Raw genomic sequence first — 144,179 nt, 5'->3', positions numbered from 1 at the left:
ATATGGAATGTAGGATCCTCACTAATCAAAGTTATTTTAAAAATTATTATGGTCATTCTATATATTGTTAATTGTTAATTTTCACAGCATAATGATAAGAAATCTATCTTGGATAATTATTTGAAATTGAATTTGTTTATTTTGGTGCTGCCTGTCACTTTTAAATCTTATTCTGAAACTGTCACCAGAGGTCTACCACACTTCTCTCAGCTACTCTTACTACCATTTTTGTTTCCAATTCATCCTCTATTCCCACTGTAACTTAAAGGATATAGCCACCAAAGTTTTGTTATGAATTAGAGACAGAATGCAGATCTTAACAAGATGTGTAATTTCAAGACCAGAGATTTTTTTTTTCTGTGACAATTTATCACTACTCCTCCCAAGCCACAACAAAGAAATTGTTCTAATTCAATATATAAATGAGACCCCATTCATTTGCAAATACATCCTACTTTCCCATTTTTTCCATTTGGATAATCATAATTTGCTGGCTAGCATTCCAGCAAATTATAGATTATCCAAATGGAAATTAGGATTATGTCTCTCTTTCTCTCTTATTACATATGAATTAGTTTGGCTTGTTATTAATTCTTGTTCAGAATAACTTCTGATCTGTTTACTCCTCTTAAATATAAACTTATCCATTATAAGTAGGCGCATATAGCTGGTTTCATATGACTTCTAATGTAATAGTATCTGAGCATGTCATACAGAAATACAAACTATCTCTTCTTTTCTCTTTACATTATAGCTAACACTGATTTTTAAAAAATTATGTATGTGAGGTTATATTTGTAGATCTGTAAATTTAATCTAGCAATAGTAAAAGGGATATTACAAAATACTGGTTATAAAGCATACGGCATTGAGTCTGACATTACTGGAAATCACTGTATTGGAAGAAACAAATGTGGGATGTTAAAAGGGTTACCAAAAAAAGATGCTGACAAGATTATGTTGAATGACGGAAGGTGTCAGAAGTGTCATTGGTTGGAATGTTCATGCCCCTAATGACGAAGGCAGAGGAATAGGAATGAAAAAAAGGGAAAAGAGTTTCTCAGATATCCACAAATAATAGCAACAAGCCTAAGGAGCAGATGGCACTAAAAGGATACAGCAGAGTAATGCTGAAAAATATGATATTCTGAAAACAACAGGCACTGAAGAAGTGAGTTATCTATTAGAAAGGGTCATCAGTTGAAGTACCAAGCAAAGAACAACTGTGGATTATGGCATTGAGGGCAGGGGCACTCCAGGAGAAAGCATTATTCATAATATCCAAAAAGTAGAAGCAAACCAAATGTCCATCAACTGATGATTGAATAAGCAAAATGTGATATATCTATATATGGAATATTACTAGCCATAAAAAATGGAATATTTTTTATATGACATGGATATATCATGAAAACATAATGCTAAATGAGAGAAGCCAGACACAAAAGGCCACATATTGTATGATTCCATTTATATGGAATGTCCATATTAGGCGAATTTAGACAGACAGTAAGTAAACTAATGGTACCTTAGAGTTGAGGGGAGGAGAAAGAATAGAGATTGACAGTTGATGGGTCCATAACTTCTTTTAGAGACAAAAGTTCTACAATTAGATTGGCGTAATGATTGTAAAGCCTTGTCAACATACTAAAAACCATTAAACTGTACGTTAAAATGGGCGACCTGTATATGTAAATTATATCTCAATAAAGCTATTAACAATGCTCTTATTTGTACCCATGGGATTCTAATTTATGGCTGTGACTGAGTACCAACAATGGAGAGGCCAATGGATGGAATCATATAATGTGGAATTTTTTGCAAGTGATTTCAACATATATATATTAATTCCATTCCTATATGTATACCCCAAGGAAGTTAAAAACTATGTTCACAAAAAAGCACTGTACAAATATGTTCATAGCAGTTTTATTCATAATAGCCAAAAAACAACCCAAACATCTATTAACAGATTAAAAACTGTGGTATAGTCATACTATTGAATAGTACTCAGCAATAAAAAGAATAAACTGCTGATACAGCTCAGAAATACTATGTTGAAATCACTTGCAAAAAATTCCACATTATATGATTCCATCCATATGAAATTCTAGAACAGGAAAATTAAACTACAGGGAACAACCGGAATAATTGTTGCCTGGCTGTGGGGGAGGGGTACTGACTAGAAATAGGCACAAGTGAACTTATGAGGTGAGGAAAATAGTCTATATCTTAATTCAAGTTAACAAATTTATTTAAAATCATTACATGTCATTAAATGTAAGTTATACATTTAAAATGATAAAATTCATTTATATAGAATAGCCACATAAAAATTGCACTAAAAAAATACCTTTGTCCATCTGCAAAGCTTCACCCCAGAATGGCTCCCAATCAACTGATAACCTAAATAGAACAGAGAACACTGAATTGATTCAAAGCCTCATATCAAAAGGTGCTTATAAAACTAGCAAAATCATTTTCTTTGCTTAAATAATGGTAAGCAACAACCCAGGGGCAGAAAACATTAAAATTCATCAGGATGATTAAACAATTTAAAATGTGTATGCATGTAATTACATTCAAAATACATAAACAATAGGCTAATCCAAAATCATAAGGAGAGATTGTTAATATTTCTCAATATCTAACAAATCTCATAGACCAAAACTAAGTAGAGCTCTAAGAGCTGAGCAACACAGTAAACTTGATCAAAGACACAGGGCACTGCACTCAACAACTATAGAATGCACAGGTTTTTCAAAGACACAAGGAACATTTATAAAAATGAACCACATGCTGGGCCATAAGGCAAAAGCAAGTAATAATATATTTCAAATGAATGCTTGGGGAGCTCTCATCTTTAAAAAATAAATAAATAAATAAAGACTCAGAGGGGCAAAAGGAGATTAAAATAAAGAAATATTGCCCCAAAAAAAGTGGGAAAATCAAATTATTGTAACTACAATCTAACATGAATTCTCAGTACCACTCTACAACATATCATTTAAAATTTTTGAGCCACATGAGACATGAAAAGCATTGGAAAAGCCATGCCAAAGTTATCATACTTCCTTTTTTAACAAACTACTAGAGCAAACAAGTAGAGCATTCTGATTTCAGGAAGTATTTAATAAAGCTTCTCATGAGGTTTCAAGTAATAAGCTGTAATCAAGAGTCTCTTGCACAAAAAGACTTCACTTGCAGATAAATGAGGCAAAGGGAGAAATACAGTGTGGATGATGGCATAAGTGGATCAGCAGCTGGTTAAATACCCATATTCACAGTGTGATGATTAATGGAACAACGTCAATTTGTATTACAAGTCTGTAGTGGCAATATTACAGGGTTTTGTCTTTTATTTTCTTCCACATTAAACATCCTGAATGTAAATAAACAAAGCACTGCTTATCTAGTTGAAGATGGAACTGAGTCCAAGTGAATAGCTAACCTCAATACAGAATAAACATTTAAATGAATCCCAGAGAAAATTCTAGTTCTTCTTTTGGATTCCTATATAATGTGTTGTTCATATCACTATCATAGAAATCGCACTCTATTATATTAGTTCTTTATATCATTCTTTCCCGAGATACATAGACTTCTACAAGATTTTGCATTTAGTTAGGTAAAAAAAAAAAAAAATGCACAGTACAGAAAGAACTGTAGCTGACCACAGCACCAAGATAAGCTAACAGTATGCAGTTGCTGAAAATCATAGTGCAGAATTCTGCTTCTAATCAAGATGGAGTAACAGATGGTTTACTCTTCTACCTGAAATACCAAAAAAAATGGACAAAGTATATGAAACAACAGTTTTCAGGACATGAAACAGGCAACAAAGGATGGTGATCCCAGAGAGAGGGGAACCAAACAAAATGAACACTACCATTATCCAACCTTACTGCCTTGAAAGTTTCCAGGCCCTGTAGCAGGGAAAGGCAACACAAATAAAGCTCCCTGAGTTGAGGACATCAAAATGAGAATCTGAGGAGCCCGCATGGCTAGAGTTAGCAGGATTGAGCACCAGAGAGACAAAAACGGCAAAGAGATTCTGCAGAAGATTACTGTAAGTATTTGCCTGAGTACTACTTAGTGCATATGTGAGAGAATGGGAAAGAACCATCTGAAAGGATTAGAGCTATACCTGGTACTCACAACCAGCAGAGAACTGTGTCTGTTCCTGCCAGCCAGACAGGAAACAAGATTCACAAGGCAGTGGGCAGACTACACAGAAGTGTTTTGCCTCAATAGTGGGATATTATTAGCTGTATATTCAGCTGACTCTGGTCTCATTTAACAAGTCATAAAAAATTAAAAGGCTCAAAACTGTTTCCAGGTAACTTAGCCTCAGAACAAAGCTCAAGAATATTTATAGGAATAAAAAACTATCTAGCATCCAATAAGGTAAAATTAGATCTAGTATCTAATCAAAGATTATCAAGCATGTAAACAGATAGGAAAACAAGACCATAATGAGGAAAATAATCCAGCAACAAAAACTGAACCAGAAATGACCCACATTATCAGATTAGGACATTAAAATAGTTATAACTGTGTTCCATAGGCTCAAAAAGTTAAGTAGAGATGTGGAAGATATAAAAAGATCCAAACTGAACCTCTAAAGACAAAAACTACAAAGTCTAAGCTAAAAAATACACTGGATAGAATTAATGGAAGATTAGACATCAGAGAAGAAATGATCACTAAATTAAAACTAGAGATAGAGCAATAGAAACTATCCCAAAATAAAAAGCAGGACAGAAAAAAAGAATTTTAAAAAATAAAAACAGAATCAGTGAGCTGTGGGTCATATTCGAATGGCCTATTATAAATGTAACTGGAATCCCCAGGGAAGAGAAGAGAGAAAGGGTGACAAAAAAAATAAAGAAATAATGGCCAAAATGTGTCCAAATTTGATTAAAACTATAAATCCACAGAACAAAGAAGTTCAACAAATCTTAAATAAAAGAAAATATTAAATTGCTCAAAATCAGTAATTAAGAGAAAATCTTAAAAGTAGCCAGGGTGTAAAAAACATTACATTCAAAGGAACAAACAAAAGATGACTGCAGAGCTCTCATCAGAAGCAATGCAAACAGTGAAACAACATGACAGAAAAAAAAAGCCGTCAACCTACAATTCTATATCCATCGAAAAATATCCTTCAAAAATGAAGGCAAAATAAATCCTTTTTCAGATATACGAAAGTTGAAACATTCATCACCTACAAATCCACACTATAAGAAATGCTAAAAGAAGTCATTTAGGCAGAAAAAAAGGCTATCAGAGAGAACTCAGACCTGCACAAATGAAAAGCACCAAAAGTGGTAACTACATGAGACAACATATGATTATTTCTAATTATTTAAATTTTTAATAGGTAATTGGCTAAAACAAAATAAATAATAACAATGTAGTATGGGGTTTATGACATATATAAAAAGTAAAATGTATAATAGCAATTTCCTATAGGTTGAGAAAGAGAAAATAAAAACATACTATGAAGGTTGTTCTGTACAGGAAGTGGTATAACACCACTCAAAAACATACTGTGATATAATAGAGAGATATAGTATAAAACCTCAAGCAACTACTAAATAACAAAAGAGTACAATAGCTAATAAGCCAACAAAGGATATAAAACAGAATTATAAAACAATTAATCTAAAAGGCACAAAAACAGAAAAAAGAACATCAAAGAACATGAGACAAACAGAAAACAGCAAAATGATAAATTTAAACCTACCATAAAATCACTTTAGTCTCTATATCCTAATTAAAAGACAGATTATACACACATATATTTTACATGTAATAATATTTACATACAATATTTATGAACTTATATGTATCATACATATAAAATCTGTATATGCTTGTCTGTCTCCTCTAACAATTTGACAGTTCCTTGAATGTATTGTTTTTCTGCATTGCCATAACTATCACAAAAAAGGTTCTCAAAAAATATAGAAAGAAGGAGAGAGGAAAGGAGGGAAGTCAGTCTACTGACTCCCAATTCACCTTTTTCTTGTATAAGAAACCAATATGATTTATATATCCAACTACAGCCTCTTTAATAAGGTATGACCACAAAAATCCAGATATACTTCTACATAAAATACCTCTAATTAACTCAGCATAATATCAATATAAGTTTTTTCTACATTTAATAATTTTCCCTTAACAGTGATTTGTAAAAAACCTAATAATGGCATTTTCTATCTGCATACCTCAGCCACACTGATGTTAACATCCCAATAAACTAAGCAAAGAGGAATTTGCGGGCCCAGGTGGCCAACATACAAGTGGTCCACATAAAAGAGACGGTGACTCCTTAAACAGCTAAAACTGACACAGTAACATAGCTGCTGGGGTAACTAGAGAAGGATTTTTTTACCTATTTTCCTCTTGGCAATTTCTGTTTTATGCTTCCTCTTTTAGGTATTAAATTAGAATGCTTAAAAGTGTAGTATTATAACAACAATTCTTGAGAATTTTCACCTTGTTTAGTAAGGGCTTCTCGGAGAGCAGGAGTTATCATAGCTCTCCTTTCACTGGCTTCATTCTTCACTGTGTTCCTGAACAAACCAGTTTTCTCTTCTTTGTGCTCCCTTTCTCTCTGTATTAAAATTAAAAGAATGAAATCCAAAAATGACAATGTACAATGAAAATAACAATTATCAACATGTATCATGGATAAAAAGGTTTATCATGAACCATGGCCCACAACCCTGGTCTCTCCAAAGTGACCACATTTCCAGTCAGACAATGATCTAAAGCAGGAGTCCCCAACCCCAAGTCAGCAAAACAGTGTGTGGCCTATTAGGAATGGGGCCGCACAGCAGGAGGTGAGCGGCAAGCGGGTGAGCAAAGCTTCATCTGTATTTGTAGCTCCTCTCCAGCACTAGCATCACCAACTCAGCTCCACCTCAGATCATCGGGCATTAGATTCTCATAGGAGCACTAGTCCCTGGTGCCAAAAAAGTTGGGGATCGCTATTCTAAAGACAAGTCAAAATTTATTATTCAAAAAAAAATAAGTACATACTCAAATACATACACCCACAAAACATAAATCAATCATCACTTATTTAGATGTCAAATACTCTAGTACACTGAGTATAAACAGTTGCATAACTTCAGCAGGTTATTTCTCTGAATTTCAATTTCCTCAACTAAAAATAGGGGGAAAAGAAGTATCTATGGAACAGGAATGTTCCAGGAATGTATTGAAGATTAAGTAAAATAAAATCACTTGGCACAAACCTGATACATAATAGGAGTTCAATAAATTACAGCTACTGCTGGTTATTACATCTGCAAACCTCAAATACAAGCTCTGGGCTGCCCAGACCACTATCTGCTCAGAGACCAAATTACTCTATCATCTCCCACCTGCTGCCCCAGTATCACCTTTTAGAAGATCCCATGGGGGAAATCTGTCTCCAGTAATAGAAAGAAATCTTATACAGTGATCTCTGTATGTATCTCTGATCACTGTATAAGGTCTTGCATCATGCCTGTCTTGTATTTTCTGTAAGTGGCTTCATATTACAAGATGACTCTCATTCGCTCTTTGCACAGGATTTCTTCCTCTTTTTAAAAAATCTTATATGTTTATAAGATTTTTAAAGTCATCTCAACGTCTTTTTGGAAGATGATAGAGGGCTAACTGAAATTTTTGAAACAACACACAAATTCTGTGTTACACTGTAGAGGAAACATTCATCAGATCTTAGAAAGAGTTGCAGAAATTCAAAATAACACACCTTGGCAGCAGCTCTACCACAAAGCCCTAGTCTACCCTCAATGCCTGTCCATTTTCAATATCCAGCTCTCAGTAAATCAGTAAGCAGACTCAAGGTAATACCCTTTCTACCTAAAAATGAAAACACCTCACAGATGACATGATGTCTGAGATTTGCGCCGAGCTAATACAGAAGGGAGGACGGCCCATGTTTGAAGCTAGGCAATAGGTGACAGGGATTCACTATATCGCTGTCTACTTTTGTGAATGTTCGAAGTTGTCTATACATTAAAGTGTAAAAAGATTTTTAAAAATTTTTAAATAGAGAAAAGGAAAACTGTTGAAATTCAGAGTTAACATCTCTACCTTCTGTTACTTCAGCAACTTGCTCTGAAATAGGAAGTCAGTGAAGTCCATGACTCAAGAGTCAAATGCACGAAATGAGAAACACATGCAGCCCACAGTTCTATCTGTCCTATAAATCTGCATTCCAAATTACTAAATATAATCAAAATGCAAAGTTAATACATAATTTTGCTTCTGTTAACAGAGTTCTCAGCTACATATTTTCAGAAGGAACTGAAAAAACATATACAAATATCAATCATTTGTTCTTATCTATTATGAAAGTAATCAGCTCGATGCTGGGTGTTTTATAAAAAAATTAAAAGGCTCCAGTTATTATTTTAAGATATTTAAAAATAAAGAATCAATTAGCTTTTTTTAAAAGTCTATTTCAGACTAAAAATCAAAAAAGTGCACTTGAAAAAGAAGTCTTGTGATGGAGCAAAATGAACTAACCTTGACTTTGAGAGTATTTAAATATCCCTGAAGTAATTCCACAGCAAGTTACTGTAATTCCTTACTAATGATGTAAGAATTGATAGGTGACAGTACATACTCTCAAAAGCCACTGTCACACCAAAACATCACCAGTTTATTTGCTTACCCCAAAGGCCACATAAATCCTAAACTGGACCTAGCTCATGGCACTGGCCTCTGACCACTGTGTTAAGAGCTCCAGAGGCACTCTCATGCGGTTTAAATAAACAAACAAACAAACAAACAAACAAACTTCTGACCACTAATGAAATGAATATACTCTTAAAAAATGGCCATGGAACATCACTCATGTCCCATCACTAGAGAAATTATCTATTATAAAATGTGAGTGCAGGTACTCCAGATTCAATCATTTAAACACAAAGTTTATATGGAAAGAGACTGGAGGTTATGATTAAAAGTCTTGAGCATTCAGGACAAACAGCATTTATTATTCTTTGTCTCTATGGCCAGTTAGTCCTATCTTCCACAAGCATCGTCAACTTCATTTCTGAAAAGAAATACAATGGTTCATAACACTCCACAGGAAGTGCAAAGTACCACTCAAATTCTGATTCTAATCTCCTTGCTGCAGACATTGTTTACTGTTTGCCTATATATAACACCATAACAACTAGTAGGACCTATATGTTTTTATTTTTTTATAGCTGTTACACAGCCTAAAAAAAATAAATTACAATCCCAGAATTGGTCAACCTTTATTCCTCCCTCTTCTGTTCACCCCATTTGACAATGGGTGAACAAGTTCTAAAGTTTTAATCCCAAACCTGTTGGTTCTCTCCATCTGCAAGGCCACTGCTTTTGGCCAAAGGCTTGGTTTCTCCTAAGGGACAACTGCAAGAGCCAAACTAAATGGTCTGCCTATATCCAACCTCTACTTCCACCCCTTCCCAACTCTCAAACCCATCACGCTTGCCTTAAAAAAAAATGCTTACCCTCTCCAAGCTGCTGTTTCCCAACATGCAAAAAGAAAAGCTGATTATAAGCTAACTTCCTAGGTGCTTGGGAAAATTACTATATAAAAGTGAAAAGTTCTTTATAAACAGATAGGACTATATGAATCTTATGTAATAATGGTAGCAAGAAATGGTACTAATTTTCTTTTTAAGAAAAACACACACACAGAAAAAGACATTATACAATATTACCTAACTCATTTTCACACCATCATCCCATAAACCCCAAAATTGGCTAGGATAAAAACAAGGCAAAAAAAGTGATTTATTGAAGATCTTAAAGATCTTAAAGGTAAAATGCCACCTAGTCGATTGGCATTTGCAACAAACAAGCTTTTCATTATCAAAGCATACATTTCTTCTGGGAATAAAAGTGTTTCTGATTGTCTGTTTAAATCTATTTATTTTATTGATCCTTGTTTACCATCAGGTGATTCGCTTCCTTACCAATTCATGCAGAAAACATTGAATACAGAATCTCTAGGTTCTCTAGAGGTCATTTTCCTAGAGTCAGCCTGTCTAGGCCTGGAGCCTTGCCAGCATAGGGTAAGGCACTCAGTAAATGTTGGCCAAATAAATGAATTAATGCCTCAAAACTACCAGACAGCTATTTCTAGCTCTAGAAAAGCAGATCTTACTTCTTTCAGTAACTGATTCTAGATCTACCAACTTCCAATATTAAAAAATCTTCTTCAAGAGTAACTAAAACTCCTGCTACTGCAATTTAACACCACTTCTGCACGTTCCTATTTCTCTAATAAAAGAATTTCCTATATACCACTCATTTGTCGGAACTCAGTTTTTAAATGACCAATTTTCAACAAGACTCAAAGCTTTTTGTGTATATTAGGTTTTAACGAAGCTTTTTGAACTTTCTGAAAAGCAGTTTGACTAGGTCTGTCAAGAGCTTTAAAATGGTCTTCCTCTGACCCGGTGATTCTATTTTGGATAACCTGACTTACTTAAGATATTCTAGAATTCACTATTAAGTGATCCTGGCTGCCCAGGCCATGGGTGAGCAAGCTGATTCAAAGGCAGTGTCTCAGAGTTCAAGGGATGTCATGTTTTGTTTCTGGGTAAATTAAACACTGGAAGCCTTAAAAATAATTATGAAAGGAGAACTAGTTTCATATCATTCCACTACAGTATTATGTAAATTTATAATTGGAACTGGACACACTGAAATCCTTTTGCAAACTGAAATGTTTCTCTGGTAAGTAATTACCAAGCATTCACCACTTATTTCCAATACTAATGATACTGTGATACTGGTATAACTGTTTGCCTGCTTAACCAGACATGCTGTGGGGAGTATTTAGCAACATTTATTTACTGCAGAAAAAAAAAAGTAGCGATCTTTTTTATATTTACAAATCAAAACATGAGAGAATCAGAAAATAAACAACCTAAGAAGCGTCAGGCTCTTCTAGATTCCTTGTTCTCTAGACAAACTCTTCAACTTCCCTTCTGGGAACTTCTCCCCAGGGCAGGCAGAAAAAGGGCGTGAAACAAAGAGACAGAGTCTAGGCTTGACCCCATCACTTACTTACCAGCCAGCCATCTAACTTTGGACAAATTGCTATATTTCTTAAGCCTGTTCTTACCCTGTAAAATGGTAAAGAGGAGATGGTAATAGTATGGATATGAAGGTCACTGTGAGATTTTAACGAGATAACCAATGTGTACTTTGACTTCTCCTAATAACTCTGAACCTACACTGGAACACCCTCTCTCTCCAGACCACTCATCCTATTCAACCAAAAAGACATTGCTTCCGATTGCCTTGAGGATAAAGCTCACACCTCCACGACAGGACATGAAAAAGGCCTGCAGGATCCTGTCCTTGCCTTCCTTATTTCAACTCTCCACACATCTCCACCCCACTCAACTCTAAATATATCAAACTATTTAGAGTTCCCCAAATATGCCATGCTCCCTAGCACCCCATCCCCTCTTCATCTGCATCTATCTTCTTAACTTTCTAATGTTTCAAACTCTAGCTCTCTAGTTCTTGGACATCACTCACATCCTTCAAATCTTGTTCAGCTCTGGAATTACTGTCTTAGACTTTGCTACCAAGGGAGGAAGGTAGAACACCATAGTGGCATACTAGCTAAACCAAACCTCACCCATTTGAAGACATCTTCTTATACAGTAATAGTTCATAGTTATCAAGTACATACTATGTGACAGGCAAGAAAATAAAGGCTTTAGATAGATGAACTTATTTAATCTTGTAGATCCCGAGAAAGAAGATACCTATTAAGAAAGGCTCCTGGTGGCTAACTGGGCTCAAATTTAAAAGCAGAGCCCAGCAGCCGTTTCTAATCAGGGTCCTTTCATGCAAGCTGCACTTCAAGAAGAAGCCTGAACTAAGCCGCCTGCCTGCACTGTGTTACTACTGAGACAATCCTGGAATTATATTTCAACCAACAGGACTGAGACTTTCCCCATCCAATCAGAGCCACGCAGCTCTATTCTCATTAGCATCTTTGCCAACAAATCAGAGTGGCTACATTCTGACCAATCAGGACAGTGTTTTTCGGACCAATCAAACTGTGAGGATTTGGAGTCCTCGTCTGCATGAGGACAGATCAACTAGGCATCTAGGGGCAGGGACAGCTCCTTTCCATCTCAAGGAACGCATTTATCCCTTCCACTCAAGACTGAAGACTGTATTTCCCCAGCTGGAGCTGAAACACCAAAGACATCTTGCAGGACCAGAGTAGACTGGAGCAGACTGGAGTGGAGCAAGCAGAGCAGACCAGTGCTTTCTAGCCAGAGGGGCCACACCCAACGGCCACCTCACAGCCATCTGTTCCACAGCTGTGCTGTTTCATAATTGAGCTGTAACACTAGTGAGCTGTTCCACGGCCATGCTGCATCAGAGTTGAGCTATTTGCACTAAATAAAGTTTCCTTCTTTATTTACCTTATTATACCTTCATTATGCACCCAGATTAGGGATTCCTGTTGGCACTGAAGCAGCGCCAATGACCATCAGCTGACAATCTTCAAACAACTTTAGAAGGCAGATGCTGATATTACCTCCTACTTTAGAGATGAGAAAACTGAAACAAAGAGAGTGGAATAACTTGCCCACACACAAGCTGAGACAGTGTGACTCCATGAAAGTATTATTCAAAAAGAGGTCTTGGGATAGGAGTGCTTTGGCCCAACTTTAGAGTTGATGGTCTCAAGTACTATAGCCTCCTCTAGAGTAACAACTCAGGCAATTTAGTGTGATGCATAATGATGATCAGGCAGGAAGCAGCTCAGGAACATATGTGAACGAACCCCAAAGAAAATGCCAAAAAAAATATGAAAAAGAAGAGCCAAGCAGTAAGAACACCCATCACTGAGTTTAGTATACTATGTCCAATGTAAAATGAAAACACAAGACATATTTGGAAATTCTGTGGTAACTTAATAATAATGAAAAACAAAAACTGATGGTTTATTTTCATGTTATAATGAAGTTGGAAAAAATATATTTATCCCAGAAATATCATAAACCAACTGCTTAAAGTTCATAAAGTCCAAAATCATTTCATTTCAAAGACTACCTTACATGGATGTCCAAATTTTCCCCTAGTGCTTTTCTCCAGTGCCCACTAATGGACATAAGATGAAAAAGCGAAGACAAAAGGCACCCACAAATTATTTCAAGCTCTTATTTGATACTTGAAATTTGCTGAGATTAGATAATAAGTGTTCTCAAGACACATCCACAAGAAGGTGATGGATGTGTTAACTTGACTGCAGTAATCATTTCACAATTAATACATATATCAAATCATCACATTATAACCTTAAAAAACACATTATACAACCTAAGTATATACAATTTTTTTTCAATCATACCTCAGTAGATTTGGGGAAAAAAATTATCCCAAACTCTTCACCCACTACCAATAAAGTTTTAAATATCTTCTCTTATTCTGGTGAAAAAATCCAAAAATTTATCTAAATCAGTTATCTTGTACACCGAAATCTATCCTGTTTTAAGACAGTTCAGCACTGAAGAATTTTAATTAAGATCCATAAAAATTATACATTGGTTTTGATCCGGTATATCGAATTGGGGAAAATAAAACCTAAGAAAATATTAATATATGTTTAAAAAGTAAAAAAGGTCTCAGGCCAGTGCTAATTTTAACAGCAAAAACCTGAAATAGACTAAATGATCAACTCTAGGAAAATGTATAAGCAAATTTCAAATGTCTAAGCAAACTTACTTCTTTTGAAGTCTGTCAGGTTTTTAGAGATTATGATGCAATTTCATGTAAATGATCTCATCTGACTCACAAAATTTCTATAAGGAAGATAGAGGTTGCAGCCCCTGCTTCTCAGACAAAGAGATTAAAGCTAGGTAAGGTTAAGCTGTGCCCTTAGATCACCAAGTTACAAACTGGCTGGGTCAGGCCCAGAACTTACATTTGTCTTTCTCAATAGCTCCTCTGCAACAGCTTCTAAAATACAAAAGCTACTAAAAATGACAGAGATAACATCAACACATGGAAGTATTAGGAAATAAGCAACAAAAGATAGAATGTAATTTTGATTCAGAAAATAATTTTGGATATTATAGTTTTACACTTATCAGAATATTTATGGGTTATAAGCTTTACAAAAGAAGCCAAACAACTCAATATAAAAATAAATGCAGGATAGTGCCCAGTAAAGAACTTGGTCTTACCCAAAGAGAAGTCTGGCCTTTGTCCCCAGTTCCTGGAAAGTAACCTCTGAACTCTTGGAACTTCCCCACTGATAGTACTATCTACTCCGGTATTTACGGTGGGCCCCTGAGACCAAACCTGACCATTTATGCTAATGAGGTAATTTATGCCAAAGTGAGGGTGGAGGGCTAGAGACTGAGTGCAACTACATGGGCAATTAATCTATCAGTCATACCTACACAATAAAGCCCCAATAAAACCCATGGACACAGAAGCTGAACTAAGCTTCCAGGATTGGCAACATTCCATGTGTATTGTCACACACCAATGCTGGGATGGTAACACATCCTGATGACAACGAATAAATGCTTCCCTGACTCTACTTTATGTGTCTTTCCTTGGCTAATTTTCCCTGTAGCAAACTGCAACTATGAGGAAAACAGCTTTTAGTAAGTTCTGAGAATTTCTCTAGCAAATTATCAAATTTGAGGGTGGTTTTTAGGAAGCTCCTGAAACTGATGTTGGAAGTGAATGCAGTCTTGGGGACTATGCCCTCAGACCCTGTAATCTGTCTAACTCCAGAAAGAGGTGGCTGACATTCAATCTCACTCAAAATTAAATGCAAATTAAAACTGAGTTATTATTTTTCATCTTACAGGTTGGCAAGATTTAAAAGACTGGTAATACCTGGAGGTCAGCAAAAGTATAGAGAAATAGAGAAATAGGCATTCTCATCTCTCTCCTACACTTAAGAAATAAAAACATTTTCAACTTTTTACAGGGCAATTTGGAAATACTTACCAAACTATAAAATGCCCCTTGACCCTGAAATTTCAATTTTACAAATTTATTGAGATAAATTTATACCAGCCACAAAACATATAAGAGCAAGAGTGTTCATTATTGAAATCAGAAAACACCTAAATGCTAATTAACAAGAGTCAAATAAATTGTGGGACATACTTATAGACTGTTACATAAATATTAAAATGAATTAAGTAGACCTAAATGACAGGACTGTCATGTTAAATGAAAGAAAAATAAAAGTATGTAGATTTGGAGTGCAAAATGATCCCATCTGTGTAGCCAGAAAAAAAAGAAGTTATAATAAAACACAAGTGTATTTGTAAAGGCAGTAAAGTACCTGAAAGAATATTGCCAAATTGTAAACTGTGGTTACCTGTGAAAAGCAGACTGAGAAAGAACAGGGATAGGAGACTATATTCTTTGAATTTTTTAAATGTATATAAACAGGGTTTTAAATTAAACGAAACTGCAAAGAGAGGGCCAGATCAAGTTATAAATTTTCAAAGAAAGTATCTGAGAATTGATTTAGTAACCTTAGAAATACCTCCACACATTAAGGATATGAAAGGGTAGAGAGTATAAAGATAATGAGCAGATTCTTGAAGATTTCTTAGGGGAATGTTGGTGAGGTATTTTGAGTTACCCACTCTGCCTCAAATGGAGAGAGGTTGTGAGGGTAGGTTCCCGCCTCTTACCTCAAGCCTCAGGTGAGAGGCTCCAATGGGGCCCCTCATAGAAGCTACTATGTCTCCCCTGCGCTCAGAGGGTGTCACAGATTGGTGAATTTCCTGCCCACAAAATCCAGAAAGCAAAAAGACTGACTAGTTGAGTCAGCAAATAAGCACTGCTGCTGGGTAGGAATCAGCGTGTCCTCCTGGAATAAAGAACTCAGGAGTGTTCCCTTGGGAGCTGGACTGGGGTCGGGGAGATCTTAGATCCTGATCAATGGGCAACCAGAGAGAAGAACAGATGACAGACCTCAAAAGGGAGGAAGCCAGAGACACAGCTCAGAAGGAGTGACCACCAGAAGAACACTTCTCAGAGTACACTTGCTCATTGCAAGGGACAAAATAAGATGACAGCCATTACACTTGCTCAGTGCAAGGGACCAGATAAGATGACAGCCATGAACAATGTCTCCAAAGAAGCAATGAAAATGCTGCCTAGAAGAGTCAATTTTAAAAACCAAAAAGAGCACAAAGTCATACTATGACAGTGCCAACTATAAACTTTCCCACTTCTAACCTCTCCTGCACACCTCCCAACCACTACCCAAATCCTACGGTGATCCAAAATAGAACCTAGCAAATAACACTGAAATTAGACAATAAATTAGGAAGAAGTTACACCTTTGAATTAAATTGGAAACTTTGATATAGTTTATTTAGTATTACTTAGTATTATACAGGACTACACATTCCACTGCCAAAATAAGACTCTGTGCTTTAAAGTGTCTACAATACTACATTAACAAAAATGATTAGAAGTGTCACAGAGTCTGCAGTTTTCATCCCAAGACAGAAAAAAGGTACTCCTTCCTGTGCAGGTTAATAGGGACAGTAAAACTCAAAATAAAGCAGCTTTTAATGATAACTTCCCAAAAGTAATCTCTTGTAACACAGCCTGTATCGGTATTTATTACTTTAAAATGATTTTTCTGTAAGATTGTTAAATGAGATTATAAAGACTATCTGAGAATGACAAATATTTTTATAATAAAATGGACATTTGGGTGTATATAAACAAAATTTAAATAAATATTCCAGATACTAATAGTGATTTTTCTGGGAAGAATTACTGGTAGGGTTTTACTCTTCAACTATTTTCTGAATTTTCATTATTACAGATATGTTTATTTATAGTGAAAAAAATTTAATTAGGCAAATAAATGTTATATTTATTTCCTTAAAGTATCATTTGTTATAGGAGGGGCCACTCACAATAAAATTAGAGGGTCCTCACGTTTTATGCAAGGAATATATTCTTAAGACTTTATATAGTTCAAAACTAGTCATTCACCAACTAGTACTATCAAAAAATGGGAGATATTCTCAAATGGCATTATCATAAATAGCTTATAATTCAGTTGATACTAGGTTTTGTTTTGTTTTAGTAGCTCCCCTCATACTTTTTATTTCAAACCCTCAGAAAAGTTGAAAGGTACAATGAAGACCCATATTGCTTTCACTAAGATTCACTACTTTTACTTAATCATTATCTATCCATCCATCCATGCACACACATACATATACATACATAATACATGTGTGTGTGAATAAAAATTTGCTGAACCACTTGAAAGTGTTGTAAACATCATGGTGCTTCATCCTTAAAATACTGCAGAATTCATCTCCTAAAAAAGAACCTGATCCTACAGAACTATATTATTACAATGAAGAAAAAATTTTTAAATCTAATATCTAACAAAATATCCATTTCAAATATTCTCAAATGTCCTGCCCCTTCCTAGCACAGAACTCCAAAACAACCTTGGGATTTCCAAATGACACAAGTGTCTTTGTTATGCTAATATGGTGATTCATACAGTGGGTCCCTAGATACTTTAGGTTAGGGGTAGTTACCAGAAAACCAACTTAGGCCAGCTGAATCTCCAGGGAAGGGAGGATGGCTGGAGATTGAGTTCGATCATGTGACCAATGATCTAATCAATCATGCATTTATAATGCGACCCCAATAAAAAAATCTGGATGCTAATGCTCAGTAAACCTTCCTGGTAGTAAACACACTGATGTGGTGAGGGGACTCAGATTCCATGAAGAGAGAACACAGAAATTCTAGATCTCTTCTCCACCCTTCTACTCCCAAAATTTGCCCTGTGTGTTTTTTCAACTTGGTTGTTTCTAATTTGTATCCTTTATAATAAAACTGTAATCATAATGATAATGCTTTCAGTGAGTTCTGAGTCTGCCATAATTCTACCAAATTATCGAACCTGAGGGGATCATGAGATCCCCAAATTAATAACCAGTAGATCAGAAGTCCAGGTGGCTCCCAAGACTTACAGCTGCCATCTGAAGTGGAAGACAGTCTTATGCAGGACTATGCCCTAAACTTGTGTAGTCTGGCGCTAACTCCAGGTAGTTAGTGACCAAACTGAACTGAACTGCAGGTCAATTGAATTGAAATGGTTTTAATATCAGAACATGAAAGGTCCTTTCCATGAACACAGCTACAAAATATTGTTTATACACATATACAGTTAAATTATAAGTTTCTAAATGTAACATGACAATATACATTTTTTAAAAATCTTAAGTTCATATCAACTTCCAAATCAAATCCAACATCTGGAGTTCACATTAATGCATATGTATACACCTTATTATTTTTCACAGCTGCACAATATTGTATCATGTTGATTTATCATGTTTTTCTCAATCAATATCTGACCATTGTTTGCTATATATGCTGTGAGGCATAACCTTGTGCAGATGCTATCCTGTATTTGTGAATTTTTGTCTTCAAGGCAAATTCATTATAACTGAGCCTGCTGAAACATAGGTAAATGCGTGTGAATTTGGTAGACTACCAAAAGCCCCATCGTATGGTTTATACTATTCTGGACTCCCATCCGAAGGTGTGAGTGCCTATTTCCCAAGAGCCTCACCAATTGTGTGTGTTGCCCAATTTTTGAATTTTTGCTATTTTGATAAGTGAGAAATGTATGTCAATGTAGGTTTAATTTTTTCCACATGTTTAAAGTCTATTTGTAGAGCTTTTTTTTGAGACTTGCCTATTTGTTTTGCCATTTGTTTCTATTAGGTTTTAGGTCAATCTTATTTTTTATTCGATTTTTGAGAGCGCTTTGCATAGTAGAAAAATTAACCCCTTCTTTATCAGGGGCAAATATTTTCCCTCACTTTATCATTTACCATTTGATTTTGCTTACAGGCATGCAAATCATTGATAAATTCAATCTTTTATTGTCCTAGATTTTGAATCATATAGAAAACCATTCTCCAGGTTATAAAATAATACATCTAATTCTATTATTTACATATTTTTTTCAACATTTAGATCTCTGACCCAATTAGAGTTTATTCTGATGCATATATAAAATGCAGAGACAATTTTATCTTTTCACAAGTAGCCATCCAGTTGTCAACATCACTTATCTTAAAAGTATATTTTCTCCCTGGGGAAAAGAGATACCACTTTTATCATATATGAAATTCCCATATATTCCTGGGTCTATTCCTGGAATTTTATTCTGTTATATAAGTCTGTCTACCTCATCAGGAGCCAGTACCAGTTCTAATTACAGGTGCCTTGAAGTAAGTTTCAGTATCTGATAGAGCTAGTCTTTCTCATTACTATTTTGCCAAGGTCTTCCTAATCATTCTTGCATATTTATTTTTCCACATGAATTAACCAGTCTAGCTCCAGAAAAAAATTTCCTTGGAATTTTTAATGAACTGCATCAGACTTATATATTAACTTAAAAGAACTGACATTTTTGCAATACTGAGTCACCATATCTAAAAACAGGATGTCTTTCCATTTGTTCCAGGTACTTTTATATCTTTCAGAAATGTTTTAAAGTTTTCTTCACATAGATTTAGGATATTTCTTTCTAAATGTATTCCTATGTACCTATTTATCTTTTATGTGGCTGTTGTAAATAAGGTCTTCTCTTCCACTATAGCTTTTAACTGGTTATTATTTGGAAATACATAGGCTTTTTAACTTTTTATCTTACTATATCCCACTACTTTACTGAATCCTTCACTTGAGTTTGTGTTTTTATCATTGATTTTCTTAGATTGTTCCATAGTTTTACTTTTTTTGTTTCTAAGACTGATGTACTTGATACATTTTTAGTTTAGGATATTCTCATTTCCCAAAACTCACACAAAAATTGAGACTTCGTATTTTTATATAATTGTATATATTATTTCAACTTTAGATCATTGGAATCTGCATATCATCTTACTACACTGTACCTTCTCACATTTATCTAGTCACTGAGAAAATGAGCACCCAGACTAATTTCCTATATTCTGAGAGCCTCCACCCATACTGATCTCAACACCTACAAACCAAGCTGCCATCATCCGAAGACGAATACCAATCAATATCTATGACAGGGAAGCAACTCTACACGACAGTTCCTCTTGGAATCTCAACACTAACCAATCTTTTCATGCTGTTCATTCTGTCATTTTCAGTGACAACAATGAATGAAGTCCATCCTACTACCTAGCCTTTCCTCTGTTCTTGTCCTAAAATCTTCTGCCTATCCTACTACAATCTCGTTTTCACAGGACCAAGGGGGAAGATTTTCACAAAGTTCATGTAAAAATGGCAACAAAAAAAAAAGTATAAAATTCAAGATAGGAGGCAAAGAAATAAAACTGTCTAATTATGAGCTCAGATGCACTACACACCAATACAGAATGCTAGATGTTAACTGCAGGATTCAAGTTCACTATTTTCCAAAATTACAGTACCTTTTCTTTCTTCACACGATTCATAATTTTGCCGAGGTCCTCAACATCAACAACAGAACTTAGACTCTGGTGGTCCTCGGTATCAGGCTCTTCCTCACTGGTGCTCTCAAAGGGCTCCTCCTCCTGGAACATCAATGCTTCAGAAATACATTGTTCAAAGTAGTAAACCATCTACTACTCCCTCCCAAATTGTGAGGTCACTGAATGGATATAAAATATTTTTAGCCAGAGACCAGTAATCTGTGGCCCATAGGCCAAATCCAGCCAGTCTCAAGTCAATCTGAAGGTGCCCATCATTTACATATTATCTATGGCTATGGCTATTTTCTTGATACAATGGCAAACTGATAGTTGCAAGAGAAACCATATGGCCCAAAAAGCTGAAAATATTTACAAGTTGGCCCTCTACAGAAAAAGTTTCCTAACTGCTGTTTTAGACAAAGAGCCAACAAGACTTGGTGAGTAATTAATGCAGGAATGAGGAAAAGAAAGGAATCAACATGGCTCTTAAGTTTCTTTTTTAAGTAATTGAGATGGTGGTGTTATTTACTAAGATGAGAACTCCATGGGAAGAAACAGGCTGGTAGAATGGAAAGGAAGAGCTCCATTTTGCATTTGTGAAATATGAGATGCCTTAGACATCCACATGGAGATTTTAAAGAGGCAATTACATATATAAGAACAAAATTCAGGGTAACTCTTAGAGCTAGAAATACAAACCTAAGAATAACTGCCATACAGATAGTACAGAAAGCCATGAAACTATGTAAGATCATACAGGAAGGAAGTATCAACAAAGAACAGAACCTAGCACCATGAATGACTTCAACATGTAGAGGTTAGATAAATGAAGAAGATTCCTAGTAAAAAGGAAGATAACAATAAGAATGATGTCATGAAATCAAGATAAGAGTGATTCAAAGGAGTCAGCAATGTCCAACACTGTTCAGAGGTCAGGTAAAACAAAGACAGAGACAAATCCATGACACTTGACAACAGGAAGTTCCTTGGACCTAGAAAAGAGCAGTGCCAGTAGGGTAGAGAGTCAAACTAGAGTGGGTGAGAGTTAACTAGGACTTCTGCTCCCAGCAATAGGGTGGATTATACTGAACGACTCTCCTGTAGGAAATAACAAAAGCTGAATAATATAATATTTTTAAAGCATAATCTTAAATGTATCATTGGGTTGGCAAAAAGGCAAGGAATCCAAAGAGCACAAATATGAACTAAAAAGAGAATCTTAGGAGGTAGCAAGAAAGGGAACTGAAAGTATCTGCTGTACAGGACAAGGAAAGAGCAAGTAAAGTTGAGGAGACAATACTAAGAGGAGAGTCTAACACAGAAGACCAGAGTCAAAGCTGGGACCCCACAAGGCTGCATCACTGGTATAAAGATAAATTAGAAATAAACACTCTGTGCAAGAGAAGAAAGCAAGAAAGATAGGCAGAAAATTAAGGGGGGAAAAAAACGAAGTATAGATGATTAGAGGGATTTTATTAAGAGGTTTGAAGGTTTATGGGAGGGGTGGAGGAATATTATATAATAAAAATTCAGAACCAGAGTAAACGGGGGTTCCCAAAAGCAATACTCTTAACTAAAAGACAATGAATCAATGCATTCAATTTCTGAAAGAAAATTACTCTCATCTAGAATTCTATACTCAGCCAAAGCATTAATCAACTGTGAATAACTAGGATAAAGACATACAGACATGACAAATCTGAAAATTTACATCCAAAACACACTTTCTTAAAGAGCTACTGGAGAACATGCTCCAAAAAAACAAAAGACAACCAAGAAATAAGAAGATATAAGATACCAGAATCAGAAAATCCAACCCAGGAAGCTAGCTAAAGTAAAGCTGGATAGAAGACACAAGACTTCAACTGCATGAAGGGTTGGAGGGCAGTCATGCCAATGTGGATCAGAAGAGGACTCATGAGGGCCTCCAAAAACTCAATAAAAACTATACAATACTGAAAAACAATTTTCAGTTCTATTAGAGTTCTGGAATAAATTAGTGATGGTTATTGAAAAATCAAAGCAGATATAGCACTTATCTTAAGAGAAATAAATGTATAAGAATGAAAATGTAACAATATTGTATATATGACAGATGTGAATATGTACACAGTTACAATAATGAAACAATGAATAATGGTCAAACCAGAAAGCATGATACAACTATATAAGAAAACAAGAGGAAAGGAACTGATACTGTGTGTGTGTGATTTAGAAATTTTTTAAAAAAGCAGGAAGGACCCATTCTTTAGGAATATAGAGGTAAATGTCTGATGAAAAAGCTAAAAGAATTAGAAGTGGTGGCCTTGGGAAAATAAGAATTAGATAGAATGAGGCAAGGAAGTACCGTTTTTTAATTATAAGCCTAGAAGTACTACTTGAGGCTTTAAATGTACAAGTGTTACTTTTAATTTTAAAAATATTTAACTTAAATTTTTTAAATGTTAAGAATAGTGGTGTCAGTAAAAATGGCAAAGTAGATAACTCCAAAGGCCTATTTCCCCACAGAAAAACCTAAAAGTTTAGCAAAAAACAAAAGATTTAACTTTGTCAGAACTGCTGGGAATTAGCCAAAGGCTTAATTTAAATCGAGAAAAGACTGAATTAAGAAAAAGGAAACTTTAAAAAGGCATTCAAGGAAAATATCAAAACACTAGCAGAACACGAGAAACAGAAAACAGACTTCAGAAACACACATGACAACAGATACAGTCTACAAAAATAGTTTTAAAAAAATCACCAAATAAACAATTACAACCTACAGTAAACTATAAAACTAAACTATGAGGAGGGGAAAAAAATCTGATTTTCACAGTAACATATAATATTCAAAGTGTGCAGTTTTCAATAAAACATTATGAAGCATGCAAAGAGATAAAAAGCATGGCAATATTCACAGGAGAAATTAACAGAAACTGTCCCTGAGGAAACATACACACTGGACTTACTAGAGAAGGACTTCAAGTCAACTGTCTTAAATATGCTCAAAGAGGTAAAGAAAATCATGTACAAAGAGCTGAAGGAAACCAGGAGAACAACATCTCAGCAAATAAGAATATCAACACAGAAATAAAAATTTTAAAAAATAAACACAAAGAAGTTCTTGAGCTGAAAAGTATACCTGAACTGAAAATTTCACTGGAGGGTTTCAATGGCAGATTTGAGTAGGCAGAAGAATGAGCAAACATGAAAACAGATCAGTTGAAATTGGCCAGTAGGAAAAATGAACAGAGCCCAAAGGACCTATAGGACACCATGAAAGACACCAACACATACAGAGGGAGAGTCTTAGAAGGAGAGACGAGAAAGAGCAGAAACAATAGAAGAAATAATGTCTGAAAATTTCCTAAATTTGATAAAATACATGAATCTACACATCCAAGAATCTCAATAAACTTGAAGAAAGATAAAGTCAGAGAACCAAACTGAGACACATTATGATCAGACTGTCAAGACAATGACAAAGAGAGAATCTTGAAAGCAGCAAGAGAGAAGCAACTCAACATGCAAAGGAGTTTCAAAAAGATAAGATTAACAGCTAACTTTTCATCAAGAATCCCTTAGGCCAGAAGGCAGTGGACAAAAAAAAACCTGTCAACCAAGGATTCTATATTCAGCAAAGCCATCCTTCAAAACTGATCAAGAAATGGAGACATTCTCAGATAAACAAAAATTGAAGGAATTCATTATCAGAAGACCTGCCCTACAAAAATGCTAAAGAGAATCCTTCAGGCAGAAATGAAAAGGACATCTGACAATGACTCAAAGCTGTATGAAGAAAAAATAGAGGTACAGATAGCTACATAAGTAAATACAAAAACCAATATTATTGTATTTTTGGCTTGTAACTCCTCTTTTTTTATTTGTATTATTTAAAAGACAAATGCATAAAACAATTAACTATAAATCCATGTCAATGGACACACAATGTATAAAGTTGTAATTTGTAACAACAACAACATAGAGGGGAAGATACAGAGCCGAACAGGAGCACAGTTTTGTATATTGAGGTGGTATTAATTCAAATCGAGTGTTATAAGTGAAAGAAGTTAACTGCAACCTCCAGGGTAACTAATTATGGTCCTTCATATCTGCAGCTTCTACATCCACAGATGAAAAATATTTTTTAAAAAAAGTTACATTGTTGCTGATATATACTAGGCTTATAATGGTTTGTCTGTACTGAATATGAACCTTTTTGTCACTATTCCCTAAACAATACAGTATAACAACTATTAACATAGCATTTACATTGTATTAGGTATTATAAGTAACTTAGAGATGATTTAAAGTACACACAGGAGGATGTGCATAGGTTATAAGCAAATACTACACCATTTTATATGAGGGACTTAAACATCCACAGATGTTGGCATCTGCAGGGGGTCATGGAACCAATCCCTTGTAGATACCAAGGGACGACAGTACCAAAACATAACTTTAAAATGTACAGAAATGAAATAAATTTAAAAAATAAATTAATAAAATGTACAGAAACGAAATTGAGAAAGGAATCAAAATGGTATACCATAAAAAAATCAATAAAATATAAAAGACAGCACTAATGAACAAACTGAGAAACAAAGAGATGTAAGATATATAGAAAGCATAATAAAATGACAAAAGTAAGTCTTTATTAGTAATTACTTTAAATGAAAATGTATTAAACTCTCCAATTCAAAGGCAGAGACAGGTAAAATGAATTAAAAAAAAACAAAAAACAGGAACCAACTCTATGGTATCTACAAAAGACTCAGTTTAGATCCAAATATATAAACAGGTTAAAATTCAAAAAAAACAGAAAAAGATATTCCATGCAAATAGTAACCAAAAGAGAGTGGGGGCAGCTATACTAATATCACACAAAACAGACTTTAAGTCAAAATTGTTACAAGAGATAAAGGGCATTATATATTGATAAAAGCACTGAATCAAGAAAGATTAACAATTATAAACATAAATGCACCTAACAGACACCAAAACATATAAAGAAAAAACTGACAGACAGAATTGCAAAAGAAAAAGACAGTTTTACATTAATAGTTGGAAACTTCTTTACTTCATGTGCAATGAGAGATAGAAAAATTGAACAGATTAATAAGAAAACAGAGGATAAGGACAACACTATAATCCAGTTAGATCTAACTGACATACAGAACCCTCCACTCAAAAACAGATTACACATTCTTCTGAAGTACACATGGAATATTCATCAGGACAGGCCATATGTTAGGCTCCAAGCAAGTCTTAATAAATTTTAATAGTTTAAAGTCATCCAAAGTATATTCTCTGGGTCAGAAGCTTAGTGGAGTGAGATGTCCCTGGATCTCTCCCCTTGAAATAACAATAAGCTAAACATCTAAAACTCAACAAATAACACACTCAATCTGCACATAAGCGCGTCTGAGCAAGTGGTCTGTGCATAAGAGCTTCCAGAGGCCAGAACACTGGGAGTCTGGAGGATAGATTGGGAGGAACAAAAAAGCTGCCTCTCACAGTCAGAGCTCCCTACAGGAGGAGAGAGACGGAGAAATTGCCAGTTCCCCAAACAGCCCTGCCTGAAGGATCTGTGAGCTCCACCCAGCAGAGCCAGGGATCAGTGCACAAAGCAGAGGGAGAACTAAGTGTAGAGGGGCAACAGTTGGGTCTTAACAGCTATGATTGCAAAGCAGGAGACTGAGACATGGAGACTAGCAGCAACTCCCACCCACAAACCCAGAACACGCCCTTGCTCCAACCCCTTATCCTCCAAACCGAACAGCACCTCCAAGATTGAACACCACAAAGCCCCAGGGGAATCTGAGCAAAGACTATCAAATTGTCACTAACACAGGAACTGAAACTGAGGGTAGCAATTGTGATTGATTATTTATAAGGAAAAAAAAAAGCCATTATTAAGTCTCAAGGCAGAGATCCAAGAGGCTTGGATGCCACCTACTAGAAATCAAAAGAAAAACACCCTCTTAGCAACAGGCTAAAGAGAGACCTTTTATATCATAAATCTTTTTAATATCATAAATCTTTTGAAAAGAAAAAAAAAAGTGGAATGCACTCCCATTAACGCCCAGGCAGAGAAATAGTCCATCAAACACCAGGGTGACAAGACAGCTCAGAAAGAAAGAGAAAAATCCCTAGAAAATTAGCTTATAGGCATAGAAATATGCAACTTAAATGACAGAAAACTCAGGATTGTACTTACGAAAAAACTCAATGAGACCCAAAATAACTCATATCAACAATTCCAGGAGTTGAAAAAAAAAATTAAACCAGCAGAATGAGTTTTTAGCAAGTAAACTGAAACCTGGATAAAGAACCAAACAGAACTTCTGGAGCTGAAGAACACACTAAAATAGGTGAAGAATCAAATAACAAGCTTAGGAAATAAAGATGACCAAATGGAGAAAAGGATCACTGATATCAAAGAAAGAAATCTAGAACTAATTCAGAAGGAAGAGGAGACCATAGAATGAAAAATAATGAAACAGAAATACAAGAACTAGCTGACAGCATCAGGAAATGTGACATAATGGGTATTCCAGAAGGAAGAAAAGGAGAAGGGATCAGAGAGCATATTCAGACAAACAGTGGAAGAGAATTTCCCAAATTGAAGGAATAAGCTGGAGCTTCAAATCCAAGAAGCTAACAAAACACCCAATTATCTCAACCCAAAAAGGCCTTCTCCAAGCACGATATATTAAAATTATCAAAAATTAATGTCACACAAAGAATTCTCAATGCAGCCAGGGAAAAGAAGATGGTAACCTAAAAAGGAAAACCCATTAGACTATCTTCAGACTTCTCAGCACAAATCTTACAAACAAAAACAAATGGAACCAAATATTCAAACTACTAAATGAAAGGAATTACCAGCCAAGAATAATGTATCCAGCAAAACTCTCCTTTAGATATGAAGGAGAAATAAAGACCTTTCCAAACATAGAAAAATTGAGGGAATTCTCCACTATGAGGCCTGCATTACAGGAAATGCTAAAAGGGGCAGCACACCTGAAACAAAATGATAAAAAAAAAAAAAAAAAAAAAAACATAATTATATGAGTAAGGGGACTAACAGGCAGATAGGAGCAAAGTAGTGCAACCCTTATAAAGTACATGGTATTATAAGCTTAAATGATAAGAAGAGAATTGCTATTGCGAGATAGAAATATAGTTCAGCATACATATGAATAATTTGAGACAATGATAACAGAAAAGGAGAGAATTCAAAGATCCAAATTTGTGAAAGGGAATGGAGATAAGACTTACGCAGAAGAAAATGGACTATTATACACAACTATCCTTTACTTATTCTTAAAGGTAACTGCACACCAAAGATTGAAAAATGAAGTACATAACATACATAAAACAAGAAGGACCAGAGGGAAAATCTACAAAACCCAACCAAATTAAAATAGTTCACAGAAATGCAAGGACAAGGAAACAATGGAAACACCAAGCTACCAGAAAGCAAAAGATAAAATGACTATAAAAAGACCTTATATTTCAATAACCACCTAAATGTAAATAAACTGAACTCACCAATATAAAGGCCCAGAGTGCAGACTGGAACAAAAAATCAATCAAACCAAATGCCGCCTCCAGGAGACACATCTCAGTCTAATGACAAATATAGACTCAAAGCGAAAGGGTGGAAAATGATATTTCAAGCAAATGGCATTAGAGAAAAGTGAGAATAGCAATGCTAATATCAGACAAAATCGGCTTCAAAATAAAAAAGGTAAAGAAAGATACTGAGAGACACTTCATAAATGATAAAGGAAATGATGCACCAAGAAGACATAAAACTTATTAATATCTATGCTCCCAATCAGGGAGCCCTGAAATATGTAAAGCAATTACTAACAGAACTAAAGGGAGAAACAGACCAAAACACTATCATAATACGAGACCTAAATACCCCACTGTCAGATATGGACAGATCATTCAAACAGAAGATCAATAAGGAAATAACATCCTTCAATGACACATTAGACTAGCTAGACATAATTGACATTTACAGAGCCTTTCATCCCAAAACAGCTGCTTCTACATTCTTCTCTAGTGCACATGGAACATTCTCAAGGACTGACCACATACTGGGACACAGAGACAGCCTCAACAAATATAGGAGGGTTGAAATCATACCATTCTCTGAGCATAATGTTTTGAAGCTAGAGATCAACTGTAAAAAGAAAGCAGGAAAAACAAATACATGGAGATTAAACAACACACTACTGAAGAATAACTGGGTCAGAGAAGAAGTAAAAAGAGAGATCAAGAGACACATAGAAATGAATGATAATGATAGTACAACATATCGAAACTTTTGGGACACAGTAAAAGCAGTAATAAGAGGAAAGTTCCTATCATTACAGGCCTATCTCAAAAAACAAAAACAAGCCCAAATAAACCACCTAACCTTTCATCTTCAAAAACCAGAAAAAGAACATATGAAACCTAAATCAGCAGAAGGAAATAATCAAAATTAGAGCAGAATTAAACAAAATTGAGAACAAAAAAACAGTAGGGAAAAAAAAAACAGCTGGTTCTTTGAGAAGTTTAATAAAATTGGCAAACCACCAGCTAGACTCACTGAAGAAAAAAAAGAGGCCTCTTGAGCCCCACTTCGCTTCCTCAGGCCCGCTTCCACATCTAGAAGTTTAATTTCCCTTCTAATACAGCTCTCCTTTTCTGCTGTAAAAAAAAAAAAGAAAAAGAAAAAGAACACAAACGAAATCAGGGATGAAAGAGAAGTTATGACAGATACCACAGAAATACAAAGGATCATACAAGAATACTATGAAAAAGTATATAACACCAAATTTAATAATCTAGAAGAAATTGACAAGTACTTAGAAATATACAATCCTCCTAGACTGAATCAAGAAGGACTGGAAAACCAAATAGACCAATCAGCAGTATGGAAATTGAAACAATCATCAAAAACCTACCAAAAAGTAAAAGTCCAGGACCAGATGGTTTCACCAAACATTCAAAGAAGATTTAATACCTATTCTCCTCAAACTCTTGCAAAAAATCAAAGAGGAGGCAATACTTCCTAACTCATTTTATGAGGCCAATATTACTCTGATACCAAAACCTTGTAAAGATAACACAAAAAATGAAAACTATAGACCAATATCTCTCATGAACACAGTTGCAAAATCCTAAATAAGACACTAGCAAACTGAATACAATAACATATTCAAGATTATACACTATGATAAAGTGGGCTTCAACCCAGGGGCACAGGGATGGTTAACATATGCAAATTGATTAATATGATACACCGCATAAACAAAATAAAGAATAAGAATCATATAATTATATCAATAGACGCAGAAAAAGCCTTTGACAAGATACAGCATCCATTTATGATCAAAACACTTAATTAAATAGGTATAAAAGGAAAAGAACCTCAACATAATAAAGGCCATATATGACAAACTCTCAGCCAACATTATACTTAATGGTGAAAAACTAAAAACCTTTCCTCTAAGATCAAGAACAAGACAAGGCTGTCCACTATCACTACTGTTATTCCGTATAACATTGGAGGTCCTAGCAAGTACAATCAGGCAAGAGAAAGAAATAAAAGTTATCCAAATAGGAACGAAGAAGTCAAACTGTCACTCTTTGCAGATAACGTGATTCTCTATGTAGAAACACTACTAGAAACAAGTTTCTGGATACAAGATCAATGTCCAAAAATCCATAGCATTCCTATACTCTAATAATGAAGTGTCAGAAAAAGAAGTGGAAAAAATAATTCCTTTCACAATTGCAACAAAAAGAATAAAATACCTAGGAATAAATTTAACGAAACATGTGAAGGACCTAAATAATGAAAACTATAAGACTCTATTAAAAGAAATCAAAGAATATATAAAAAAGTGGAAAGATATTGTGTGTTCTTGGATTGGAAGACTCAACATAGTTAAAATGACCTTATTACCTAAAGCATTATACAGATTTAATGCAATCTCCATCAAAATCCCATCGGCATTTTTTAGAGAAATAGAACAAAAAATCATCAGATTTGTATGGAAGCACAAAAGACCTCAAATAGCTAGGGCCATCCTGAAAAAAAAGAGCAAGACTGGAGGCATCACTCTGCCCAACTTCAAATTATACGACAAAGCGACAATAATCAAAATGGCATGATACTGGCAGAAAAACAGACAAACAGACCAGTGGAAGAGAACTGAGAGGCCGGAGGTAGACCCCCATTGATGTGGGCAAATAATTTTCAACAAAGGAGACAAAAACATACAATGGAGAAAGGAAAGCCTCTTCAATAAACAGTGATGGGAAAACTGGAAAGCTACCTGCAAAAGAATGAAACTAGATTGCTGTCTATCACCACACACCAAAATTAACTCGAAATGGATTAAGGACTTCAATATAAGACCTGAAACAATAAATTGCATAGAAGAAAACATAGGAACTAAACTCAAGGACCTTGGACTTAAAGAGGATTTTATGAATTTGCCCTCAAAGGCAAAGGATGTAAAAGCAAAAATAAATGAATGGGACTACAAAAAACTAAAAAGCTTCTGCACAGCAAAGAAACCGTCGACAAGGAGAGACAACCATCTGAATGGGAAAATATATTTGGAAGCAATGCATCTAATAAGGGCCTAATATTCAAAAATTTGAAATCATTTATCTGTAAAGATATATGCACCCCAATGGTCATTGCAGCATCATTCATGATGGCCAAGACATGAAAGCAACTGAAGTGTCCTATGATAGATGATTGGATAAAGAAGATATGGTTCATATATACGATGGACGATTACTCAGCTATAAGAAAAAGCTATATAAGAAGCTATACTGCCATTTGCAACAACGTGGCTGGACCTCGAGATAATCATGCTAAGGGAAATAATCCAGAGAAAAAGTTGAAAACCACATGATATGAGTTCTATGTGGGATACAAATCTAAAATCCACAATTTTTTAAAAAGAAAAGGAAAAGGAATATTCTCTGACCACTGTGGAAGTCGACAGCATCTAAAGAAATAAAATACCTAAGAAAAAAATTTAACCAAAAAGGTGAAATCCTTGGACACTGAAAGCTCAAATATTGCTGAAAGAAGTTAAAGATCACCTAAATAGGTAGAAAGACATCCCATGTTCATTGGAAGCCTTTATATTGCTACGATGACAATATTATTCAAAGAGATCTATAAGACTCAATGTAATCACTATCAAAATCCCAACGTGTTTTGCAGAAATGGAGAAACCGCTCCTCAAATTCATGTAGAATTGCAAAGGATCCCAAAATGCCAAAACACTGGAAAAGAACAAAGTTGGAGAACTCCTGATTTCAAAACTTAACTACAAATCTACTGGCACAAGTACAGACTGATAGATTAATGGAATAGAATTTGGAATCCAGAAAACCCACACATCTGTGGACAAATGACTTGTGCTAAGTCCATTCAATGGGGAAAGGATAGTCTCTTCAACAAATGGTGCTGAGGCAATTGGTTATACACATGCTAAAGAATATAACTGCACCCTTACCTCATACCACACACAAAAATTAACTCACAATGGATCAAAGACCTAAATATAAGAGCTATAACTATAAAATTCTTAGAAGAAAATGTAAGATTAAATCTTTATTATATTGGATTTAACAACGGATTCATATATATGACCCCAACACATGAGCAACAGACAAACTGGACTTCATAGAAATTAAAATCTTTAGTGCATCAAAGGGCATGATTAAGAAACTGAAAAGAAAACCTACTGAGGGAAGTATTTGCAAATTATATCTTTGATAAGGGTCTACTATCTAGAATGTAATAAAGAACTCTTACCATTCAACAACAAAAAGACAATCCAATTAAAAAATGGGCAAAGAACTTGAATATAGACATTTCTTCAAAAAAGATATACAAATGGCAATCAACATGTGAAAAGATATTCAACATCATCAGACATCAGAGGTAAATGCATAGAAAACCACAAGGAGACACCACTTCACGCTCACTAGGATGGTTGTAATAAAAAAAAAAAAAGAAAAGAAAGAAAGAAAATAAGAAGTGTTGGTGTAGAGAAATTCAAAGAATTGTGCATTGCTGATGGGGATGTAAAATGGTGCAGCCACTGTGGAAAATTGGTGGTTCCTCAAAAAGTTAAAGAGAGAATTACCACATGACCCAACAATTCCAAAAGGTATATACCCAAAAGGACTGAAAAGTTACTCAAACAAATATCCATATATGAATATCATAGCAGCACTATTCACAATAGCTAAAAGGCAGAAATAACCAAAATGTCCACCAACAGATAAATGGATCACATATAGATGATATATCTATAAAATGGGATATGATTCAGCCGTAAAAAGGAATGAAGTACTGACACATGCTACAACATAGATGAACCTCCAAAACATTAAGCTAAGTAAAAAAAGCTAGACAAAAAAAAAGTCGCACATTACATGATTCCATTTGTATAAAATATCCAGAATATGTTAAGTCCACAGAGACAGAAAGCGAATTGGAGGTTGTCACGGTTGGGGGAAAGGGAGTGAAGAATGACTGCTTAATAAGTAAGGGGTTTTCTTCTGAGGTGATGAAGAGGTATTGGAACTTGATATAGGTAGTGATTGCACAAAATTGTGAATGTACTAAATACCACTGGATTATATACTTTAAAATGTTAATTTTGTTATGTGAATTTTACCTCAATATTTTAAAAAGTTTTAAAAAATGTTAAAAACCAATTAGAGAGAAAAATAAGGAAACATAAGCAAAAAGATTGGCTAGATGGAAAGAACAGAAAAATGAAACAGCAGCTGAAAGACACAGAACAAAGGGAAGATTTGTTTTGTATCTGCTTTTTGCGTCTGATTAAACACTGGGATTCCAGAGTATGTTTATGTGTCTATAGGAACCATGTAGTAGAGAGGAAAAGATTAACAATGCAGGAGAGAGAAGAACAAAGGAACAAAGTCCTTGATTCCAGAGCATGCACGGAAAGTGGTCTTTGACAGAACCAGATACTTGGTCTTCTGCGACAGAAAAGATAGTGAAGATTTGTAGATAGGGGCTATGAGAGAATTTTTCTCTGATGGCTTCATATGAGAGCTGGAGCAAGAAGTAGAGAGAAACAGAATATTAAACATTTATATTGGAAAGTGAGAAAGGGAACTTATAAGAGAATGTCAGAGACTGCTGGGAAGTTCTGAATTCATACTTAAGTCTGTGGTCATGCATTGCAGTCAATCAGCAAGCAGCAGGCCACGGGGAAGGCAGATAGCAGGTTTCAACCTGGCTTGGAGTTCAGTCAGTTGGGTTATAAAACGGAGTGGAAAACAAGGCAATTGAAGATGTTTTAGCAACTGAAGATGTTTTAAAAGAATGAGTATAAAAATTTAAACTGGGTAAGGACAGAAGTAAAATAAGCAGTTTTCACTATTTAATGAAAAAGGTATGGGATAAAAAGAATTTTAAAGAATACCAGAAAGAGGTCAGAGTTTAGGTCATAGGAACATGAAATTTCAGAGGTAACCATGGAAATGAGAGGCCATCAGGAAAGAAAATGGTTGCTGGAGGTTTGAAGGCCAGGAAACTGGCAGGCCAGGGTGCTGTATAAATCATCTACATGGATGACTTAGCCACAAAGAGTAATGACAGGAACAAGGATGGAGAAAAAAGGAAAGTGAGTCAGAATGTAAAGCTGTTCCTGAATGACGCAAGTGACAGGTGGCCAAAAGACAACAGCTGTGATACAGCCTGATGACATAAGTTACAAAGAAACTGGGTTATCTGAAGAAGAAAGAGAAATGTTTAGAATGTGAGGGATGAAAGAGATGAATCTAGGATTACTTGCGGCCTTTAAGTTTGAGTGATTAACAGATTCATTTTAGAGAGATAAGGAGCAATATGTGGTTTGTGGATAAAAAGATATGAGCTCAGCCCTGGACATATTTAACTTCTCTGGGCCTATTTCTTATCCTAGAAATCTACTTGACTCTAGCAATGCAACAGTTAAAGAGATACAAGAAAGCATCCAGCACAGCATGGTTTAACTCCTAAGACTTCACTCTCTCTAAAACACTCCTACGTGAATTCCAGATCTTCTTCCTTCTAACCAGAAGCCACTGAAATAGTGTCTCAGGGCAGAGGTAAGGTTCAGTATCTCCAAACACTGAAAGACATGAATACACAGGCCACACACCTCAGTGTCTCTCTGATGCAATCCGTCCTGAGCGTGAGACCCTGGCTCAATCTCCTCTGCAATGTGCTCATTAGATTTGCATTTGCCCTTCTTACAGTTGCCATCACAGGGTTTCTTCTCTCCTTTAAGAAGGATCTGGAGCTGGGAGATGAACTTGGTCTTCCAAGCTCTGAAGTCGGCTTCAATACTACCCTGTTTGCTTTTAACAACATCGCAGTCGCCCTCCCCTCGAGTCATTATGCGATGAGCACCCAGCATCCAGAGCCATTTATCAACATTCTTGCCAACCTGCAAGAAAAAAAGAGAGATAAGCTAAACACAATCTAAATCAGAGGTTTGAAGACTGCTCTGCGAAAGCCTAAAGTAGCTGTGGGAACCTCTGCTGCTGCTCTGGCAAGAGGGAACTGCTCAGCCAAAAAAGGCTTCAGGCCTTCCAGCCCCAGCTGCAACCCACATGGACTATAGTTGATACATTCTGATAAGATTCTGCAAAAGATTTTTTTTTAACAAAGAGAGATAAACCCTTTAACTAAACTAAGGGTTAAAGCCTAAAAAACAATTCTGAAAACCACTATTCGAAACAACGTCAAAATAAAATCATTCATTAGCGAAATTTGTTCCAAAATGTAACAAAGTCTATGGGACCAAAGCCCATTTAATAGCAAAGTACACATGGAGCCCATTTGGCAAGACTCACAATTTCATGAACTCAGAAATTCATTTTATTGCAATGTGAAGCTGTGAAGCTGAGGTACAGGTGTTATCAAGAAACACAGGTAAGAGTTAAAAAGCATAAGACTTTCTGAGTGGCAAGGCATTAAAGAAAATACTTACATATCTTAATTTTACCATTTTTTGTCTAATTACTTCTAAAATACGGGGGAAACATATACATAACTTGATGTAATAATTGAATGAAAACAAGTTTAAAGAAAGGTCTCCACTTTCACCTTTGCTCACATTCTACCAAAGACAGGTGAACCAACTGGGCCCATTTTTGAGGAAAGGTACACATTCAAAAGTTCTAGTAACATTTTAGAACCAATAAGAAACTGAAGTTCCAAATTTTTATTTTTTAAAGTATAGAGAATACAATGAAAAAGTAAAGGAACCTAGTTAATTTCATTTAGAAAAAAGATCCAGGAAAACAAAACAATTACTGTTTTATTATATAAAAAGGAGTGGATGTTTTTCTTCTATTGCCTTTTAAAAATTAATGATTAAAAGACAATGAGTTCAAATGTATTAAGAGTTAGCTTGGGAAGTAAAGGTTATTCAATAACAGAACAGGTAGTTGAGGAAGCCCAAAGAATCAGTGATCTTCCATCTACAAGGTCCTACCTGGGGAGAGGAGGCTGGACTCAAAAGTCCATGAATCCAGACCCCTAAGACACTACACAAAACAAGTCATATTCATTCACTTTCAACAAAAATTTACTGAGAGCCTACTATACACAATCTTGGATATATATATGTGTAGCAATTCACAGCTATAAAGAACATAATAAGTTTATAATTAAATACCAAAGTTTGCAGATTATTTATATGTGTATGTGTGTGTATTAAATTTTTTTAATCGAGAGAATTTATCCCTATAATTCAACATCTATCTACCTTGTACTCACCTTGTTGAAGTGACGCACATAGGCAGAATTTCCCAGGCCAAACACCGCATATCTCATACCCTTCAGGTAAGTTTTGCCAAATCGAAAATCAGTGGATGCTTCCTTTAACCACTGGCAGAACCACTCTGCACTCTCAGTTGGTCGACCATCAGTATAAGTAGCAACCAAGAAGACACAAATACTTTTACTAGTAACCTAACCAAAAAAATAATTATTTCAGAAGAATATCCCAGAAGAAAATCCCTGTTTAATTCTGATATTCCTATCATATTAATCTCTAAGGACAAAGGGTGCTTTCAGAAACATTAATCTTTTTCAAAACACAGCAAAGACACCTTGCACAGGGGAGAAAACCCAGTCCCTTGCCAATATATCTCCTGGTGCCCTTCAACATATACTCCATTCCATTTCTCAGACTATAAATTCCTATCATCTCCGTTGGTCATATTGGAAACAAAATGTAGATTAGGAAAAAAGACAGAAAGATCTCTAAAAAAATTATCTGAAAAATTAAAGCAATAAAACTTTTTAAATGTAAAGTAATGACTTGGCACCATCATCCACATGGGTAAACAAAATACATCTTCAGTCCTGCTAGTCACAGTATTTTATCTGCTTGAATATATCTTAAGAGTTCCAATTTGTGAGGTAAATTATAAGTAATCCCTTACTAACTACTAAGTATCAAAGTTTGCTAATAACTTTTTGCAAATAATTTAGAGCAGATTCGAGCTCACTCACTGTTCTCTTGGGGAAGAAAAATGGACAGTAACAACTCCAAGTTTATCCACTAAGAAGAGGCTAGAAAACTACAGCCTACAGGCCCAATCCAGCTTGCTACCTGTCTGAGAGGAACACAGACACATTCACTCATTTACATATTGTCTATGGCTGTTTTGTGCCTCAAAGGCAGAACTGTAGCTGCATGGTCCACAAAGCTGAAGATATTTACTACCGGGCTCTTTACAGAAAAAGTTTGTCCACCCGTGCCCTAGTGCCTCTCCAACTCTAGCTGCTTCAGAATCATCTGGGGCACTTATTAAAACATGGTCCCACATCCAGACTTTGGTTCAGCGGGGCTGGGCTAGCACCTTGGAATCTGTATTTCTAACAAGTCTCCCAGGAGATGCTGATACTGCTGGTTCAAGGGTCACACTACTGTAAGGCAAACTTCCCTAACTGGGTTAAGAGTAGAGGAGGGGAAGGGGCCTTTTTCAGGTGAAGAAATTAAACTCTCATAGATACTAAGTAATGCAGGAAGATCACACAACTAGTAAGAGACTTCTCTAACTCCAAAACCCATATTCCTTCTGCTACCCAAGTGGCTCCTGACCTTTCAGGGGGCTTACACATGGTTCACATGCCGGCACACTGCCAACAATAACCGCCCTCCTTGAATGTGATATTCAAAGCAAGGTAGGTAGAGGGAACCTCAAACCATCCAAGCTTTCCCACCATCACCTCCACCCCAGGAGAGTCTAACACACCAGAGAGACAGGCTCCACACCACTTCAGAACCAGTGTAACATACCACACATTCGACAGCTCAGACTGACACTGAAAATTCAACCAACTGAAATCCCTTAACATAAAAATTAAATTTATTCTGATTCTATTTATCCCAGAACACAGGAGGTCACTAAATTTGAATTTTGATTCAAGAAAAAATAAGACAATTACCAACCTCTTCTACTAGATGATCATCTGGATCATATTCTTTCAGATCAATAACTGCCACAGGCAGATCTAGGGAGGTAATGGCTTCAGCAAGATCTGCTGCAAATCCCTAACAGGAAAACAAAAATCAGTTTTCAATAAGCTAAATAAGCAAAATACTGTCTTCATTTATCCTTGTTGGCAAGAAAATGAGGCATTTCTCACGAAAATCTTTTCCAGTTTGTCATCACAAACACAAATACTATTCTCACTTTTATCATTTTCTCAAACATCTTTATAGAGATCAAACATTTAACCTTATTTTTCTCACTCCAAGTATATATGGGACTAAAACTTAAATTGGCTTTTTGACATTCCGGCTGCTTTGCCCCACTAGAAAAAACACAGAGACATACAAAAATATATAGTGAACAGTGAAGAGAATGGGAAATATGAGAAACATTTCTGGAAAACAGAAAGCAAATAGAAACAGGCTGACAGACAGGAGAAAGTCCTAGGAGAGAGTTCATATGCCTGACAGAACCCCAAAGAGGCTCTGGGCTCAGAGTTAGCCACTACAGCAGAAACACAAGGAAACCATGGGGAAATGAAGAGCCAATTTGACAATTTGAATACAGAACAAGTGTACATAGAACCCTTTACCCACAGGCAACACAACTCTAGATCTCCACACAAAATGAACCAAATGTTTGGGTTAGCTAAAATTTCTAGTCAGATGTTGGCACTCCAGGAAAACTCCCTCTTCTTTGCTTAGCTAAGCCTGCCAAGAATATATTCACTTACTGGGCATCTACTATGCCAGTCTCAGTCCTGGGCAATATTACACAACAGTGAACAAGACATGCATAGTCTTTTCCCTCAAGGAGCTTAGGTTCTAACAGAAAAAGGGAAAATAAACATAGAAATGAGAAAACATACAATACATCAGATGATGAGTAGTGCTATGGAGGAAAATAAATCAGGATAATGGGAAGAATACAGTACTGGAGGAATGGGAAACAGTTATTATTTTACAGAGAGGGTCAGGCCAGGTGTGTAAAAAATAAAAATTTGGTCTTTGTCTCTAGCTCTTAGACTTCTAATATCCTTGGAACTTACTGTCTTTGTTATGCTAATGAAGCGACTAATGGTGGCAGTGGGCCCTAGATAGCTTCAGGATGGGGGATGATTGACAGAAAACCGACCAGCTGATTACAGGTTTAGAACTTTCAGCACCCTTCTACTTTGTGGGTTTAATCATCAGTGGCTAATGATTTAATCAATCTTGTCTGTATAATGAAATCTTTATAAAAACCCCTAAATGACAAGGGTTGGTGAACACATTGATATGCTGAAGAGGTGACACCCTTCTGAGCTATATCCTTTATAATTAACCAGTAAATGTAAGTAATTTCCTGAGCTCTGTGAGTTAGTCTAGGGAATTATCAAACCTAACGAGGGAATTATGGGACTTGCAACTAGCATTTGAAGTGGGGACAGCTTTGTGGACTATGCCCTTAAACCTGTGGAGTCTGATGATAACCGGGTAGTCAGTGTCAGAACTGGTGAATGGGCTTGGGAAATGACAAATATTTGGTATCAGAAAACACTGCAATAGGATTCGAAGATAAAGATCTGAGCCAAACCTGAAAGAAATGAGAGAGCAGACTGTGCAGCTACCCCAAGCAGAGAGAACATGTAAGTGAAAAGGCCCAGAGGAGGGAGGATGCTTGGTGAGGAGGTTAATAAGACTGCAGAAGAGGGACCAAGTATGTGAGGTAAGAGAGTTAATGGAAAAGCAGACACGAGGGCCTCTTGGCCACTATGACGACTTTGACATTTACTCTAAGTGAATGACGGAGTCATTCCTGGGTTTTAAGCTGAGGAAAATATGATTTTAATTAAGTTCCCAAAGTCTCTGTGGTTGCTGAGTTGAGTGGACACTAAAGTCAAGAAAGGGGGCTGAGCAGCGCTGAATGAAGACCAATGGTGAGATGACCGCAGAAATCCCGACAAAATACAAGGATGGCTAGGACCAGGGTGGTAGCACTGAAGACTGTGAGAAGTGATTGGAATATGGGTCTTTTTTGAAAGTAGAACAAACAGTATTTGCTGACAGACCGGATATGTGTAGTAACAAAAAGAAGTCAAAAAAAATTTTTTAACTAGGTAACTGCAATAATGAAGTTGCCATTTACTGAAAAGATAAAGATTATAAGTGAAGGAGGGAAAAAGTATGGCATAGATGATAGAGGTTCTGTTCATCCCTCTGGAGACCAAATCAAAGTTGTGACGGAAACAAGGAGAAGCAGCAAGAAAAAACCCCTGGGATCTAGATGAACAAGTCACACAACTAGGGAGAAATCCAAGAAAGCACCCTGTAACGGTAGAAGGCAGGATGGGGCAAGGACGCGGGGCGACCCTGTCTCGAGTGGCTGAGTGAGATGGAGGCTGCGGCAGCGGCAGATGTCTCTTAAATTGAGCGGATTCTCGTGGCAACAGATCTGCTCGCACTGAGCACCAGGGTCCATTCATTCAGCCGCATGCAGGGGGCACCAGGGACTTACAAGGAGACACTGTCAGAGTGAAGCAAGACTCACTCTGTACAGAAGTGCTGGCAGTATCCATTATTCCCTGTTGAGCTCTACCCCCTACCAGTGCACCTGACAACAACACCACCAAAGCCCTGATGTCATCAAACTGGATAACACAGGTCACTCCACCCAGAGAATTCCCTGAAAACCTGCCTCCCCAAACTCGCGGCTCCACCCAAGTCACATCCAGGTGTATCCTCAGCGAGTCAGGTAGCCCTAGCTGAGCAGTGCCTAGACTCACACCGGAGGCAGCTCGCCTCGATTTCTGGTGTGGCCTTTTGAAGTAACTATGAGCACAGCATCTGTGGATTGCCTGCTGAATCTTAACCGGTGGCCCCAGAGGGGCACAAGCTTGGGCTAAGTTTGGCCTGCAGCTGAACCCTTCTCAGGACTGTGCCACTGGACACCTACTTCACAAATCCACACTAATAAGACCGGGAGACTTAGGAGCTTTGCTTAGTACACAGTAACAGACACGGAAAGGCTGCCAAAATGGTAAGACAAAGAAGCAGAAATCATATGAGAGAACAGAATAGACATCCAGATATAATGGAGTCAAGTAATCTAACAGATGCAAGATTTCAAAACACTGGTTTTAAAGATGCTCAATGAACTTTTGGGAAGTGTAGATAAATTCAATGAGAACTTCAAGAAAGATAAAAAACGTAAAAATGGAAATGGAAATTATAAAAGGGAACCAGTCAGAAATGAAGAACACGTTATCTGAGATGAGAAGTATATTAAATGGAATAAACAAAGGAATAAACAAAATGAATAAAGAAAAGGATCAAATGCCCTATCTAGAGGACGGGAAAGCCAAGGATACGCAATCAGAATGGCAAGAGATAAGATGCCAAGACTATAAAAATAATTTAAGGAGCATATGGGACACTATTAAGGGTCCAAATATACATCTGATTGATGTAACTGATGAAAATCAAGATGCTAAACAGCTGTTTGAAGAAATAATGATGGAAAACTTCCCTAACCTGGTGAAGGAAATGGACATAAAACCCCAGGAAGCTCAGAGAACTCCAAAAACCTGGGATCCAAAGAGGCCCACACCAAGACACATCATAATTAAAACGCCAAAGGTTAAATACAAAGAAAGAATATTAAAAACAGCAAGAGAAAAACAGATAATTACTTATCAGGGAACACCCATAAGAGTGGTAGCTGATTTCTCAAAAGAAACTATGCAGGATAGAAGGGCTTGGCACAAAATATTCGACAGGAGGAAGACCCAGGATCATCAACCAAGGATACTTTATCCAGCAAAGCTATCACTTAGAGTTGAAAGATAGATAAAGAGCTTCCCAGACAAAAATAAGCTAAAGGAATTTAGCGACACCAATCCAGTATTACAGGAAATGTTGGAGGGGCTTCTTTAAGAATAAACATGTATCAAAAACAGGAATAAAGAATGGTAACAACTACGTTCCTATCAATAAGTACCTTAGAGAGAAAAGAATTAAGTGCTCCAACCAAAAGATAGAGTGGCTGAAAGGATAAGAAAACAAGACTGCTACATATGCTGCCTACAAGAGACTCATTTCAGATTAAAGGACACACACAGACTAAAAAGAAGGGGATGGAAAAAGAAATTGCTTCAATGGACGTAGTAGGTATTTAAGTCAGACAGAGAATGATAAACACTGCATGATTTCACTTATATGCAGAATCTAAGGAATAAAAAGAACGAACTAATCAAAAACAGACTCACAAATATGGACGATTTGGTGATGGACAGAGGGGAGGCTTTGGGGGACTGAGAGAATGGGGTGAAGGGTTAAAGAAGTACAAATTAGTAGCTCATGGTCACGGGGATGGGGAGCACGGCATAGGAAATGCAATTAGCATTAATACGATGGCTAGGTGGAGGGTCAGGGAAGGGAGGGAGCAATTGGTGGGATCGTTTTATGAACTATCTAGATGTCTAACCAATGTACTGTATACTTGAAACTCATTAAAATAAATTTAGAAAACAAAGATTATAAGTGGAACAGGTTTGGGCAGAAAATCAGGAGTTCAGATCTTAGCATTAAGTTTGAGATGCCCACTAGACATCACATGAAGATCTAATAGGCAACTGGATATGAGTGTGGAGTTAAGGAATGGTTCAGATTAGAAACATAAATTTAGAGGCCATCATCTAATACAGGGGTTGGCAAACTAAGGCTCACAGGCCAAATCTGGTCCTCTATTTGTTTTTTAAGTAAAAGTTACTGGAACACAGTCATGTGCATTTGTTTACATATTGTCTCTGACTGCTTCCACACCACATCAGCAGAGTTGAGTAGTTGCAGCAAACGCCACATGGCTTGTAAAACCCCCCAAAATAAAAAACATGTGAAATAGAAAATCGAACCCTTTACAGAAAAAGTTTGCCAAATTCTATCTAACATAATTTAAAGCTCTAGATCACAAGATACCTTAGAGTAAATGTAGACAAATAAAGATAGTCTCAAGAGCTGAGCCCTGGGACACTCCTAGGTCAAGAAGATGGGGAGAAATCAGCAAATGAGAGAAAGACTAGCCTCAGCAAAGTAGGAGGAGAACCTAGAGAACAATGTCCTGAAAACTGAATGAGGAAAGTATTTCAAGAAGGAATTGTCATGCAACTATTACATCAACTAAGATGAAGACCGAGAATTAATTAGCAAAATGGAAGTCACTGGGAGCACGTTGGGGCCTGCAAGCCTAATTGAATGGTTCAAGAAAAACAGGAGTAGAGAAACATCTTCAAGCAAGCACAGATGACACTTTCAAGTTTTACTATTTTTTAAAAAAATGAGGTGGTAGTTAGAGGAAGATGTGGGGGGCCAACAGGTCATATGGCATGCCCTGAGCCGCCCTGTGCAGAGCATCCAATGAGAATTTACAATTAGAGAAAACAAAACCGTTCACACAGTAACAGAGAAAATACACACTAGCTACCTCATCATTCTGTCCGAAATATGAACAGAAAATCATGGATCACCAAGAACAAGATGAGCAGAAAAGAGAAATATGAGCTGCAGAAATAACTAAGAAAGCAGATAACTAAGGAAACTGAAAATGCAACTCATTAAGATATATTCTTAAATTCTGAGCAAGATGTCATAAAAATTGAGCAAAATGTCATTTTTGTAATTAAAAACATAATAGCTGACATAAAACATTCAAAAAAAGGTTTGCAATTAAAATCCAAGAACACAGAATTAAAGAAAAAGTTTCAAAAAAAGTATGAGAGAAAAGGTTTGAGATACAGAAGAAGACCATCCAGAAGCTCCAACATTCAACCGGAGTCCCAGAAAGAAAGAACAGAAAAAAATAGAAGGGAAAAAAATTTACCCAAGAAATATTAGCAGAATTAATGAACACAAATCTTCAAAAGAACTCCAAGTGTCCAGCACAATGGCTAATAAAAGAGATGCAACCTAGCACCATCTCACAAAAATTCTGAACATCAAAGACAAAGAACTGATTGTAAAAGTTTCCAGAAACAAAATCAAGTCATCTACAAAAGAATGAGGGGATTAGCCTTCACATCAGCAATACTCCCTCCTGAAAGACAATGAAATGATGTCTTCAAAGTTTTAAGGAAAAATTTTTTGACCTAGTCTTCTATACCCAGCCAAATATGAATCAACCAAATGTGAAAGCAGAATAAAGAATTTCAGGTGGCACAGTTTTAAGAAGGAGGGCCATCTAACCCATACCGACTACGATGTGGGCCACTGAGATTTGAGGAATGTTTGTGTCAACTAATATAAGAAATCAGTAACTTTTATCTAACATTGATAAATTTAGAAACATAGCATAAGAAGGTTAAAGAAATAACCATCAGAGGAACTAAAATAGAAAAAGTTAAAAGAGGTTCTCTGGAGAGTACTTTTCATTATGAATCTTCTGTACACCTGGATTTGTTACCATCTGCAAGGATTAATCTGATTTTTCAAAAACTTTTAAAACACTCATAAAAGAGGCTATAAATAGAATCTTTTATGAGTTACATTGAAAGAACTTTGTTTTTGACTGCTCAGATGCTTTTTTACATTTCTTCCTGTTTCCCACCTCTGTTGCTTAAAGTTGAACTTAATAATAAAAAAGTATAATTCAACAAAATACCCAAAGAGGGCAGTAAAACTCTCTTTTGTACAGTACTATACAAAAATAACAGACTGAATTTTTTTCAATTCATTTTCATGTCAGCCTTAGAATCTTTTCCTAGAAAGCACTAAATAGCTACGAACTTCATAACAAAGAAGCAGGCAGCATCTAGATACAATTAAAGAATGAAAAGCATCTCTCAGCTATACATATGTGATGTGTATGTACTTTAAACAGTATACAGTGTCTATTGATAACACTTGCTACACTATTAGAAATCAAAATATATTTCATTAGATGCTTGAAGTTGTGAAAGTCAGGGCCCATACTGGACACTACTGCTGCCATTCTCTTTCCACTATCTCCTATCTCTAGACATCAATAACAGCCTTGGAACTTTCCATTCCATTGAGACAGAAGCAAGTTTCACAACAAAAACTCCTCATGACAGTGACCACCAGATACCTCCAATCAGCTGGAATTGGGCACAAGAGTTAAAACCCACCTACCATCCCTGTAAGGAAAAATGGAAGCTGAGAAAAAGAAAAAAGTAGATGAAAGAAGACTGGAAAACCAATTCATTGCTAAAGGATGTTTTTCAGGGATTTTCTTGATCAGTAATCCCAAGGAAAAGTATTATAAAAAGTTCTTACCTTTGCTGTACCAGTCTGAGAACCATAGAAAATCTTTATTCCAGACACAAAGACCTCCTTTTTTTGAAGAGAGATATAACCGTTTGTCATCAAATCCTGAGTTGTTTTCGGAACAGATTTCTCCTGTGAGTTCTTGTCCTTGAAGATAAACGACTGCACAAATACATCAAATTTGAATCTTTTCCCTACTTCAGTAGGGATGAATATTAGCACAGATACTGACCCATTTCATTATTCTATTAGTCTTTCTGATTATACTCCTCAAATACTAACCCCTTGGTATAATTAAGTCCTTTTAAAGGCAAGACCCACATTTCTTAAGACCATAATGATTTCCATTATACATTATATGGATTGAAAGTAAGTGTTCAAGAATAAAACTATACATACTTTCATCCATAATGCATTTGAGTGGGTAAGAGTAGAAACTTATTTTCTGACTTGTAATTAGTGGAAAGAAAAGAGAAGAAGACTATTACCCCTTAAAAGTATGAAACGGATTTTTTTACAAAAGTGTGAGAATAAATTTTTTAGGCATTAAAAAAATGTCTAGACATCAAACATAAAGTGATTTAAAGTTCCTTTTAGCTTTTCTGCATTCTTCTGAAGGCCTTAGAAAATCTGCACTCTAAATTCTCTATTAAATCTGATACCTTAATACTCTCCTATAAAAAAAAAATAACTCCACTTACCTGCTTCCTGACGACAATCTGGAAACAAATCCAAAGGCTAATGCCAAAGGCAAAGCCCAAATATATGTAAAACCTGTTTATCCATAATGATATTAAAGGTGAGAAATCCCACGTATCCAAAGGAGGATCTAAATTTAAAATGATACATATGCGTAATTTTACTTAAAGCTACAAAGATGTCCATCCTTATTTTAATGAAAAAATAAAACCAACCTCCATATTCAAGGCTAAATCTATAGAATATCAATTCTAATAAAAATAATGCACTACGTAGTAATGCGATAAATTATAATGATAACTCGTATACGTGTGTATATATATATCTTTATTTGGATATAGCATTTAGAAACAAGAGAACACATACACAGTCAAAATGCTTTATGTGGAATTGACTTAATTTTGCTTTGTTATGCTTGCTCCATAAGAAAAGCTTAAAATAGTACTTTCTAATTTCATTTTTAAAGACCCATAGTTACTTGTAAAGGGTTCTTAAGTAATTACTCGCGCCCCAATTTCAAAAGGTGAAACCTAAAATGTAGGTTTCACAGATGCTGCTTCACCCTGAAAAGATCCTCAATACACGTGGGTAAGTGGTTGGGGCAGGGTGAGTTTTCTCTGCCTTTTACCTGAGGTTCTAAGCAAAAGGCAAAAGACAAGTGCAACAATCTCTGAAGGGTCCTGAGAACGCCACTCCGCCGGAAGAGGGCCTCAGAAAAACGGTTTCCTCCCTCCAGCCCCACGAACCTTACCAGCCAGGGCCCTTACCCATTCTCCTCGGAGCCTAGGCTCTGCAGCCTGACCGAAGACTAGGACCGCGGCTCTAAAAAACCTGCCGCCTAGCCTGGGTAAGGGGGAGACTGTCAAAAAGACCTCGCAACTAGTTAACTGTACAGCCTGAGACTGCGGAGCTGGGGGCAGCCATGCCACTCTTAGGCTCGTCGGGATTGGCTCAGAGGGGGAAGGGGCGGGCCCAGAAGTGAGCACCACAGAGAGCTCCCGGGTCCGCCCGCTGGAGTGCTCTCGGCCCCTCCGAGTTTGGCACAGAGGATGAAGGGGCGGGTCTGGAGAGAAGCATTGTCAAAATTGCAGAAGCATAGAAAAAAAAAGGGTGCGGGGGGTCGTTAAAATAGACTAAGGGCATCATCAACCAAATGCTCTCTGTTGAAACACGCCGATTGTGAAAGAGCATTACGTAGGGGAAATTTGATTATGGGCTATTAGACGGTATTAAGGAATTGTGGTTAATCATGTTGGGAGTTATTTTAGTAGGATAGACTGGAGTATTTAAAGCTAAAACCGTATGATGTTTTGCTTTAAAATACTCCAACAAAATTGAGGGAGAATGAAACAAGAACAACAAAATGTTGATAACTGTTGAAGGGAGTCGGTGGGTACATGGGCGTTCCTTACACTTTTTATCTGTTTTTATGTTAATATTTTTCCGTAATAAAAGGTTAAAGTGGTTGTGGCCCTGAACTCGGCGGAACTATGAGACGCTAGAGCTGTTTCCACCCGGTCTGCAAACATCAGCTCCACCAGCCAATCAAAGCTCTTTAGCTCATTGAACTTAAATTACTTTTGGAAGAACGCCTCTCTCTTTTCCGGCACGGAACGATGGCGTAAAAGCCACAATGCGCAGGCGTCGTTGCTCACTTTTCTCAGTTCGGTTCGCTAACACCTGACGCCTGCGCAATAAGTAGGTAGTCGGGTGTGTTGTGGCGGCCAGCTGGGCCCAGTTAGTTGTGGCGCCGACCATTCTACCGGTGTTACTGTGCCGCGCGCCGCCGGGTCGTTACAGCGGGGCGCAGGTGGCCCTCAGGCCGGTGGCGTAGGTCTGTGAGCAGCTACGATGTCGATCTTCACTCCCACCAACCAGATCCGTCTAACCAATGTGGCCGTAGTACGCATGAAGCGTGCCGGAAAGCGCTTCGAAATCGCCTGCTACAAAAACAAAGTCGTTGGCTGGCGGAGCGGCGTGTAAGTGACCTTCTCCCTCCCGGGCCCTAGCCAGAGCCGGTAGCCTCAAAGGCTGTCTACCTCTGATGGTCGAATAAATAAGCCAAGCTGGGGTCTTGTGAGAGAAGGAAATGAAAAACTTATTCCTACTGTGAGCTTGAGAAGTCACTGTAAATCAAGCGTTCCGGTTTGGGTTGGGTTGTTGGTTTGGGATTTGGTTTTGCTTTGATGCTGTTTCAAAGGCTAGAGCCAAGGAACTCCCATAATTATGATCTTTTTGCCGGAATAATGATAAAGGCAAAGAGCCTAGTTTTTCAAGTAAGTATAGTTATAGTACATGCGATGTCATAGATCTTAGCCCAGTAGTTTCACCGAAGTGCGTAGTGTCTTCACTACTGCCATCTAGAGATCGGTATTCTGTGGCTGCAGCCGGACCCCGACATCCCCCCGACAACGTTTCACGCATCTTCCCACGTTTTTCTCCAGTGAGTAAATGCAAATACAAATGCGGTTCAGAGGCTTCTGAAAATGTTTTCTTGGCACTGAGGGTCATTTCTGAGTATTTGTTGTTTCTTGCTGTTTATATCATTGCCGTTTCGCATTAAATGTGAATGAATGTACCAGTTTCAAGTGCATTCACTTAGGACTTTCCTCTCCTCACAAGGGAAAAAGACCTCGATGAAGTTCTACAGACCCACTCAGTGTTTGTAAATGTTTCTAAAGGTCAGGTTGCAAAAAAGGAAGATCTCATCAGTGCATTTGGAACAGATGACCAGACTGAAATCTGTAAGCAGGTGGGTTTTATCAACTGCAGCATAACTGACCCTAATATCCATTTGTCATGTAGGTACTTAGATATATGTTAAACTTTTAAGTATTATTTTTTTGGAGTTAACAGTTACCACGCAATAATTTGATCTGCACAAATTCACTCTAATAATTAAAACTTGGACTTTTTTTAAAATGAAATATAGTTGACAAAACAATATTAGTTTCAGATGTATAACAGTGACTCAACGTTTACATACCTTACAAAACGATCACAGTAAGTCTATCAACCATCTATCACCATACATGGATGTTGTTTACCAAAGCCTCCAGAAATTAAGTTTTCTACTAGATTGCCTTTTTTTGTCCATTTATATAGTTTTAATATAATATACCCAAAAATAGAATTTCAAGTATTTCATCATTTAGACTCTTTTCTAAGATTGCCTTTTCCCCTCCTAATCCTAAATAAGTGAGATTCTAGAACACAAGATAATCCAGTGCATTCTTTAGGCAAAGCTCAAATGATTACCTATGTTTCAGTAGCTGAAGAGAATGAAATTTAATTTTCTCTTGTTATTCTTGTGGTTAGTTAACAAATAGTATGTAATAAAGATATTGCTTTCTTAAATATATTGGGATTTTTTTTAGATTTTAACTAAAGGGGAGGTTCAAGTATCAGATAAAGAACGGCACACGCAGCTGGAGCAGATGTTTAGGGACATTGCAACTATTGTAGCTGACAAATGCGTGAACCCTGAAACGAAGAGACCATACACTGTTATCCTTATCGAGAGAGCAATGAAGGACATCCACTATTCAGTCAAAACCAACAAGAGTACCAAACAGCAGGTTAGTGGCTTTTAATGTTGTTAGTGTAAAGTATCTCATGAAAGCCAGTTTTCTGTGAAGAAATTATTAAAATAATTGGTCTGTAATAATAAAACGATAGTACCTGGAAGCAAGTGGGTAAGTTTTCAGGAGTGGGAGGTAAAGGAATTTTTTTAAACTAAAAACGAATATATATAGGATTCTTATCTTTCTATTCAAATCAAACCTTTAAAGATAAAACTTTTGAGTTTTAAAGAGTCATTGTAATGCCACTTTTTAGATTTTTTTAAGTTTATATATAATTCATGTACCATAAAAGTCACCCTTTTAAAGTGTACAATTCGTTGGTATAGTCTCAAAGTTTGGCAACCTTTCTTACTACCTAATTTGAGAACATTTTTATTACCCCAGAAAGAATCCCTGTACCCATTAGCAGTCATTCCTCCTTCCTCTTTCTCTCACAAGCCCTTGGCAACCACAGATTGCTGTCTCTATGGACTTGACTATCCTGGATGTTTCATATAAATGGAATCATACAACATGTGGCCTTTTCAAGGTTCATCTATGTTGTAACATGTATCAGTACTTCATTCTTACTACTTACATTGTTTTTGCAGACAAGTATTAATGTTTTTATGACTGAATAATATCCCATTGTGTGGAAATACCACATTTTATTTTCATTCGTCAGTTGATGGACATTTGGGTTTCCACTTTTTAGCTATTATGAATAATGCTGCCATGAAATTCATTACAAGTTTTTCTGTGGACATATGTTTTTATTTCTTTGGACCCAGGAATGGAATTGCTAGATCATATGGAACTCCATGTTTAGCCTTTTGAGGAACTGCCAAATCGTTTTCCAAAACAGCTGCGCCATTTTACATTTCCACAATCAATGTACAAGGGTTCCAATTTCTCCACATCCTCAACAATGTTTGTTATTGTCTGTCTTTTTGATTATAACCATCCTGGGGTTATCCTTCAGGTTTTGATTTGCATTCCCTAATGACTAATGATTTGAGCTTATTTTCATATGTTTATTGACGCTTTGTCTCTGGGTAAATCACTATTCAGATCCTTTAACCACTTTAATTATTTGTCTTTTCATTACTGAGTTGTAAGAGTTCTGTATATATTCTGGATACTAGTACCTTATCAAATGTATGATTTGCTAATATTTCCCCCCATTCTGTTGGTTGTCTTTTCACTTTCTTGATAGTTTTTTGAAACAAAAGTTTTTAATCTTGAATTCCAATTTACCTATTTTTTTCCTATGGTTGCTTATATTCATGTCTTATCTAAGAAACCATTACCTAATCCAGGTGGATGGAAACTTTTGTTTTGAATACCTTATAAGGCAGCAGAAGCAGCAAAGAAATTGCAAACGTTTTCAATTTTGTCTTGATAGGCTTTGGAAGTGATCAAGCAGTTAAAAGAAAAAATGAAAATAGAACGTGCTCACATGAGACTTCGGTTCATTCTTCCAGTAAATGAAGGAAAAAGGCTGAAAGAAAAGCTCAAGCCACTGATCAAGGTTATAGAAAGTGAAGACTACAGTCAACAATTAGAAATTGTAAGATTAAAATATTCTTATTTCTTTGCCTCTGTGTTACCAAAATAGTTGATTCTCTAGTCATAAATGTGTAATGAACATTTAGAATGTGTGAACAGTAAGACATTCCTAGAAACATCTTAACTAGAATTAGGTAAAAATGTTGAGGTCTAAGTAGAATTAAATTGTGGTTAAGCATACTTATGATTTTTTTGTTTTCTAGTTAAATTAGTCATGATAAAATCATGTTGGTCATGTGACAAGGCATTAAACAACTTGTTTAAAGACTTATCCAGCTTTTAGATGAGAGAATGTGTTTTACAGTGAGTTTATATTATGAGGAAATTGGAAATAAAATAACTAAAAGTTGTTCAGCCTCATTTACAACAGAACATTTTAAAGAAGCAGCAAAAACATGTCTTTGAATCCTTATCCCATAGCTTGAGACATAGCGTCAACTTAGCTTTCTGTGAATTCATGTCTCTAGACTTGCAGCTTCTTTAGAAATAAATGAACTCTAGAGGGTTGTTGAGCATTCCACTTCAGATGTGAAACAACACATCTGACACCCTTTGGAGTTCTATAATCTTTTCCAAAATTTATGCTTGGTTTCTATATAGGCCTTCAGGCTTCTTTCTCTCTTTAGGATGTGGATAAAAAGAGGTGATTTCATTGAGCTATAAAATGTTACGCTAAGTTTTTGTATGAAAAGGACCATAGTCTTCTAATCCAACCACTTTGACTTACAGCTGAGGAATCGGAATAAGTCTTTAAACAAGGAAGTTAATGCCTTGTCACTGGAGCCTACGTGCCTACTTAATGGCAGAGGCTAGGCTAGAATCCAGTCTGCTGCCCGGTGCATCGTCCTCTCTATTGCACTGTAGAGTTATAGCAGTAGAGACATCTGGAAAGAATTGTGTGTTTGTCTTAGCAGAAGTTAAAGCTGTATTCATGCTGTTGTATTGCTCGTCTTCAGGTGGTAAACAGCTGTGTTAAATGTTTCAGGTGTGTCTAATTGACCCAGGCTGCTTCAGAGAAATTGATGAGCTAATAAAAAAGGAGACAAAAGGCAAAGGTTCTTTGGAAGTACTCAATTTGAAAGATGTGGAAGAAGGAGATGAGAAATTTGAATGACATTCATCAATCTCTTCAGCTTTAAAACACTTAAACATTTTCGTTTCACACAGTCCTGTTTTCTTTCTGTGGTCCGCCAAATACTTGCTCAAACTATTTGATGTTTTCCTTCTTCGTGTTAAACATGTACACAAAAAAGACTTTCCTAAATAAGTATTCTAATGTGGGATTAATTTAGTTTTATTTATAAATTGGGGTTTTAGGTAAAAATGAAAAATTCAAAATACAAAGTCCAGAGTAGTATTTTACTGCTTTCTCATGCCTTTGTAGCTTTCCAAGGTGAAAGTAATTTGAGGCAGCTCTTATTGACAAAAAGTTAAATTTTGTACATTATAAGATTAATTTGGGGAGGATATGTCTATATGACAAAAAGGGAGTATTTTGCTGAAAAAGAAAACAATGTCTTATTTCTACTTAATGAAATACATGTATGGGGTGACTATATTGTGGCCTAATATAAAGCTTGAATGATGACTTTGTGATTATCTGAAAAATAGATATAACTGTGCAGGACTTAAATTTTCATCGAACATGCTGCCATAACCTAGATTTTTCTTGGTAAAAAAAAGTCACTTATTTCTAATTCTTAAAGTTTATAAATATATGCTAATATAGCTAAAATTATATGTAATCAATAAAACCACTCTTTATTTTTACTAAACTATGGCTTGTGTTTCTAGACAGCTTCCTTACTCCCTTTTTTTTTCCTTTTCCTCTGCCTCTTATCTGGTAAGGTTGGAGAGCTGTTAGCAGTATTAAATAAGTCAGTATGAGCAGTGCTTAAAACAGTTCTCCTAAACACCTGATAAATCTTAGCTGATATTATTTGAGATGTAATTGAATTTAATTATTTTAGTACTAACACTTAAATGGACAATGTACAAGTTTTTAAAAAATCTACTTATCCTCAAAAGAGATATTCTGGAATATAAATTCAGGTATATTCACAAAAATATACATATTTTGTAGACAGAAGTTTTTAACTGAAAGAATTCTTGACTTGAGCAGGCCCTTAAAGCACACAGACTTCACTGCCAAGCCAGATTCTCAGAAAAGTCTCATTTAATATAACTTCAATTGAAATTATGAAGTCAAAATTTTTTCTTATGTCAAAAGAAATATTCTCGTTTGATAACATAGGGACACACTTTCTGTTAATGTTGAAATTGAACTACTGTTTTGATACAATCCTTGAGACCTCACTGATATCATTTTATTTGTGTAATGTTAACTTGAAGTCCTTGGAAATAATTTTAACCAATAAAATTTACACTTTAATTTCTTCATGCTTAAACAGTTAAAGCAGTGTTTCGAGTCAAAAGTCATAGTTACTGAAAATGTTTAATTACTGCATCTTGAGTAGGAAAAGATAACAGTTACTTCAAGACTGCCATTAAGGTTTTTTTATTCCCATTATGTCCTCTACAACACAAGAGCTTCAATAAAAGTCAGATGTAGATCACATCTGAGTCATGTTTCTGGCCTATAAAAAAATAAATGTTTACCTCGTATTAATTTCGTTACTCAAAAGTAGTTAAAATTTTTGGTTTGTGATCATCTTCCCAGTATCACTGCTATAATGAATTATGTTAAGGATTGACCTGTTTATTTTGCTTTTTCAATGCAAGCTGTATTTTGTACATTTGATCAGAAAGACGTTTCAGAATTAACCCTCTTCTGAAAGCACAGCACTTTTCTGTACATCTTCCCTTGTATCCATACACAATTATGTGCTCCAGCCTCTGGAACCTAGTACCACTTTGAAATTCTCTCATAGGCCTTGATTTCACCCTACGTGTGTAATAGAGAGCTGCTTAACTGTCTGGCATGCTAGATTGTGAGCTCCTCAAGGGCAGATTTTCCATTTGTGTATATCCCACCATGGTTTGGACTTAATAGATGTGCAATAAATGTCTGTAGAGTAATAAATGTGCTATCTCAACGAAGACCCATGCCCCTGAAGTGAGGATAGGTGATGACAAATTTGATGGCTTTTTCAAATTCATCATTAAAGCTAAGCAGAGTTTTCATTAGCGAAGCCAGAGCTTCCCACCCTTCATACACATACATGCTGGTTTGCCTCTTGGTGGATTCTGGTCTGCACAGATCCCTTCAGCCCTCAGGGTATTTGTCTCTTTTTAGGTTTTTTTTGTGTGTGTGTGTGTATCTGCTCTTACATTATTGAAATTCAAGATATTGATTATTTAAAAGTATTTTTCTGCACAATGAAGGTGGTTTATGGATACAGTTTGCCACTAATAGCATTTAAGAGCTGAGATGACAAAGGCCATCGATTTTCATCTCCATGTGTGTATATCCATGATCATACCTACTAAATAAGAGTATAAATGTAATTTTGTAGCATCAACAATTCTTCTGAGCTAAAAGTATAATCTTGACCTATATCTTCATCAGCTTAGCTATTCCAGCTTCTACCTAGAAATAATTTCACAACACTGAGCACACGTAATTGAATTGACAAGGGCCCTTTCCAAACACCTGGGAAAGAATCATCAGTTTCACCAAACTCCTAGTTGAATTTCTATAGATTTTCAGTTGGCAGATAATGGAGATACGTGGGTTGAGGAATTGAAGAAAATCATTTTTACTACAGAGAGGAGTGGACCTGTCTCCTACTTTTAATATCATTTATATCTCAGGAGATTTTTCTGTCTCATGAGTCAGTTAAATGCCAAAAGATTCATGAGTGGCACTCTTGTGATGGACAAGCATAATTGACATGCTCTTCAAGGGCAAAGGGGCACAAACAATTATTAGTGTCATGTGGAGATAGGATCAAGATGAGGGAGCTTGCATATAACTAAGGTAAAATAGTTTGTGGATTTAAAGTTAAAACTGCAGATTATAGCATGTTTTGGACATACACTGGCATGAAGGGGTAATAAGAAAGCATTTCTTAATGAAATGTGTATAGAGAGAATTGTGTAATGCTTGAATGATAACTGATTTTCTTAGAAACATCATGATTGTTCAGGAGTTCAGTGATTTTATAGAACATGCCTTAATGAAAGTTTAATAATAGTGTAAAATAATTTGAAAAGGACTTTGCAGTTGTGATTTTGCTTTGAAGTAAAAAAGTGTTAAAGGATGTTATAACTATGTAAATAAAATTGTCTGTTACCAAATCAAGCAAAAGTAGCTAAAAAGATCTTTTCCATATATGGAGGGTATAACTTGAAATATTTGTGAAACTCACTTCGGGGGCCCCTCTAAGGAAGACTGACATCTTCCAGAGCAGTGGGAACCAGGTACAGAGACTGTTCTGACAAATCAGGAAAGCTGAGTGAGCATTTGGTATTAAATGGCCATGGATGGAGAAGACAAACTGCTTTCAAATATGAATACCCAATCCAAAGTCACAAGGGCAGTCAATCACAGGTATTGATTTACTACAAAACTGCTTCTCGTTGGGGCAACTTTACATAGGATCAGAGGTTTATTTACAATAGTTTACAGTTGACTAGAGAAGTCAACTAGTCCTTAATGTTTACCCCCAAACACCAAAATCCTCATTCTCAATAATACTTACAAAGTTTATGTTTATGAAAGCAATAGCATAAGAACTTTAAATAAAATGTTTAGCATAAAAACTTTTATAAATGTTTAAAAATTTTTTATAAAATGATTGCTCCGCACAACTCCCTGCTAAAGAAACTCTAAAATTGTTACCAAAGGCACTGTGGCTGACATTAAGAGTCTGGAAGAAGTCCTGCATAAGAATCACCCAGAAAATTTTGGTAAAGATTACTCAAGAGGAAATTGTCTTACCAAATAAAACATTCTGTAAAGCTGCAATGATCAAGGCAATATAGAATTGGCACAGAATAGATAGATCAATGTAACAGAACAGAGCCCAGAAGTGTGGGCCCAAGATCCAAAATATGAAAATGTAATACATCATAAAATGCAGCTCTGGTAGGCAGAATAATACCTCCAACCCACACAACCAACCAACCAAAAGATGTCTATGCCTTCATCTCTGGAACCTGTGTATATTTCCTTATATGGCAAAAGAAATTTTGCAGATGGGTTTAAGATTACCTTAAAATAGGGAGATTATCCTGATTATCCAAGTAGTCCCAGTGTAATCATACGAGCCCTTAAAAAAGCACAAGGAAAGCAGAATGACTGGTTCAGAGATATAATGGAAGAAGGAGCAGAAGAGATTTGAAGTGTGAGAGGTATTTAACCTGTCTTTGCTGGCATTGAAGATGGAGGAATGGGACCGTGAGCCGAAAGCCTCCCAAAGCTACGAATGACCCTCAGCTGACAGTCATCTGGAAAATGGGGACCTGAAAAGAACTAAATACTGCCAACGACCTGAAAGAGTGAAAAAAGAGATTCTCCCGTAGAGCTCCAGGATGGAACATGGCCCTGCCAACCTTTTGACAAACTCAGTGAGACTGCACTGGGCTTCTGATATATGGAACTGTAAGATAGTACATTTGTGGGTTTCAGACTGCTAAGTTTGTGGTAATTTGTTATGACAGAAGAGTGGTTGATTAGCTAAATGACATTTGTGTAATTGGCCATATATCTAACAAAGTTAGACTCCTACATCATAACAGAAAATAATTAATTTTACATGAATGATAGAACACTGTAAAAATAAAATAGGAAAGTGTTGGAAATAGTAACAATAAAAGACTTTCTTAAGAAAAACAGGCATCTCGAAATTATAAAGAAAAATACTAAGGGATTTAACTACATATAAAAGTGAAATTTATGAATGACAAAAGACACTAAGAAAGTGTAAAGAAAATGTGATTGAAAGAAAACATACAACATGTCAGGTGAAATGCCAACAAATTAGACAAACATAAAAGAAATATGGATTCATTAATTTTAAAATAAATGCAAAATGAAATAACTTCTCTCAGAGCAATGCTAAATAATGAGAAATCATTTTCTATTTATCACATTGAAGAAAAGATAAAAGATTAATTCGATATTGACAAGGATTTGGAGGAACAGGAGCTTTCATGCATTTACTGTTGAAAGCATAAATTGCTACAACCTTTCAGGAAGGCAATCTGGTGGTATCTTTTTGATAGAGCAATCTTACATTTAGGTGTCTGTCCTCCAGGAATAAAATTATCCAAATTCTAAGGATATAGGTACAATATTTGCTGCTTATAAGAACTGAAAATAATCATGAATAGCAAATAGCTAAATAAATTGATACCTCTTTATTGCGAAATATTAAGTGGTTACTTTTACAAATGGGGCATATCTACCTCCATGTCCTTTGTCCTATTAACCTAAAAATAAAGACCTCTCAAAGTGACAGGCAATAAGCATTTATTTACTATCAAAGAATAGCTATTCAGGACATACCGATTCAGGCAGAAGCCCAAATAGTGTTTTAATTAGGAGACAAGATTGCTTTAGTCCCAATCCAAAGATTATTTTGCCCTGATTTAACCTACCAAAGGTTTGAGACATAAGACAGGCAAGGCAGTTCCTCTGGCCATGGCAGCTTCAGCTCCATTTTAAAGTTTCTCCCTTTTTTGGATATACTTTTTGACCCAACAATTGCACTTTGGGTATTTATCCAGAGAAAAACAAAACAATAATTCTTAAAGAACTATGCACCCCAGTATTCATGGCAGCACAATTTATAATAGCTAAGACATGGAAGCAACGTAAATGCCATCAACAGACGACTGGATAAAGAAGTTATGGTTCATTTATGCAATGGAATATTACTCAGCCATTAAAAAAAAGAAATCCTACCATTTGCAACGACATGGACAGACCTAGAGGTTATTATGCTGAGTGAAATAAGACAGAGAAAGATAAATACCATATGATTTCACTTATATGTGGAATCTAAGGAACAAAAAGAACAAACTAATCAAAAACAGACGCACAAATATAGAGGACAATTTGTTGACAGACAGAGGTGAGGAGGGTTGGGGAGGCTGGGAGAATGGAGTGAAGGGTTAAGTACAAGTTAGTAGTTGATAGATGGTCACAAGGATGGGGAGCACGACATAGGGAATGCAGTTAGCATTAATGTAATGGCTAGGTGGAAAACCAGAGGAGAGAAGGAGCAATTGTATAAACTATACAAATGTCTAACCAATGTACTATATACTTGAAACTAATAAAATAAAATTTAAAAAAAAAGTGGTTTCATTTTTTCTTTTTTGGTTTTTTTGTTTGTTTAATCGTTTAACTCTTCCATACCTAACTTCTGCCGTTGCAGGGTGATTTCTTGGATTTCTCCCTAGTTGTATGGCTTGTTCATCTAGATCTCAGGCGTTTTTTCCTTGCCGCTGCTTGTCATAACTTTGATTTGATTGCCAGAAAGATGAACAGAGCCTCTACCATCTATGCCATTTTTTACCTCTCCTAAAGTGGCTCCATTTTTAAAAGTTTTTTTTGACAGTCCTATAGAGACCTATAATCCATAATGTTCATAATAATAAAAAGTGGAGGCAGAGGGGAAGGGTGTTGGGGAGGGAAGCAAATTATAGAGCAATATATTATGGTGTGATCCCATTTTTTATACCTTTTTGAAAGGAAAACCCCTAAATATGTATGCATAGATTTAGGTATGTTTAAAAAAACATAGAGGAACCTGTAGCAGGAAATACATGTGACTCTTACAGAGGTGTATTACAGCCAGCGTGATTATTTTTGAAACTGGAAAGTAACAAGATTTCAAAACTATTATAAATTACTAATTTTTCAGTTTAAAAAAAATAATTTTATGAGTAAAGTGAGATCATTTATCTCTTAATGGCTACAGTTTTTTTAATCTGAAAACTTGAAAATGTTTATTACATTCAAAATACTTTGATAACTGGTTGTTTTGCTACAATATGAAACTTAACTAGATTCTATTTGGCCTTATGCCATAATTCTTTTTTTAATTTATTTTAAATTATAGTTGACATACAACATACAATACTATATTAGTTTCACATATACAGCATAGTGATTTGACATTTATATACCTTACAAAGTGATCACCACGATAAGTCTAGTAACCCTCTGTCACTGTAGAGTTATTGATATTATTGCCTCTATTCCCTATGCTGTACATTACATTCCCATGTTTTATTTTATAACTGGAAGTTTGTACTTCTTTTCCTTTTCCACCCAGCCCTCCAGCCCCATTCCATCTGACAGCCATCAGTTTGTTCTCTGTATCTATAAGTTTGTTTCTGTTTCATTTTGTTTGTTTTGCTTTTTAGATTCCACATATAAATGAAATCATGCAGTATATGCCTTTCTCTGTCTGACTTATTTCACTTAACATAAAACTCTCTAGTTCTATCCATATTGTCTCTCACAAATGGCAAGATTTTCTTTTTTATGGCTGAGTAATATCCCATTGAATTTATGTACCACATCTTCTTTATCCATTCATCTATCGATGGATACCTAGGTTGCTTCTGTATCTTGGCTATTGTAAACAATGCTGCAATGAACATAGGGGTGCATATATCTTTTTGAATTATTATTTTCATCTTTGAATGATTACCTAGAAGTGGAATTCCTAGGTCACATGGTAATTCTATTTTTAACTTTTTTCGTTTTCCGTAGTGGCTGCACTAATTTACATCCCCACCAACAGTGCATAAGGGTTCCCTTTTCTCCACATCCTCACCAACACTTGTGATTTGTTGTCCTATTGATAATAGCCATTCTTACAAGTATGAGGTGATACTTCATCGTGGTTGTAATTTGCATTTCCCTGATGGAAAATACTAATTTTAAACTGTGTGTCTTGAGTACTAGAATACCCAAATTTTAAGAAAATTAAATAATCAGAACATTCAACTTCTACAAATAAAATTGAGATAGGTAACTCTTCATGGAATAAAATGATTCACAGAAGAATTTTTCTAAAAACAAACTCTTCAGCAAATTTAAAGTGACATTCAATCCTTTTTCTCATCAAGGTTCATTTTCAAGGATCTCTTCTGTTCTGCCCTTAGGAAATTGTGAGAGTCTTCCTGGTTCTGAGAACTTGAGGTCTTAAACTCTGCCACTTAGCTGGTGACGCTGCCTCTCAGAAGCAAGTCGTGGGAGCAGAAAGCCCAGGAAAGATCTGTAGATAAGTTGTTTCGATTTGAGGTCTTGCACCTACCTCGGGTACTAGATAGAAGACATTTGATTTAACAGCTACTTCTGAAAGCTTGCAGGGAAGCCATGAGGAGGATTTAAAACAAAGAAAAAAGGCAGAGACAGAAAATGAATGGATGGAAGGCTCAGAATAGGGAGAGAAGTTAGGAGGGTTTCAAGCAGAGCAATTACTACTTGCAACAGTTCAGCTCCTACAGGGCAGACAATGTATGTTGGCCCTGACTTTCCTTCATGTACCTCTCCTCTTTGGCTGGGATCCAGTGGCCCAGGGACTTGGTGCCAGAGAAACAACTGCCCCATTTTTTGCCTGTTTTTGACTCATGGTGTGGATCTCAGATTTAAGATCTTTTAATCGATCTTTAAATATTTCACTTTTCTCCAAGTAGTCACAGAAGAACAAATGAACAGGGCATCATGCTCAAACATTTTTGGAGCAACCCATTTTACATCACTTTCCATTTTCCATAATAACCCATCATGTGTGTACATATATAATTGAGATACATGTTTAAAAAAAAAAACCCTTACTACATGCACTGTGCTCTAATATTTTCTATTTTATTACTTTTCTCTTTCCTTTTTTATTGTCTTTCATTCCAGCCATGACCCATAGTTTGAAAAACACTACATGACATCATTCAGGATCACAAGCAAAGGCTTTTGGGAGGGACTGTGCTTTTTCCATTGTCCTTTTGCTTCAGAAGTGATATTTTAACAGAGTATCCTCCTCTCCCCTCTCTCTGTCTGGCATTGATATAGAGGGTGACCTGGAATCCTCAGCTGCAGGTATACCTGTGCACTCACTCTAGCTGTGAACCTATACTCAAATCCAAGAATCGTTGCACCAGACTTACATAACAGGCAAACCATATTGATGCAGGACAGAGCAAATTTCCCTGAGTCGGGAGAGACCAAACCATGCACTGAGAGAAGAGGGTCCTTTGTTGGACAGTGAGGAAAGAATTCAGTACACACACCAAAGTTAGAGTCAAAAAGATAGTTTATTGGAGAAGAGATAACACTCTACAGACAGAGTGTGGTCCCCTCTCAGAGCAGAGTAAGAGGGACTGAGAGACTCAGAGGGACAGAGACAATAGAGAGAGACAAGGACAGCGAGAGGGATGGAGTAAAGACAATGAGAGTGACCAAGAAAGGCACTGAGACGGACCCAGTGTTCAGAGAATTCAGTTTATATATCATGCTTTAGTTCCTATGAGTTACAGTTTAAAGGTTTTGTTTACCCATTTCCTTTGATACAGACTACAGTGAGGAAGGGGAAGGAGAAGAGTTTGTAGTGTGAAAAGGTAAGACTATATAGCGTGAAAGGCCTGCTGGCAGTTCCCAGCCTCTAATCCATAGGTTCCCTATGGTTTTAGCCATAGGGAATAAACGATTTTATTTTGTGTATTGCAGCCACTTAAAGACTGTTTTTCCTGTTTCCCCTTCACACGTGTGAGAAATGGATTGTTAGCAATCCCAGCAGAAATCTTCCTTTATTTCTCAGGAGTCCTCGTGGCTTAGCTACAGAGCTGATCAGCATATTGCAGTCTCTGAATATAGCTTGATTTAACATTTTAGTTCTCTTCCCTCCTCCCTATCTATTTTAATATGGTTAGTATTCATAGCCCTTCCTTCTGAGCCCCAAGACTTCAGAGGGCAGCTCCTAACAGGTAGATTGCATGATGAATGGCTTTTGCGAAGCTACCTCTCCCTTTTGATCTCTAAGGAAGGTCCCTTTAGGTCTATATATCCCATATCCAACTTCACAGATCCTTTTTTAAACCTGAAGTCTGTAACATCATTTGGAGTTAAAAGGTATTGAGGATTATTGTACAAGGGCTGAAAAAGATAAAGAACAATACAAATAAATAAAAAATAAATAAATAAATAAATAAATAAATAAACAATTCTAGTTCGGCAAACAATAGAACTTTACCTATAGTCATTCCTCTTTCCTTCTGAGTATTTGGTGGGATTTAGAAAATCAGTTATTCTATAAACTATAAAAGAAAGGGTGTGGACTATTAGAATTAGAAAATCATGATTTTAATCCCAGCTTTGCCAGTTAACAGCTGTGTGACCTTGGGCAAATCACTTAACCTCTCTGGCCTTTATTTTCTCATCAGTAAAATAGAGCTGATAAGGTATACAAAACCTAAACCTATCCTAAGAGCACATGCACAGTAAATTTTTGTTAATATTATTTCAGAGTTTGGTGATTTATGTCCACAGCCACAGAACAAACTGTTGGCTGAGCAAGAAAAACTTCACTTTCCTCAGCGGCAGAACATGGCATCAGGGTCCAGGCTCTAACAGACTTGCTGTGGCACTCAAGACAAGGTTGTCACTTTCTCTGACATTCAGTTTCCTCACCTTTAAAATGGAGAAAATACCCTATCTATATCACAGGGTAAGGTTGGAATGACATCATTACTTAACAGGACATCAAAATCAGACTCATTATATCTCCAAAACTGCTCATTCTAAAGAGAAATGCTGACTATCCACAGAGGACCCCATCCATGCAGGATGTATAACAGCCAGAACTTAAAGCCAGGACTTAAAGAACTTTGAGGTATGTCCCTTGGAACTTTAAGGACACAGACTCTGATGCCTTCCTCTTGTCTGGAAAAGTCTAAAGGTGAAAAGCTGAGAGCAGAGCAGAGAAAACTTCATCAGAGCAAGGTACTCTCCCACTTGGGGTGAGGCAAGGTGGATGGTCCCTTGGGCCAGAGTGAACACTAAGGAAGGTAGTTGACCTAAACCATCTGCAAAGGACCCCACCAAGGACTAGGTACCCCCAACTTCCAGAAGTAGAAGCTGAGAAGGAAGTTGTCATGCTTTCAGATATCAAATCTACATTAATTCAGCTAATGAACCAAACTATTCCAAAGGCTTGGCCTGGGTTTTTCAATCTGGTTAGTTAGAGGGTAATGCTGAGACCAGGTCTCCACTCTTCACCAACCACTCCTCAGACCAATGTTTGTTAAGTGTAATTAGGAATCAGGAATCCCCACAGACACTATGAAAGCAACAACAGTAACAGCAGCAGCAACTCACATCCCCAGGCAAAAGGAGTGAACCCTGAGAATCAAATACCAGTTCATCTCATTACAGGTGTGTTACACAAAGTCAAGAATGACATGGCTTAGGGACTCTTCAGATTAAAGAAGTTGATAGAGACAAGACAACTGGATGCAATGTGTGATGGCGGATTGGATTCTAAGAGAGAAAAGCTGTGAACAACATTACTGGGCCATCTTACAGAATGAATATGGGCCATAGATTAGATAGCAGTATTGTATCAATGTCATATTTCCTGGTTTTAAGCATTATACTGTGATTATGTAAAACAGTGCCCTTATTCTTAGGAAATATTCACAGAAATATTTAAGAGCAAAGGGAGATGATATTGCCAATTATTCAAATGTTTCATTAAAAAGTATGCACTACAGAGAGAGAGAGAGCACGTGCAAATGGGGCAAAGGTAAACGATGGTGACTCTGGGCCAAAGATATATGGAAGTTTTTTTGTGCTATTCTTGCCTTTTCTTTTCTTTTCTTTTCTTTTCTTTTCTTTTCTTTTCTTTTCTTTTCTTTTCTTTTCTTTTCTTTCTTTCTTTCTTTCTTTCTTTCTTTCTTTCTTTCTTTCTTTCTTTCTTTCCTTTCTTTCTTTCTTTCTTTTTGTAAATTTGAAAGCATTTCAAAAGAGAAAGCCACAGAAAAGCATGTCACCTTGAACAGATTTTCTAAGGCCAGTAGGAACCCCTCCTTACAGATGTCACCATGCTCTCAGGTGAGATAGGCTGCAGAATATTCCACCTCACAGGACTTCTTGAGCTTCACTCTCCTGCAGCTTCAGGCATAGGTGACAATCAGGGCAGGAGCCAACAGGCCTCGCCTCTCACCTGTGGTCAGACCCTTGACCAGCGTCATCAGTGTGCTCTGAGCTTCTGCAGTTTCTGCTCCACCAGCCCCTCCAGCACCTTGAATAAGAAGCTCCAGGAGCCATGGCTTCTGCTTAGCCTCCACCACACTCTGCATGAACAGTGATTTCTTCTCCTGGGAGTGCAGCTGGGGATGATGGACCTGATGTATATCCAGAGCATCCCAGGTGACAGAACACAGGAAGCTACATAGACGATCCCCTAGAGGGGATAAAGGCCTTTCTCTACCTCAGTGGTTTTAGAAATGGGGTCCCCAGACTAGCAACAGCAGGATCACCTGGAAACTTGTTAGACATGCACATTCTTAGACCCCTCCCCAGATCACCTGAATAAGAAATTCTAGGAGGGGGGCCAGGTGCTGTGTTTTACCAGCCCTCCTGGGCATTCTGATGCACTCAAGTTTGGGAGCCACCGCTCCACTAAATGCAGGCTGTGTTAAAGGCAACACAATTTGACCCTATTTTCTGTCAGTCTCTTTAAGTATGAAGAGAAGGAAGGCCCAGAAATATTTGAACTTCTCTAGGGAATCCCCTGTGAATAGTGATTGGGTAAAGCAGGGAGAGGAGGTTAGGAGGGAAAAGAGGTGTAGGGAGAGGGGCATTGTCTCCCTCCTCTGCTTCCACGCAGACAGGGAAATTTCATTCTCTCCCCAGAGAAAAGTGCTGGAGGAACATTCTTGCTCATTTCTCCCCAGTGGGATGAGGGAACACATGACTGGTGAGTTCAGCCTCTTTCTGGGTGCCCTTTTATTCAGATCTACCTGCCCACTGACCGGTACATTCCTTGGAGGTCATGCACATGGCAAGCTTAGCTGGTCCGAGGCTGACCAAGGCTGGAGAGACTATAACTCAGAAAAAGTTGAAGAGCCAAGCTAAGCTGTGTCAATCACAGCCTCTCTCAGGTTATGAAGCCGATTTTTTATCTCAAGGTCTACCTATTAGTTGGTTCTAAACTTTAGAGGCAAAAGAGAAAAAATTTTATTGGGCACATAAAACCCACCCAGGAGGCAAAGAGGATGACTGAGAGCAGTTTTGACAAGTCCTCTTTGGAAGAAATAGTGGAAGCAGAAAGCTTTGTTTCTGCAGTCCTGCCTCATAACAGGAGAGAAGAGGGTGAGATGCAGGTGTTTGGGGGTAATGCTAAGAATACCGGGTCACATGCCCAGCCATAATCTTCCATGGCCTTTTTTATATGTGTGGAAAAATATACATAACATAAAATTTATCATTTGACTATTTTAAAGTGTACAATTCAGTGACATTAAGTACATTCACAATGTTGTGCAACCATCACCACTAATTCCAGAAATGTTCATCTTCCCAAAGGAAACCCCATGCTCATTAGCAATCCCCCATTTTCCACCACCCCCAGTCCCTAGAAACTACTAATCAACTTTCTGTCTCTATGTATTTGCCTATTGTAGATTTTTTATGTAAATGTAATCATATAATATGTGGCTTTTTGTATTTGATTTCTTTCATTTAGTTTACTGTTTTCAAAGTTCATCTTGTTGGTCCATGTAACAGCACTTCATTCCTTTTTATGGCTGAATAATATTCCACTGTATGGATTTACCACCTTTTGTTTATCCATTCATAAGCAGATGGACATCTGGATTGTTTCCACATTTTGGCTATTGTGAGTAGTGCTGCCATGAAATTTCATGTACCAATTTTTGTCTGACCACCTGTTTTCAAATCTTTTGGGTATATACCTAAGAATGGAATTATTGGGTATTATAGGATTGTGTCCCCCACTAAAATGCATATGCTGGAGCCTTAACCCTCTAGTACCTTAGAATGTGACTGTATTTGGAAACAGTCTTTAAAGATGTAAATAAATTAAAATGAGGTCATTTGGGTGGGCAGTAATCCAAAATAAGAAGAGGAAATTTGAACACAATCATGTATACAAGAAAGACCACGTAAGGACACAGGAACCAGATAGCCATCTATAAGCCAAAGAAAGAGGCCTCAGAAGAAACCAGCCCTGACAACACCTTGATCTCAGAATTAAGTCTCCAGGCTATGAGAAAATAAATTTCTGTTGTTTAAACCACCCAGTCTGCGGTACTTTGTTATGGCAGCCCAAGATGCCTAATACACTGGATCATGTGATTATTCCATGTTTAACTCATTGAGAAAATGCCAGATTCCGCCCCCCCCAATTTTTTTTGCCTTGTTGATTTTTTTTTTTGTTTGTTTGTTTTTTGTTTTTTGTTTTTGTTTGCTGAACCTTTTTAGTTGGATATGGTCCCATTCATTTATTTTTGTTTTTACTTCTCTTGCCTTTGAAGTCAAATCATAAAATCTTCTCTAAATCTAAGATCCATGAGTTTAGTACCTATGTTTTCTTCTATGCAATTTATTGTTTCAGGTCTTATATTCAGATCCTTTATCCATTTTGAGTTAATTTTCATATGTGGTGACAGATAGCAGTCTAGTTTCATTCTTTTGCATGTAGCTTTCTAATTTTTTCTGCACCATTTTCTGAGGAGGCTTTCTTTATTGTATGTTTCTGTCTCCTTTCAAAAATTATTTGCCCATATACATGTGGGTTTATTTCTGGGCTCTCAATCCTGTTTTATTGGTCTGTGTGTCTGTTTTTCTGCCAATACCATGCTATTTTGATTACTGTTGCTTTATAGTATCATTTGAAGCTAGGTAGTGTGATACCTTCAGCCTTGTTCTTTTTTCTCAGGATAACTGTCTATTTGGGGTTTTTTGTGCTTCCACACAAATCTGATGATTTTTTGTTTTATTTCTTTAAAAAACACCATTGGGATTTTAATGGGGATTACATTAAATCTGTATATTGCTTTGGATAATATTGCCATTTTAACTATGTTGATTCGCCAATCCACAAATATGAAAAATCTTTCCATTTCTTTTTGTCTTCTTCAATTTCTTTTAACAATGTCTTGTAGCTGTCAGTGCATAAGTCCTTCACATGCTTTGTTAAGTTTATTTATAAATATTTTATTTTTTTTTTGCAACTGCAAAAGGAATTTTTTAAATTTCTTTTTCTGAAATTTCATTGTTAGTACACAGGAATGCAATGAATTTTTGCATATTCATTTAGTATCCTGCAAGTTTACTGTTTATTGTTGCTAATAGTTTTTTTGGTGGAGCCTTTAGGGTTTCTTATATTTAAAAATCATGCCATCTGTAAAAACTGACAATTTAACTTCTTCATTCTCAATTTGGATGCCTTTTATTTCTTTCTCTTGCCTGATTGCTCTAGCTAGGACATCTAATACTACATCAAATTAGAGTGTTGAGAGTGGACAGCCTTGTCTTGTTCCTGATCTTAGAGGAAAAGTTTTCAGTTTTTCATCATTAAGTGTGATATTAGCATTGGGTTTGTCATATATGGCCTTTATTATGTTGAGGTACTTTCCTTCTATATCCATTTTATTAAGTATTTTAACCATAAATGGATACTGTATCTTATCAAATAATTTCCTACATCTATTGATATGATCATATGATTTTTATCTTTTGTTTTGTTTATGTGATCTATCACATTGATTGATTTGTATACACTGAACCATTGCTTGCACCCCTGGAATACAACCACTTGAACTTGATGTTTTATCTTCTTAATGTATTGTTGTATTCGATTTGCTAGTATTTTGTTTAGGATTTTTTGCATCTGTATTAAATGTTTGGTAGCATTCACTAGTGAAGCCATCTGGTCCTGGACTTTTACTTTTGGGGAGGTTTTTGATGGTCATTTCAATTTCCTTACTTTTGATCAGTCTATTTGGATTTTTCAGCTCTTCATGACTCAGTCTAGGAAGGCTGTAGATTTCTAAGAATTTGTCCATTTTTTTCTAGGTTATTGAATTTAGTGGCATATAGTCTTTCATAGTATTCTTGTATGATCCTTTGTGTATCTGTCACAACTTCTCCTCTTCCATTTTTTATTTTGTTTGTGTCTTTTCTCTTTTTTCCTTAGTGAGTCTAGCCCGGGGTTTGTCAATTTTATTGATCTTTTCGAAGAACCAGCTCTTTGTTACATTAATTGTTCTTGTTTTCTTTTTGTCCTCTATTTCATTTAATTCTGCTCTGATTTTTATTTCCTTTCTTCAGCTGACATTGGGGATCATTTGTTCTTCTTTTTCTACTTTTTTAAGATGTAATATTAGGTCGTTTATTTGGGCTCGTTCTTGTTTTTTGAGGTAGGCCTGTAATTTACTGCTTTTGCCGTGTCCCAAAAGTTTTGATATATTATAATCTTATACTCATTTGTTTTTATGTATCTCTTGACCTCTTTTATTTCTTCTCTGGCTCAGTCATTTTTCAGTAGCATATTGTTTATTCTTCATGTATTTGTGCTTCTTCCCACTTTCTTTTTACAGTTGACCTCCAGTTTCAAAGTATTATGATCAGAGAATATGCTTGGTATGATTTCAATCTTCTTAGACTTGTTGAGGCTAGTTTTGTGTCTCAACGTATTGTCTATCCTCGAGATTGTCTCATAGGTACTAGAGAAGGATGTATAAGTGGCTATTTTGGAATTAAAGGCTGTCGATTATGTTCAATTGCTCAAATGTGTCATTTAAGGCTAATATTTCCTTATTGATTTTCTGTTTGGATGACCTATCTATATCTAACAGTGGGGTATTTAGGTCTCTTACTATGATTGTTTTTGTCAGTTTCTCCCTTTAGTTCTGTTACTAGTTGCTTTATATATTTTGATTGGTAGCATAAATATTAATGTGTTAGGTCTTCTTGATGTATTATTCTCTTTATTATTATAAAATGTCCAACTTTGTCTCTTGTTACTTTTTTTATCTTGAAGTCTATTTTATCAGATATGAGTATAGCTACACCTGCTTTTTTCCAGATGCCATTTGCTTGGAGTATCATTTTCCACCCTTTCACTTTGAGTCTGTATTTCTCCTTGCAGCTGAAATGTGTCTCTTGAAGGCAGCATATGTTTGGGTTTTGTTTTTCCATCCAATCTGCTACTCTGTGCCTTTCTATTGGTGAATTTAGTCCATTTACATTTAGGGTAAATTATAAATATATGAGGTTTTCCTACAGCCGTTTTATCTTTTTTTTTTTTTCTGTTAGCTTAGTGTCTCTATTGTTTCTTTGCCCCTGTGTCTGTTATTTTAGTTTGGTGGCATTTTATGATTTTTTTTCTGTTTCCTCTTTTTCAATGTTATATGTCTCAGTTCTGGATTTTGTGTGTGGTTACCATTATGTTTATGAAAAGGAAAGTTTCATATATACAGTAGTCCTTTTTCTTCTGCATGTGTCTTATCTCCCTACCCCTTTTCTGTTTTTGATGTCACAAATTATCTCTATGTTGAGTTCAATTCCAAGTTGCAGTAGGTATTATCTTCTTTTTTTAAGCATTTTAACCACCTTTAACCATTATAAACATTTAAGTGTATAATATCATATTCTAAAAAATGGTTGCAATTTCCTGCTTCTGTCTGTTAGTCATACTACTCATAGTCTTATTTCTTATTGTCTTTTTGTTTCAGGTAGAATATCCCCCTTCAGTATTTCCTGTAATTCAAGCCTTTTGGTGGAAAAATTCCCTCAGCTTCTGTATGTCTGAAAAGGACTTTATTTCTCCTTAATATCTAAAGAACTTTGTTGGATATATTATTCTTGGCTGGAATTTTCTTTCTTTCAATAATTTGGATATTTGATTTCAGTTCTTCCTAGTTTGTAGAGATTCTGCTTAAAAATCCATTGATAATCTAATGGGATTTCCTTTATAGGTTCCCTAGCTACCTTGAGAATTCTTTTTTTTTTTTTTTTTTTGGTCATTAATTCTTGAGTTTTAATATAATGTGTCTTGGAGAAAGCCTTTTGGGATTAGGATAAATGGATGTTCTGTTTGCTTCTTGGATTTGAGGATTCAATTCTTTCCATAGGTTTGGGAAGTTCTCATCAATTATTTGTTTAACTAGACCCTGTGTCCCCTTCTTTCTCTCTTCTGCTTCTAGTATACCTATTATTCTCACATTGTTCTTTCTGATGGAGTTAGCTAGTTCTTGTAGTTCTTCCATTCTTTTACTCTTCTTCCACCTGCATCATTTCTAGATTGTTGTCTTTGATATCACTAATTCTTTCCTCCATCTGATCAGCTCTGTTTCCTATGCTTTCTAGTTCATTCTTCATCTCCTTTATTGAGTTCTTCAGCTCCAAAATTTCTATTTGTTTTTTTTTAAAGTTTCAGTCTCTTTGATAAAGTATTCCTTTTGTTCATTGATTTTATTTCTGAGTTTATTAAACGGCTTATCTGAGTTTTCCTGCATCTCGTTGAGCTTTTCAGAACTGTGATCTTTAATTTTCTGTCACTTAAATCACATATTTCTATGTCTTAAGTTTATTTTCTGGAAATTTTTCTTACTGAGCCTTGTTACCTTTGTTATTCATGGTATATGATGGATTGTTTCTGTGCCTGGGCATTTAGGGGAATAAACTCTGCTTTTTAAAAACTTCATTATTATTAAGAGTGATGCCTCTTTAGCAGGTTGATAAGAAGAGATTTTTCTTTTGTTTTCCAGTAGGTGGCACACAAGCTTCCTGTACTGCCTGGGTCTCCTGACTTCTGCCGGGTAAAAAAATGCCCTTTATTCCCTGGGGAAGTGGGTGTCTCCCTTGTGACCAGGTCGCCTCAGTACCAGGGCTCTCCTTGCCATGGGAGAATGTGGTGGACAATGGGGTTCCAAGCCCCTGAGAGCCCCTGAATTTCCAATGCTGTCTCAGCAGCCAGATGCAGTGTTGTGGTGCTTGAGAAGTCCCAGGCGCCTCTGCTAGGATCAGCCTCAATAGGTAGGAGTGGGATGGAGTAGAAGAGGCTGCTGGTGTGTTTGTGGCTTTGTTTTCCTCCCAATAATAGCAGCTTCCAGACCTCAGCTCCCTCACCCCTGTATCTTTATCCTGTCATTGGGATTAGCTGCAGTGTGTGTCTGCCACTCAGGAGCGGACTCCTCAATTCTTGGGGCCGCAGACACTCTGCTCTGTAGCCTGATACTCACTACTACAGTTTCTTCTGGGGTCTGTTAGCTCTGGACAGAGGTGGCCAGGCTCCGTGACTTTGCTTTCTGCCTGGCAAAGGTGGCTGCTAGAACACAGCTATCACGCCTCTGTATTTTGTCTCTATCTTGATCACTAGATTTCATGGTAATATATGCTGATCTCTCAGGTGGGAATGCTTGGGGCTACAGAGAGTCCACTCTGCAACCTAATTCCTCCCCTTTCCCTTAGTCCTGCAGCAAGCTCCAGGCTGTATCCACAGCACCCATCTCTGCTCTTCTCCTTACCCTCATCCCCTCTTTGTCTCCATTCACCTACCTTCAGATGCTTGGATGCACAGATCTCTCAGAAGTGTTTGTGTGTTAGGCTGGGAAACTTCTATTAAAATATAGCTCTACAATTTGGTGTAGTTTCAAGGGGAGAGATAAAGGGGACCCCTCATGTTGCCATGCTTCTGACCAGTTTGCTAATATTTTATTGAAGATTTTCACATTTATGTTCAAATTTTCCGTTTTTGTAGCATCTGTCTGATTTTTGAATCAGGATAATGCTAGCCTTGTAAAATGAGCTTAGGAGACCTCCCTCCTCTTCAATTTTTGGGAAGAGTTTGAAAAGGATAGGTGCTAATTCCTCTGTGAATATTTGGTAAAATTCACCAGTGACACCATCTGGTCCAAGACTTTTATTTCTTGAGAGTTTTTGATTACCAATTCAATTTCATTAGTATTTATTGGTCTGTTCAGATTTTCTGATTCAGTCTTGGAAGCTTGTATGTTATGTTTCTAGGAATTTATGCATTTTTTCCAGGTTGCCCAATTTGTTGGCATATAATTGTTCATGGTATTTTTTAAATAATCCTTTGTATTTCTGTTGTGTCAGTTGTCACTTCTCTTTCATTTCTTATTTTACTCTTTTTTCTTGATGAATCTGGCTAAAGGGTTATCAATTTTGTTTATCTTTTCAAAGAACCGGCTCTTGGTTTCATTGATCTTTTCTATAGTTATTTTTCTTTAGACTCTATTCAGTTTATTTCCACTCTGATCTTTATTATTTCCTTCCCTATACTTACTGTGAGTTTTGTATACTCCTTTTTTTTTTTTTCCAGTTCCTTTAGGTGAAAGTTTAGATAGTTTATTTGAGATTTTTCTTGTTTCTTGAGTTAGGCCTGTATTGCTATGAATTTCTTTTTTAGAACTGTTTGACTGTGTCCCATACATTTGGGGTTATTGTGTTTTTATTTTCATTTGTCTCAAAAAGATCTTATGATTTCTTTCTTGATCTCATTGTTAACCTATTCATTGTTTAGTAACATGTGATTTAGCCTCTATTTTTTTGTGTTTTTCAGTTTTCTTGTAATTGATTTTTCGTTTCATATCATTGTGATCGGAAAAGTTGCTTGATATGATTTCAGTGTTCTTCTACTTACTGAGACTTGTTTTGTGGCCTAACATCTATCCTGAAAAATATTTCATGTGTGCTTGAAAAACATGTATATTTTGCTGCTTTGGGGTGAAATGTTCTAAAAATACAATTACATCCATCTAGTCTAATGTATCATTTAAAGCTGCTGCTTCCTATTTTATTTTCAGTCTGGATGATCTATCCATTGATGCCACTGAGGTTTTAAAGTCCCCACTATGGCTATTACTATAGGTCTTTCTCTTTATGTTCATAAATATTCACTTTATACATTTAGATGTGCCTACATTGGGAACATAAATATATACAGAGTTATATCCTCTTGTTGGATTGATCCCTTTGTTATCATGAAATATTCTTCTTTATCTCTTGTTATAGACATTGTTTTAAAGTCTATTCTGTCTGATATAAGCATTGCTACCTCAACTTTTTTTGTTTTCATTTGCATAAAATATTGTTTTTTTATCCCTTTACATTTAGTCTTTGTATGCCTTTTGATCAAGTGGATTTCTTGTAGGCAGCATGTGTGTATGGGTCGTGTTTTCTTATCCATTCGGCCAACCTATATCTTTTGATTGGAGCATTTAATCCACTTACATTTAAAGTAATTATTGATAACAAATGTTGGAGAGGATGTGGAGAAAAAGGAATGCTCATACACTGCTGGTGGATCTGTAAATTGATATAGCCTCTATGGAAAACAGAATGGAGGTTCCTCAAAAAACTAAGAATTGATCTACCATACAATCCAGTAATCCCTCTACTGGGTATTTACCCCCAAAACTTGAAAACTCATATCTGAAAAGATATTTGCACACCGATGCTCATAGCAGCATTATTCATGGTGACCAGGACATGGAAGCAACCAAAGGGTCCTACGATAGGTTATTGGATTAAGAAGCTGTGGTACATATATACAATGGAATATTACTCAGCCATAAGAAGAGTTTCATGAAGTGCTTCCATTCGCAACAACATGGATGGACCTTGAGATAATCATGCTAAGCGAAATAAGCCAGACAGAAAAAGTTGAAAATCACATGATATCACTTATATGTGGGATATTAACCTAAAAGCAACAAATAAACAGGACAAACAAACAGAGACTCATGGACATGGCCAATAGACTAGTGGTTACCAGAGAGTAGGGGGAAGTGGGAGGGGGGAGGTAGACAGGGTGAGGGGGTCAAATATGTGGTGACAGAAAGAAATCTAACTATGGGAGGTGAACATACAGTATAAATATATATATGCCTTACTGTTAAAATGTACAGGTGAAACTTATTGAATTTCGTTAACCAATATCACCATAAAATATTAATTAATTAATTAAAAAATAAAGTAATTATTGATAGGTATGTAGTCATTGCCCTTTTATTATTCATATATTTTATCTTTTTTCTTCTTCTTCTTAAAGAAGTCCCTTTAAATTTCTTGTAATACTAGCTTGGTGGTGATAAACTACTTCAGCTTTTTCTTTACTAGGAAGCTCGCTATTTGTCCTTTGATTTTTTGTTTGTTTGTTTGTTTGTTGTTTTTGTCCTTCAATTCTAAATGATAGCCTTGCTGGGTAGAGTAATCTTGGTTGCAGGTCCTCCTTTTTGTTAACATTTTGTGCCAATTTCTTTTGGTCTGCAAAGTTTCTGTAGAGAAATCATCTGACAGTCTTATGGGAGCTTCCTTGTAGGTAACTAACTGCCTTTCTCTTGCTGCTTTTAATTTTCTCTTTGTCTTTAATCTTCGGCGTTTCAATTATTATGTCTTCATATGAGCCTCTCTGGGTTCATCTTGTTTGGGACTCTCTGTACTTCTTGGACTTGTATGTCTATTTCCTTCACCAGATTAAGAAAGTTTTCCATCACTTTTCAAATAGATTTTCAATCTCTTGATCTCTCTCCTCTCCTGGTAACTCTATGATGTGAATGTTGTTATGCCTGATGTTGTCCCAGATGTCCATTAACTCTTCTCATTGTTTTTTTCTGCCATTCTGATTGGGTGTTTTCTGCTACCTTGTCTTCCAAATCGCTGATTTGTTCCTCTGCTTCATCTAATCTACTGATGATTCCCTCTACTGTATTCTTTATTTAGTTATTGTAGTCTTCATTCCTGACTGATTCTTTTTTATGGTTTCTATTGCCATCTTTATGTTTCTTATCTCTTCGTTGAAGTTCTCACTGAGTTTTTCTACTCTTCCCCTAAGTCCATTGACCACCCTTAAAACCACTGTCTTGAACTCTGTATCTGGTAGATTGCTTATCTCCATTTTGTTTAGTTCTTTTTCTGGAGTTTTGTCCTATTCTTTTATATGGGACATGTTTCTTTGTGTCCTCACTTTGGCTAACTCCTTGTGTTTGTTTCTATATATTAGGTAGATCTGCTGTCTTGCAGTCTTGGCAGAGTGGTCTTATGTAGTATTTGTCCTGTAAGGCCCAGTGCCACAGTCTCCCTGATCACCAGAGCCAGATGCTCCAAGTGTGTCCTTTATGTGGGTTATTTGTGCTTCCCTTGTTGTAGTCAAGTCTTGATTGCTGTTATTACATCAATGGGAAGAATTAACCCTCAGACAGATAGGCTGTGAGGACTAGATATGATTATAATGGATGAGCTGTTTTGTAGGAGCAGATACCATGGAATGAGATTTGCTTTAGCAGGGCTCGGATGCCTGCCAAGGCAACCCTTTGAATGTATTGTTTGTGGAGCTGATTGGGTGGTGCTGTCCTATGGTCCGAAGCTGGCCACTGGGCATGTGTTTATTCTGGAGTCTCTTGGGAAGGGCCCTGATGCAGGCCAAAGTCAGCCACTGCCTGTGCCCAATCTGGAGACACTGGTATAGAATACAAAGTGATCTGTCAATGGTTGCCCCTTCAGCTGGGCTTGGAGGTGCCTGGGAGAGGCTAGCTGCATACTGAGGCAGGATGCCACTAGTGTCAAGCTTGAAGCAGCTTAGCAAGAGGTACGGGGCACCCCAAGGCCAGACTCTGCTTCTTAGAGATTTCTGAAACTTTGAGAGATTTTAGGAAAGTCTGCAGGACTAGCTGAGACAGACCATTTGTGTCAAACCATTACTGAAAGAAGTTCTGGCTGGTGCACAAGTTGGGTGGTGCAGAGTCTTAGGGAATCACCAGAGAAGGTTGAATGGTGTTAGCCAGGTTAATGGAGCATTCAAATTTGTCGCCCACCTGCTCCTGCACGCTGGGTAGGTAGGGAGGCTGAACAAAAGAACAATGCTGTCTGCTAGCACTTCTGTCTCAGGAGTCCTGACCCCTGTCCCTCTAGCCCTCACTCTGAAGGTAGCCAATTCAGTTCCTCCCCATATGTCCCTGGTGTTTTTTGAGTTGCTGCCTCTATATTGCAACTCAGAGAGAGTGTGTTGTGAGTGAGTGAGTTTGTGCATAGTCCCTTTAAAACTTGAGTGCCTATGTCTCCAGCAGCCCTCAGTCTCACTCAGCCACAATTCTCACTGATTTCCACAGCCAGAAGTTATGGGGACTCCTCTTCCTGGCAATGGTGCTCTGGGCTCAGGAGCCACGTGTGGGGCTAGAACCCTTCAATCCTTAAGGGGAGTTATCTCTTCTGTTTCTTACCCGCCACACTGTGAGTGTGAGACCTGCCCATTTTACATTTCTGCCCCTCCTACCAGTCTTGACATGGCTTCTTCTTCATATCAAGTCTTCAGTCAGTTTTCAATGATACTTCTGTAATTTAGCTGTAATTTTTTTGTGGTCATTGTTTGAGCACAGTGTTACCTACTTCATTATCTTGACAGAAGTCCACAATTTCTTTATTCTTTCATCTGTGAACAGATACCTATGTTGTTTCCATATCTTAACTATTGTGAATAATACTTCAATGAACATGATAGTGAAGATATCTCTTTGAGGTACTGATTTCATATCCTTCGAGTATATACCCAGAAAAGAGATTCCTGGCTCACATGGTTGTTCTACTTTTAGTTTTTTGAGGAAACTTCATACTGTTTTCCATAATGGCTATACCAATTTCTATTCCCACCAATGATGTACAAAGGTTCCAATATCTTCACAAACTCATCAATACCTGTCATCTTTAATTTTTTATGATAGACATTTTAATAGGATTGAGGTGATATCTCATTGTGATTTGATATGCATTTCCCTGATTATTGGAGACATTAAACATCTTTTCATATACTTCTTGGCCATTTTTCTATATATTTTTTTTAAAAAAAATATCTGTTCATGTCCTTTGCCAATTTTTTAATCAGGTTTTTTTTTTTCTTAGCTATTGAGTTGTAGGAGTTCTTCATATTTTTTTGGACATTAACCTCTTATCGGACATACGGTTTGGAAGTATTTGCTCCCATTCCATAGGTTGCCTTTTCATTTTGTTGATTGTTTCCTTTGCTGTGTAGAAGCTTTTTAGTTTGATGTAGTCTCACTTGTTTACTTTTGCTTTTATTGCCTGAGCTTTCAGACACAGAAAAAAAAAAAACCTGTATGATCTCGCCTATATGTGGAATCTAAAAAGAACAAATACACAAGCAGAAAGTAGAATGGTGATCACCAGGGGTGGAAAGGTAAGAAGAATGGAGAGACGTTGGTCAAAGGGTACAAAGTTGCAGTTATGTGGGATGAATAAGTCTAGAGATCAAATGTTCAGCATGATGACTGTAGTGATAATACTGTACCAAATACTGTAAATTGGTTAAGAGAGCATATTTCATAAAAAAAAATGGTAACTATGTGAGGAGATATGTTAAATAGCCTGACTGTAGTTATTATTTCAACATGTATATGTATAGCAAGTCATTAGGTTGCATACCTTAAATATATAAAATTTTTACTCAAAAATAAAACAAAATCAGTTGCATTTCTATATATTAGCACTGAAACATTCAAAAGGGGAATTAAGAAAACAATCTCATTTACAATAGCATCAAAAACAATACCTAAGAATAAACTCAACCAGGGAGGTAAAAGACTTGTACACTGAAAACCATTAAATATTGTGAAAATAAATAAATGAGACACAAGCAAATGGAGAGACATCCCATGTTCACAGATTAGAAAACTTAATATTGTTAAAAAGTTCAAAGTGATCTGGAGACTCATTCCCATCAAAATAACATTTTTTACAGAAATATAAAAAGCGGTTATAAAATTTATATGGAACCATGAAAGACCCAGAATAGCCAAAATGGTCTTGAGAAAGAACAAAAAACTGGAGGCATCTCATTCCTGATTTCAAAACATATTACAAAACTATAGTAATTAAAATAGTATGGTACTGGCATAAAGACAGGTAAATAAACAAATAGAACAAAAGAGAGAGCTCAGAAATAAACCCACAAATATATGGCCAACTGATCTTTGACAAGGATTCCAAAAGCACAATAGGACAAAGATAGTCTCCTTAAGAAATGATGTGGGGAATCAGAGTATCCACATGCAAAAAATAATAATAATAATATTGGACCCCCTACATTACCCCATACACAAAAATCAACTCGAAATTTATTAAAGACTTTAATGAAAGACCTGAAATTATACAACTCCTAGAAGAACACAAAGGGAAAATCTCCATAAAATTGGTCTTGGCAGTGATTTCTTGGTTGTGATATTAAAAGCACAAGTAACAAAAGCTAAAATAAACAAGTGAGACTATGTCAAACTAAAAAAGCTTCACAGCAAAGAAAACAACAGAATGAAAAAGCAACCTATGGATTGGGATAAAATACTTGCAAACCATATATCTGATAAGCAGTTATCTGTAAGGAACTCCTACAACTCAACTGCAAACCAACAAAATGCTGATTTACCAGAAAGAAGATTTATTATATAAAAGTATCTCTTTAGCCTGTTGTAAAGACGGCGTTTTTCTTTTGGTTTCCAGTAGGTGGTGTCTAAGCCTCTTGGGTACCTGCTTTATATAAAGTCTTAATAATGCTCTTTTTTTTCCCTTATAAATATTCAATCACACCCGCTGCTGTCAGTGTTAACAACAGTCTCGGTAGCATTTGCTCGTATTTCCCTGGGGCTTCGTGGTGTTCTGTCTTGAAGGATGGGGGGGAGGGGCCTTTTGAGTTGGGGCTTGGGGGCTGTGGCTCAGCCTCGCATTTTGCAACTGCAGCTGACAATAATCAACCGTTGCTTCTCTGCCGTCCCCACTTCTCTGCTTTCTGCCCTGATCCCTGGGCACTGCTGCTGCTTGGAGCTCACAGCTCTCCCAGGCAGGCTGCTCAGGGAACTCACCACACCTTCTTCTCCTCTCCCCTTCCTCTTGCAGGGAGCTCCAGCTGCGCGAGGAAGCTTCTTTGTTTCTCCCAGTCTACCACCCCACTTTCGGGGTCTGACCTATGGTAGCTCTTATGCACAGATCCCATGCTCAGAAGTATTGGTGTGTAGGTTGGGTGTTTTTTGTTGAGTTTTAGATGTTCAGCTTATTGTTTCAAAGGGAGAGATCTAGGGACGTCTCTCACTCCATCATGTTTCTGACATCCACAAAATCCTGATTTAAAAACGAGCAAAGGACTTGAGCAGATATTTCTCCAAAGACGTGCAAATGGACAACGGGCACATAAAAAGATGCTCAGCATCACTGATCATCAAGGAAATACACATCAAACCACAATGAAATAATACCTCAATCCTGTTGAGATGGCTATTATGAAAAAGGAGATACAAGTGTTGGTGAGGTTATGGAGAAATTGGAACCCTTTGTTCATTGTTGATGAAAATATAATGTTGGTGCCACAGTTATAAAAAAACAATATGGATATTCTTAAAATAGAATTGCCATATGATTCAGTAATCCCACTTTTGAATATATATCCAATAAAATTGAACTCAAGATCTTAAGAGGTATCTGCACTCCCATGTAGCAACCCTATTCACAATAGCCAAGATATGGAAACAACACAAAGTGTTCATCAACACAGACTGGAAGGGACTAAGGAGACACAACGACAATGTTATGTGATATTCTGGGACAGAGAATGTATGAAAAAATATGATATATACATACAATATGATATATATGTATGTATATATACAATATACATATGTAGAGATACAATGACATATATTTTTTCTCCGAAGGGATTATTGATACAAGTTTCACACACCAGTCCAAGAGAGAGGAAACGGAGGTTATAAATAGGAATCTGGAAGGGAGCCTGAGGGCACAGAGCCTGAGGGCTCAGGGTGGAACCAAGAAAAAAGAGTGAAATAAATAGAGGTAGAGAGTGGAGAGTCAGGAGAGGAGACTGACAGGCTATCATATAGTGATAACAGCATGGGGGTGGAGCTCCATTAAAATTCCTATTATTTATACAGATATACAGGGAGTTATGGGGGACACAAGGGAACTCATTCCACCCTTCATGCCTCAAAGAGGGTCAAGAAAAGGTCATTTCTCCTCATGGGTGACTGCATGAGGGGAAGGGCTGCTCTTGGAAGAATGTTGGGGGAGGTAGGGGCCAGCACCTCTCCAGAGGCCGTCTGGAAAGCTGTGTTGAGAGAACTGGAGGGGTGGGTAGATGTGCTTCCAGGGTGAGCCAGGACAAGCACATCTACTGAGGACGGCATGGGTCCAGCTGGCTCCATAGCTTTCCATCAGACCCAGGGCAGGGGCATCTGGGGTTCCTCTCAGCACGGTTCCCACTCAGGTCTGGGAAGATAGAGAGGATAGGTTAGGGTGTTCAAAGAAAGAACTTGGCACCTTGGTGTCTTGGAAAAGCTGATCCCCAAATACATCCAGCCTTGGTTGTGTTGCCGCTAGAAGGCAACTCAGAGCTTAGGAATGGGTGTCAGGGCAGAGAAGAAACTCCCAGAGGCCATCATGATTCCTGAAGGAGGCAACTCCCCAGGCTGAGAAGCTAGGGGAAGGGCAGGCTATGAGGGTGGGCCTCCTGGGGAAAGGGCCTTTAGCACTACCAGGTTCCAAGATAGGCAAGAAGAGGCTGGGCCTCTGGGCCTCTAGACTGAGGCTAGGAGTCACCTCAATCTCATCTGCCTTCCTTGCTCCCAGGCCAGGGTGGAGCCAAGTGGGTATTTTACAAAGACCTTGGCCAGGGTATTGGCAACTGCACTGACAGTGAGGGCCTTGCTGAGGTGTCAGCCAACAGCATGCATGGCCTCCTAGTGCTTCTTGAGCCATGGGCCATAATCTCCTGCACTCACATTTTGTTGTCCAGGCTCCACAGACACAGGGAGCAGTTGTGGCTTTCTGACATCAGGAATATATCTTTGGCCAGGCAGGTGACCAAGTCCAGGTGAGCACCACAGACTGCACACAGTTCCCTGTCCAGTTGTCCAGAAAGGCAATGCCTCTGTAATCATGGGTAGTGATGGTGAGAGGATGGTTTGGATGACACCACCTGGTTGATTTGGGTTGAGCTGCCGCTCCCCTAGGACTCCAGCATGAGGAGGGCACTGCCAGCCTCCAGGTCATACAGAACAATGTTGCCAGAGCAGAATGAGGCTATAGTGTAGGCAGGCTCAGTGCTAGTAAAGGCCACTGAGTCAGGGATCCCATGATCACTGGCTGTAGGAAAGGTACAGAGACAGGTCAGGCTGCTGCTGCTGGAGTCCCAGATGCAGACAGAGCTATTGGTGGGGCACAAGGCCAGGTGCTGGGAGGTGGGACTGAAGTCCAGGCCCCACACAGCATCCCCATGGTCCTCCAGGATGTGGCTCAGCACACTCAGTTTGTAACTATCGTAGGGGTCCATGTTAAGGTCTGGAACCTTGCAGCTGTGGCTATGAGCATCTGCCCCACTACTGTAACAGTAATCGCTGTTGTTGCCCATGGCTACTGCCAACACAGGCCCCTGTGAGCCTGGAAGGTGTGAGTAGGTTCCACATCTAGTGCAGCATTCTTCTTGGCTGGGACAGCTTTCTGCAGGTTTCAGAGCTTGAGTGTGCCATTCTCAGAAGCAGTATGCAAAGCTGACTGGCTGTGGTGGAAAGCCAGAGAGTAGATACCACTTAAGTTCTTGAAGAGGGTAAAACTGGGGCTCCACATCTTCTTAAAGACATCTTTGATGTCAGACAGGTCACAGTTGAGGTTGTTGTCATTGGTGATGGTGAGATCTGTCAAGTTCTCCAGTCTCACTTCCCTGCCAGGATCGTGTCCATGATGAATGGATGATGATGATGATGATTCAAAAAAGAGGAAATCCTGTCATACCTTATAACATGGATGAATCTTGAGGACAGTGTGCTAAATAGTATAAGCCAGTCACAAAAAGAAAAATACTGCATGATTCTATCTAGCTTAGGTATCTATGGTCGTCAAATTCATACAAACAGAAAATAGAATGGTGGTTGCCAGGGACTGGGGGAGACAGAAACTGGAAATTGTTCAATGGATATAGAGTTTCAGTTAGGCAAGAGGAAAAAAAATCTAGAGATCTATTATAAAACAATGTGCATATGGTTAACAATACTGTTCTATACACCTAAAAATTGTTAAGAGGGTAAATTTATGTTACATACATACACACACACACACACACACACACACACACACAAGCAGGGCAGGATGATGTTTTAAGTGGGTTTGTTAAATAAGTAAGAAGGAGGAAGAGGAAGACACAAAGGAGGAAGAGGAGACAAAGGAGGATTGCTTGTCTCCCTTTTGCACAGACATGTTTGAAATTGAGAAACAATTTCTTACCTCTTGAATGTCTCTGAACCATATAAAGCTGCTGGGCATTGGGACTCTGGGACAGGGAAATTTGTGTGTTTTGTTTCCCACTTTGTGGAACCATTTGACTCCAAGCATTTATTAATATGCCCCTGTGGATCTGTTTGGGAAATTTTTTCTTATTTACTCACATGATTTGCAAACAGGAATAGATGAGACAATAGCAAATGGCAATTAACAGATTTTCATGTTGGATTTTTTTAAAACAAGAACCAACTACATGTCCACTTTGAATACAAAGACAAAATGGGTTAAAAATAAAAGAACAAAATAAGATATAGTATATTATATAAACACTAATCAAAATAAAATCTGGAGCATCTTATAATGCCAGAAAATAAATTTAAAAAAAAAACACAATGGGAGCATGTCAAAAGGACACAGGGACTAATCCAAATGTTCCCAACGGCCAAAGCTAGAACAATTTGAAAATAAAAAAAATAACAATGGCGTTGGGGTGTAACTCAAAGAATAAATATAGGTATCCATGAGTTCATATTGATAGGAATAAGTATTTAGATAAATATATAAGAGGAGAGAATGGACAAATTTCCACCAAAAGAATTCTAAACAGTAAATGTAGAAGGAATGAGGGAAATAAAAAACCACCACTAGAACACTGTCTTAAAAATTGCTGTAAGCTAAAATTAATTGGCAAAACTTTTAGGGGAAACAGGATATTTTTCTACTCTCAAATACCTCAATCATAATATTTATTAATTACTATAGTGGTTTTAACATATGTCCTCATATTCTTTGATACACCGCATTAAGAGATGGAACTTAATTCTATTCCCCTGGATTAGGGGCTAGACTTAGTAACTCACTCCTAATTAATAGAGTATGGAAAAAATAGTAACTTTAGAGTGAAGAAATCTGGCAGACACAACTTAAACCAAGGGATCAAGGCTAATATCACAATAAGTCGTGCTGATATTATGTACCCTCTGATATCATGTGATGAGTAGCTTACAACACTTTATAATCTTGTAGTGTTCTTTTAATAATCCACATAATCATGAGAAAACATCACATGAACCCAAACTGATAACATTCTACAAACATAACTGACCAAGTACTCTTTAAAAGTGTCAAGGTCATAAAAAACAGGGAAAGACTGAAAAACCATCACGGATTGGAAGGGACTAAGGTGACATAATGATTAAATGTTATGTCATATTCTAGGTTGGGTTCTAGAACAGAAAAAGAACATTAGTGGACAAACAGGTGGAATATGAATAAAGTCTGTGTTTTAGTTAAGAGTATTGGACCAATGTAAATTTCTTAGTTTTGACAAAGGTACCATAGCTATGTAAGATGTTAACATTAAAGAAAATTGTGAGAGTGGTATATAGGAACTCTCTGTATTATCTTTACAACTCTTCTGTAAATCTAAAACTATTTCAAAATAAAAAGCTTTAAAAGTTTTAATTGGAAAAAAAAAAGGAAAAACCAGAGCGTTTATATTATTAGCATTTGTAAAAATGCAAGTTAATACCACAGTTAGATACTACTACACAACCTCTAGAATGACTGAAATTAAAAACACTGATACTACATAGTGCTGGAAAAGACTGAAGCACCTGGAACCCTCATAAATTGCTGGTAGAAATGCAAAAGGTACAGCCACTTGGGAAACAGTTTTTCAGTTTCCTATAAAGATATGCTTACATATGACTCAGATCTCAGGCCTGGGTGTTTATTCATGAGAAATGAAAACATGTTCATACAAAGACGTATACATGTGTTGTTATTTAGAATAAAGCTTTAACAATATATCATATAGATTTATATGATATATTTTTATATTTTATGTATTATGTTTAATTTTATATATTTTATATACCATAATTTTATATAATATATGTTTAAATATCAATTTTAAAAATATAAATTTTATATGTCTAATTATATATATTTTTAATATTGTTATCATAAATAAAGCTTTCAGAGAAGCTTTATTCACAATAACAGAAAACTGAGAAATGACTCAAGGTCTCCTCAACTGGTAAATAAATAAGCATATTGTGTTATATCTGTACAATGGAATATTACTCAGTGTTAACAAAGAATGACTCACATGCAAGAACATGAATGAATCTCAAAAGCATTATACAGGCTAAAATAATCCAGCCACAAATGACTACATACTGTATGGTTCCATTTGTATGAAAGTCTAAAAAAGGCAAAAACTACAGTGACAGAAAGCAGATAAGTTGTTTCTAACAGCCAGAGTGGGGGGAGCAGATGGAAGTCTTATATAGATGTCAAGTCTCTTCGAATCGATTTATTTATTTAATGCCATTCCAATCCAAATCTCAGCAGATTTTTGGAGTAAATCGTGAAACCAATTCTCAAATTTATACAGAAATGCAAAGGCCTAAGAATAGCCAGGACAATAATAATGAAGAGCAAACTGGGATGACATGAAGATTTATTATAAAGCTACAAAAATGAAGACACAAATTAAATTACTAAAACCAGAAAAGAAAATGGGGACGTTAGTACCAATACTAAAGAAATAAAAGGGATTATAGGAGAATACTATGAGCAATTGAATGCCGAAAAACTGAATAACCTAGACAAAAATAAGCAAATTCCTAGTCACACAAAATTTACCAAGACTAAAACATGAAGAAATAGAAAATCTAAATAGACCTATCACTAGTATCCAGATTGAGTCAGTAATCAAAAATCTCCCGACAAAGAAAAGCCCTAAATCTGATGGCTTTACTGGTGAATTCTATAAACATTTAAAGAAGAACTAATACCAATCTTTTTCAAACTTCTCCAAAAATCAAAGAGGAGAGAATCCTTCCTAACTCACTCTATGAATGCCAGCATAACCCTGATACTAAAGCCATAGACACTACAAGAAAAGAAAACTACAAACCAGTATTCCTCATGAACATCAGTGCAGAAATCCTCAACAAAATACTAGCAAACTGAATTCAGTAGCATTTTAAAAGGATTCTACCCTGTGACCAAATGGGACATATTACTGGAATGCAAAGATGGTTCAGCATAAAAAAAAAAATTATATCACACTAACAGAATGAAGGAGGGGAAAAAATCACGTGATTATCTCAATTGATGTAGAAAATGCATTTGACAAAATTCAATGCCCTTTCATTATAAAAACACTCAACAAACTAGGAATAGAAGAAAAGTACCTCAACATAATAAAATCTGTATATGAAAAACCCACAGCAAACATCATGCTTAGCATAAAAGAGTGAAAGCTTTTCCTCTAAGATCAGGAACAAGACAAGGTTGCCCATTTTCATCTCTTCTATTGAGCATAATACTAGAAGTCCTAGCCAAGGCAATTAAGCAAACAAACAAACAAACAAATAAATAAATAAATAAATAGCATCCTAATTGAAAGAAGTAAAATTATCTCTGTTTGCAGATGAAATGATCTCATATGTAGAAAACCCTAAAGATTCCATTAAAATAAAAACAACTGGCAGTGCTAACAAATTCATCAGAGTAGCTAGATACAAAAGTAATTGTATTTCTATACACTAATAGTGAACCTCACATCCATTAAGATAACTATTATTTAAAAAATGAAGATAACAAATGTTGGCAAAGATATGGAGAAATTGGAACCTTTGCACACTGTTGGTGAGAATGTAAAATAGTACAACTACCATGGAAAATGGTGTGGTGTTTCCTCAAGAAATTAAAAATGGAACTACCAAATGATCCAACAATTCCTCTTTTGAGTATACACTCAAACGAACTGAAAACAGGATCTCAAAGAGATGTTTGTACATCCATGTTCATAACAGCATTATTCATAAAGCTAAAATGTGAAAGCAACCCAAGTGTCTATTGATGAATTAATGGATAAGCAAAATGTGGTACATACAATGGAACATTAATATACTAAAAAGGAAGGAAATTCTGACAACATGGATGAAACTTGAGTACATTATGCTAAGTGAAATAAGCCAGTCACAAAAAGACAAATACTGTATGATGCCACTTATATGCAGCCCTTGGAGTAGTCAAAGTCACAGAGCTTGAAAGTAGAATGGTGGTTGCCAGCAGCTGAAGAGAGTGGGGAATGAGGAGTTACTGGTTGATGTGTATAGAGTTATTGGGTATAGACTTTCAGTTTAGAAAGATGGAGAGTTCTGGAGATGAATGGTAGTTATGAGTATACAACAATATGAATGTACTTATATCACTGAACTGTACACTTAAAATTATTAAGATAGTAAATTTTATGTTCTATTTTACCATAATAAAAAATTGCAAAAATATTAAGTGCGATATGAGCATACAGATAGACAAAGGATCATTGAAACAAAATAGAGAATTTATGGCAAAGGTGACCTGCAGCTTAGTGGGGAAAGATTGTCTTTTTTATAAGTGGTCTTGGGTCATTAACTGTCCTAATAGGAAAAATATTTGCCTACCATCTCATACCCTAAATCAGTGGTCCGCAAACTTTTTGGCACCAATGACCAGTGCTCCTATGAGAACCTAATGCCTGATGACCTGAGGTGGAACTGAGGTGGTGATGCTTGCGCTGGGGAGCAGCTACAAATACAGATGAAGCTTCACTCACTCGCCCACCACTCACCTCCTGCTGTGCAGCCAGGTTCCACAAGGCCACGGAACATTACTGGTCCATGGCCCAAGAGTTGGGGGCCCCTGCCCTAAATCAATTTCAGATGGATTGGATATCTAACTGTAAAAGGTAAAACAATAAAGTTTCCAGAAAGAAACCTTGAGTTTGGGTTAGAAAAGGATTCCTTAAACAGGACTCAAAAACTGCAACCATAAAAGTAACAATCGATATATTAAACTACATTAATATTATAAATTTCTGCTTATCAAACTATACCATTAAGAGGGTGAAAAATCAAGTCACAAAGTGGGAGAAGATATTTGCAGTACACTATCTAACAAATGACTCGTATCTCAAATACATAATGAAATCAATGAGAGAAATACTGACAATACAAATTTTAAGTGGGAAAAATATTTAAACAGGCTGTTAAAAAAATATATTCAAATGGCCAATAAATACAATCACAATAGTGGCTAAAATACAAAAAGGCAAATAATTACAAATGCTGGAGAGGATGTGGAGCAAAAAGGAATTCTACTGTTTCTGGTGGGAGTATAAATTGGTAAAACTACCTTAGAAAACTATTTGGCATTATCTGCCAAAGGTGAACGTGTACATACCCAACAACTGCACTCCAAGGTATAACAGACATGCTTACATATTTTCAACAAAGATAGTAATGCACAGTAATATTCATAGCATCACTATTTGTAATAGACCCTAATGGAAAACCCCTAAATGCCCAGCAACAGATAAATTGTGGTAGATTCATACAAAGGAATAATATGCAGCAACAAAAAAGAATGATCTACTGATTCATGCAACAATATCTATGAACTTCACAAAAAATAATGTTGAGCAATAAAAGCCAGCTACAAAAGAACATACTCTTTGTGATCCACTAAACTGTGTTTATCAGAAGTCAGGACTCTGGTTCCCCTCAGGAGGATGGTAGCGACTGGACAGAGAAAGGAAAAAATCTTCCCAGGCGTTAATGTTTCGTTCTTTGGTCTGAATGCTCATTCATTATGTGGTGTAGTTATTTTGTAAAACTCCGGCAAGCTATATACTTGTGATATGCTATACTACAGTAAATGGCTTGCTTTGTTTTAAAAGGGCTTTATTGATTGGCTTGCAGACTCTCTGAAAGGATCACATAATCAGGCTTATAGGCTATCCAGAACATCCCCCAAAGAATTAGTCTGGTGAGGACACAGCTTTGGAGACATACAAGATCCCTAATCCTGCTGACACCAGCCACACGGGACCCTGAAAGCTGCCATTGGGGCTGGGCATATTAGTCAATGTGGCTGCCTCTTCACCAAAAGGAATTTGCCAAACCCAGCTCCTTATCACATGCTCTGATTGGTGAAATAGGCATGGGTCTACCTAACTGATGGAGCTTGGGTTATGTGTCCCTTCCATAACAAAATACCATAGACTAAGTAACTTTGACAACAGACATTTATTTTCCCCACAGGAGGTAGAAGTCCAAGTTCAAGGTGCCATCATTATCAATTTTTAGTGAGGCCTTTTTTTCTGGCTAGTAGGTAGCTGCCATCTTGTTCTGTCCTCATATAACCTCACCTTTGTACACACTGTAAGGGCAGGGGGTTGTCTAGAGAGAAAGAGAGCTCTCTGGTGTCTTTTCTTATAATGACACTAATCCTATTTGATCAGTGCCCCATCCTTATGACTTCATTTAACCTTAATGACTTTCTTATAGCCTCTATTTCAAAATACAGTCAGGGTTTCAACATATGAATTTTGAAGGAACACAATTCAGTCCATGGCAGCCTTCGTCAGGGTCTAAATGAGCTATAGAAAGCCAGTGTCTGGTATTTTCAGCATCTATAACCAGAGGTTAGTCAACCTTATAAGGTAAAGGGGTCATCTTAGAGAAAGAAGGTTCAAATGCTAGAACCAAAAGAATGACAAGGGTTCCCAATGTCCTTCTCACCCTTCCTTCCCTTCATGACTTCTGCTCCATCCCTACTAACCCCACTGCTTGCCTTCTCTCTTCAGTACCTGTGGGCTCCCTCTTTCTCATCACTTCTTGTGAACGTACATGGCCTGGAATGCCCTTGTAAATGTCTAGAAGCAGAGGAGACAGCTCATTCAGCAAGGGTAACTCTAGGATGAAACAGATGGGCAGGTCTCCTAATCTGGTGTGTGCAGTATCTAGTACTGAGGAGAATGCTGACCAGAGAAGCACATAATAAAGTGTCCCCAAATCAAGGAGGAGGCCTGAGTCCAAAAGGTACATATGCAGGAACCAGGTAGATATAGCAATGGGTCAAATAGGAGGCCTTGTGGAAGACATAGCTGTCCACCAGTGACTGTTCCATGCTTGTGTAGCACACCAGCTGAATCTTGAGGATCAGGAGTTGGGCAGCCCCACCATCTCCCAAGGTGTCCCTGACATTGCCCGCTCAAGGCCTTAATGTTTTGATGCTTTCTGGCATTGGCAGCAGGCTCCAAGAGCCAGACTTATACTCCTGGTTTATACCCCTCCCAGGTAACCAGATGCTAAACTAGCCCTAGGGCTATAAGGAATCTCTAACCTAATCTCAACTGATTAGGACCACAGCATGTCAGTCAGGCTTCTCTGGTAGCAAGCAACAAGACTGAGCCCAGCTCACATCTCAAGCAATAGCAGTGTTATTAGAAGGGTGTGAGAAAAGCTACAGGATTAAAGGGAGGAGAAGACCCAGTTTTGTAACACACTGGAATCTGGCCCCTCTGTGAGAGCCTAAATAGTAAAAACTGCTCAACAGTCCTGCCTCAGAGCTACTGCCAGAGTGGCTTTAGCCGTTTTTCCATCCCATGTCACTGCCCTCAAGATGTACGACCAGCTATGTATGGGTCCCCTAACAGATATATTGACCATTTATATAAAGGTTGCAAGCCTGGCCCTTGGCAGTCTGGAGAGGGGAGAGAAGTGTCCAGTGGAGGGACCACCATGGGTGGTCTAGTTTCTATAGCAGAAGGACAGATAACTTGGATTTTCCATCCCAAAAAGATAGCACACAATGGCAGAGAGGCATTCCCAAAGTGGAACAATGTGTCATGATTTTAAAAAGCCTGGCTGTCCTCAAAATGACAAATTCTTGTTCCACTTACATCAAGATGCCAGGGTATGTAGAGAGGCTATGGGTCTTGGACAAAAAGACCAGGATTCAGTGAAACTCAAGCTAGATCATCATTATGGGGAATATTCTCATTCTAGAAGGTCTCTGAGCTCTTTTAACTTGTGAGGTCCCAGGAACTCATGCTCCAGGGTTTGGTATGGATGGCTGGCATTAGCGGGAAGACCTAGAAAGCACTGCAGACCCAGAGGGCACCATATTTGCTTGACACTTCTCAGCACATGCATAGTGCTTGGTCCTGGGAATGCATAGGGTGCACACATTCCCCAGCAGGCCCAGTAGTGTCTGGAACAGCTCGTAGTTTCCAGCAGGACCGTGGTGCTGGGAAGCAGCAAGGGAGGGAGTACTGAGAGCTGTGAGAAGAGAGACTCTGTTTTCAGCATGTGTGTTTCAGAAGAAGTGAGATGGGTGGGTCATCCAGTCATCTCCACAGAGATATTTGAGAGGTTTTCTTAATAAAAACTTTTAAAAGAAGGGAAAATGACACTTTCTTAACATGGTCATTAAACAGCAAGCATTTACTTGTGTGTCTAAAAGGGACACAGTGAGAAACAAAACTGAGAAAGTCCTGCCTTCATAGAAAGGAGACAGAATATAAACAAGTGTGGCACTTTTAAAGCATGGCACCACATTCTTCGACACCCCCTCTCCCCTGCCCAGGGAGAGGTGCACTCAATGCCCATCCGCCCTTGAACCTGAGCAGACATGTGACTGCTTCAGCCAATAGAGAATAGCAGAAGTGACCCCCAAGACTAGGTCATAAAAGGCCATGTTCTCTTGGAACACTTACTCTTCAGGCACTCCTCTCCAGGACATGCCTGTAAGTGTTCTGAGAAGCTCAAACCAGGTGGAAGGGCCACCTGGTGATGCTCCATTCACAGTCCCAAGTGAGCATCATCTTCCAATCATTCCGAGCAGATACTAGACACATGATTCTAGCCCCCAGCCATTGGAGTCACCTCCATTCGAAACCCAGCCAGGATGGGGCAGAAACAATTCATTCTTATTGTGCCCTGTCCAAATGCATGACCCACAGAATCCGTAAGCATAACAAAATGAGGTTGTCTCGTTAAGGTTTGGGATGTTTTATTATGCAGCAATATCCTGTATAACCAGAACAAGTAAATAGATAATGCGATGTCAGTGTTATCCAATGTGAGTGTTCTAAAGAAAAGAGAAGCAGAGTACAGGAAGTGCTGACCAAAAGAGTGGCAAATTAAGTGAATTCAACTAAATCTGTTCAGGAAGAAAAAGCCAGTGAGGAAAAAGGGCAGCGAAAGAGAGCTGAGACCCGTGCCTTGTGGTGTCTGTGGAGGTGAAGGTGCACTGTGCATGCCCTGCTTCCCTCAGGCTCACGGGTTTCTCAGAAGGCCCCTTCTCAGCGACCTGAATGTGAACATCGTGGCTCTTAAGTTCAAGCCAGCTTCTTCTTCCAACCTAATTTTCAAAAATAATTTTTTCCATAATCCTGTATTAAGGGATTTTTATGGGTACCTTTGACAAAAGGCATTTTTCTCTTACCCACTTTTTAATTTACTTTTTTGCACGTGGTATAAAATTCAAAAGATGCAAAAGTTCCAGAGCAAAGTCTCCCTCTCACTCCTGTCCCCATCCCACTCACTCACCCTCCTTGAGGCAACTCTCTTACCAATTTAGGGGTGTCTTTCCAGAATTGGTCTCAGAGTTTAGAGCCAGCCAGTAAACTTTACCTATCATTCTGCACCTTGCTTTTTTCACTTATGTCTTGGAGTTTCTCTGTATAATTACATAGACATCTTTTTTCACTCTTTAAACATTTTTTTTTTTTTTTTTTTTTTTTTTTTGCTCTGGAATAATTTTAGCTTTACGGAAAAGTTGCAAAGATAGTAGAGAGTCCCCATTATACCCTCACCCAGCTTCCCCTAATATAATATCTAACATAACTATGGCACATTTGTCAAAACTAAGAAGTTATCATTAATACAATACTATTAACTAAACCACAGAATTTATTTAAATTTCACCAATTTGTTCCAGGGCCCAACCCACGGTACCCATGACATTTAATTATCATGTTCCCTTAGTCTCTTTCAGTCTGTGACAGTTTCTCAATCTTTTTATATGTTTATGACCTTGATACTTCTGAATAATACTGGCCAAATATTTTATAGAATGTCCTTCAGTTTGGGTTTTTCTGATGTTTTCTCATGATTAAAATGGAATTATAGGTTTGGGAGAAGAATACTACAAGGTGAAGTACTCATCGCAATACATCACATTAGAGGCACACAATATCAACATGACATTAATGATGTTATTAACCTTAATCACTTAATTAAAATTGCACCTATCATGTTTGTCCCCTGTAAAGTTATTAATTTTCCCCTAATAGGCTCTATTCTTTGGAAGTGGATCACTCAGCCCAGACCACACTCAAAGGGGAAAAGAATTAAAATCCACCTCCCAGAAGGGACAGGGACCATCTACCCATATTAGTTGGAATTCTTCTATATGGGAAATTTGCCCCCGTTTAGTCATCATTTCTATTATTTCTTTACATCAGTAAGGACTCATGGGTTATAATGCAATACCATCATTATTTATTTCTGTCGCTCTGCTTTGGGTAATTAGAAGCTCTTCCTGTGTTTTTTGACATCTCCCCCTCGTTTTCATTTTCTTTCTTTTCTTTGTTTACTTTTTCATCCCTCCCCCTCCCTTTCCTCTTTTTTTCTTCTCCTTTTTAAGCACTTTTTAGTTCCAGGTACAGGATGCTTCAAGCTTATCTGATATTCCCTGCTCCAGTTCTATAATTAACCACTTTTCCAAGGAGCCCTGGTTTCTTTTATTGGAGAAAGGTATTTAGAAACCGAGATCTGGGCTCTAGGTGTGCTTGTTGCTACTAGAGTGTCTCTGTTTCAAGGTCCTCTGAGTGGACAGGGTTTGGAAATATATGTATGTATACTAACTCACGTGTATACACATGTCTATAATTCTTTCTGGACCTATCTAATTATTTGTTTAAATAAACATGAGTTCATACTGATAGCTCCTACTGTAATCCAACACAAGGTTATTTTAGCCTTTCCCCTTATTGATTTGTAACCTGGTTTTTATTATCTATAATCTATTTACTTATTTGTTCAATCCTAGTACACATATAAAATTGTTTACGAATTGCCAGCCTATACTTTGTGAGAAACAAATTTACCAAGTAGGGTTCAGTGTTTACTCACAATAGTTTTTTGCCTTTAGTCTTACAGTATCCAGTCAAAACATTTTCTGGAGTTACTTAGATCAGCTCCTTTTCTTTCCACCCGCTTCATTGAGGTTATGTCGTAAATATGTAATACATATTTATGTGCCACATCACGATGTTTCAGTCAATGGAGGACCCCACATAATGGAGACCCTAAGATTATAATGGAGCTGAAAAATTTTTATCATCCAGTGACATAGCCATCATCACTTTGCAGTACAATGCATTACTTATGTGTTTGTGGTGATTCTGATGTGAACAAATCTACTGCACTGCCAGTCACATAAAAGTATAACACATACAATTATGTATAGTACATAATATTTGATAATGATAATAAATTACTATGCTACTAGTTTATGTATTTACTATACTTTTTATCATTATTTCAGAGTGTACTCTTTCTACTTATAAAAAAATGTTTGCTATAAAATATCATACCATGTTAGGCTGGTAGCCGCTTCATACATCTCATGTTTACTGTGTCTCTTGATTGCATCATTTTCTCTTGTGTTTGATTTAATCTCGCATTGTTTTGCTCATCATGGCCACTAAGCATATAAAATCTACTTCTAAGCTTGCCAGTAAGAGACCACCTTGAATGATTGCCCTGAAAGTTAAATTAAAAGTGATTAAGGACTGTGAAAGTGAAAAATCAGTGTTAGTTATTGTTCACCAGTCAGGCATGTCCCATTCCACTATGGTTATGATCTTGAAGAGCAAGAACAAACTGATGGGAGCTGTTAAAGGATCTGCTTCATTCAAGGCAATGAGACTAACAAAAATTTGAGAAAGGCCTATATCAGACATGAAGAATCTTCTGATGACCTGAAGACCAGACATAGCATATCCCTCTCAGCACCATGATGATCATGGCCAAAGCAAAAAGTTTGTTTGTGATGTTGAAAGAAAAGGCTGGCGCCAACTACAGTGTCGAACTTACTGCTAGCTCTGGGTGGTTTAAATGATTCAAGAATCATTCTTCATTATATAGGGTGAGAGTGAATGGTGAGTCTGCAAGTGCTGGTGTGAAGGCAGCCGAAGAATTTTTGGAAATTCTAAATGAACTGATTGTGGAGGAAAATTACTTGCCAAAGCAAATTTTCTATATAGATGAAACCTCCCTATTGTGGAAATGGATGCCTAAAAGGTCCTACCCGAGGAGGACCTATGCCCAGGCTTTGCTGCAACTGAGAAAGACACTGAGACCACACTGATGCAAGAGGTTCTCCATGACTTTGAAGGATTTGCCAAGAATGAGGAGATTGCAGAAATCAACAAGGCGTGGTTGAGATGGCAAACAACTTTAACCTGGGTGTGGATGAGGATGACACTGAAGAGCTCCTAGGAGTGGTTTCTGAGGAATTGACTAATGAGGAATTCTTGGAACTAGAACAGGAATGCACAGCTGAAGAAGAGACAAGAGAAAAGGATACTGCAGAAGAAAAAGAAGAACCCCCAAGTGAAGCAGAAACTTTTGCAGACCTCAACGATCTCCTTTAAAAGTTTGAAGATACGGACTCCAACACCGAGAGGTTTCATTAAGAGAGGAATGTTCACAGTGCACTCTCTGCTCACAAATTTATGATGAAAAAAAGAAGCAAGCAAGCAAACCACCAGGGATATAATTCTGAAAAGAGTGAGACCTCCTCAGGCAGGTTCTTTGGGAGATATTACAGAAGAAGGCATTGTTATCACAGGAGATGACAGCTCTGTGTGTGTTATTGACCTTCCAGTGCGACTAGATGTGGAAGTGGAAGACGATATTGATGATCCTGACCCTGTATAGGCCTAGGCTATTGTTTGTGTATGTGTCTTAGTTTGCAACAAAAAAAAAATTATAAAAAGCAAAAACGAATTTTAATTTTACAAATAGAAAAAAGCTTATATAAGAATATAAAGAAAAAAGTTTGTACAGCTGTACAATGTGTTTGTGTTTTAAGCTAAGTGTTATTACAAGAGTTGAAAAGTTTTTAAAATTTAAAGTTTTTAAGGTAAAAAGCTTACAGTAAGCTATTTATTATTAAAGAAAGAAAAATATTTTTTATCGATTTAGTGCAACCTAAGTGTGCAGTGTTTATAAAGTCTACAGTAGTGCACAGTAATGTCCTAGGCCTTTACAATCAATCACACCACTCACTCACTGACACTCAGAGCAATTACCATGAATGCAAGCTCCATTCATGGTAGTGCCCTGTACAGTTGTACCATTTTTTATCCTTTATACTGTATCTTTTCTATGTTTAGATACACAAGTACCATTATATTACAATTGCCTACAGTATTTAGTACAGTAACAGGCTATGAATGTTTGTAGCCTAGGAGCAATATGCTACACCACATAGCCTAGGTATGTAGTAGGCTGTACTATCTAGGATGTTTACATGATGACAAAATCGCCTTTCTCAGAGTATACTCCCGTTATTAAATGACTCATGACTGTACAGTTAATTTGTCATAGTCTGCATTCCATTCTGTGATCCTATATTAGTCGATTTTTAAAATTTGCATACAGCTCACTATGTGTGGGTTTTGACAAATGCATGGAGTCATGTATATACTACCCTGGTACCATACAGAATAGTTTCATCACTCCAAAAATCCCCTTGCACATAGGGTGACTAAATGTCCCAATTTACCTGAAATGGAGGAAGGGGTCCTAGGATGCAGGACTTTCAGTTTTGAAACCAGAAAAGTCCTTAGCAAACCAGGACAAGTTGGTCGCCCTGTGAGGTCTTTGAAGTGAATTACTCTCCCCTCCAGCAATCTTCAATAAACAGCTTGTTTGATATAATTTATACAGATAAAATTCATTCATGTCAATTTAATTATATTTTTAGTAAATTTATAGGGATAAATAATTAAAATTTAATTATTAAATCCAATAATTAAATTGGATTTTATTCTATCATCTTTAAATGTTACCCCACATACCTTAGCAAACTCTAAACACCCTCTAAACACTCCTATAGCCACATTCCATAAATTTTGACGTTTTATGTTCATTTTCATTCCATTAACATTTTTCTTTGTCATTTCTTCTTTGATTCATGCATTATTTAAAAGGGTGTTGTTTACCTTCCAAATATGTGGGGATTTGATGAATTTATTTCTGTATTAAATTCCAGTTGGTCATAAACATACTTTGAATGATTTCGGTCTTAGAGCCTAACAGTGCGATGTTACAAGTGTGCTTGAAAAAGTGTGTAATCCGCTGTTATTGGCTGGAATTAACTAACTAAACATCAGCTTCAGTTGGTTGATATTGCTATTCAACTTTTCTACATCCTTGTTGATTTTATGTCTAGTTATTCCATCGATTTTTGAGGGCGTGGTATGGAAATTTCCAACTATAATTGTTGAATTGTCTATTTCTCCTTATAATTGTCAGTTTTTGTTTCATGTATTTTAGGACTCTGTTGTTAGTTGTGTATACATGTATATATTTTTTTATATTCCTAATACATTAATCTTTTAATTTATTTTAAAATGTCCCTCTTTGTTTCTGGTAATATCTTTTAAAGTCTATTTTCGTCTGATACTAATCTAACCATTGCAGCTCTTGTATGGTTACTATTTGTCTGATATATCTTTTCTCATTCTTTTATTTTTTACTCTAAATGGGGCTTTGAATCAGAAACGAGTCTCTTGTTTGTTGACAGCCTACGGTGGTTGGATCTTGTTTTTATATTCAGTCTGACAATCTTTGCCTTTCAATTGCAATGTTTAATCCATTCACACCTAATTGATTTACATATGCCATTATACTATGTGTGTATATAAATGTGTATATGTCTCTCTGTTCCTCCTTTACTGCCTTCTTTTGTGCTAAAAATTATTTTTAGTGTACCATTTAACTTCTCTCTTGATTTTTCAATGATGTTTTTAAGTTATTTTCAAACTGGTTGCTCTAGGGATTGCCATATACATCTTATCACACTCCACTTCAGGTTAGTGCTGACTTCATTCTGGTAAAACACAGCAGCTTCGCTTGCAAATAGTTCTGTTCTCCTCTTCTTTGATCTATTATTATCATATGTATCACAACCACATATGTTATAAACCCCCAAATACAGTTATAACTATTGATTTAAATAATCTTGTCATTTGAAGAAATTAAAACACATTTATAGTCTTTCATATTTACCCATATATTTATTATTTCTAGTGCTCCTTATTAGTCCCATGTTGATTTACCATTTGTTGTCATTTTCTTTCCCCCTGAAGAACTTTTTTGTATGTCTTATAAAGCAAATCTGCTAGTAATAAATTCTCTCAGGCTTTGTTTCCCCGGGAATGTATTTTAACTTAACTTTTGGAGGATGATCTTTCTGTATATAGAATTGTTAGTGGTGGGGTTGTTACTGTTGTTGCTATTTAGCAATTTGAATATACCACCCCAGTCCTCTCTCGCATTGCTTCAGAGGAAACGTTAATTGCATTGTTCTTTCCTTGGGTTATTTTTACTCTTTCTGCTTTCAAGATTTTCTCTTGTCAGTTAAGGTTAACTATGATGTGTGTAGGTGGGAATCTCTTTGAATTTATCCAATTTTGGATTCATTGAGATTCTTGGATGTGTGGATTAATGCTATTTATTAAATTTATCAAATTTGAAAGTTTCCAGCCACTATTTCTTCAAATATTGTCCGTACCTTTCTCTCTTCTTCTTCTGTGACTACCATTTCTCTATAGCAGTATGCTTGATATTGCACATAGGTCCTAAGGCTCTGTTAATTTTTCTTCAATTATTTTTCTCTCTAATCTTCAAGATTAGGTAATTGTTATGATCTATGTTTAAGTTCACTTATTCTTCCTTCTACCATCTCAAATCTACTGATAAGACCATCTACTAAATATTTCATTCAAGTTACTGTAGTTTTCAATTCCAGAATTTCCATTTTGTTCTTTGTTATATTTTTCATTGTTTTCATTGTTGTTGTTATAATTATATTTTGCATGCAGCCTTCCATTCAACCAGGGATGTGTGGAAAGCTTGATCAGTCCTCTACGGTTCTCTCTTTTCCAGGATTTCCCTAGTAAGTTTCTGTTTAGTCCACCGGTCTGCCATCTGTCCCAAGTGGGACAGCAACCTCAGGCTAGCAGAACTGTGAACTTTCCCCTTTCATCTCCTACGAAGTTTTTTGTTTTTATTTACAATGTCACTGAGCATGGGTTTTTCACCCTCCCCTCCAGATCAAGTCCAACAATTAAGCTGGTAGTTTTCCATGACATCCTCACCCTGGTAGCACTACAAGTTGGGGGTAGAGGAGGAAATGGAAGCAGCCCAGGCAAAACTCCCACTGTTCTTTCCTGAAGATATGCAGTTTTTCCATAAATAAATGCTTCTCAATTTTGTTTGTTTGTTTGTTTATTTGCTTTTTGTCAACTTCCAAAGCCCTGAAGTGATTGGTTTGGGCAATTTCGTCCTGTTTTATAGTTGCCTAACACTTTGCCAGAAATACCCAGATATGACTGAACCTTTTAGTCCTGGACACAATTTGTGACGCAGCTGCAATCAGGACTCTAACCTCCCAGCTTCAGCCCCAGTGCGTGAGTCAGTCTTCTTTAAATAAAGCTCTCTATTCAAACACAGACCTCCCTCTGCTGTTGAGGGAAGGCTCAGAATTTTTTAGGTTTGCCTACTGAGAGGTCCCAATACAGTCTAGGGAGTAATCTCCAGAGTGGGATACAAAGAACCCAGAAGATAGGATGGCACCCGTCAGTCACAAGAGTGTAGAGACTTGTATATAAAAATTAGAATGAAATTAGCCTCCACTCAGATTTAGCACACAAGTCATCACCTACCCTTGGATGGTCAATTGGATGGTCATGTATCACATGTGGAGTACACATTCCTGCAGAAGGAGTAGATATTCCTTACACAGTTGTCTTGAGGGAAGTACCCTCATGCTGTCATCCACTTTCAGCTAATCAAGAGGTGCTGTACTCTATATGGACACTATTAAGGGAAGTCAATGACTTATATTAATTAGTTTTAAACTAACCCCCAAAACATGGACAAATGGGTTAAAAAGACTCCTTCGAATAAATCACCAACTGAAAATAATACTCAAGTACAAGCAAACAACAAGATAATGGCAGAGCCAACTCTTTCTCCTCCTACTACTAGGAGGTCTTCCTAAGTTCCATTAGGAAGTAAATACAATAATACTTTAATAGGATCTGATCAGAAGTCATCCAGAAAATAATGCAAAATTAACAAGACTATGATTTGAAATGTAAATTGACAAATTCTCAGTAATGAACCTTATTCCAATTCTTTATGTAGCTTGAGATATTAGCTAATAATCATGATGTCATCATAATTGCCAAGGCATTTTAAACTCCTGTATTTCGTGTTTCTATTTTTATGTAAATTAGGTACATGATAGAGTAATATAGTAGTGCCTGTACATAATTTTCTAAGCAAATTTATATCCACCGTGGTCATTAAACTTATTACCACTAGAGGTGTAAGATAAAATCCTGCTGGTCTATGTGGTACTCTTGGGTTGAGATCCCATGTCGGTCAGTACCGTGCCACTGTGCCAGCTGGACACTCTGCCATGGGGCTGGCGAGTCCCAAACTCTCTATCACAGTCTCCAGGCAGATGTCATGCAATTTGGGGAATGAACTTGCAGGACCAGAACGCAACACAGAACCAGAAGACTGCTCCCTACAGCCTCTGACATCACTTCTTTTCCCCAACCTACTTTACGGTACCTACTTTAAGGTACCTACTTTATCAGTATATGGTACCTACTTTAAGGCACCTACTTTATCAGTGGGGATGTATAACTACAGATGGGGAAGACCTCTTATCCTTCCACATTTCCCATCAGAGAAGACATGAGAAATGTCATCTTTCACACAGTTTGATCTGTACAATGGAGCAGATCACTGGTGGACTTGTTCCATTAACCTTTAACTTTTCAGTGACCAAAGTAGGGAGGACTTGAATAGGACCAAAGACAGGACTTGTGGGCTTGGCTCTGGTCTTAACTCCACCAAATGACCCCCAAGTGGGAGGCAGAGGGTATAAATAAAATTTGCCCAAGGTTACCCCCCCAAAAAGTGGCAGTGCCAGAACTAAAACCCAGACAATCTGGCTTCTAATCCTAAACCCAACATCCTAACCCCATATACTACTATCTGTCCACTACCTGGTCACTAGTCATTGCTGGTGCTAGAACTGGTTGCCAGAGGAAAAAGCACCCTCATTTGTTTTACATAAGGTATGTTTGTTGCAGGCTTACAGATTTGGGGCTTAACATACACAAAGATGTACTCTGAAGAGTTGCCATCTAAAAAACACCCACATCCACACATATGCTTGTTGTTTTATCCATCTGTTGCCAATACTTTCAGATTCTGGGCAGACTACCTCAAGTATCTGCTTTGCTTGCCTTGCTTAAGTTTTTGACATCTCTCATTTTTTCAGAGTCCAGCCTAGGACAAAATCTTGAACATCACTGTCACCAAAAATTGCATAGCCCACATTTTCGATATTGTGGACTTCTAGCCAAATTCGTTTTCCACTGTATATTTGTGGCTTGTTTCCGGCTCATACCACTTCCACACCATGAATTAGCAAGACTGGATGGGAGGCCACCTACCCAGTCCAATACACAGAATGTTTCTGTTGTACCAGCAACTTTATGAGCAAATTGCTTACACCCTAGAGCTACAGGCTATCATTTTTGTATCTGAGTATGGCAGAAATGTACATGACTGTGGGTAAGATCAGTTACTCCCTTTTCTAGCGCCCATGGCATTCTGTGCATCAGGGTGGGGAGTGGAGGGGGATGTGTGCGGGAAGAGGGATGGGGACAGGAAGTGCACCACTTGTCTCCCGGCCCCAATGCCTGCCCGGGTGAAACCTGGACTCCATGAGTGTCAAACGGATATTTTTAGGACAGAAGACAAATCAAGGACTGTCCTCCTGGACTAGTCTCCCTTCCTCCTATAGCGCTAGGAGCAAGGCCATACCTCTCCAGCCCCAGCATCATTTTAAGGTGTGAGCCACTGTCAGGAAAATGGGAGAGAAAGCAGCATAGATCACAGGCTGGTGGACTTGGCATGTAGGGGCTGAGGGATGACAGTTGCCCCAAGTGCCCAGGGTTGCTTGGAAGCCAAAAGTTGAGGCTTCAGGAATTTTTCAGTCTGGGATAGAATGCATGGGGTGAATATGCTGGAGCACTGGTTTTCAACAAGGTGATGCGTCCCCCTAGGGTACACTTTGGAAATTTGGAAAATGTTTTTGGTCATCACAATAATAGGGGGACACTCCTTGGATGCAGAGGCCAAACTGCCATAGACTTGTCACATTTCATATGGCTTATCTAACGTTCACATAGAGGTAGAAAATCGAATCATTTGAGCAAGGAACCTAACATTATTTTGCACAGATATTACACATACACTGTATATTCTAGGAATTCAACTAAACTGAGTAGAGTGTACTGTTTTGTTGGGAAACTTAACAAAAATCACATCTCCAGCAGCCCTGTCGCAGGAGTCTGAGTGGCCCATTCAACTCACCTGTCACACTGCTTGTAGAGCTGTCCCATTCACAGCCATCCTCTCGCAGGTACAAGCATCTAATCCCGTCATCGCCACTTCCAGGGTAGTTGTGCCTGGGCCTTTACTTATTGAAATACATATGAGTTTATTATGTTGCTTTCTTTTTATTCTTTATATTTGTTAGTCTTCTGTTTTTGTTTTTTTTTAATTTCATATTAGTAGATGATGTCTTTTCATGAGAGCAAAATTTATAAAAAGAGGAAAGTGGGACTGATAAGGTTATGCTCAAGGAGCTAAATGGGTCCTTGATGCCCTAAGTTTGACCTTGATTCTGCCCTTCAGTGTCCTCACTGGTGGCCTGCAGCTGCCCCACCACTAGTGGCCCCTGGGTAGTCTTGGAGCAGGAAAGCAGCAAGATAAGATGTTGGAATGGGTACCCTGGAACAGAGGGAAAGGGAGGGTCCCATTCCAGGTAGCAGGCCACTACAGTGCCCATCACATGTGCCCAAGTGGGAAAGTCTGAGCTGAAGAGAGGTGGATTATCCAGCTTCTCCATCGATTAGGCATGTGAACCAGTCATGTGGTCATGGACGTGGGGCAAAGTAGATGCCAAGAACTCCCTTCCTGGACCAGATGGTGGTGTACCATCTCCCTGCGCAGGCCTCCAGCAGGCCACCCATGAGGGGCCACTCTGGCAGCAACCTGGAGGAATCTTGTCCTTGGTTGGGGAGAGAAGTCCCGACAGGACTCCCATTCTTCACCTGTCCTCTGAATGGAATGCCCAGCCAGAACTCCCCTTTTTATGTGTGCCTTCGAATCACACCTCTTCCAAGATGCTTTCTGCGATCATCCCAACTGAGACATCATGGCCACCATTCTCTACCCCGGTAACCCTTTTTATCTTGTCATTATCTGCCAATAGATTATAAATATATTTGTGTTTATGGACTGTCTCCCCAACTAGAAATGCCAAGAGGGCAAACATTTTGTCTGTGTGCTGCTGTACCCCTAGCTCCTAGAACAGTGATATAGCTCTTACAAGGAACCCCAGAAATATTTGTTCCTGAGTAAGCAAGAATAATATCAAAGTCAGAACTCAATCCCCTTCCTCCCCTTAGACATAGCACAATTGACTTGTCATCTATTTTTGCAAAGGTCAAACCACTCCAGTTCTCCAATAATCAAAAACTAGCATGGTATGAGTTTGGGGTCTTCAGAGGTGAAAAAAAAGGGCTCTCATAGATAGGGCAAGGAAAGTTTCTGTGAGATGGTAAATAAGTTCACGATGAGCTTGACTGGACTCCACAGCTTGCCTCTAGTCTGTGCATTCCTTCTGCTTTTTCTGTATGTCTGAGGAACTTCAAGCACAGTATGCCCACCAGGAAAATGAAACTGTTTTAAAGCACTATCTCTGACTTGACTTGAGGACTTGGTACATGTCAGATTTTACATAGACTGTGCAGAAGACAGAAATGAGCTCTTATTCTCCAAAAGCTTCTGCACTGTGATGGAGATAAAACACTACATACATCTGAGTACAAAGAGAGAGCAGTGAATGGCTTCAAGTGTTGCCAGTATAGTGTTTAACCCATTAGAGAGAAGGCAGGAAGAGGTGAAGCAGGTAGAAACAAAGAGCTCCTGGAGGTATCCTATCAGAGTGCCTTGAGACTGACCTCTAAGACCCTGGCACCTGTTGGGGAGGGAAGGCCCATAAAGCCTCTGCCCACTGGAACAGGGAAGAACTCACATTAGTGAACATGACCTTCCTTTATAAATCACTCTACAAATAACTGTAGAGGATGCAGTGTCCTGGCAAAGGAAGTCTAGTACGTGGGGGAACTCTGTAACAGAGCAAGGCAGATCCAGCAAGGAGTCTGCTTCTGGTAACTCAGGCCAGGTATGCACAAAGGGTTTATGTAACTGAGAAGGGTGTCTTTACACTCCCATATCTATTCAAATGCTCACTACTGGTCTGTGTCACTTACTTATTCGGAACAGGACCTGGGTCAGGTCTGCAAGCCTTGTTGGTCCAATACACTAAAAGAGGTTTCGTGCTCTCAGGGAGAAGACCCATCTGCTTGGTGAGGCCAGATAAATAGGAAACACTGCTCATCCCTCATCCTGACTGCTCATCCCTCATTCTGATGATAGGTGATACTCTGAAAGAAAAGCTTGCAAAAAACCCTCAATTATTTATCACGTATGTTCTCTAAAAAACACCCATCAGACAGGAGGAAACAGAGACACAGCAAATAAATTCAGATGTTTTATTCTATAAAGCACATATGCACATATTTCAAATACGGAAAATTAATTTAGGAGTGAATGCCATAACAGATCGGCTACTGACAATCATGCAGCAAGATAAGTGAAATGGATCCACTGGCCCTTGTAACCCCACAGTGCCTACAGGAGGATTGAAAAACCAGGATGCTGAATCCCTACAGACTGCCAAAGAAAATGCAATAGAAATGGCAGGTTCCTAATGATGAGAAAAATTTACAAATAGAATCAAAACTGATTCAAGTCACACAGTGAAAGGACAAAAGGAAAAAGAAAAAGAGATCAATATGATCTGGAACAACCACTGTAATAGTAAGTTGACCTTTCATTGGACCTCCAGTCCAAGATGCCTGAGGATGAGCCAGCGCTCCCATAAGGGGTCACTCCTCAATGGCAAATGGGCCCTGTCTGTGACACTCTTCCAATCCTGAGGTCCCCTATCAAGACACTACAGAGGACCAGGCCTTGTCTGTAAGTGCCTCCACAGCAACAGGTCCCCTGGACTTCCTGAGACCCAGTGGAAGTCTCTTTAGGTCCTAGACCTCTTTACCCAGGTCCATGGCCTCCGCTCTGCCTCAGCCTTCCTTTATACACCTGACTCTGGGTTTCCACAAGATCCTTGAAAATTACCTACCAGAGTAAATGCTGGATTTTAAAGTGTGTGTCCAGGCATTTTTGGTACTTTCTTTCCTCAAGCCTAGCAGTGTGCTTCTTCCCCTGGCTACAGATTCCAGCCATTCCCTAGAATTAAAACAAGGGTAATATTAGCAGCACGCTGGACTGAACAAATCAGTGAAATTGACTTTTTCAACCTATCTTTCTCCTTACTCTGCCAGTTGTAAATCTATCCATAGAATGCCACTCATTGGGATTTTATTACGTCAGTAGCAGCTTAACCTAAAATCTGTTGGTCTTAATGATATTGGTGTTTCTAAAGGCCCAACAGCTTTCTCAATTTTGTCTCCTAAGAGTCTCAAAGTCTCTGAAGAGAAAACTAAATTAACAAGTTAGCCATGCATCATGTAAGCAACTCACCTCAAACTGGATAGACAAGTATGATTACTGTGCTTGAAATATACTGAAAGGAAAAAATATATATTTACACATCCAGTTACTAAGAAGGTTATTTTAACAATCTTCAGTGAAAGCCCACAGCTGTTTTCCATTCAAGAATGCCTGGGATAAAAATAGTATTAAAATGTGACTATTCTAGGCCAATCTATAATTCTAACTTAGAACAGACTATACAGACCTGGAGTTAAGGGAAAGAAGTGCTAATAGTCATGTTCAAGATTTTACTTGCCCTTCTACTCTGCCTTTGCTTGCGAGAATGCAGAAATCATTAGTGACAATGAGCTACTAAAGCAAAAAACTTAAGAAAAACAGGAAGACAAGTAACAAGACTAGAAAATGTGAATTTTTTTTTAAATGAAGATGGATTAGAAGGAAAAAGGGGTAAAGGAATTAATCATCAAAATGTAGGAAAGGAAAATGTTGTGGGATTTCCTGATAAATAGCAAATCAGAATTGCTTTCATTCACATTTTACAGGCATCGTTTTTGTAATGGCACTGATCTACTAGTTGTCATTTTCCTCTGATAATGTTAACTGCATAGAAATTAATACGAAAAGAGGGAAGAAAAACCACTCTCTCTTCAAAGAAAATATGAAATCCTTTCACAACTTAGACCATATCATCATTCTTTCTTTCCATACTGTCATCTGCTTTCCAGAAAACAGAATAGCTAATTTTTACCCTACTCTAGAGATATTTACTTAATTTTTAAGCCCTTCTGAGTGAGGAAGCTGCTTTACTTTTATAATAGAGGGAAGGAACAACAGAGGAGAAAAAGACGTGGAACGTTTTGTGCCAACTCAATTCCATAAGACCAGGTTCCTCATCATCCATGCGGAAATGAAACTTAGATATTTACCATGGAGGTGACTTTAAAATATTTAACTTTTTACTCAAGATGAAAGCACAAGTCTGTCCTAACTAGGGTAGTAGTGAAATGTGAGTATTTTTATTTTTTCAAAGAAAAAAAAAAAGAAAACATAGAAAGATAGGTATGTTTCCCTGCAAGCAAAATGGAGAAAAAGATATTACTGTTGTTACTATGATTAGTAAGCCAGACACATAAATCCACAAAACGGATTGGTAGCTTGGGAAATGCAACACCATGTCAAAGGTGCTAACTGTTTCGAACCAAAGCAAACCTCAACGCCACCAGCAATGAAACACCCTGTGACCTTGGTAAAGACAGCACAGCCCGCTTGGATGCAAGGAGGTCAGGGATTGCCGCTGGCACTGCTCATCATCATCCCACCAAGTCCCCAGGAGAGGCTGCAGGGTTCAGGCTGCACCCAGTGCGAAGCACATGCATCACTGGACCAATTTCTAATTAGATTTTTATAAATATATACAAATCAGTTACAGGCACTTGAAATGTCTTTGGCTGGAATAACCCAACATTGCAAGATAAGGTATTCACAGAGTGTCCAGGCCCAGGCTGGCATCAGCAGGCAATGATTACAGCTTATTTCAGTCTCTCTCAGAAAACGGGCAGTTGTGGGATTAGGCATCAGCCAAAGCCACCTAGAAGAGAGTGAGACAAGCAATCCAGTCACACGGCAGAGCCCAGGTAGCTCAGTCCCACTGGCACCCTGTCTGGGGTCTGGTTCCCACCCAAGATCAGGGAGCCACATGCACGCATCTGCCCAGCCGGGGAATTAATCCCTAAGAAAAAAATCTCATCTAGGAGAGAATGAACAGAAATCTAAAAGTCTCGTGCCAGAAGCAGCCAATCTAGTGGAACCGCTGTGCTGAGATAGAGTTAACTGTTTTGAAACCTTGATCAGCATTCTGTGAGATAATTTCTCAAGCTGATGGAAGTGAAGCAGAGGCAGCTCCCCAGGGACAGCTGCTCTCCAGTGGGGATTTGAGAGCAATTCCCACAGTCCGTGCCTTTTACAGTTAAGGTCTGGGAATATGGATGGTTGAAAACCCAACACCATAATTTAGGCTGAGGGTAGACTACTTCTGATAAAATAACAGGAACTAATTTCTTTGGAGGAAAGCTGCCACCCACGATGAATGTAATAAGGACTGAGATGTTCTATACTGAGATGTTCTATACACTAGCCAAATGCTAGGCTGGACCCCATCCACAGCTCACCTTCTCAGGACAAAATTCAGGACTGCTCTGACGCAATTTGCTGGGTCTGCCCTTGATAACCGCGTAGCAAAACATTGTTATCACCATCACGAAGAGGAAGTAACTGGTGTGCATGAGATGCAAATTTATTAATGAACGGTCATCCTGGATAAAGAGAATAAACCAGAAACATCTGCTTTAAGTTACTGCAAGATTTTATGCTGGGTGTCTGGAAACAGGTTCACAACCTCCAGACTTGCCTCAACTTTAATTCTTAAACAGAAACAGTTTCCCCCTTTTGTCTTCTAAACTATTAAAGCTGGATCTCATTATGTGAAGATGTGATGTTCCCACGACCAGACCCCCTTCCTAAAGTAGTCCTATGCCCTGGCTCCTGCACTCCACATTATCTGAACAACCCCTCACCCCTGAAAAGGCCTCAAAGACCCAGAGCCTTTGACTCCCACCTCCTCTTTCTCTGACTGCCCTCAGGGTGCCATGCCTGTGTTCTTAACCCCTTGTTACTCCCCCATTCGGAAGGCCTCTGCATCACTTCTCTCCAGAGGCAGCTTCCTTCCTTCTGCCTTTTTCCTACAAGTTCCTAGATGAAAACGTCTTTGACCTCCCACATGCAATCAATCACCAGGCCCTGTCAGTTGTTGAGCAATCCCGGCCATGCTTCCATTCCTTTTCCTTTCCACATCTCCAGGCCTCACAACATCAGCCTTAGGCTCCCTCCCATTTACACACATCAGGTGGGCAGACCAAGTCTTGCTAACATACTGCTTTACAAACTCCCTACAGCTCCAGTGCAGGCAGTGATTGCCTCCTTTGAGGAGAAAGTCCAAATGCTTCAGCAAGGGACAAAGGGCTTTCTGGAACTTACCCTTAGCCCACCATCCAACCTGATCTCCACTGCTTACTTCTCTGCAGGAAAGCGAAAAGGAACAGGCAAAAGAAAAGAAATCCACCTAACATTTACTGACAGGAAGAAAAAGGCATTTATAAAAAAAATCAGTGCAATCTGTAAAAAGTGGGCTCAAGTGTAAGCAGGAAGCTAAACTAGCATGTCATCCACTACTCCAGATGACAGTGTCTTTCTCCTTAAGCAAAATTCTATTTGGTGCTCAAATCTATCCAGATTTATTTCTTCCTATTTACTTCTGCCTTTCTGAATTCCAAACTACTTACTGCTCATACTGACACTAACCAAATATTCTCCTATGAGTGTGTGCATGAGTTAAGACTGTACAAGCACCTCTTATTACCCCTGTGGGTTAGGCACACAACAGCTGCTCAAAAAATAACTGCTGAACAAAGCAGAAAACAAAGAACAGAAACAGTTTTCCCAGTCTCTATCACTCCAACTAGTCTTTCAACTCAGCTAGAAATCCAGAATGGCATGGGCTACACTAACCCAAGCATGTAAATGGGACCTACTCTCACAGCTCATGTAGACAGACAAGAGACAGACAGACACATACACACACACACATGATTTTCTCACTTACGTCTGGAACAATAACTGTAAGCTTGGGATTTAAAGCATGATAGACTTTTCCAATGGCTCCCTTATAACACCAGAAAGGGTTATAATCTTGAGCATATTTGGTGTTGGCATCTCTGGCAGTTGTGAAGATCTTGTACCAGAGCGTGGCGTTGCTGTATGTATCAGGAACACAGTGTGGTGGCTGTCTGCAGGAGAAAAGAGGAAAAGAAATGTGCTCAGTGGCCTGAGACATTTACTGCGTCTTCCCCACAGCCCCTGGCCCAACATAACCATACCACACGTGTGGAAAGGAGAAATAAGAGAGATACGTGTTTCTCTGAGATAACATACCATTTTGCTTTTAGTTCAGAGACCTGTTTTTAAATTTAATATTTTTTTTATTTAATAAACATATAAGAGTAAGAAACAGGCATTTGACATTTAGGAGTATGGGTGTTATATTTTTGTCTTCAGAATTCATCCCATGGTATATGATGTGGCCAAAGAGAGTCCTGCTCCTTTCAAGCCCATTTTCTCAAATTGTCTAAATTCTTAGTCACAACAGGAAGTTTAACATACAAACTTCTCCGTCAGATACTATAACCTGCAAATAATGTTTAACTTATCTGCTCTTGTCCTACAAACCTCCAAATGTCTAAAACGGATAAACACTGGGATGAAAATATTAAGACCAGAAATAGGCCTTATTGTTTCTTCCCAGTTTCTTACTCTTATTCTTATTGAAAAAGGATTCACCAGAGAATTTTTAAAAATAGCCTACATTTATGTATTTCATTCATTTATAGATCTTTTATCTCCTTTAGAGAAAAAGGAGAGGCAAAAAACTTAAGGGTAAAGCACTAACATTGATGACTATTCAAAAAATATGAAGCAAAAGTTTCAGAAACAGTAACTGTTTCATGGAAAATAAGGTTTGATTTATGCTCTCAATTTGAAAAATAACTCTGGATAATGGAGATGAACAAAACTTTTATCTTTCAGGAGCTTTAATTATGGGTTGTTCTGGTCACAGGATCCACTCTTCCTTATCTTTTGTGATGCGCTTCTACCAACAGGAAAGGCAGCATAAGAACAGGCAATGACAACCAACCCTGCTGAGGAACTGACTTTCTGCTATTTATATGCAGGAGTTCTACCTTAGAATTCCAAATTAAACTTAAAGAATGCCTTAGGTCCAGGTGAAGTAATGCAATGCAAGTCATCCTGAGAATTTGTTGCTGAAGCATCCCAGTCATATTCATGATAAATGGAGCTTCTCACACACATCCTTGGGCTCAGGAAACCACTTACACGGTGACGGGGAACACACCGGGGTTGGCTGTGAGGGTCATGCAGGCTGTGAACACCACCTGCTCACAGTGACCATGAAGGGCACAGTCATCCGAGCTCCAAGCTGCAGGCAGGGTAAAGGTAATGTTTATCTCCTCATGGGCTTCCCTGCCTATGGAAGAGAAATCGTTTTTTTGGTAAAGAAAGGCAAGAATCCATATAATTATTATTCTCTGGGATTTGAATGAATCCTGAAATCAAACCCACGCAGGAATCACTTATCAGTCCACAGAAACAGGACTCCTGAGGAATTTGCAGGAACAACAGCAGTTCTGAGCTGGACTCTGAGGCCTGCTCACCTGGCAGAGCCACCAAATGGCAATAGGAGAGGGGCCACTTTCAGCCAGGGCTGGGGATGCCAAACAAGGCCCCAGGCAGTGCCCCAGTTGGACAGCTCAGGGCCAGGTGAGTTATTATCACCACCGTTTTAGCATTTGCACATGACTCTTTCCATTTTCAAACTACTTTTATATGTATTACTTCACTTAAAATGTACCACTATCCCACAAACATGACCAAAAAAGTGTTACTGCTCCCCGTTTACATATGAGCAGACTGAGGATCAGAGGGTCTCACAGACTTGAGAAAGGTCATGGGACAGGTAAGTGATGAAGCTTAAACGAAAACCAAGGTATTCCAACACCACAGAGAGAGGTCTACTCACAATATGGAAAACACAGAAATCACCCTTACCTTATTTCCAAGGAAAGCGCTCTCACCTGTAACAGCCAAGAGAAGGCTGGCAGGCGCTCCCAACTTCTTTAAGGGCTTTAAAAGGCTCTTGGTAACCAATGAACCACAGAATATTCTTCCAAGGCCCAGGCCTCCAACATAAAGCTTTTCCAGCTTCCACTACTTTCTCAACTTTGTCCTGAATAACTTAGAGTCTTGTCATGGGTTTAGTACTGGTCAAAGGGCACTGCCCAATGTTTTACAGGCGTCAAGCACTTATATAGCATTTGTTTTGTGCAAAGAACTTGATAAATATTAATTCATAGTATCCTTGTCTCTTCCATAATCCCCAAATGCCAAAAGACCAGATCTTAGGCTTTTTCTAGTTCATTCCAGCACCTAGCACAGTGATGAGCTAATGGTGTGCACTCAGAAATTTGTAGACTAATAGTGATATTTGTAGTATGTATTGCAATCTCCATCATGATAAACCTGAATATATTTTTTATGCCTGTAAATATTAAGACCAGAAATACGCCTTATAGTCTCTTCCCAGTGTCTCACACTTACAGGTTTTTAATTGACAGCCTACTGTGTGCCAAGCACTATATTAAGTGAAGGTATAGTAGAAATGGTTCCTTCTTGACTGCTTAGTTCAAACTCAACAAGAGGGGAGGTGTGTGCAAAAATATAAAATAGTGTAATAAATAAAACCATACACTGCTAATACTGTCTTGTAATAGCTGTTGCCTGAGAAAGTCTGAAAGGAAAATGGCTAACACTCACATACCTGAAAGTCCAATTTGATGCCCTAAAATGGTTGAGTACAGATGAGTGACGTTGCGAGAGTATCCTCCAAATGGTTTGAGTGGGTCCAGGGTAAGCGTGATTGCAACTGAGATGTTAACGGGGCCTGAGTCCTCCAAAGCCTGTGGGGACTGGGTGGACAATCTGGCCTGCCCGCTGGTCATTGTGCTTTCCGGAGTTGTGGTGTCATTTGTGAGATGCTTTAATGTTTCATTCTCTGATACACACAAGTCTAAATCATTAAACCGCAACAGAAAAGTATTCCAATCCTTCAGGAAAATGAAACAGAGAAACAAGTGTGAGCAGTCTAAAAGTGCTGCCACTGCAGTTATATAGCCATGACCCTCAAGGTGACATCAAACCACAATGGGGACAGCACACTTCAGAGTCAATCATTTAGAACAACAGTGACAATACAGCCCTCAGCCTCTTGCATTGGCATAATAATGTGGTTTTCCAGCCACTCTTATATTCATAATCTTAAATATGAACTATTCATTAGCATGATATTAAATAAGCTGTAAGATTAAACCAACTTATTCAAGAAAATATGTGAAAAAACAAAAAGGCATATTATACTCAAAGAAAATGATTTAGCCTCAGAATTAAACTTGAAATGAAAGCTTGAACAAAAGCAGTAAGACATGAAAAGCAGTAATCCAAACTCACTTAGCAGTTGCAATTAGTTGTTTTTTAAAAATAAGGCTGCCTCAAAATAATTCCTAAAAAAGTCAATTTTATACACCTTGCTTTCTCTCTTGAGAATGTGAAACAGTAAATACCAATACTCATGGGGCTGTTTCCCCCTCGTCATGGACTTTGGATGCTACCTTAGAACAGCAACAATTTCAAAAGGGAGAGAAGATGTTTTCACGCTTCTCTTAATATACACCCTGCCTGTATTAATGATTTAAATCATAAGCAGTTTTAAAAACACATACAGCTTATTATGTCATGGTTAAACTGATACCAACATAGTAAAGTACCCAATAGGATTTATTTTAATTTTAGTAGAAACCCAAAGATGAATTCATGCTGAAACAACAACACATCTAACCTAGGGTGTTACATATATCTTTCTCCCAAGCAACATTCATCTACAGAAAGTTGTCAAATCAAGTTACACTTACAATTACACTTATACTAGCATTAATTAAATGCCATTTGAGCAATCCCCAAGCAGTCAAGCGAGTCTATTTCTATGGCATCAGTATATGCCATTTAGTAAGACTGCAACTGATGTATCAAATTACATTTCCCTAACATCTACAAACTCAGCAGACCATTCAAGAACCTCAGGGCTGAAAATGAACATTCTAGTCTCATCTCTTCATATTCCAGATATAAGGAAACCGAGGCCCTGCGCAAATTACATACTCTCCAATTCCACAATTGAAAGCAGAATCAGGATTACGTTTTCTGACTCACAGCACCAAACTTTTCCCATATACCTATGATCCTCCCTTGAAAATAAGATCACGAAATTAATATAATATTAAAATAACCAAAGTTCTGTAGCATCTGGCACTGGGGCATTGCTGTTGCTGTTCCTTTTGAACAGTCTGCCAAAGCCAGTATCAAGCCCATTTTGATTTAAGGGCTAATTTTCCAGGCTACAACTTGACCATTGGCCTTGGCTGAGTGTTCAACATGGACTCGAGCTCTTTTGAAAAAGCAATGCCAGGATGCTGTAGAGCTTTGGTTGTGACTAGCATGTTCATTTCAGCCCTAATGTGGGTATAGCCTGTTTCCACAACCTTTAAAGATTCAGGCAGGGTCGGAAAAGAGGGAAAATTAAGCCAGCCACTATGTCTGCTGGTAAGAAACTCTTGGAAAAGGTTCTAAGGTAGAAACAGCTAAAACTTGTTACTTTAACTGTGTTAGGGAGTTCACATGTGAAAGAGTCCCTCCTGCCAAGACCACCTATGATCTTGAATGCCACAGAGCACAAGACAAAGCCATGACCCCTTTTACACTGAGCAGAACTCTCTTCTCCTTCACTGTAGCAACAATGCAATTCCAATCTGTACTCCCATCCCACTCTCACCAACAAATACACACAAGAAGTGTAAGAGTCACTCAGACAATCTACTAAGAACTAATCTGTCCTGAAAGAAACCTTATCCACCAGTAAACTCATCATATCATTAATTCAGCAAAATTTCTAACATGGAAAATAAATTAATAGGTAACACTGTGATTCACCTCTATTAAATAAGAATTATTAACTTTTTATTATTTTCTGATATGTAAAGACACATCATTTCAAATCTGCATTTTGAGTGTTCGAACCATTATGTGCCTAGATTAAGGATTAAAAAAGAGCAATGCCCTAATAATTAATTTAAATTGACCAAAATGTAAATTCTAGAAGGTAAGCTCATAGATAACTGAAGTTTTCCTTGATAAAAAAAGATAAATATATTTGGAAATAAGAACCTATTCCTAATGTCATTAGGATCCCTTCTTATCCAATGAAAAAGCTATCCATACAGCTGATAAAACTCCATGATGACATGGGGCTTTAAAATAACAAATGTTTATAGGTTTCAAAAACTTCAAAGAGCTAATTTCACATGAATATAAAAGAAGCTAGATCTTGATGCAAACATTTTACAATACACTTTCCAAAATACCTGCTTCATTGCTGACACAGTCTAAGTGAAACTGGCAGCATCACTTAAATCAATATCTACCTGACTAGAAACTTCCTAAGAAAGTGAGTCACAGGGAGATGAAAGACAAAAATATCTGAATAAACACTGATCTTTCTCACTGGGATAAAAAAGTCACAACCAAAGAAAAGTGTGTGGAGAGCCCAAAGGTGTTTTCCCAGCCAGTCTTAGGAGAATTTAGAGAATATACTATACCTCTGCCATTTCCGGTGACTTAATCTCCTTGATTTTGAAGAAATAGCCCAAGGTCAGGAAAGCTATTGCCATGGCACTTACACTGATCATAAAGACCACCAAGGGAGGCCGACTGCTGATATATAGCTTCAGGTTATCCAAGGGGTTGATGTTGAACATTATTCTGATCAGCTCCACCTGAAAGAAATTAATCAGAAAGCCCATGGATTGACTTGCCAAAAGAAAACCTATGATTCTCACTTTTGTTTCCTTTCACAGTATTGGGGAGTAAAGGTGGTCACTCATTATTGAACTTGAGAAATGTTTGATCATAAATCTCCAAAACACCAGCTAGAAAAACTAAATGTTAATTGTTGTTATTTCCAAGTGATAAGATCTTGAAAGATATGTACATTTCCTTTCAGTTTAATCTTCCAATTATTCTATAATTAACAACTTGCTACTTCCATGTTACTTAAAAAAATGTTTAAGTAGGTTAGTAATGTGACACAAACACATGCCAACATGAACAAAAATAAACTGAGGATGCTCTCATTTCCTACCACTGAAAAGCTGAATTCTATCTACTGAACATTCTGTCCTACTCACTGCCATCCACATGCCCATTCCAGCACAAGGCATAGAGAAGCACTCGATAAATACTGAATTTTATCACTCCCCTGCTTAAAGCCCTCCTAAGGTTTCCGGACCTATGATAAGGTCGGTGACAGCTCCCTGTTAGGGCCCACAGGGAGGTTTCATGATCTGGAAACCTTGCCAATCCTAATGACTTACATCTCCACCAACTTCTCCTCCTCCCTCACTGGGCTCTGATCACACTGGCCTTGCTATTTTTCAGCATCAGCTTTTTGATTTCTGCCAGGTCTGCTACGACTTTGGTGGCACTGAATCTGTGGAATAGAGCTTGGGCAGTATTGCCATCCTAACAATACTGTCTCCAGTCCACGAACTTGGGATATCCTTCTATTTATTTAGGTTTTCTTTAATTCATTTCAACAACGTTTTGTAGTTTTCAAAGCATAAGTTTGCACTTCTTTTGCTAAATATATTTTATTCTTCATGGAAATGTTAAACGTGTCCTATCTGAAGGCTTTTATCTATGCTTGGAATGCTTTCCCCAATATTTCCACACATTTGCTCTTCCTTCAAATGCAGGTCTCCACTCATACATAGCTCCTCAGACAGGCCTTCCCTGACCACTCTCAGCCCCTAGTCTCCTGCTTTAGTTCCTTCACAGTTTCATGCCAGTCAAGGATACAGTTAATTTTCTACTTGTTTACTGTTTATCATCCCTCATTTGTAAACTCTGTGACAGCAGAGATTTTGCCCAGTCTTGTTCACTGTTATAAAGCCCCTAGAACAGTAGCTGGCACATAATGAGCCCTTGTATATATGAGCCGATTATACCACCACTAAAAAAGCAGTTTTAAAAAAAATCTGTTAACTTTTAACTTTGAGAAAAAGATGAATCAACAGCCCCTAAGAACTAGCAGCAACCACTTCCAATCAACCAGGCTGTTACTTATTTGTCCTCCCAAGAGTCCTTGGAGATGGAAAAAACAGCCTTTCTGCTCTCCCCAGAGGCAACTTTAGTTCTTAAATTAGCAAGTACCATTCACCACACATGTTTTGTATATTTTAAGCACATGTGTATATATAAACAGATACAATTACTGATGCTGCATTCGAAAACTTGGGGAAAATAATATATTGCATGTATCCTAGTGCTATGTTTACTCAATGTTCTGTTTCTGAGAATTATCTCTGTTGATGTATGTAAATCTAGCCCACTGCATTTACCCGCTGTACGTTGTGCAACTAGATTACAGTTGAGGTATCCTGGACTGAGGAGCTCAGCGGTTTCTTCCCCATATTTCACTCACAAAGGGCACTGCAGCAGGCATGAGAGGCTCTAGCACAACTACGTCACAGGGTAGACCCACCTGAATTTGACTTTGTCAGACCACTCTCCAAGGAAGTTGCACTTGTTAACACTCCCAGCGATGAAGGGGCTCACTTCATTTCCCAACATATGTGCCAACACTTGATATTCTAAAGCATATGGATTTGGACCAAGATAGATGTGAAATGGTATCTCATCATTATTTTAAATTGCATCTCACTGAAACCAAACTTTATCAGCCATTTAGATTTCTTCCTAGGTAAACTGCCTGAATCTCTGGCCATAAACTGGAAAGATATCCACCTACTTCTTAATAATGTTTAAGAGTTCTCTTTATAGTGTGGATACTAAGCCTTTACCAATTTTATATATTACATATAACTACTCCATGTCTGTGGATTTTCTTTAATATGGTTAATGGTATCTTTTGCCATATGAAAGGGTGTTGATTGTTTTTAACTGCTTTTTTGAGATCTAATTCACCTACCATCTAACTTCAACCATTTAAAGCATACAATTTAATACAGAGAATTGGGCAACCATCACTATAATTAATTTTCACACACATTCATCATATCATAAAGAAACCTCATACTAAGAGAGGATAGGAGGCATTTGAAAAACACAAAGGAAAGGGCTTACAGAAATGACCGACTCAGCCAGTTAAAGCCCATTCCTGACTGCTCTCTTACCCCTTCCAGGACTCTCCAGCTAACATGTTTTCCCATAGCTACCTCCCCCACGTCAAGCACTCTCCAGCTCACATCTATTGATTCATGGCTTGCCAACCAACTAATGTTCCTTCTTATCTCTGTAGCTGTGTAGGAATAACAAGACTATAAAACTACTTTTTATGTTACAATTGGGACTACAATCCACTGAGCAGGTGTTAGCATAATAAGCGTTGCTTCCTACTTACAGCTTCAATGTCCCATCTCTCTGTTCGAGAATCCTATAAGTGCTGATAACGCCAATGTCACAAAACAAACAACCTATAAGACCAGCGGTCTGAAAATTCCTTCCCCCACCTGAGTCATGAGGCACATGTGAGACAAAGGAATCACATGCTCCTTGTATGGACACTGCAGAGGTATATAAACTGTAATAAATCTAACCAAAGTGAGCTCATGCATGGTGTTATTAACCCCACGCGCTCTGCCGGCCAATAAATTCTCCTTCCTCTAACGAAGTTGTGTGAGCGTACAATTTCTTCCGTCGGGTGTCCTGCAACACTACCCAGCAAGTAAACTCTTATTTCCCCCAGCTCTCAGGCAAGCACTAATGTACTTTCTGTCTCTACAGATTTGCCTATTCTGGACATTTCAAACAAATGAAATCATATAATGTGATCTTTTATGACTGCTTTCACTTAGCATCATGTTTTCATGGTTCATCCATGTTGTAGCATGTGTCAGGATTTCATTCCTACTTATTGCCAAAAATATTCCATTGTAAGAAGTATTTTATTTATTCATAAACATTTTGTTTATCCATTCATCAGTTGATGAACATTTGAATTTCCACATTTTAGCCATTGTGAACTTGTATATGTAAGTTTTTGTGTAGACATGCTTTCCTTTGTCTTGGTTATATACCTGGAGTGGTGGGGCGGGGGGCAGTGCTGGGTCATATGATAACTATGTTTAACCTTTTCAGGACCTGCCAGACTATTTTCTAAAGCAATTGCCCAATTTTGCATTCTCACAGGCAGTAGTGCAGAGTGCTCCAATTTCTCCACAACCTCATCAATACCTGATATTATCTTTATTATAGCCATCCTAGTGGGTATAACGTGGTCTATCTCACGGTGATTTGATTTGTACTTCCCTGACAGTTTTAAGTTCTTGATCTTAAATTTATCAAGAAATAGCCTTTTCCTTTTATGGTTGTGTATCTGGATATTACTTAAGAATTCCTTCCCATCTTTCTATGTCATACAGATTTTTTTTACATTATTTTCCTCTACAAGTTTTGTAGTTTTATTTCCTACTATTACTTTCTTATCTATTTGGAATTGATTTAGAAGTCCATAATCAGGTAGGTTTCTAGTTTAATATTTTTTTATACAGGTGGCCAATTGTCCAATGCCATTTATTGAACTTGGTTTTGTACTGATCATGAATTTGTAATGCCATCTCTCACATATAACAAGCTCCCATATACATGGGTTTGTTTCTAGGCCTATTCTTGTGTTCCATCATTCTATATATCTCACCATACCTCAGTACCTTGCTTTTAAATCTTGCTCTCTATTACAAGAAGTGTTCCATTTTACTTTTATTAAAAATTGCTTGGCTATTCCTGGACCTTTATTCTGGCATATGCATTTTAGGTTCCAACTGTAAAGTTCCCAGAAAAATCTTGTTGAATTTTAATAGAATTGAACCAAATATACTATTAATTTGAGGAATAAATTACATCTTTACAACATTGTTTCCTAATCTATCAATACGGTATCTCTCTCCATTTATTTGGGTCTACTTTTCTTTTTCAATGTTTTTAAAACTCTTTTATGTATCATTACATTAATTCGAACATATACTAACTTATGTAACTATCACTGATAGCATCTTCTAAAAAATTACATTTTCTACTATTACTTTATACGAAAGCAACAGACTGTGTGGCACAGACAAGTGGAAGAGTAACCCTACAATCAGCAGTTGATGCTTGCTGAGACAAGTAGAAACCAACTGAACTCTTAAGGTCTGTATGTTGTTTGGCATAGTGGGAGTAGAATACAAAGGAGCCCAAACTTTGGGGCTAATGTTGCCTGTACAGCAATTTTCTTCCACAATACTTTTGCTGAGTAAACAGTGGCATGGAGAGTTGTCTGGAAAATGGAGAAAGTGCTTACTTCTGCAATGCTTAGATCCAAAAGAAACTTCAAGAAATAATGGTGGAGAATTTCCCAAAATGGATGAAAGATATTAATCACATATTCAAGCTTAGCAAACCCTAAGCAGGAAAAATGAATAAATCCACTATTGGCACATCACAGTGAAAAGGAAAAGGAGAATCTTATAAGCAATAAGAGAAAAAGGATACATCAAAATAAGGGCAAAAAAAGAAAGTAAGAATTATAGCTGACTTCTCATCAGAAAGAAAAGAATGGAAGGCATTTTTAAAAGTTAAATTTAAAATAAAACTATCAATTTAAAATTATATACTTAAGAACTATATTCTTCAAAACTCAACAAAAATAGACATTTTCAGATGTTAAGTGAATTTGTCCTCACCAGATCCACACTATAAGAAATATTAAAAGAATAAAAGTTCTTCAAGCTGGAGGGATACGATCCCAGATGGAAGCCCATATCTGCAGGAAGGAACTAAGGACACTACAAGAAGTAAATATATGAGTAAATATAAGTCATTTGTTTATATATTTATAAGAATATTGACTGTATAAGCAAAGGTGGCATTTAAGTAAATAAGGGAAAGATGAGTTGTTTAATAGTGTTAGAATTGTTGGGTGGTTTTCTGGGAAAAAATTAAGTTGAATTTGTTCTCAAAAAAAGCAAGACTCTTGTATATTAACCTTGGTTCCAGACACTTTGCTGAAATCTTTTAAATTGTGATTAGCCTGTTTGTAGCTTCTCTTGGATGTTGAGGACAGGCCCACTGTTTGCAAGCAATAACCATGTTTCTTCCTCTCTAGCTCTCATTTCTTTTTTCTTCTTCTTACTACTTTGACTAGAATCTTCAGTGAAATGATGAACAGAAGTGGCAACAGTAGGAATTCTTGCCTCATACCTGGCTTTAACAGAAATGCTTCAAATACTTCACTATTAAATATGGTACATACAAAAGGCTTCTGATAGATATCCCATACTAGATTAAGGAAGTACCTTATTTCAAGTTTGCAATAAGATTTTCATACTAAAAAAGTGTTGCATTTTAATGAATGCTTTATCTGCAACCTCTGAACAATCTGTTTTTTCCTTTAATCTGTTAACATGAACTATGTCAATTTTTTTCATGTTGACTCATTTTCATTCCTTGAATAAACTTAGTATGTGTGATATTTTAAAAACTAAATTGCTGATTCATGTTTGCTAAATTTCATTCTGAATTTCCATAATTATTCATGAGATAAGAAAATTACAAGCATTTACCATACTCTCCTTCTTAACTGTATATACTCTTTGACTAGTATGACTAAGTTATCCTAGTATCATAAAGTTCATTGAGTTTGTTTACTCATCTATCTTCTAGAACAATGTGGATAAGATATGCACTTCTATTTGTTGGAAGCTTGATAGACCCTAACCAAAAAAATATCTAGATCCATCAAGTTTGTGTTTGGTTTTGTAATTTCATGGGTTGTCTGAACTCCTTATTCATGTTTTTTAATGACTAAAAGTCTATGTTTCTTATATCTAGTGAGTCAATTTTGACATGATATATTATCCTAGGAAACTGCCAATTTTATATTGATTTTCAAGACTTCTGGCACAGTATTATTTTTTGATTTGTTCAATTTGTAACTTGTAGTTATGTTCTTTTCCATTACAAATATTTGTATGTTTGCCTTCTCTCTTTTTAATCGGTCTTACCAGAACTTTATTATTTCTGTGTTTTCAAAGAAACAGTATTTAGTTTTGTAGATTGTAGCTGTATAATGTTTTCCCCTTTTAGTAATTTCTATATATATTTTATGGTTTTCTTCATTTGTTCTCTTTGGATGTATTCAGTTCGGTTTTTATGACTTCTTCGGTTGAAATGTTATATTTTTATTCTTCTTTTCTAACGTAAACATTTCAGAATATAAATTTCCCACATACTAACTGCATTCCTTACCCTCAACACGACCACCAACCTAATCCATAAACAAACTTTGTTGGCTCTCTAAAATATATCTCAGATCCACCTACTCTGTCCCATTTTCTTGTTACTATGACAAAGACTGATCATTTTATCAGCCCTCTACATGTTTCTATAGCCATAAGACCTTTATAATCAAGTGCCTACTGAATATCTCTATACCTATCTGTTCAACATGTCGAAAACTCAAGTCACCTGCTTTCCTGCTCAATCTGACTCTTCCTCCTGTATTCTCCATTTCAATCTAGAATTCTGGAAAACATTCTTCTGCCTTGCCTACCATATCCAATCAATTACTAAGTGTCAATTATTCAGCTCCTTTAACATTTCTTACTTCTGCCACTTCCTTTCCATACTCCCCTCTGCTACTCCCTTAGTACAGGTTCTCATCATCTTTTTAAGTTTTATTAGTTTTTTCATTTCAATTAGTTTCAAGTATCCAATACATTGGTTAGACAGCTATATAGTTTGTAAAACGATCCCAATTGCTCACTTCCTCCCCTGACCCTACACCTAGCCAACTATTAATGCTAACTACATACCCTATGCCGTGCTCTCCATCCCTGTGACCATCCATCACCTACTAATTTGTACTTCTTTAACCCTTCACCCTATTCTCCCAGCCCCCCAAATCCCCTCCCCTCTGTCCATCACCAAATTGTCCACCATAATTATGAGTCTGTTTTTGATAAGTTTGTTCTTTTTATTCTTTAGATTCTGCACATAAGTAAAATCATATAGTGTCTATCTTTCTCTGATTTAAATACCTTCTAGGTCCATCAAAGTAATATCTTTCTCCATCCCCTTCCTTTAAGTCTGTGTGTCTCTTTTAATCTGAAGTGGGTCTCTTATAGCCAGTATATGTAGTAGTCTTGTTTTCTTATCCTTTCAGCCACTTAATTCTTTTCCATTTAAGGCACTTATTGATAGAAATGTAGTTGTTACCATTCTTTATTACTGTTTTCAATACATGTTTATTCTTCGTAAAGAAATCTCTCCAACATTTCCTGTAATACTGGCTTGGTGGCAATAAATTCCTTTAGCTTATTTTTGTCTGGGAAGCTATTTATCTGTCCTTTAACTCTAAATGATAGCTTTGCTGGATAATTTATTCGTGGTTGTAGATCCTGGGTCTTCGTCTTGTCGAATATTTTTTGCCCTTCTATCCTGCATAGTTTCTTTTGAGAAATTAGCTGCCAGTCTTATAGGTATTCCCTTATAGGTAACAATCTGTTTTTCTCTTGCTATTTTTAATATTCTTTCTTTATATTTAATCTTTGGTGTTTTAATTATGATGTGTCTTGGTGTGGGCCTCTTTGGATCCCTGATTTTTAGAATTCTCTGAGCTTCCTGGGGTTTTATGTCTATTTCCTTCACCAGGTTAGGGATGTTTTCCATCATTATTTCTTCAAACAGCTGTTCGACATTTTGATTTTCTTCAGGTATGCCGATCAGACCGATATTTGGACCCTTACGTGTCTCATATGCTCCTTAAATTATTTTTATAGTCTTGGCATCTTATCTCTTGCCATTCTGATTGCATGTCTTTGGCTTTCCCATCCTCTAGATAGGGCATTTGGTCTTTTTCTTTATTCACTGTTTATTCCTTTGTTTATTCCATTTAATACACACTTCTCATTTCAGATAATATGTTCATTTCAGACTGGTTCCCTTTTATAATTTCCATTTCTATTTTTACATTTATTTCTTTGTTGAAGTTCTCACTGAATTTAACCAAAAGTTCACTGAGCATCTTTATAACCAGTGTTTTGAACTCTGCATCTGTTAGATTACTTGACTCCATTATATCTGGACCTCTGTTCTGTTCTCTCATATGGTTTCTGCTTCTTTGTCTTCCCATTTTGGCTGCCTCCGCGTCTGTTTCTATGGACTAAGCAAAGCTCCTAGGTCTCAAGATCTTATTAGTGTGGATTTGTGAAGAAGGTGTCCAGTGGTACAGTCTTGAGATGAGTTCAGCTGCAGGCCAAACTTGGCCCAAGCCTCTATCCCCCCAGGGCCACCTGTTAAGATTCAGCAAGCAATCCATAGACGCTGTGCTTATAGTTGCCTCAAAAGGCCACACCAGAAACTGAGGCCAGCTGCTTCCAGTGTGAGTCTAGGCACTGCTCAGCAAAGAGCATCTGACTCGCTGAGGATATATCTGGATGTGGCTTGGATGGGGCTCGAGTTGGGGTATGCGGGGTTTCAGGGATCCTCTGGGCGTAGCGACCTTTGTTATCCAGTTTGATGATGTCGTGGCTATGGCGGTGCTGTGTCCAGCGCACTGGGAGAGGGGAGGGCTCAACAGCGAACAATGGATACCGCCGGCACTTCTATATAGAGCGAGTCTTGCCTTGGCTCTCACTCTGATAATGTCTCCCTGTAAGTCCCTGGTACGCCCTGAGCACAGCCGAATCGGCACTGATGCTCAGAGCGAGCAGGTCCAACACAGCGAAAATCCTCTCGTGGTCGCGGCCCCTTTAAGAGGAGTCTGCTGTTGTTGCAGCCTCTGTCTCACTCAGCCACTTGAGACTGGGCAGCCCCGCATCCTTGCCCTGTCCTACCTTCTGCTGTTCCAGGGTGATTTCCTGGATTTCTCCCTAGTTGTATGGCTTGTTCATCTGGATCCCAGGTGATTTTTCCTTGCTGCTCGCTCCTTGTTTCTGTCACAACTTTGATTTGGTTGCCAAAGAGATGAACAGAGCCTCTATCATTTATGCCATTTTTTTCCCTTCTTTTCACATCATCCTTTTTTTGGTAACTATCACTACAAGTCTCAACTGGATCTTTCTACTACCTGTCAAATAATCAATCCATTCTCTATGTGCTGTCAAAGTGACTTTTCCAAATGTGCATTTAATCACGTGACTGATTATCTCTCTCAGAGCTCCAAATGACCAAGGGATAAAGTTCAAGCTCCTTAGAATGGCAATTCACCATAAACTAGGTTTTGTCGTTTTCAACAGTTTGACTGCTTGTAATGCCAGAACACGTTAGGAAATATTCTAGCTTCAAGCCTTTGAGTTCACTGGTCCTCCTGACCTTCATTAACCACATCCCCAAATCCCACTACTTCACCACCCTCTTTCAAAACTTAGCTCAAGGGTTATCTCCTCCATGAAACTTTTCCTTGCTTCTCCTCCCCAAGCCCTCAGGGAAAAGTGACCATTTTCACTTTTATGCCCTCCACTGTACTCTGTGAAAATTTCTCACATAGAGACTGAAACACCTTACTACATTTGCCTGTGTATATGTTTATCTTCCCAACCAAGTTGTAAGCCTCTCAAGGACAGATATAATGTCATACTAATCTCTGCACAATCAATATCTAGACAGAAAATAAGTGATTTAAAAATGCCAGTTCGTTAAATGAGTGGATCCAATGAATCCAGCCTTAAAACACAGACTAAAATATATTCTAGAAAGTGAGTGATTATAGCAAGATTGCAAGATACAAGGCTAACATACAAAAGTCAATTGTTTTCCGACATACCAGCAAGGAAAAAACTAAATTTAAAATTAAAAACACAATACCATTTATATTAAGACCCCCCCCCAAAATTAAATACTTAGGTATAAATCTAAGAAACATGTAGAAGAACTATATAAGGAAAACTACAAAACTCTCATAAATAAAACCAAAGAACTAAATGAATGGAGAGATACTCCATGTTAATGGATAGAAAGACTCAATATGTTAAGATGTCAGCTCTTCTCGACTTTCAAGACAATTCCAATCAAAATCCCAGCAAGTTATTTTGTGATATCAACAAACTTATTCTTAAGTTTATACAGAGAGGTAAAAGAACCAGAACAGACAACAATGAAAAAAAGGAACAAAGTTAGAAGACTGTCTATACTCGACCTCAAAACTAACTATAAAGCCACAGCAAACAAGACAGTGTGGTGCTGGCAAAAGAACAAAGAGATCAATGAAACTGACCCACAGAAATATAGTCAACTGATCTTTGACAAAGGCGTAAAGTTAATACCATGAAGCAAAAGACAAGTCTTTTCAAAAAATGGTACTCAACCATCAGATATCCACAAGGGAATAACAACAACAACAACAAAACAGTATGGAAATAGACCTTACACCCTTCACAAAAATGACTCAAAATGGATCACAAACTTGAATATAAAATGTAAAACTATAAAACTCCTAGAAGATAATATAGGAGAAAACCTATATGACCTTGAGTTTGGCGATGCCTTTTTAGATAAGACACAAAAGACACCAACCATGAAAAAAATAATTAAGAAGCTGGACTTCATTAAGAATTTTCTGCTCTACAAAAGATATTTATTAAGAGGTGTTATGGTCAAGATGATAGAGTAGGTAAACTATGTGATCACTTCCTCCCACGACCATGTCAAAACGACAACTAAATTACATAACAACTACCATTAAGAATCACCTGAAGAAGAGCTAAACAGAAGTCTTATAACTAAGAATATAAAGAAAAAGCCAATGTCGAGATTGGGAAGACAGGAGGAGATGCAGAACAGGCAGGCCCCACATCTTCTTGTGGTGGTTAAAAAATGAGAGGGAGAACTCAGCTGAGTACATCCTCCCTGAGCAAGGGGTCCCAGTCCCACACAAGGCTTCCCAGCCCAGGACTCCAGTGCCAGGAAGGAGCTCTCATAACGTGTGGCTCTGAAAACCAGTAGTGACTGCAGCTGAGTGAGGTGAGCTGCTGGAAACCTAGACACTGCCAGTCTTAAAGGGACCACGCACAATCTCTCTCACAAACTCACTCGCTTGGAGCTCCAGCTCAGGGAAGCAGCTCAAAAAGCCAGAGATATACAGGGAGGAGCTGAACTGACTAGGTTTACAGAGTGGGCTGGAGGAGCAGGAGTCAGGACAGTTCTCACTGGGGAGGAAGTGCTTGGCAGCTGCCATTGTTCTTTTGTTGAGCATATTCCCCCAAGAACACTGTAGGTGCAGATGAGTGCCAAATCCGAGCTCTCCATTAATCTGGCTAATACGGTTTGCCCTGCTCTGGTGATTCCCTGAGGCCCCGCCCCAGTTACATGCACAACAGAACCTCTTCCAGCTGCCTTCCTCAGCTCCCACTGTGAAATTAACTAAAATCTATCAAAGGTTCACAAACCTCAGAGGAGCAGCAGCTGGCCTCAGCATGCCCTGTGCCTGTTGCTAAGTGACCCCAGGCCTGGAACTTGTGGCAGCCCACCTCAGTTTGCAGCCCAGCCTCTCCCAGGTGTCTCCAAGCCTATTGCAGGCAGCGACCAACCAAAGATCACTTTGTAGCTCCTACCAGGTGGTCCTGGGGCCAGACACAGGCAGTAGCTAATCTCGGCCTACACAAGTGTCCCTCCCAAGAATCCTCAGAACCAACACACCCAGGAACCAACCTCAGACCACACCAGAGCACCAATGAACCAAACTGACAAATGACACATCCAAAGGGCAGATTCAGCAGACACTAGAGCCCTGCTAAAACAAATCCTGCTCTGTGGAGTCAGCAACCGCACAACAGGTCATCTGCTGTAGTCACAGCTATTCCTCACAGCCAGTCGGCTTGAAGGTCAATGCCACTCACTGATACGCCAACAGCAATCAAGGCTAAATTACAATAAAAAAGTAAGCACAACCTACACAAGGGACACCCCTGGAGCACCCAGCTCCAGTGACCAGGGAGACTGTGCCACTAAGGCCCACAGAACACCTACAACAAAAAGCAATTTTGGCAAGACTAGAAGATGTAGTAGATCTACCTAATAGTAACACACAAAGAGTCAGTAAAATGAGACAAACAAAAAACAAAAAACAAACATGTCGCAAATGAAAGAACAGAGCAAAACTCCAGGGGAAAAAAAAACAAAACTAAACAAAATAGAGCAGCCCATCAGATGCAGAGTTCAAAAATCTGGTCACAAGGATCCTCAATGAACTCAGAGGAAGAACAAATGAACTCAGTGAAACCTTCAACAAAGAGATAAGAAACATAAAAATGGAGACTGAAAAAAAAAGTTAGAAATGAAGACTACAATAACTGAAATGAAGGCTACATGAGAGGGACTCAACAGCACATTAGATGAAGTGACAATTAAATCAGAGATAAGGTAATAGGAAACCCTCAATTGGAACATCAAAAAGAAAAAAGAATCCAAAAAAATGAGGATAGTTTAAGGGGCCTCTGAGACCACATCAAGTGTACCAACATTCATATCATAGGGGTACCAGAAGAAGAGAGAAGGCAAGGGACTGGAAACCTATTTGAAAAAAATTCATGATGAAAAACTTCCTGGTGAAGAAGATATACATACAAGTCTAGGAAGTGCAGTCTCAAACAAGATGAACCCAAAGAGGCTCACACCAAGACACATGTTACTAAAATGCCAAAGCTTAAATACACAGAGAAGCAATTAAAAGAAGCAAGAGAAAAGCAGTTAGTTACATACAACGGAGATCCTTTAAGACTATAAGCTGATTTCTAAACAGAAACTTTGCAAGCTACAAGGGATTGGCATGAAATATTTAAAGTGATGAAAAGCAAGGACCTACAACCAAGATTACTCTACTCAGAAAGGCTATCATTTAGAATAGCAGGAGAGACAGTTTCCCAGACAAGAAAAAGCTAAAGGAATTCATCACCACTAAACCAGTATTACAAAAAATGTTAGTCTTAAGAAAATTTAAAAAAATAAATAACATGAATAAGAAAACATAGAAGAGGAAAAATTCCTCACTGACAAAGGCAAACAGAAAATAAAAGCAGTGGATTAACCGACTATAAAACTAATACAAAGATTAAAAGGCAAAACTAGGAAGATCATACATAAGTACAACCATAAGTTAATGGAAACACACAAGAAGTAAAAAATAATGACAAAAATACAAACATGGAGGGGATGACTAAAAATTGTAGAGATTTTAGAATGTGTTTGCACTTATTTGAACATCAACTTAAAATAGACTGCTGTAAACATAGCTTGGTATATAGGAAGCACACGGTAACCACAAACCAAAAATCTTACAAGAGATATGCAAGAAATTAAGAGAAAGAAATCTAAACACAACACTATAGAAAACTGACAATTTAAAAGAAAGCAAGAGAATAAGGAACAGAGAAAAACAACACCAACGAAAAACAGTCAGAAAACAATAAAATGGCAATAACTACATACATATTAATAATAATTACTTTAAATGTAAATGGACTAAAAACTCCATTTCAACACAGAGGGTTACTGAATGGGTAAAAAAACAAGACCCATACATATAATGCCTACAAGGGACCCACTTCAGATCGAAAGACACAAACACAGAGACTGAAAGGGATGACAAAAAGATATTTCATGCAAATGGAAACAAAAAGCTGGAGTAGCAATACTTATATCACACAAATAGACTTTAAAACAAGGGCTGTAACAAGAGACAAAGAAGAGCATTTCATAATGATACAGGGATCAATCCAACAAAAGGACAGCACTCTAGTAGTTGCCTATGCACCCAATGTAAGAGCATCTAAATATATAAAGCAAATACTGAAAAACATAGAGGGAGAGATCAACAATAATACATTCAAAGTAAGATATTTTAACACCCCACTGACAGCAATGGATAGATCATCCGAAGAGAAAATCAACACGGAAACAGTGGCCTTAAATGGCACATTAGATCAGGTGGACTCAGTCGATATTTTTAGGATATTTCACCCCAAAGCAGCAGAATATACATTTTCTCAAATGTACATGGAACATTTTCCAGGAGAGAACCACAGTCAGGCCACAAATAAGTCTCAATATAAATAATAATAATAAGGCCGAAATCACATCAAGCATCTTCTCCAATTAAAATGATATGAAACTTGAAAGTCATTTACAAAAAGAAAACTGAAAACCACACAAACACTTGGAGGCTAAATAACAGACTACTAAACAATGAATGAGTTAACAATGAGATCAAGGAAGAAATCTAAAGATATCTTGAGATAAATAAACATGAAAACACAACAATCCAAAAATCTATGGGACACAGCCAAAGCATTTCTAAGAGAGAAATTCATAGCAATACAGCCTACCTGAAGAAACAAACAAAAAATTCAAACAATCAAACCTTACACCTAAAGAAACCAGAAAAAGAACAACAAAGTCCAAATTAAGTATAAGTAAGTAAATAATAAAGACCAGAGAGGAAACAAATGAAATAGTCTAAAAACGCAACAGAAAGGATCAATAAAACCAAGAGCTGGTTCTTTAAAAAGATAAACAAAATTGATAAACCTTTAACAGACTCATCAAAGAAAAAAGAGAAAGTACCCAAATAAACAAAACCGCAAATGAAAGTGGAGGTGACAATTGTATCACAGAAATACAAAGGATTATAAAGAACTTGTATGAATATTTACGTCAACAAGTTGGGCAATCTGGAAGAAATGGATAAATTCCTAGAAACACACAATCTTCCAAGATGAAACAGAAAAAACAGAAAATCTGAACAGACTAATAACTGCTAACAAAATCAAATCAGTAACCACAAAACTTCCAACAAAGCAAGACCAGATGGCTTCACAGGTGAAGTTTACCAAACATTCAAGGAAGAATTAATACCTATCTTTCTCAAACTATTGCAAAAAATTGTAGAGTAGGGAAGGCTTGCAAACATATTTTACGAGGCCAGCGTTACCCTGATACCAACACCAAAGACACCACAAAAAATTTTAAAAATTGTAGGCCTACATCCCTGATAAACATACATGCAAAAATCCTCAACAAACTATTAGCAAACTGAATTCAGCAATACATTAAAAAAGATCACACATCATGAACTAGTGGGATTTATCTCTGGAGGCAAAGCTGGTTCAATTGCAAATTTAATTAATGTGATACACTACATAAACAATATAAAGGATAAAAATCACATGATTAAATCAATAGATGCAGGAAAGGCATTTGATAAAATCCAACAGCCGTTTATGATAAAAAAAAAAAAACTCTCAGGAAAGTGGGATAAAAAGGAACGTGCATCAATGTAAGAAAAGCCATATATGACAAATCCATAGCTAACATCGTACTCCATGGTGAAAAGCTAAAAGCTTTATCTTAAAGATGAGGAACAAGACAAGGATGTCCACTTTTACCACTTTTATTCAACATAGTATTGCAAGTTCTAGCCACAATAATCAGACAAGAAATAAAAGGCATCTAAATTGGAAAGGAAGAAGTAAAACTCGTTATTTACAGATGACATGATCCACCAAAAAAACTATTAGAACTAATAAATAAATTCAGTAGAGTACAAAATTAACATTCATAAATTAGTTGTATTTTTATATGCCAATAACAAACTATCAGAAAGAGAAATTAAGAATACAATACCACTTACGATGTCATTAAAAAGAATAAAATACCTAGAAGTAAATTTAATCAAGTAGATAAAAGATCTATACTCAGAAAACTGTAACACATTGAAGATATTGAAGAAGATGCAAATAAATGCAAGGATAATCCATGCTCATGGACAGGAAGAGTTAACATCATTAAAATGTCCATACTACCCAAAGTAATCTACAGATTCAATGCAATCCCTATCAAAATACCAATGGCATTATTCACAGAACTAGGACAAATAATCCTAAAATTTTTATAGAACCACAAAGACCCCAAATAACCAAAACGATCTTAAGAAGAACATTGGAAGTATCATGCTACCTGATATCAAACTGTATTACAAGCCTATAGTAATCAAAACAGCATGGTACTAGCATAAAAATAGTCACATAGATCAATGGATCAGAACAGAGAGCTCAGAAATAAACTGATGCCTATATGGTCAATTAATCTACAACAAAGAAGGAAAGACTATACAATAGGGGTAAAGACAGTCTCTTCAAAAGTGGTGGTGAGAAAATTGGACAGAAACATGTAAAAAAATAAAATTGGATTACTTTCTTACATCATATATAAGAGCAAACAAAATGGATTAAAGACTTAAATATAAGACCTGAAACCATAAAACTCCTAGAAGAAAATATAGGCAGTAAACTCTATGACATTGTTCTTAGTAATATTTTTGCTGATATAGCTCCCTGGGCAAGGGAAACAAAAGAAAAAAAAAATGGGACAACATCAAACTAAAGAGTTTTTGCTCAGCAAAGGAAACCATCACTAAAACGAAAGGCAACCTACTGACTAGGAGGAGATATTCATCAATGATAAATACAATAAGGAGCTAATATCCAAAATATATAAGGAACTCAAACAACTTAATACCAAAAAAAATCCAATTTAAAAATGAGCAGAGGACCTGAATAGACACTTCTTTAAAGAGAACATTGAGATAGCCAATAGACATATGAAAAGATGCTCAACATCACTAATCATCAGGGAAATGCAAATAAAAACCACAGTGAGCTATTACCTCACCCCTGGCAGAATGGCTATCATCGATAAATCAACGAACAAATGCTGGCAAAGATGAGGAGAAAAGGAAACCATCATGCATTGTTGGTGGGATTGCAAATTGGTGCAGTCACTGTGGAAAACTCTGTGGAGGTGCTTCAAAAAATTAAAAATTGAACTACCATATGACCCAGCAATTCCACTTCTGGATACTTATCTGAAGAAATCCAAAACGCTAATTCAAAAAGACATACGCGCCCCTGTGTTCATTGCAGCATTATTTACAATAGCCAAGATATGGAAGCAACATAGATATCCATCAACAGACAATGGATAAAGAATATGTGATACACACATACAATGGAATATTACACAGCCATAATAAGAATGAAATCTTGTCATATGAGACAAATTGGATGAACCTAGAGAGTACTGTGCCAAGTGAAGTAAGTCAGACAGAGAAAGACAAACACCATGATTTTACTTATATGTGGAGTCCAAAAAACAAAATAAATGAACAAATAAAACAGAAACAAACTCATCGATACGGAGACCAAACTGAAAGTTGCCAGATGCGAGGGAGTTGGTAGAGTGGGTGAAAAGGGAAAGGGATTAAGATATACAAATTGCCGGTTATGTCACAGGGATGTAAAGCGCAGCATAGGAAATATAGACGGTAATATTGTAATAACTATGCGTGGTGTCAGATGGGCACTAGACTTATCAGAGTGACCACTCGTAAGATATATAAATGTCTAATCACTGTTGTATACTTGAAACTAATATAACATTGAATGTCAACTATAATTGAAAAATAAAAAATTTTAAAAAGATTTTATTAAGAAAATGAGAAGACAGGAGAGACTGGATGAAAATACTTGCAAAAGACATATCTGGTAAAGGACTGTTATCCTAAATATATGAAGAACTCTTAAAACTCAATAATAAAAAACATAGCAGGATTAAAAAATTAGCCAAAGATCTTAACACCTCAACAAAGAAGATATATAGATGGCAAATAAACATATGAAAAGATGTTCCATATTAAACACCATCAGGAAATGCAAGTTAAACAATGAGATACCACTACACCTGTATCAGAATATACAAAACCCAGAACACTAATAATATTGGCAATGATGTGGGGCAACAAGAACTCTCATTCATTGCTGGTAGGAATGTAAAAGGGTACAGCCATGTTGGAAGAGTTTGGCAGTTTCTCACAACATGAAACATCCTTTTACCATATGACCCAGCAATTGCACTCCGAAGGAGTTTAAAACTTATGTCCACATAAAAATCTCCACATGGATGTTTACAGCAGCTTTATTCATAATCGCCACAAATTTGAAGCAACAAGACACCTTTCAGCAGGTGAGTGGGTAAACTGTGGTACATTCAGACAAATATTCGGTACTAAAAAGAAATGCTATCAAGCCATGAAAAGGCATGGGGGGACCTTACATACATATAACTAAGTGAAAGATGCCAATCTGAAAAGGCTTCATACTGTGTGACTGCAGAACGTATTTGACATTCTGGAAAAGGCAAAACTATTAGGACAGTAAAAAGATCAGTGGTTGCCAGAGATCGCAAGGGAGACAGAGAGATGAACAAGGGAAGCACAGAGGACTTTTGAGCATAGAGGTCTTTTAGGTGAGTGAAAATAGTCTATGATATTACAGTGGTAGACACATGTCATTATACATTTGCCAAACCCCTCGAATACACAATGTCGAGAGTGAACCCTAATATAAACTATATTTATATTAGGTGATAATTACGTGTCAATGTAGGTTCATCAATTTTAACAAATGTATCACTCTGGTGGGAGATGTTGACGAGAGAGGATGGTGTCCAAGTTCAGGGAAGACATGAGTTACTTACAAGGGGGGGCTGTTACAAACTTTCTGGAGACCAACTTGGCCACACATATCAATAGCATGAAAACATAGCACACTTTCACCTCTGTGGCTGTAGTTCTAAGAATTTCACCTGAGAAAATGCCTACTGCTGAAAACAGAGATTTAACTACTACAATATTTATATCAGGAGTGTTTAAAATAGTAAAAAAATGGAAAACTAGATATTCAACAATAGCGGACTATGGTTAAAGTATGATATACTCTTGGTAGAAACCTATGTAGCCATTAAAAACACAGGACTTAAAACAACATACACAGAATGAGGCTATTTCAGGTTTTTTAAACTATGAGAGTGTATGTGTACAAGCAACCACGTGGGGGAAAAAAGACAACATACCTTCGAATGTGAACAGTGCTGGTTATCTCTAACTGGTGAGATTACGTGGATCTTTCTGGTTTTTTTTAACTTCTATCATGAATATGTATCACCTTTGTAATAATTTCTAACAATAAAATTTATAAATATAAATATTTTTCAATTGATCCCACTGGTCTTGTGGCCAAAATAAAAGAACATTAATTCCATTCATGTTCTTCATTAGTAAAGGTGATATGTAGAAAAGAAAAGAACTTAAATGCGATGGAAGGAAGGAAAGGAAGGAAAGGAAGGAAAGGAACGAAAGGAACGAAAGGAATGAAAGGAAGGAAGGAAAACAGGACAGTCCTCTAATATGACCTGGCACTAAAGTAAGTCAAAGCTTAACTTGCAATGATTTATACTTAGAGGAGTCTGTGAGACACCAAGAATAAAATGAGAAAGAACATTTAGACTAGGCTCCTCCAGACAATTCAGTAACAAGTACTGTGTGCTCCTGAGGCAGGCGGTGTACAGAAGTTCTCCAGACAAGTGTGGGCTCCTCCACTAGGGTAGAGGTTGAGAGGCTAGGGGAGAGAACGTCAGGGGAGAAATGACTGTGAGTCAAAAGGATGTCCAGGATGGTGAGGTGTCCTGCAAGGCAGAGGGAAAGAGTTTTAAGAAGAAAGAGGTACTGGCCAAGTGCTGCTGAGACGTCAACAAGCATTAAGAGTAAGACGATCTCTGAGCCTTCAAAAAGTACTCAGAGAAACTGAGCTCTGCATAATTCTCCATTGGGCAAGATCACTGGTGACCTCTGAAATCATACTCTGGGAAATCAAATGATAAGAAGATACACTGAGGCAACAGGTGATCACAACTAGTTCAAATGAAAAAGACAAGAGATAGTGGGGTCAAGAAAATAGAGGAAAATAGAGGAAACAAACATATTTCTACAAGGGACTAGTGAGGGCAGAAATATGTAATTTTGCAACTTGATTATAATATTTTATTAGAAAGTAAATTAACATTCATTATGCCAGATACGTGAGTCCTTTCACAATCTCTCTCTCTCTCTCCAAAGTCCACGTATTTTATACCACATGGCTACTTGTCCAAGTTCAAAATTAGAATCTTTGGACTGGATAGGGATTCCATATTCTCAGATAATATTTTCTAAATAGTCTCTGACTTGCTTTTATTCAAGACACACTAAACCACTACCTATGACCCAGACCAAAAGGTTCACTTGACACAAACAACAAAACCACCATTCATCTTAAACTAGATTTTCAACCTTAAGCTAAATGGGAAATTCCTTAAAAGCTTACCTATAAAGTCATACCCTTTTCAAAGTTTTGCAGAGGCTGGCAGTTGAGGGTGGAGGATACTACAGGGAGAATGAGAGAGAGAGGAGGATGGGAGAGGCAATCCTGCTCTATATCCCACTTCAGGAAATATACTGATCTTGTGCTGAGAGAGAATGACAGGAACTCACCTAGATGTGGGAGAGAGGCCTATTTTGAACATAAAAATGAAAGTAGCATTTCTTAAATATTCTGTAATATTTGAAATATTTGAAGGGCTTTAAGGCTGAGGGTTGCAAACCCTGAGCCTAATAAAGAACACTAATCAGTAATATGCCAGATTATTCAAGACAAAGCAAAGATGTGCACACTTGCTAGTGTTAAAGAAACCCTGTGCAAGGACCCAGCTAACCAGAGCACTGTATATAAACCATTTTCCCTCCCCCTCACCAAGCAGCAAGTGTAGACATAACAGACCCTCAGAGGGGCTAATAAATAGCAAAGACAAAGGAAAACTTCAAGGTCTCCAGGAAAGTCTCAGATTCTAAAGCAAAGTCTGAGTTTCAATCCTTACCTGACCTTTAACAACTCACATTTAACATTTAGGGTCACACCCTCTTCTGACTTCTGGGACCTCACTCGCCTGGCTCTCCTTTCATTTCATTTATCTAGCCACACCTTCCTTCTCACTCTTCTTTAAAAGTTGGTGGTTCCCTTGAGCCTCTGCTCAAGGTAGACACACTCATTTACAGCTTCCTGCCAGTTTTACATATCTCCTCACTCCGGATGCTAACATTCACCTACTGGAGCTCTCTACTTAGATGAGCTGCAGGCACCTTGAATCAACAATGCCAAAACTTATCAAAAGTTGCCAAATCAGGTCTTCCTCATAATGAAAGACACAGCCTTGTACCCAGTGATGATCCTTGCCAGTTATTCCTGACCCTCCCATTCTCCTACAACCTAACAATTTCCAGTCCTGTGGTCCCCACCTCTTAAATGGCTCTCAAGAGCAGCCCCCACTCCATCCCCACTGACAATGCCTTATTCAACCAAAATGAACTCCAAGTGTAGCCAGCTGAGGTTGTATCTCATTGCCATGATGCTGCTTTTGCATTTCCCCTAATCAGGCAGTGCCTGGCACTGAGAAGATGCTTCACAATAATATCTAATATTATTGCTCACTTTTTTGTGAGTGAGGTGCACTGTTCTAAGAGTTGTGCACATATTTTATATGATCCTCATAGCATCTGCATTTTACAGATGAGGAAATTAAGGCTTAAGAAAGTTAGCTAACTGGATTCAAATTCAGTTAGCCTCAAGAGCCCATGCATTAACCATTAAGTGCTCAACTGCCTCGCAATAAATGTTATGAGTTTGAATACTCAATCCCATCAAATGAGATAAAAACTAAAAAGTATCCTTACAGTTTTGCAAATAAGACATCAAGAGTGATGTAAAGAAAACCATTTCCATTAGGGTGATAAAGGCAGAAACCAGATTACAAAGGGCTAAGGAGTGAGAGTATCATTTTTAATAGCTACCATTTAAAATGTGCCATGTGCCAAGGCACCATGCCAAGTGCTTTACATACATTATAATTTTTAATCCTCACAATACTGCTAGTTAGACAATACTATCCTAATTTTACAGAAGAGGAAACTAAGTCAAAAGAGGCTAAGCAGAGACAGACTCTGACTTAATTCATCTGACCCCAAAAGATGTGCCATCAATCACAATGCCAGGGTTGATAAGTAGGTTTCCAGTCAAAGCCGAGTTGAAAACAAACAGTCACATGTCACGGATACATAGTGTATTTTAGTCATTGATTTCAATAAAAGTACAATTAACATTGACCTTCTGAAGTTTAAAATGGTTAACTTATTGTCCATCTCTTTAGCAAGGGAACTCCTATCCCAGCATCTCATCAATTAGAGTATAAAGCAAAGAGTGGAATCTTCGGCCAATGCCTTCTTGTTTCTTCATATAAAACAATTCATAGTGCAGAAGAGACTTTCACAATAACTCAAAAACAAGTTTAAATGATCAAAAGAGAAATTACAACAGAAAGTATAGTTTTAGTTGCTAGACATGCATTTTAGGCAACATTGGCACTCGAATAAGGACAAAAAGGAAAGGAATAACATGGGCTAATATAATTACATGTCTGTAACCAGACTTATTTTCAAAACTCAGACTTTTTATCTCTTTGGTTTTTAGTTTTCTTTTTAATTGCTGACCATTTTAAAAACCAAAAGTATCCCCATATCAAAATTTAATGACTTGAAATTTAATTAGCAGATATTTAATAAAGAGATCTTAAAAGTTACCATAAGAAAAAAAAATTGGGGACATCAACAGCATTACGGCTAGAGAGGACCTCCAAGTCTCTCCCCTTGAAGTTACAACAGGTTGGACAGCTATACTTCAACAAAGGATTCCCAACTCAACACAAACACATCTGAGAGATCCAAGCATTGAGACATCTGAAGGTGATCTAAGCAAAGAGCAGAGATGGCCTGGGAAAAGAAGGGCAGAGACAGAAGTCCCATGCTGGAAGTGGCCCCAGGTGATATGATAGCAGTAAAGAGTTGGGCTGAAACCTGTACTGGGCAAACCAGAGGGACAGAGACAGCAATCAGGCCTAGGTGGCTGGCACACATTGAGGATGGGACCAGGATCAGAGGCATATAAGTGGTATAAAAAAAAAAAAAAAAAAAGCATCACGCCTGCATTTTAACCTCTGCAGCCCAGCAGTACCAGAGCAAAGGATTTGGCAGACCAGAGGTGTATACTCCATCCCTCTGTGACCTCCTGTCCCAGTAAAATCCTCACCTGAATAGATTTGCTTGAAAGACAAAAAAAAAAAAAAAAAAAAAAAAATTCAACATAAACAGTCTGTGCGCTTGTTGCAGCTAAACCCACAAGACAGAACAGAACCTCAGGCTTGGTTACTGCTTCCACCCCCCATCCCGGACCCAGTGCAACCCCAGTGTGGTAGAGGCAGCTGGTTCAACTCATCCGACACAGCAGCTCTGCTAGCAGTTTCTGGCTACAGGAAGGCAGTGCTGGAAACATACAGCCAGGAGACCCACAGCCTACCACTTCCAATCCACAAAAGTAGTGCCCTGAGATCGAGGCAACCTGGTCCTAAAGAGGATGCCCACCTTCTCAGAGAATATGGGGCATTTTCGACGGTGGAGGCACCACTGTCCCAGAGAAATCCCAGAAGCCCCAGCAGTGCAGGCAAGAGAAAATAAAAACTTGTGCTTCTCCGCCACGTACTGGAAAACAAAAGATACACCTCTACATATCAACCTCCTAAACACTGAAGTGTCAAATACTTTTTAAAAAGCAGATCTCATTCCCACAAATGCCCAGGCAGATAAATAATTCATTAAGTACAATGAATAACCAAGGTAACAAGAGAACTTAGAAAGAAAAGGAAAAAACTCCAGAAAATAAACTTAAAACATAGAAGACGGATTTAAATAAGAGATTCAAGACTGAAGTTCTGAAAAAACTCGACAAGGCACAAGTCAGGAAAGCAATTCAATGAACTCAGAAATAAAATTAACGAACAAATGGAGTACTTCAACAAAAAGTCTGAAACTATAAAAAAAAAAGAACCAAACAAATTTTGGAGCTGAAGAGATAAAGATGAACTAAATAAATGAGATGAAGAATGAAGTAGCAAACTAAGGAAACAGAGAAGATCAAATAGAAGAAAAAATTAGTGACAGAGAAGATAGAAATACAGAAATGACTCAGGTGGAAGAGAGAATTAAGAGTAAAAAAAAAAAAGAAAAAATTAAATGAGAACTATCTGACTCCATCAGAAAGAGCAATATAAGAATTACAGATATACCAGAAAGCGAAAGGAAGGAGAAGGGAAGAGAGAACCTGGTCAAACAAATAATCAATGAGAATTTCTCAAGTTTACGGAAAGAAGTGGATCCTCGAATCCAAGAAGCTAACAGAAGACCTAATTATCTCAATCCAAAAAGGCCTTCTCCAAGGCACATTATATGAAAACTGTCAAGAATTAATGACAGAAAGAATTCTCGAGGCAGTCAAGGAAAATGGTAACCTATAAAGGAAAACCCATTAGATTATCATCAGATTTTTTAGCAGGAATCCTACAAGCTAGGAGACAGTGAAATCAAATGTTCAAATTACTGAAAGAAAAAATCAGCAGCCAAGAATAACATATCCAGCAAACTTACCCTTTAGATATGAAGGATAAAATAAAGGCTTTTCCAGACATACAAAAGCTGAGGGAATTTACCATCACAAGACCTGCATTACAAGAAATATTGAAGGGTGATCTTCTACCTGAAACAAAAAGGCAAAAGGATACAAAACTATGAGTGAGCTGAGTGACAGAAGCAGGAAATTGCAACCCTTGTTCAGAATAGGGTTATTAAACACTGAAATATAGCATAAAGGTTAAAGGTAAAAACTTTTTTAAAAAAAGACAATAGCTACTGCGGTGTAGAAACGAACTCACAGCAAAAAAGGGAATAATCTGTGACAACAAATAGTAAAAGGGAGAAAGGAAAAGGACTGAACTTGCACTGGAGGATGAAGATGCAATCAGGAGAAAAAGAACTACTATATATATGAAACAGTACATATGGGGGGTGGGGGGGAACTCCAGAACTGGGACACATAAAATAAAATAAAAGAGACAGAGGGAAAAAATCATAGAATTCCACTAAACTAAAATAACAGACAGAAACACAGGGAAAAGAAACAATGCAGACAAATAGCTACCAGGAAATAAAAGTAAAAATGGCTACAGGAAATCCTCACATCACACTCCCTGACTTCAAATTATACTACAAAGCTACAATAATCAAAACAGTATGCTACTGGTAGAAAAAAAAGCTTTTTATTATTTTTTTTAATTTTAAAATGACATGTTGTAGAGAAGGACTCTAAACAGTCAATTAGACTGCAATAACACAACAAAATTAACTCAAAATAGATCAAATATAAGACCTGAAACAATAAAATACGTAGAAGAAAACAGAGGCACTAAACCAATGGACATTGGTTTCAGAGAGGATTTTATAAATTTGACCCCAAAGACAAGGAAGTAAAAGCAAAAATGAATGGGACTATATTAAACTAAAAAGCTTCTACACAGAAAAAAAGCCATTAACAAAACAAAAAGGCAAGCAACTAAATGGGAGAAGATAATTTGCAAACAACACATCCAAAATACATAAAGAACTCAATTTTTTAATTAACAATTTAATTAAAAAATGGACAGAGGACCTGAACAGACACTTTCCCTAAGAAGACATACAAAGCCCAAAAATATATAAAAAGATGCTGAACTTCACTAGCTGTAAGGGAAATGCTAATCAAAGCCTCAATGAGATACCACCTCACACCTATTAGAATGCCTATTATCACTACGAAGAAACAAGTGTTGGGAGGATGTGGAGAAAAAGAAACTCATGCACTGCTGGTGGGAATGTAAAATGGTGAAGTCTATGGAATATAGTGTGGAAGTTCCTCAAAAAAATTGACTGGAGCTATCAGATGACCCAGCAATCCCTCTTCTGGATGTCTACCCCCTGAAATTGATATTTATTTGTAAAGATATACATACCCCCAATGTTTATTGCAGCATTATTCATGATAGCTAAGACATGGAAACAACCTAAGTGTCCTTTGATGGATGAATGGATAAAGATGTGCTACATATATGCAATGGAATATTACTAAGCCACAAGAATAGATGAAATACTGCCATTCATGACAACATGGATGGATCTTGAGAGTATCAAGCTAAGCGAATAAGTCAGACAGAAGAGGACAAAACCCAAATGATTTCACTCATATGTGGGATATAAAACAGAAAGCAACAAACAACCAAACAGAACAAACGAACTCACGAAGACAAAAGGGCGGTTACTGGAGAGGAAGAGGGGTGAGAGGAAGAGGGTAAAGGGAGTCAAGTATACGGTGATGGAAGGAGACCAGACTTGGGGTGGTGAGCACACAATGCAATATACAGATGAGGTATTATAAAATTGTACACATGAAAGTAATATAATGTTATTAACCAAATAAATTGGTTAATAAATTTAACCAATAAATTTAATTAAATCCAATAAATTTAATTTTAAAAAACTGTAACTATATGTGATGATGGCTGTTAACTAGACTTACTAGGATGATCATTTTGCTATATATACAAACATCAAATCATACTGTACACCTAAACTACATTATGCCAATTATAGCTCAATTAACAAAAGATATTTAAGAAAACAAATCATGAGCAATGACAAAATTAAATGAACATTAAAAGTTCATTAAGAAATCACATTATAACATCCAATTTAGTTTAAAGATTGGGGAGATTTCTTTTTTTTTAAATAGCACCTCTAAGCCAACAGCATAAAAGTCCAATGGGCAAATGAAAGCACTTTTCAGACTATCATCATATCATGAAAGGTTGTCATGTAGTCCCCAGGACTATATGTAGGTATGTAATTATATACAAAAAGAGAGCTATAAACCTCTTGTCAAGTTTACACAGTATGTACCTGGGAAAGATCATTTAAGGATTTCCATGTTTATCAAAATAAATTCAAAATAGAAATTCAATTTGCTAAAAACCCTCTTTCCTCCATGTCCTTTTTCCATTCTAATTGGAATGTCATAGTAAAAAAAAAATTTTTTTTAATTTAAAAGCCATCTTACATGGCAATGGAATTCTGTGGCATGCTAGTATTGACAAAAACATCGCACAGATCTGCCATCCCTGTACTATGTCAAGCTGTGTTAGAAGGAGATAGAGAACTGAGTAGGGATGAAAGAGTCAAAAAGGAGCATTAAAAAGTTAAACGGTGCAGTCCTGAGCATGTTTAAAGAAAGGCTAAGGATGTGGTATATGTACACAGTGGAATACTATTCAGCCATAAAATAAAATCTTGCCATGTGCAACAACATAAATGGCCCTTGAGGGCATTATACTAAGTGAAAAAAAAAGTCAGAGAAAGACAGATATCATATGATCCCACTTACCTGTGGAATCTAAAACAAAAACCAACCAAAAAAAAAAAAACCCAAAAAAGAAATAAAGGCAAAGCTCATAGATAAGGAGAACAACATATTGGTGATAACCAGAGGTGGGGGAGGGGTGAAGGGAATCAGTTATAAAATAAGTCATGGGGATGCAATGTACAGCATGGTGGCTATAGTTAATACTACTGTATTGCATTTTTGAAAGTTGCTGAGAGTAAATCTTAAAAGTTCTCACAAAGAAAAAAATTCTGTAACTACATATGGTGACAGATGTTAGATATTAAAAGATGTTATTGTGATCATTTTGCAATATACACAAATATCAAACCATTATTTTGTATACCCAAAACTAATATAATGTTGTATGTCAATTACCAACATCTGGGAAGGCCAAGGTTGAAGCCAGTGAGGTCCTGAAACTAATCATAATGTTCCAAAGCAATACATGGCATCATATTTGAATGGCTTTAAGGGTTTCTTCAACAATACTGGGTAAGAGAAACAACATCTCTGCAAAAGTGAACTAGATGTCATTAAAAACACTCAGAAAAATTGCTAAAGAGCTTGCCATTTATCATTTGGCTGTAGCCAGAGTGACAGAGCTGTGCTTGTTAAAGCTGCACACAGGCACTGAAATAACTGACAGACACCAAATTTAATTTCCTGATTGTTAATACCAAACAGGAATTATAATCAGCATCTTTTCCATTGTCCTTAAAATAAGTTAGGCATTGATTTATGTCACTGGCTGCCTAAAAGAACAAGACAAACTCATCGAATGACAACTCTTTAGAACCCAGAAATCTACCAAAAGCCAGACTGGATAGCACATGCTTTTCTGTCTTAGAAAAGCATTTCACTCTCAACCTGCTGCTTCTGTCAAAATTTCTATACACCTACTGCCCAGTTACCTAGTCTGGCCACAGCTTTTTCATTTCTCAGCTATTGTGAATGACCCAAACCTTCCTGATTCTTCGAGGTCCACCTCAAAAGTCACTTGTTTTATGAGGCTTTTTCTGATTCGAACCATAACAAAATCCCTAATTAGTTGGTAACTCTATATGCAATTAAGCCTTGCCACATTCTATAGCCTATTTCTTTAAGTAAGTTCTTTGCCAACCAAAACTATATTTGTACTTAGGACTGTCTCTCTTCCTTGCAGCAACTGCAGATACAGGCCAAATAGCTTAGAAGGTGAATTCAATCAGCATTTGGTGATCTCAGTACCCAGAAATGGGTGGCAGCCCTGATTCCAGTCCATCTCCATTAGGCCACAGAAATTCTTCCTGCAACTATACTCGAAGTCAATACACTCTTCCTTACTCCTATAAAGTAACTTCGCTTGGAGTCATGAAGTATATCTTAGTCGCACAACAGGTCTATTTCCTTTCAGAATCCTTAGATGAAATGAGGAAGCAGGAAGGCACTCTTACCATTCAAGCACTGAATGGTACAGAGGGAATAAAGTGCTTAGACCACAAAACCAAAAAGAGTGCTTATAGGAACAAACCAATTTATTAAATACTCATTACCAGCCTTAGAGTTTTTCCTTCCACAGCAGCTCATCTATGGAAGGAGCCACACTCTTTCTTGCCAAAGCAGGCTGCAAAGAAGCTCATCATTCATCACTCAGGGCTGTGATCTGTTAGTTGAGAACTACAGACATGGGATTCTTCAGCAAAGGCCCCCTCACCAGCTGTCCACCAGTGACGGTATTCACACAAATCAAAACAGCATAACAGGCCTTGTTTTATTCCTGATGGTACCTATCCAGGGAACTAGAACTAAACGCTTCTAGATTACCTTAAAGTCACTCAATTTATTTTATGAAAATATGAGTGAAGGTAATAATCCACCCCATCTCTGGTTTTTTACCAAGCTTGACACATAAAATACCACTATTTCAAGGAACTACATCTTCTTCCT

At 37.4% G+C, this 144,179-nt stretch overlaps 3 protein-coding genes and 1 pseudogene across 5 annotated transcripts in view; 1 reads left to right on the top strand and 3 right to left on the bottom strand.

Annotated features, from left to right (window-relative positions):
• LOC120591729 (S-adenosyl-L-methionine-dependent tRNA 4-demethylwyosine synthase TYW1) overlaps positions 1 to 46,997 on the bottom strand; it is a 191,984-nt gene extending 144,987 nt beyond the window's left edge. The window contains exons 1-9 of one of the 3 annotated variants that reach the window (XM_039849387.1): positions 46,801 to 46,997; positions 46,036 to 46,163; positions 45,344 to 45,496; positions 38,033 to 38,134; positions 36,349 to 36,543; positions 34,724 to 35,011; positions 20,505 to 20,627; positions 6,505 to 6,622; positions 2,354 to 2,406 (exon numbers count right to left, since the gene is read on the bottom strand). In XM_039849387.1, coding sequence (XP_039705321.1) covers positions 2,354 to 2,406; positions 6,505 to 6,622; positions 20,505 to 20,627; positions 34,724 to 35,011; positions 36,349 to 36,543; positions 38,033 to 38,134; positions 45,344 to 45,496; positions 46,036 to 46,163; positions 46,801 to 46,804 — 1,164 coding nt within the window. In that variant the 5' untranslated portion in view covers positions 46,805 to 46,997. The remainder of the gene's footprint in view (positions 1 to 2,353; positions 2,407 to 6,504; positions 6,623 to 20,504; positions 20,628 to 34,723; positions 35,012 to 36,348; positions 36,544 to 38,032; positions 38,135 to 45,343; positions 45,497 to 46,035; positions 46,164 to 46,800) is intronic. The other 2 variants (XM_039849388.1, XM_039849389.1) reach the window with 2 other exon arrangements.
• Positions 46,998 to 47,618: 621 nt separating this feature from the next.
• Positions 47,619 to 54,222, top strand: SBDS (SBDS ribosome maturation factor). The gene is made up of 5 exons (XM_039849390.1): positions 47,619 to 48,012; positions 48,656 to 48,785; positions 49,411 to 49,611; positions 51,002 to 51,166; positions 52,151 to 54,222. The coding sequence occupies exons 1-5, from the start codon at positions 47,885 to 47,887 to the stop codon at positions 52,277 to 52,279; spliced, it is 753 nt and encodes a 250-aa protein (XP_039705324.1). The 5' UTR covers positions 47,619 to 47,884; the 3' UTR covers positions 52,280 to 54,222.
• A 26,523-nt stretch (positions 54,223 to 80,745) lies between these two features.
• LOC120591462 (striatin-4-like) lies at positions 80,746 to 82,014 on the bottom strand (annotated as a pseudogene).
• Positions 82,015 to 104,208: 22,194 nt separating this feature from the next.
• Positions 104,209 to 139,467, bottom strand: TMEM248 (transmembrane protein 248). The gene is made up of 7 exons (XM_039849590.1): positions 139,433 to 139,467; positions 114,582 to 114,758; positions 111,695 to 111,980; positions 110,194 to 110,344; positions 108,905 to 109,088; positions 107,415 to 107,558; positions 104,209 to 106,834 (listed from the first exon to the last, which is right to left on the bottom strand). Exons 2-7 carry the CDS (start codon positions 114,738 to 114,740, stop codon positions 106,814 to 106,816), a joined length of 945 nt encoding a protein of 314 aa, XP_039705524.1. The 5' UTR covers positions 114,741 to 114,758; positions 139,433 to 139,467; the 3' UTR covers positions 104,209 to 106,813.
• Between the last annotated feature and the right edge of the window lie 4,712 nt (positions 139,468 to 144,179).

This window comes from Pteropus medius, unplaced genomic scaffold (genome assembly GCF_902729225.1).
Source record: "Pteropus medius unplaced genomic scaffold, Ma_sr-lr_union100, whole genome shotgun sequence".
In the NCBI taxonomy this organism is placed as follows: domain Eukaryota; kingdom Metazoa; phylum Chordata; class Mammalia; order Chiroptera; family Pteropodidae; genus Pteropus; species Pteropus medius.
This window is presented reverse-complemented; position numbering and strand designations above follow the sequence as displayed.

Excerpts from the sequence above, each read along its gene's own strand:
- SBDS (XM_039849390.1), top strand. The coding sequence starts at position 47,885 with ATGTCGATCTTCACTCCCACCAACCAGATCCGTCTAACCAATGTGGCC. Across the intron at positions 49,612-51,001 it reads ACAAGAGTACCAAACAGCAG|GCTTTGGAAGTGATCAAGCA; the intron begins GTTAGTGGCTTT and ends TTGTCTTGATAG. Across the intron at positions 51,167-52,150 it reads ACAGTCAACAATTAGAAATT|GTGTGTCTAATTGACCCAGG; the intron begins GTAAGATTAAAA and ends TAAATGTTTCAG.
- TMEM248 (XM_039849590.1), bottom strand. The coding sequence starts at position 114,740 with ATGTTCAACATCAACCCCTTGGATAACCTGAAGCTATATATCAGCAGT. Across the intron at positions 110,345-111,694 it reads GCATCAAATTGGACTTTCAG|GCAGGGAAGCCCATGAGGAG; the intron begins GTATGTGAGTGT and ends TCTCTTCCATAG. Across the intron at positions 109,089-110,193 it reads GGTGTGTTCCCCGTCACCGT|ACAGCCACCACACTGTGTTC; the intron begins GTAAGTGGTTTC and ends TTTCTCCTGCAG.